This window comes from Chenopodium quinoa, unplaced genomic scaffold (genome assembly GCF_001683475.1).
Source record: "Chenopodium quinoa cultivar QQ74 unplaced genomic scaffold, ASM168347v1, whole genome shotgun sequence".
NCBI lineage: Eukaryota > Viridiplantae > Streptophyta > Magnoliopsida > Caryophyllales > Amaranthaceae > Chenopodium > Chenopodium quinoa.
The window spans coordinates 304314-418192 of NW_018742461.1; the positions used below are offsets into that span (position 1 = coordinate 304314).

The 113879-nt window shown below is 35.2% G+C and overlaps 10 protein-coding genes and 1 pseudogene across 20 annotated transcripts; 9 read left to right on the plus strand and 2 right to left on the minus strand.

Annotated features, from left to right (window-relative positions):
• The first annotated feature begins 2799 nt into the window (after nucleotides 1-2799).
• Nucleotides 2800-6813, plus strand: LOC110718485 (heterodimeric geranylgeranyl pyrophosphate synthase small subunit, chloroplastic-like). Its single transcript, XM_021897311.1, has 2 exons — nucleotides 2800-3377; nucleotides 5794-6813. The coding sequence occupies exons 1-2, from the start codon at nucleotides 3003-3005 to the stop codon at nucleotides 6451-6453; spliced, it is 1035 nt and encodes a 344-aa protein (XP_021753003.1). The 5' UTR covers nucleotides 2800-3002; the 3' UTR covers nucleotides 6454-6813.
• A 1471-nt stretch (nucleotides 6814-8284) lies between these two features.
• Nucleotides 8285-10291, plus strand: LOC110718424 (alpha-amylase-like). The gene is made up of 4 exons (XM_021897256.1): nucleotides 8285-8415; nucleotides 8731-8860; nucleotides 9021-9826; nucleotides 9921-10291. The coding sequence occupies exons 1-4, from the start codon at nucleotides 8326-8328 to the stop codon at nucleotides 10173-10175; spliced, it is 1281 nt and encodes a 426-aa protein (XP_021752948.1). The 5' UTR covers nucleotides 8285-8325; the 3' UTR covers nucleotides 10176-10291.
• Nucleotides 10292-11583: 1292 nt separating this feature from the next.
• On the plus strand, nucleotides 11584-18941 carry LOC110718486 (F-box/LRR-repeat protein 10-like). 3 transcript variants are annotated; one of them, XR_002510922.1, is made up of 6 exons: nucleotides 11584-12433; nucleotides 12950-13155; nucleotides 13420-13513; nucleotides 15088-16547; nucleotides 17244-18123; nucleotides 18350-18941. XR_002510922.1 is itself a non-coding variant. In XM_021897313.1 (4 exons), the coding sequence occupies exons 1-4, from the start codon at nucleotides 12239-12241 to the stop codon at nucleotides 16537-16539; spliced, it is 1947 nt and encodes a 648-aa protein (XP_021753005.1). In that variant the 5' UTR covers nucleotides 11588-12238; the 3' UTR covers nucleotides 16540-17225. The 3 variants fall into 3 exon arrangements, 1 of the variants encoding a protein (XP_021753005.1); XR_002510921.1 differs by having other exon boundaries at nucleotides 11586-12433; nucleotides 17255-18123; XM_021897313.1 differs by lacking the exons at nucleotides 17244-18123; nucleotides 18350-18941 and having other exon boundaries at nucleotides 11588-12433; nucleotides 15088-17225.
• Nucleotides 17841-18423, plus strand: LOC110718930. Its single transcript, XM_021897870.1, has 2 exons — nucleotides 17841-18123; nucleotides 18350-18423. The coding sequence occupies exons 1-2, from the start codon at nucleotides 17841-17843 to the stop codon at nucleotides 18421-18423; spliced, it is 357 nt and encodes a 118-aa protein (XP_021753562.1).
• Nucleotides 18942-33800: 14859 nt separating the features above from the next.
• Nucleotides 33801-43330, plus strand: LOC110718487 (serine/threonine-protein kinase STY46-like). Its single transcript, XM_021897314.1, has 16 exons — nucleotides 33801-34320; nucleotides 34413-34527; nucleotides 35136-35203; nucleotides 35309-35428; nucleotides 36054-36108; nucleotides 36373-36483; nucleotides 37493-37543; nucleotides 37957-38153; nucleotides 38237-38344; nucleotides 38725-38798; nucleotides 39108-39283; nucleotides 41016-41111; nucleotides 41534-41614; nucleotides 41718-41771; nucleotides 41998-42132; nucleotides 42765-43330. The coding sequence occupies exons 1-16, from the start codon at nucleotides 34085-34087 to the stop codon at nucleotides 42840-42842; spliced, it is 1755 nt and encodes a 584-aa protein (XP_021753006.1). The 5' UTR covers nucleotides 33801-34084; the 3' UTR covers nucleotides 42843-43330.
• Nucleotides 43331-44450: 1120 nt separating this feature from the next.
• Nucleotides 44451-49290, plus strand: LOC110718488 (mechanosensitive ion channel protein 6-like). The gene is made up of 5 exons (XM_021897315.1): nucleotides 44451-47541; nucleotides 47777-47900; nucleotides 47996-48289; nucleotides 48422-48624; nucleotides 48729-49290. The coding sequence occupies exons 1-5, from the start codon at nucleotides 45122-45124 to the stop codon at nucleotides 49042-49044; spliced, it is 3357 nt and encodes a 1118-aa protein (XP_021753007.1). The 5' UTR covers nucleotides 44451-45121; the 3' UTR covers nucleotides 49045-49290.
• A 222-nt stretch (nucleotides 49291-49512) lies between these two features.
• On the plus strand, nucleotides 49513-66862 carry LOC110718489 (serine/threonine-protein kinase ATR-like). Of its 5 annotated transcripts, none has more exons than XM_021897317.1 (19): nucleotides 49513-49897; nucleotides 50025-50169; nucleotides 50984-51096; nucleotides 52005-52339; nucleotides 52452-52576; nucleotides 53856-54000; nucleotides 54131-54706; nucleotides 54801-54876; nucleotides 55691-56000; nucleotides 56315-57568; nucleotides 58051-61399; nucleotides 61492-62055; nucleotides 63061-63684; nucleotides 63932-64126; nucleotides 65133-65333; nucleotides 65647-65836; nucleotides 65938-66165; nucleotides 66274-66427; nucleotides 66541-66862. In XM_021897317.1, the coding sequence occupies exons 1-15, from the start codon at nucleotides 49738-49740 to the stop codon at nucleotides 65298-65300; spliced, it is 8139 nt and encodes a 2712-aa protein (XP_021753009.1). In that variant the 5' UTR covers nucleotides 49513-49737; the 3' UTR covers nucleotides 65301-65333; nucleotides 65647-65836; nucleotides 65938-66165; nucleotides 66274-66427; nucleotides 66541-66862. The 5 variants fall into 5 exon arrangements, with proteins under 5 accessions (XP_021753009.1, XP_021753012.1, XP_021753011.1 ...); XM_021897320.1 differs by lacking the exon at nucleotides 65647-65836 and having other exon boundaries at nucleotides 63932-63982; nucleotides 64071-64126; XM_021897319.1 differs by lacking the exon at nucleotides 65647-65836 and having other exon boundaries at nucleotides 65928-66165; nucleotides 66531-66862.
• Nucleotides 66863-68311: 1449 nt separating this feature from the next.
• Nucleotides 68312-73839, plus strand: LOC110718490 (annotated as a pseudogene).
• Nucleotides 73840-74156: 317 nt separating this feature from the next.
• On the minus strand, nucleotides 74157-80889 carry LOC110718491 (protein DJ-1 homolog C-like). Of its 4 annotated transcripts, none has more exons than XM_021897324.1 (9): nucleotides 80100-80889; nucleotides 79800-80000; nucleotides 79436-79585; nucleotides 79140-79319; nucleotides 76730-76798; nucleotides 75725-75925; nucleotides 75037-75174; nucleotides 74571-74879; nucleotides 74157-74468 (listed from the first exon to the last, which is right to left on the minus strand). In XM_021897324.1, the coding sequence occupies exons 1-8, from the start codon at nucleotides 80340-80342 to the stop codon at nucleotides 74667-74669; spliced, it is 1395 nt and encodes a 464-aa protein (XP_021753016.1). In that variant the 5' UTR covers nucleotides 80343-80889; the 3' UTR covers nucleotides 74157-74468; nucleotides 74571-74666. The 4 variants fall into 4 exon arrangements, with proteins under 4 accessions (XP_021753016.1, XP_021753015.1, XP_021753014.1 ...); XM_021897323.1 differs by having other exon boundaries at nucleotides 74551-74879; XM_021897322.1 differs by having other exon boundaries at nucleotides 74544-74879.
• An 81-nt stretch (nucleotides 80890-80970) lies between these two features.
• LOC110718493 lies at nucleotides 80971-83501 on the plus strand. 2 transcript variants are annotated; one of them, XM_021897327.1, is made up of 4 exons: nucleotides 80971-81384; nucleotides 81526-81626; nucleotides 82490-82744; nucleotides 83165-83501. In XM_021897327.1, exons 1-4 carry the CDS (start codon nucleotides 81252-81254, stop codon nucleotides 83327-83329), a joined length of 654 nt encoding a protein of 217 aa, XP_021753019.1. In that variant the 5' UTR covers nucleotides 80971-81251; the 3' UTR covers nucleotides 83330-83501. The 2 variants fall into 2 exon arrangements, with proteins under 2 accessions (XP_021753019.1, XP_021753020.1); XM_021897328.1 differs by having other exon boundaries at nucleotides 80974-81384; nucleotides 81529-81626.
• Nucleotides 83502-84001: 500 nt separating this feature from the next.
• Nucleotides 84002-92788, minus strand: LOC110718492 (hippocampus abundant transcript 1 protein-like). Its single transcript, XM_021897326.1, has 14 exons — nucleotides 92258-92788; nucleotides 89811-89922; nucleotides 88427-88539; nucleotides 86477-86599; nucleotides 86185-86384; nucleotides 86014-86089; nucleotides 85620-85706; nucleotides 85437-85517; nucleotides 85321-85353; nucleotides 85054-85107; nucleotides 84935-84976; nucleotides 84696-84774; nucleotides 84546-84616; nucleotides 84002-84401 (listed from the first exon to the last, which is right to left on the minus strand). Exons 1-14 carry the CDS (start codon nucleotides 92432-92434, stop codon nucleotides 84333-84335), a joined length of 1317 nt encoding a protein of 438 aa, XP_021753018.1. The 5' UTR covers nucleotides 92435-92788; the 3' UTR covers nucleotides 84002-84332.
• Nucleotides 92789-113879: the final 21091 nt, after the last annotated feature.

A 113879-nucleotide genomic window follows, 5' to 3' on the forward strand; every position in this document is an offset into this window, starting at 1 on the left:
TATTCCCTATTGCTGAGGAAAAATCAGTCATACATACTACATCAAAATGAAAATTGTTTTCACCATTCTAACCCTCAATGAGGCAGAGGAAAATTTAGTCAAAAGGCTGCTTCAATGGAGGAAAGAAAGAGAGAGGAGGAATGCAGTGTAAAAGTGAAAAGTATCAAAGGAGCGAAAAAAACATATTATAGGAGGAAGATTAACACTGGAAAAATATCACAATTTCCGGTAGCTTTTTATTACTATCCCAACTTCTGCACAAATACATTGGAGGAACTCACAACAAAGATTCTAAGGCCACTAATCCCATCCTCGCACCGTGATTGCTTTGCCAGAATCTCCCTTATTGGCAACCGAAAACCTTTAAATATAACGCACTCTTTTCATATCCTTCATATATGGTACATTGGTAAAGGTAATTTGATACATCCAATAAGCTGATGGTCGAATCAAACTATCAACTTCATATTTTTAGTTGGGGTTATGACATGAGATGTAACAACGCAGTGAAAAGGAAATCATGTATGTTTGATACGAGTGCCAACACAAGGCTTCTAGTTGCCAGATAAGTTGAAATTACAATTTGCTAAATGCAATAAAACCAACAAGACCCATTTTGGTTCATAAGAATATACAAACAGGACAAATGAGCAAAGATATTATCCGTGGGGTATGCAAGGCCAATGCTTATAAATACAAATTGTTGGGATGTGCCAGGCCAATGCTGTAGTGCAAAGCAATGGCGACACTCAAGGATTCCAATAGCAAGCTATTGTGGTGAACCCTTCCCCTTAAAAAATAAATTTAATATCATTGTGGGCCATTGACCCACATATCAGATGTTAAACTGATAAGAACAGATACTACACTTGATCTTAGCCAAAAGGCCGAGAAAGGTATGAGTCCAACACTCAAGGAAAATAGATTATATATGGTTTCACTGATGACCTCTAACATATTTCTTTCGTGTGGGATACAACTGGACCAACTTAAGGTAAGGAATAAGTTTAAATTATCCCCTTATATCTTTTGCATGAGTTGAAGCTATTCACCTTAAATAGGACTATAGGTAAGTGTAATATTTTGATTCTTCATCTTTTTGCATTAAAATTAAATTATAAAGTACTTCGTATATACTATGTACTTCGTAAATAAAAGTAGTGCTATATATGAAAATAAATAAAATTATGGTAAGCGCTCAACTTAAAAGAAAAAGACTGTATTTCGTATTTTATTAGTACTAAGGACAAATACGTTGATCCTAAATTATTAGGAAGTATTTCACATCTAGAAAAAAAATAAAATAAAAAATTGAGTAAAATTTCACAGATATCTTCTCTTACCTTTGACAGTAGACTTTCTTGAGTTTTGACACTAGTCAAAGACAATTTGGTCACAATACAGCAATACTAAATGAGTACTGTATATATATGACTGAAAGTAGACTTGCATTTGATAAGAATTTTATCATCAGTTCCTGTGTGACATTGTTTTATCTTAAAAATAAAATTTCCTTCTTTTAATAAAAATAACACAATATGTGGTACATGAAATATGCTTTGAAACCAATAACTAAATTTATCTCTCTCCCTAAGTTATGACTTCAATCACTAAGTGCATAGCCTTGGTTGATTTTATAATTACCGGAGTACGGCATACTAGCTAACCACTTTGGGAACCAACCTCTGAACTCTCAACTACTACAGACATTGGCAACACTATACTAAAGATACACTGGGATACCAATGCGACCTTCGGTTCCGCTACTGCCACACCCAATATACTCACCCTGCAAGCAGCCTGCTATGGTCCCATTAAATGCCCAACAAATGTGGATCTACAATTATCTGCTCGTACGATTCTTATGTACTTGCACTTTCAGAAACAAGCTTATGATTAAATTAGACAGGGGCCGCGCGAACGCAGGCCCCCGCTACCACAAATTATGACGTAGACTCTCCCACTTGGGGAGATCTTAGGCTGATGCTCTTCCTAAGTGCAATGGAAGCCATCACCCTAGGCCATGAGCCTTCTTGATCGCCCATTGACCCCGTCCAGGTAAGTATGTAATCCAGTGCCACCCAAACGCTTCTTATACTAGTTTCTCTCTCTTTTGTTCTTTAGTTTTCGATGTGGGATACATTCTGAAATTTTATTGTGTTTTGAGAATTTCTTTTTCTTCAACTTGGAATTTCAGCATTTACGTATAGTACTTTTGATTATGTAAGTAAGTTTTTGTAACAAGTACCTCTATAATTAGTTACTGGCTATTTCAAGAACATTGTAAGTTAATTTGCTAGAAATTACACTATAAATTTGCAACTTAAAACATTTTACATTATAACTTCTAAAAGGTAAATATGACACATGAATAAAATTATGAAAGATGCAAGTGGTTAAATCCATACAATAATTGAAGATAAAAAACACATCCTATATCTTAACATGACCTTGTATTAAAAACAATCATAGGTATTAATGGAAAATTATGTAAAAACAATTATATCGAATACAATTCTATTGATTGCTTTACTTGATTCATTTGGATTCTCGACCAAACTATATTTGACTTGCACGTTATCATATCATATGACACTTAACCATTAAAGTCTTTATACACCCGTTTTACATTTTTGTTTTAATATCAAGCGATCAAGAACCAAATCAAGCACCGATTTCTCACAACTAATCACTACTGTAACATTCATATAATAAAATACTGAATTTTTATAAAAAAACAAAGTTTAAGCCGAGATATTACTCGTAAAAAAATTACATCAATTCCGTCAATATAGCAACACTCTTAAGGTTTGGATTCAGGTTTTAAGTAAGAGAAAGTTTAGGTTGTTTAATTTGGTATTAGGGGACCCTCTTATCACATGAATTCCTCCACTCCTTCCACTTCAAGTTCACTACTTTTTCCTCACCCTTCTCTATCACTTGCAAGCTTGCAACATCACTTCCGGATAAAAAAGTAAATCCCAATTTTATCCTCCCACAAAATGGCTTTATTCTCCCTAACGTCGTCGTTTCACACCCCTCACCTCCCCAAACTCCGCCACTCACCTCCACCTCACCGCCTTCTCAGAGTACAAATCAGGTGTTCCACTCCCACATCGTCCGCCATGCCAACCACCGCATCATCCACCGTTCAATTCGATCTGCGCACATATTGGACGGCTCTGATTGAAGAGATCAATCAGAAGCTTGATGAATCAATCCCAATTTCTTACCCTGAAAGAATATACGAAGCTATGCGATACACAGCCCTCGATAAAGTCGCCAAGAGGGCCCCACCTGTTATGTGCATCACTGCCTGTGAGCTTTTCGGCGGTCACCGCTCTGCTGCCTTTCCAACTGCTTGTGCCCTTGAAATGGTAACCCCTCATTCTCTTTAATTTCGGTTTTTATTTATGTTTTGGGAAATTGTGGATAATGATTGGGATAATCATATACCAAATTGGAAATTTATGGGTGATATAGTTTTAAAATTTTAACTTGCTGGATTGTCTTTAAATTGATGGATTTAATCTCATTTTTACTGTTTGGGGATGAATTATGTCACGTATTACATGTACGAAGTACTAATTTTGGATGTTCGGAAATTTGTCAGTTTTTTTAATATTGCCCTTCTATTTGGAATGTGGTTTTGGACTTTTGGAAGAGTATGAGAATGATCAAATATAGTATAAAGGATTGCTCTTTCTTTTATTTAGCTAAATTTTTGTTGTATCCTAAAACTGTATCTGTGTGATTTTGTGGATGGAGGGAGTAGAATCGGTTCGAGGTTTTGGGTACTACTGCATGACTTTATTAGTTACTAGTTGAAATCCATTTGAATTGAGGGTTTTGTTATAGGTGTGGCTGTGTGGAAGAGGGTTTGGAATGTTGGGTAAGACTGCTCTAACTGTATCCTTTCCAGGGAATTGTTGAGGAGCATAGTTGATTTGTTGCAAGACGTGGTGATATACTTCATATATGATTTACATTGATCCTATCAAACTGTGTGCAAACTAAGACTGTTGATTTGATGGAAAACATTTCTTAGTGGAATACATAGTTATAAATTAATTTTCTTATATTTGCTACAAGAGAATTTATAGAGAATAGGAAAATGAAAGTGGAAAGGAGGAGAGAAATTGGGAGATAGGGAGTATGGAGGAAATTTATCTCCCTGTTTGCGCTAAAAGATAATGTGCCTTCCTTCTCTTACAAAGGATAATGTTTTCCACACTTTGAATTTGGAAAAGTTGTTTTTCTCTTCTTTAGCAACCAACCAAAGGACAAAGAGAATATCACTTTCCTTGAAAACGTTTTCCACCTAATCAAATACTTTCGAGGAGTATAAGAAGATAGGGGCTCATTTTGGTTTGGGCTGAATTGATTGTTCATTTTGTAGGAATTTGCTAGTATGAACAAAGAGGATTTCAGAGCACCAAGTCACTAACAAGTTACAATAACAACTACGAATTGCATTCACTGATTCGTTTATATGAGTATATTTTGTATCAAGTTTACTCATAGAGAGTGTCTAATTTTAATGATCTTTCAAAAATATGATTTCCTATTTTCCTTCATCTGGTTATTAATGGGATGAAAAATAGTTATCCCAAAGGTAGAACTTACCTTTCCCATAATTGGAAACCATTTTTCCTTTTGTAAGGAAGGTTAGCCACGATTTTCTCCCAAACCATGTCCTCCCTTTTTCTCTCCTTACATTTTCCTTTTCTATATAACGTTTCTTGTAATTAACCAGACCATGAAATTCTAATCTGTAGTTGTGTTTTCCCTTGAAATCATTTTACATTGAAAATGTTTTCTGTCAAACCAAATGGATTCTTAATGTCAATTTATCTTGTAACCTTGTTGATAAGATGTATCGTCTACTTCTGTGAAGTAGGAACGTAGGATCAGTAGAAATGGCATAAAACTATGGGCTCAATGTAGTCAGATTTGAGAATATGGCAAGTAGTCAAGAACAGTGACTTAGGGTTTGGACTTCTGAATTGATTTTATTTTTTATTTTATTTTTTTTCTTGTTGATATCTGAGGTTGGTTTGTGAGTGATTAATGAGAAGCAGAAACCATTGGACATTTATGCTCATGGAAGAATGTACATAAGCGGCGAATTGCTATTTCTTTCTTTGTTGTTTTTGTTTATTTCTTGTTCTATTTTGTGGTTGAGTGATTTTGGTACTTAACTTTCATTTTGGTAACCTAGTGTCATAGTGATACCCTGTGAAGATTAGGGGGGAAAATGAAGGAGCCAAGGGGTGCACCCAATCCAAATTACTAGATTAGGCATCAGACAAAGCTAGATAATAACCATCAAGCAAACCCGCCGGGTGGTTGACTTTTGTTTAAATCTCCATTTGAAGGTTGGTGGGAAATTCTATATTGAGTTTTCCCACATGATCTTGATTGACTCTGGCATCTTTATAGTATTCTAAGCGACCAGCTGAATTTTGTGCAATGGAAAACAAAAAAAACCTCTTTAAAGCGAAAGTTAATATGAGGAGGATTAGTGTAGTCTGTCCTCTAAGTGGCTCTATTGATTCCAATTCTCTTTTAGAGATGGATCTTATATATTCATTCTAATTTTGCTTAGTAAAGTTATTATGTAGAATGCTGTTGAGAATAACCAATTACTGCAAGTATACCACCCTCTAGTGTATTTGTATCAAAATTATTAACATTCTACTTGGAATCAGCATTTTCTTAATCTATTTCCTTTAGATTTTGTTAGGTCTATTTTGTACTCAGTTTTGCTAAACAGCATTTATGTGCAAACAGGTTCATGCTGCTTCACTAATCCATGATGACCTACCATGCATGGACAATGACCAAGTAAGACGAGGTCATGCAGCTAACCACGTTGTCTATGGGGAAGACATGGCAATTCTTGCAGGAGATGCACTTTTTCCTCTTGGCTTCAGCCACATTGTCTCACATACCCCGCGTGAACTTGTCCCCGAGACACGAGTTCTACAGGTCATTGCCGAGATAGCCCGAACTGTGGGATCCACAGGTATGGTTGCAGGCCAATTTTTGGATCTTGAAGGTGGGCCAAATGGTGTGGACTTCATCCAAGCAAAAAAGTTTGGGGAGCTTGCTGAGTGTTCAGCTGTGTGTGGAGGCATCTTGGCTGGTGCCAATGATGATGAGATCCAACGGCTCAGAAGATATGGTAAAGCTGTCGGTATTCTGTATCAAGTGGTGGATGATATTTTAAAAGAGAGAGCAAAGACTGAAAAGAGTGAAGGGGGGACGAAACGTAGAGGGAAAAACTATGTGAGTGTTTATGGGTTGGACAAGGCTAAAGAAGTAGCTGAGGATTTGCGTTCTCAAGCAAAGAAAGAGTTGGATGGTTTTGAAAATTATGGAGACAAGGTTATTCCACTTTACAGCTTTGTGGACTATGCTGCAGACAGAGGGTTTAGTGTCGGTGGGTGAGATATACGATTAGGTATGTTTTGCTTCTGCTCAACCTTAAGTAGGCCTATCAATTCCGAAAATGGCTTTACTTTTCCATCTATTTTGTAAATTAGGAGGTATGCAATTGTATAATATGTAAGTAGAGGTTGCAAATGGAAGAAATTTTACTACACGAGTGAATGTTTGTAGTGAAGCTAGATGATACCTCTTGCAAGTAAAGTAAATGGGGATCTGTAATTGGATATGGAGTTTTTATTTAGCCCCTTCTCAAGCTGAGGATTTTGTACTTTTTGCTATGCTAAAGAACTTGATCCCGCAGGAATTGTCTGCGGGTAGCATATTTGGGCTGTTTTGAAGACCTTATTGTTCTTTTGATAAGTTCTGTTTTAATGTTAATTATAAGAGAGGGCGGTTCTGAAATGAAGAATGATGCCCTATCTCACATATGGACAATATGGTCGAATCTGAAGGTTCCCCTCACCCCCTAATAATTTGCACTCATTGAATGAAGAGAACCTCAAAACGCCACTATGTATTTCAAGAATATCACCAAGTAAAATTACAATTTTGCAAGGATTATCGTCTGTTTGATGGTGTTTGTATTACATTTCTTATAGCTATTAAACTATTTTAGATAGGAGTATGAAAGGAGACTGGGGAAGGATGAAGTGAAAGTGATAATAAACGAGTTGAGTTCTCAATAGTTGTTTCCTAGGTTTAACTTTCATCTGAATTTATTTGTTACTTTGTTGTTGTAAGTTATACTATCAATGTGATAATTAATTCCGTACAGATAAACACGTGATTATTGCATCTTCTACAGCTAATTTGGGTGCATAGGAATTTCTGCCTTTGAGGGTGGTGGCCGTGGGTGTGGCCAAATACTAGAGTTTGGGTTGTGCAAAAAATATACAGTATTTAGTTTTAACTCCAACTATGTAAATTCAGCTAGAGGGAGTTACTCACATATGTGATAATACCACGGTGTTAAGCCGAAAGTGTGTGCTATTAGCCGGATCACAACAACGTGTCAATGGTTGACTGGTTGTAGTTGTGTCATAATTCACATTGTTGGAAATAATTTTGTCTTTAATTTAAGGAGCATCAATTTGTTTGATCTAGTTTGTTGTCAAGTACTCCTTCCATTCCAAAAATTTCTCATTTTGACCTTTTATAGTTTTATATGCTATGTTTAAATTGATTAGGTACTTTGAATATAGAAATGACATATATTATTGGACTAGTCTTCATATATATTTTCAAAATACTCCGTATGAACTTTATATGGAGTATATATATTTTGCAAACAAATGCTTAAAGATAATGATCAATACCATATTTCGGCACAAGTGCCCGAAAGAAATGAAGTTTTTTTTTTAATGCGGCGAAAGGAGTACTAGATATGAACATACGTAACCAATTCTCGTTGCCCCCATGCATTCTTATCATTAAACAACAGGGCAATTTTTATGCAGAAAATGGAGTACTAGATATGAATATACGTAACCAATTCTCGTTGCATCCTCTATCACTAGACAACATAGACTTATCGGTTGCATAGTACAGTATATAACTGAAATGTAAAGAGCTTTTTACACAATCTGTACATACATACATAATCTGTTTCAACTAATCAGATATGAAAGGATAGGAGTAGCTACATAACAAACTGACCCATCCAATTATAAATTTTATCTACATAACATCATTCTGCAAGCAAAAACGTCAGGAAATGCGGCTAACATTACATTTTCAACCAATTTTACGTTCACTCGTAAATCTAGCTACTTTGTTTCTCATGCATTTGTTTCTATATATACCTCTTATTGTTGTTCATTATACCATATCTTCTTCCAAATTGGTTGTGAATCTTTCAAAATCGAAGTGAAGATGAAGAGCTTTAATCTTGTCTCTCTTTGCTGCCTTTGTCTTTCACTTTCTCTTATGTTTAATCTTGCAGCTCCTGCCTTGTTGTTTCAGGTACATTCGTCTTGCAATATGTTTTCATTAGCACGATTACTCGATTATCTCTAGTTTTGTGAAAATTTTCAAGCATTTCATCAAAACACACACAAAATGTCACACATTTTTTAAAAAAGGAATGGATTTAGGGGGGTGGCATGTTAACATATTAGTAGAAAAGCATGAAACAAACATTTAGTAGGAATAAATTATAATTTCTTGAGGGTTAACAATGCCATTTTCCCTTATTTGGTTAACATTTCTTGACATGATTTGATCATTTGTTTGTGGTTTCATTGGCTAACTTTTGTTATTATTGATTGATGCGATTAGGGGTTTAATTGGGAATCCAATAAGAAAGGAGGGTTTTATAACTTCCTCCAAAACTCTATTGATGATATAGCCAAAGCAGGGGTTACCCATGTCTGGCTTCCGCCCCCAACTCATTCCGTTTCGCCTCAAGGTATATAATCATTGTTATGTTTATACATAAATTATATGAAACTAACGTACGAAGTACTAAACAAGTTGAACATATTTAGTGTTATCTTCCTACTTAAAATAATTCTTTTAAAGCTGTTGGGTGTTAATGTTTTTAATGTAAATTTCTTGTTGATTTCTAGGATATTTGCCTGGGAGATTATATGATCTTGATGCATCTAAGTACGGAACCAAAGCCGAATTGAAGAACTTGGTCAGTGCCTTCCACCAAAAAGGAATCAAGTGTCTAGCTGATATAGTGATAAATCATAGATGTGCAGATAAGAAAGATGGCAGAGGAATATACTGCATTTTCGAAGGTGGAACGCCTGATGATCGCCTTGATTGGGGCCCTTGGGCTATCTGCAGGGATGACACTAAATATTCCGATGGTAGCGGGAATTTAGACACTGGAGCTGGTTATGATGCTGCGCCTGATATTGACCATCTTAATCCGAGAGTGCAAAAGGAGTTGGTGGATTGGATGAATTGGCTCAAGTCCGAGGTCGGATTTGATGGTTGGAGGTTTGATTTTGTTAAGGGATATGCTCCTAGCATAACCAAAATTTACATGGACAAGACTAAGCCAGATTTTGCTGTAGGAGAACTTTGGGATTCAATCACTTATGATCCAGATGGTAAGCCAGACTTCAACCAAGACGGACCGAGAAATGAACTTGTAGGGTGGGTTAATGCAGGAGGTGGTGTTGTTAATGTGTTTGATTTTACTACCAAAGGTGTTCTTCAAGCTGCTGCTGAAGGAGAATGGTGGAGAATGAAAGACTCTGAGGGTAGGCCTAGTGGAATGATAGGAATTATGCCGAAAAATGCTATTACTTTCATTGATAATCACGACACCGGATCCACGCAGGAGTTATGGCCCTTTCCTTCGGACAAGGTCATGCTAGGATATGCTTACATACTAACTCATCCAGGAACTCCATCCATAGTAAGCACTTGAACTTCAAAATACGCGATATACACTGTTTAATCATCTAATTTATACCTTATCTAATGTGGTTTTCTGACTTTTTGTTTTGCAGTTTTATGATCATTATTTTGAATGGGGACTGAAGGAAGAAATCCTTAAATTGACCTCAATCAGGCAAAGGAACGGTCTAACTGAATCAAGTAGTGTGAATATAATGGACGCGGATGCAGATGCATATGTAGCAATGATCGATGGAAAGGTTATTGTTAAGGTCGGACCAAGGTTTGATGTTGGCAAACTTATTCCCTCGAATTTCAAGGTTGTTGCTATTGGTAAAGACTATTGTGTTTGGGAGAAGCAAGGCTAGCAACAGATGTTCATCAAATTCATGTGCACTATGCATATATACATGCAATGAAGGCTAAATGAATTCAAGATATCTATCTATACATTACCGTTATTTAAGCTTATCGATTATTTTTATACACTAAAACTTCTTCTTTGTCATTGTATGACATACGGAGTATTGCTTTTACAATTTAGAGAGCTCCATCATGCTGTTTTATTTAGCAGTATCATTTTAAGATTAATAATAACAATAGTGTGATGATGTTCACCTATTGAAGCGTTTATGGAAAAAATAAGTTTTAATGATCATACTATCTTTGTTTCTTAAGTTCAACTTACTTATTATTCATGCGATCAAAATAAAATAATTTTGATTGTATATTAAAATTAATACAAAAAATAAATGAGCATTGGGGATCTTGTTAAATTCACCTTAGTATTAAATTTTCAAATATCAATATATTTTTTTTTTAATAATAATTTTCACTTATATATGGGCGAAAATATTAATGGTCAAAGATGCACATTAAAAATTGCGAAAATGCAAAGTGAGTTGAATTTTTGAAACAAACGGAGTATATTGCAAGTTAAATCACGTTTTTATCAATCAATAACTATATACTAAAGGCGAAACTAGAAATGACACATGTCATTTCCCGGTTAAAAATTTTCCCTCCAAAAGGTGGGTTTTTTTTTTTTTTTTTTTCTTTTTTTTTTTGCCAAAGCTTCTTAGAGAAGTATTTAATACTTACTGTACAATATTATTTCTCTTCTTATTTTGTACAAATATTCCATTTATACACATTTATCAAAGATATTATTCTTTTATACAATACTATGCAATAATATTTTCTTATCTATAACTTTGTTATGTAATCCATTGTTATTTTTAATCATGCCGTGCATGTACTTCTTCCTCTGTTTTCTTTAGTGTAATATATATATATATTTTTTTTAAATTTTATAATTACAAAACTTTTATCCAATTTTGCAATTAGATATAATTTTTTTATAATTAAATAATAGTGTTTAATTAATTATAAATATTGACAATTATTGTCATTAACTAATTATTTTGATATCAGTATAGTATAAAATGCAAGTTAATTTTTTTTTAAAAGAAAATCAAGTCTTTGTTTCAATTAAAAATATTGATTTTTTAAGAAAATAATTTTTAAATTAACAGTATAATTAGGTTAAGAAAAAACCGTGCGTTAGGAATTTTTTATGTTCATTTATTTGTTTGTTTTTTCAAGGGATACACACTCATACCATATTACTTAGAAAATAATGGAACCCTAATAAAGTGAGAAGTAGGATTTGCAAGATTAGTTACTAAGATTAGCGTTAATCAAGTAATCAACCGACAAAACAAACTAATGAAGTTAAGGGAAGTTTCTTAAGAAAATGCATGTGGATTGTGGACTGTTTCTTGATCCAATAACTGAATAACACAAATTTTGCTGCAATTACCATCTTCATACATCAGCTTAACTACGGAGGAGTATTTAACCCATGTGAATTACATCAAAATGAAAGTAAACATATTCCCTTACTTCCTTTGTAGTTTGTATTGTCCTTCATTCTAACCAAAAAAAAAATTAAAGCATCACTAAAATTAATAAATTGGATTTGATCTCAAATCTTAAACATCATCTCTCAAGACTTTAACCAATTAAACCACGAAAATTATAACAATTTTATAATCTTTAAGATTGCGTAGACTAGTATGATATTTAGAGAACAACAATGAGCAGGGGTGAGAATCGATCTCATAACTTTTTAAAAATGGGAGGAAAGCTCTAACCACTTGTATTATCTCTCACTCTCACAGTTATACACTTAGATGTAACCTTAATTCGTTAAGGGTGACATACTGACATGTATATCATCATTTTCCTAAAAATAAAAACAAAACCAAAAAATCTTTTTAATTTCTTGTTTCCTCCCCCCTGCAATTTGCAAATTAACAATTCCCCATTAATGAAATGATTCTTGTCTTGAAATTGCAATAAAAATCTTCAATTTCCACCAATTTTAGATCTCCCCCCAAAAAATTAAGAAGCAGAAACAGAGAGAGAAATGGAGAATAGGGAAGAAGGAGAAGGGGAAGAAGGAGGAGAGAGAATGGGGTTGGATCAACTTCCATCAGCTTTGCTTGCTACGATTATTTCAAAGTTAGACATGGCGTCAATCTGTTCCGTCGCTTCTACTTGTCGCACTTTCAATTCCTGCGCTTCTCATATTATGACTTTCCTTCCTACTGTTCACCTCCTTGTAATCTCTCTCTTTCTCTCTCCTTCTTAATGCTTTTGTTTTATTATTTTGATTAATTTCTGTTAATTTATGGGATTTGATTCAATTCTGTGTTAAATATCAGAAAAAGTTTTGTTCTTGGTTAGTTTTGATGAGATTTGCTTTGTTTTAGGGCTAAATGATCTGCATTTTGGCTGTGTTTTTATTGAAAGTTGTCTAATTTGATGTTTCTGATGAACTAAAATTAAGTTTCTTGTGAGAAATTTGTGCCATTAATGTCATTCTTTACGAAGTATATTTTTTTGGTTTATAATGAACTTGATTCGATCCCGGGTTTTGGGTACCAACTGTATGACTTTAACTATGATACTTTTTTTTAAGCATGAAGAGGAGCCTAATTATATGGGATTTGTTGATTCATTTTGTTTAAGAAAGTAAGCAAGATAGTGGAGGAAACTGTTGAATATTTGTTCATAAGGTTATTGTTTATTTGGATGGATTTTGTTTGTTGATTTTAACAGAGCTATTGGGTTTCAGGATGTTGCACCATCAATGGATCTGTTGGCTCCCTTATTGCCCCCAAACCCTTATCTCACAAGCCTGAAAGTTGACTGTTGCCGGCTTGATGACTCTGCGATTACTCAACTCATTCGGCCCTCTTTACATGAGCTTTTTCTTCATAATTGTGGTGATTTTAGTGGTAGATTGCTCTCTGAGATTGGTGCTAAATGTCGTGATATTAGGTACGATCTTTCTTCTTTCGTTCGTTATTTTATAACTGTATCACAAGCAATCAGTGCTCATATAATGCCGATTCAGGTGATATTTTTGTTATTGCCTGACTTACTTCTAGATGTTTTGGGAATTTATGTGTACTTGTATCATTGTGATGTGTTTTTGTTTGTGTTCTGTTATGTTTATGAATGTGGTAGTATACTCTCCATTTGGCTTTGGCTGCTGTATTCGGTGATGTTGTCATCTCTTCTTTCTTGCCTTTTCCCCTTCAGGTCTCTCTACCTAGGGTGTGTGGGCGACAAAAGAGGTCGTGCAATTCATATATCTGATCTGGAGGAATTACTCAGAGGTTGCAATGAACTGGAAGTAAGATCCAACAGCTAAAGTAAATTTCTAATGACCTAATAAGATTGCTTACTGGGAGATCATTAATATTATCACAGGGAATCATAACTTCAATTTTATGATGCTATTCATCATAGAAGTATTTGCTGCTCTTTATTTTTCTAAATGACAAAACAAAATTAGTTTTGGTGAAAACTTAAATGTGCTAAAAGAGTTATGCACAGAACATAGTTTTTCTCTGTTTCACACATTTTGGCTGACTTGTACGAAGAGACACTCCTTTTCTGGCTGTGATAATCTTATTGGTGTAGTTCTATGCAAGTGGCAGAAAATATTGACAGTTCTGCTAATATGGGTTTGTGTCGTATGTATTTACAATCACTAAAGGTCACTCAAAATACATATTGACCATCCTACCCTAGTGTATACTAGACCATGTTAATGGCGGGATACATGCTGGGTGGTTTTGGTTCCTCAAGTATTGTGAGGTTTTTGACCTTAACTTCTTCTTTTGTATTGGTATAAATGATGTCTTCCTCCGTCCTTTCTTCTTTTTATTCCTCAATACTGTGATTCTGTGCCTCCTAGTATTACTAGACTACAAAGGAAGAATATTGTATCTAAGATACATCTTTCCAACCTGTGTTGACTTAATTTGTTGGAGTTCGGTGGTTGAAGCTATACTGTTTTGGTTACTTTCTCATCTATCTTATTCTGTAAAGTTGGACTTCGCACCCACCCGCTTACTTGTTAGGGATGGAGATAATATATTATGGAGCAGTAAGTTTACTTGTGTAGAGATGCATGGGTTTGGATGATTGGGCTTGGGGGTCTATAGTTTGTCAGATTGGATTACCACTATGACTTATGTGTATGATGAAGGTTAGGTAGAATGAGCATAATATGTTTGTATGCTAGTTGGTGACTTGTTAATTGGCTGTGTCATTTTGCCTAGTTGGTGTGTGGGTTTACATCTGGACCTTGATCAACTTACTTTTTGTTTATTGGCTGAGATGGGCAAACTGAGATTGAGTGAAAGCAGGTGCAGTCTGCTTAGTATCAGTTTTGACAGCCAAAATTTTCAAGCTTTATCCTCTTGAATATTGAACTGTTTGTTCCTTTTGGAGGGCAATACGGTTTTTTGTAGGAGCTATTATGTACGCCTTCCACTCTTTTTTGTTCTACTTATGAAAGTGTTCAGGGTCTAGTTTGGTTTGTGTAAGGTAGTGTTCTTGAAGAAAAGGATATTTACTGGTTCCCATTCTAATCTGTCAAATACCACGTATATTTGACCAAACTTTATCCACAGATAACGATCATTGGCTTATGTAGCTATAGAAATAATGAAGGCTCTTATTCTTGTTTTTGGACTATATGAGATGAAATGACTTGGCCCATATTGGGATGAAGTTTCCATTTATTTGTGAGATATAAATATTCTGGAGATCCTTTGTCTGAATATTGGAAGAAGAATAGTAGAATTTGTAATGGACTGGATTATACATGCCAATTGTCTATATTGAGCAGTGCTTAAACTTTCATAATGGACCATCAACTTTGTTATTCCTGTCTGATTTGTGCTCTCTATTTTGCAGACTCTTAATCTGATGTTTGATGTATCAACATTTCTTCGGCATAATTTTGCCCGAGCATGGACTTTGGCTTCTGATAAATTAACTTCTCTAGAAATCGGTTATATCTCGTCAGTCATGGTGACAGAATTGCTCAGCCCAACTCCTGGGCCTAGTCAGTTTCTGCAGCAAGAGCAGCCGCCTGTACTACCGAATCTTCAGAAGTTGTGCCTTTCTGTAGATTATATCACTGATACTATGATCAACACAATATCCCAGAATCTCACTTCATTGACTCATTTGGATCTTCGAGATGCACCTATCATTGAACCAAGGGTGACTTTTGACCTCACCAACAACGGTCTCCAGCAGATAAACCGACATGGAAAGTTGAAACATCTTTCATTGGTACGTAGCCAAGAGTTCCTCGTAACTTATTATCGTCGAGTCAATGATCTGGGTATCCTCTTAATGGCCGACAGTTGTGCAAGTATGGAAAGTATATCTCTTGGTGGCTTTTGCCGTGTTACAGATACAGGTTTCAGAGCTATTTTACATTCATGCACTAACCTTTACAAGATAAAAATATCACACGGGACTCAACTCACCGATCTGGTTTTTCTGGACATCTCAGCTACCCCTCTTTCATTAACACATGTTGGCTTGAGATGGTGTAATCTGCTGACCAATCTTGCAATTACACATGTGGCATCAAATTTGGATCTGACTGTGCTTGACCTGAGGGATTGCAGAAGCCTTGGGGATGATACTCTGATAGCAATCAGCCGTCTTCCTAAATTAAAGTCATTACTTCTTGATGGATCTGATATAAGTGATGTTGGAATTTCACATCTGAAGGAAAAGGCAGCTAGCTCACTAGTCTCTCTATCTGTTAGAGGCTGCAAGAGACTTACAGATAAATGCATCACCGCCTTATTCAGTAGCACTTCAAAGCCCGTGTTGCAAGAACTGGACTTGTCAAATCTGCCTAATCTGAGTGACAATGGAGTTCTACTCTTGGCTAAAAGCCGAGTTTCAATTTGTGAACTCCGTATGAGACAATGTCCTCTCATTGGTGACACTTCTGTCATGGCATTGGCCTCAATGCAGGTTGATGATGAAAGATGGCATGGCAACTGCCTACGTTTGCTGGATCTCTATAACTGTGGGCGTATATCCGCACTCTCATTCCGCTGGCTGAAGAAGCCATACTTTCCGAGGTTAAAATGGTTGGGGGTGACTGGAAGTGTGAACAGGGACATGGTGGATGCATTAGCTAGGAGTAGACCTTACTTGCATGTTGCTGGTCGTGGTGAGGAGCTAGGAACTGGCCAATGGGACCATGCGGATGGATTTTACATCCATGATTATGAGGAAATGGATGAACTCGAAAGATTTATCTTGGAGGGTGATGATGTAGTAAGCGATGAAGAAATGGCAGAGGGTGCTGAACTTCATGAAGAACTAGAGGAATGAAATGGCAGGTAAATTCCTTGTAACTTGAAAGCATGTCTTTGTTCTAAAATTAGCCGATTACGGCTCTAAGTTGATTTGTTGTAATTTTAGTTTTGTTCTTTTTAGAATGGTTTCAGTTTCTTGTATTATTTAAGTTGATTTGTTGTAATTTTATTTATGTTTTTCGAATATTTTTTTAGTATCTTGTACAAGTATTGATTATTGGATTATGTTGAACTGGTTGCAGCAAGTTGTATCTAATTTGTACCATGGTTATTAAATATGGTTTACAAGCAAATGAAACAGGTAATACATGCAATTTCAGCTCTTTTGTCAAAGCCACTGTTGCCCACATTAATATGTCATATACTGAATTTCTGTTTTAGACTTTTTTGAAAGTATGCTTATATGTTTGTTAGGCTTTAGCTCCTGTCTATAGACTAAATATTGGTTAGTATAGTAGTACATTGTTACTAAGCCAAACTTTGCATGTTTTGGTCAAATATCCCAGCCCAGCAGGGGAAAATCCATTGCAGGTCATATGCTGGTTCAAGCCAATTTGTTCTAGACTATGTATCATTTGCTTCGAGTTGGGTCATATTCGAGTCTGTATGTGACGATTAGCTTATGATAACAAAATCAATCAATGTTAGCCATTAATTTTCAAATCAAGTTATGTTGGTTCAATTTTAAGTTTGGGTTAAACTCGGCTCATGTAATATCAGGTGTCTTTCAGGACTACAGGTACACCCGTTAGACTCGGTCCAAAGCATTACAACTTAATTTTCATCAAATTTGGCAAGTGCGCACAAGATGAAGTTATATTCAGTCGTCTTCAACTCGTCTTGGTTTCATATGTAAAACGAAGCTCAAGTTTCCTCCTGAGTGAGTGTAAAATTACTGTTTACTGCTGAGAACTAAGCAGCAAACTTCTCATTAACTTAATTTCCTGTTTTTACCAACCCACTAAACTATATACTGGTAATATATCTCAATTCTGGAAATATGCAACACTTTTCCGTTTGCAAAGTGTGAAGAGTTGCCTTCTGTTGACAAACAAAATTCTGCGTCTCTTTTGACAAACATAACATTCGATCTTTTGCTTCAGTCCGTCACCCTATATAAACCCTCTTGCAGGCAATGGAATGATCATTGCACCATCCATTCATTCAACATCCATCTTAAAATAGTGGTGGTAGTATATGTTACTGGTTTTAACATACAAGTTCAAGAAACATACCAACCACATGGCTACCATCAGGTCATCAGCATGTATCCTAACCTTTACATTACTGCTGGGAGTTTCTTTGTTGGGAACATGCATGGGCAACAAGGAGCCAGAGCCGACAACGACACAACGTCGGGGCAGGGGTTGGGGTTGGGGTTGGAGTCGCGGTGAAGGTGCAGGTTCTCCTCAGGGACAGGGTGGGTGGCCTGCTCCTGCTGGTTACAATTTTAGCCGCAGTGGTTATCCCTTGTCTCGCAGAAATCGCACTAATGGACCTAACAGGATCATTGTAGGAGGCTCCAACAATTGGAGTTTTGGCTTCAATTACTGTGATTGGGCTTTCAAAATTGGGCCGTATTATCTCAATGATGTCCTAGGTACGTATAACATACATTTCCTGCTTTCATACTCTACTGCTCATTTTATAACATACTTCCCCTTCTCTAATTAATACATGTACTTGAATATTCGAGATGAATTAATCAAGCAAAACTTGGCCTAATCGTAAGTGTTTGGCCTCATAATAGTGAGCTATCGTTTTAAGCATGTTTTCTTTTGCTTATACGCTACTAATAATCTACTAGTAAATGTTATTTGCTGCAGTGTTCAAATATAGTGCACCAGTAAATGAGACACCAGGACACAGCATATACTTGCTTCCCGACTTCTGGAGCTAATTAAAGTGCGACTTAAGCCAAGCCAAGCAAGTAGCAACTACCACCCAAGGTGGCGGCAAGGGGTTCGAGTTCAAGCTCACCAAGTGGCAGCCTCATTACTTTGCTTGTGGAGAACACAATGGTGTTCACTCCAACCTTGGCATGATGAAGTTTTTTGTCATGCCTATCTTTCGCTACTCAAATTAATCAATCACTAGTACACCCTAGTTGTACTAAGTACTAACAACACCCGCCGATTGCTTGCTAGGGAAAATTAAAACCCGTTACTATCATACTCAATTACTATTTACATTTTGTTTTGGTTAAGTAAGTATTATTCTAATTTGGAAACAAATTCAACTATATAGTTTAATTTCTCGGTGAAAATGTGGAATTGGTTTCCGAAGGACCACCATTATTTGGTGGCCTTAAAATCACGTGTCTGTTGCTATCATAGCAAGGAGTAAGTATCTCATTAAGCCTTATCTTCGCCCATGTATCCCCTTATATTATACGAAATATATATGTACATGTAAATAAGCAATACTCCCTCTGTATTTTATTACTTGTTTTATTTCTCCATGCACAGAGTTTTAGGAAAAATAGTAGAAAATAATAAAATATAAAGGAAGTGGGGTTGGTGGAAGAATAAAATATGATAATTTGAAGAAGAGAGAATCTAAAAATATTAAAATATGATAGTTGGGAGGTCCATTATGAGAAAAGAAATTAGTAAAATATTATGAAAGGTTTCAAAAAAAGAAAATGGAGCAAGTAATAAAATACGGCTGTAAAACAAAAGTGAAGCAAGTAATAAAATATAGAGAGATTACCATGTTATGGAGTACATATGAAGCTCATCAAGATTTGTCGTTAGATTGAGAAATATTATTATGTTTTGTTACCTAATTATTGCATTAAAAACGTGTATCAATTGCGGTCTCAAGATTAAACACACATGTTAAATTATAAAAGCAGCCAAATATACATGTACCTGATCGACGTGACCGTAGCTAGTAATTGTTAGACTTACACTTAAGTAACATAAAATAAAGAATATATAGTATTATAATCATAACATGTAATGGCTATACATTATATATAAAAAAAAGGGCATATACTCCTACTGCAAAGTAGATCATACACGCTCACTCTCCAACGAATATACATTAAGTTCAAAATAAACTACCCTAAATTCTTCGAGTTGTTCATAAACAATCTTCAATTTAGTTAGTCTTGGTTAGCTATTTAGTTAGGCTGAAGCAAGAGTTTATGTACCATATCTTATAATTCGTACTTTGCTGAAAATGGGATGATAAGAACAAATTATAAGTTACACATTCAACGTTAGCATAGCAAACTGCAAGTTGGAAAACTCAAGACCCAAACAATGAATGAAGTCATTTTCTGAGGATGTAGTCAAGTAAATTTAAGACTTTATTTTTGTAATCAGCAACAAGAATTAAGACTGGTTGCATGATGTTGGAAATATTTTAATTTTCATGTGCTTTCTGCTATTACTGGTGGATATTTCCTGCCAGCTTCGTTTATTGAGATGAAAGCGTTTCTTTAGGATAAATTATAAAGTTCATCGTCTTCAATGATTCAGACTCCTCAAAGGTATATATCACATTATTTAATTAATTATTACTCCATATATTTGTACTTCCTCAATTTTTTAAAGATTGTCCTTGAACACCCAATCTTTAACTAGGGCGGAGAATAGTCACAAAATGTATCGTATATTGATATTTGTTCTCACATACCAATATAAGTTCTCGTGACACATTTAGCCCACTCAACTATACCCAGCCAAACACGCTTGACTATACGTGGAGTATCTTCTTAAAGCAATTATGGGAAATTGGGAAGTATTACAGTCCTACGGAGTACTATTCGAGATAGGTTATTATCTTTCTTATGGAGTATACTTCGTATATAATAATTATTTAGCATAATATAGTTATATTCATAGTTATAAAGATCAGAGTTAGGACTAATAAGTGTATCGGGTGGACAATTTAACCTTTATTTGCGACTAATTGGATTTTGCGGGTGAGATGGCCCAACATATTCTACGCAAAAGTTATATGGTTGATGTAGTGTTACTGATCACTTAGTACATGTAGAAGGACTAATAGTAATTTTTAATAAATACATGTCAAATTATCAACTTTTGCACAAGTACTAAATAGACACTATATATGACATATTTACAAAATGATATTAAATCGGAGCAAATATTGGAGAAGTACAATACTCCACGTATCGATTTCTCAAGAAAACGTCACATTTTTGCATGCAATGTGCTTTACATAGTTGTTTTTTTATATAAAGACTCCAGAGCCTTTTATTACTTCAATTGTGATTTGTTTGGGAAAATATTAATTAACTAATTAATTAATGGGTAATGCTATATATAGCACTTAGGGTTATGAAATGCATAAGCATTTAATTTTTTTTTAATTTGGTATTAATTTAAGAATATATGACAAAATTACGCGTAAATTATTGTAATTAATGTTATAATTATTTCGTCCCTAAATTAGAAACCTATTTCTCTTTATTATGTGAATAATAAATATTAGAAATAGATTTCTAATAAAGGGACGGAGGAAATTTTTTTATTTGTTTTTTCCAATTTTAAGTTCTTATATTTAGGCTATGTATAGCATTTTTCGTAATTAACGTAGGCGATACTAATTCATTGATTGGTTGATTGCATTCAAAGCAAAAAGTTAAAGAATACTCTGTAATAGATAGTGGATTTGTTTCAATTAATAAATTCGAATTATTGTACTCCGTAGGTCATTATGTTTAATTAGTTGGGTCTACCAAAAAGCTTGCAAGTATTCAACGGAATGGTATTGAGTTGGTTTTAGGTTGGACAATGATCGATCTACACAGCTATTGTTTGAAGTTCGCTCCGTAGTCTCTAAATGTTGTTCCAATTAATTTCATTAAAAAGTCAACATAAAAACAATAGTAGAGATAAAATGCTTCGTAGCAAATAATAAGAGATGAGTGAAGGAATCATGTACTGTACTACATTATGGCAGGGAATGTGGGTTTTTTTTTTTATTACATATTACAAAGTACGAAAGTCGCAAATTCATAAAAACTTCATCAAAAAGTGTCATATATACACAATATTTAATTTAATAGTACATACTGGTCAAAAAAAAATAAAAAATAAATAGTACATACTACAAATATACTCTTGAATTATAGAGTTGTAAAACTTTCGTAATATGAGCTGTTTATTTACGAATATATAAATGAGTTCTAATGAGCTACGTAGCTAACTCATTTTATAATATATTGTAGTTTGTGAACAATTTGCTTCTACTACATATTAAACTCAATGCTAGGCTTGCTAGCTAATCAATGAGTTCTAGTGACAGTTTATTCGGTTTTTTATGCGAATAATTAGCTCCTACATATCAGAAGACTCTAATAGAATAATAGAATGAGTCATCTATAAATCTAAAATGTTATACCAATTTAGTAATTGACACTAGAATAATACTTAAATCGAAAGTAAATAATGAATTAACTTATACAAGTATAAAAACAAAAATAATTATGTAAAAATTGAATGGATATCCTATGTTTGTTTAGCTTTTATTTTACAGGTTGCAATTTGCAAAAAAGTTGAAGTATAAAATAATGCAAAAAAACATAAAATAATGCAAAATTGCCGACTGCAAATTAGAAGAAGAAAAGCAGTGGGTGATTACTGACACCTAATTCGTAGGTATCGACCAATGATTCCATTTATGATGCGAATCGTCCAAGTAAAAGCCTTACTTGCCATGTGAGTGTGCAACGATTCGATGCTCAATGCTCAATGCTCATTGCCTATTTTCCGCGTATTTTCGCCCAACAAAATAATGCAACAACAAGATTTTCTATACTATTATTAGAACTTTCAAGATCTATAAATCTCTAAAACCCTTCTAAAAAAAATCCCTTTATATTATTATTATTTGTAATATTGAAAAATAAATAATTTACTCTTATGTTTATCCGCATTTTCACACGGTTTATAATCTTTGTTATTCGTTATTCCTTCATTCTATGATCTTTATTTGTTTTTACTAGTAAAGAGTTCAGTATTTATTTAAATGGTTAGTCAAATAAGATCTTGTTTATGACTTGTCTCAATGTAATTTTATAAGTATTAGGCCCTGTTCACTTCACATTAAAAAAATAATATTAAGTAAAAATAACTTTAGTTCAGTAAAATAAATTCAGTTCAATAAAATTCAGTATCTTTAAAGAAGAAATATAATAGAAAATCAGTATAAAAAAAAAAAAAAATCAGTTCAGTAAAAATAATTTAAGTTCAGCAAAACCATTTCAGTAAAAATAATTTCAATTCAGCAAAAATAAGGTGAAGTAAACAGGGTCTTATTTTAATGTTGTGATAATTTGAATCGTTCTCGCTTTCGTGTCTCACCAGAGTCTCTCTCCAAGAGGTGAAGATAATTTCTTAACGTACAAATTTAATGATATTTATGTTCAGAGCTTATCTTGAAAAATGCGGGGAAAAAAATAGCACTTAATTTACCAAATAATCCTTAGAAAACAAGTCTAATACTACGGAGTACTAGATTTAATTATAAGGCATCGCTATCTCTTTATATGAAAAATGAAAGAGATTCTTTGACTGGATTTCTTCTAATGGAAGATGATTATTCGAGGAAAATGCTTTCAAAAACTTTCATCAAGTTCAATAATTTCTTCGACAATATCTTTGGCATCGCTTTCACACTTAGTTGTTTGTTGAACATAACACCTTCTGGCATCTACTAGACAATTCCCTGATAGTAGCTCATGACAATTGTCAACTTTATAATTACTTCTTGGCAGGACTAACTTCGTCTTATGTTATCCATGAGTAGACCTTGGGCGGGTAAGAGCATATTGATACGGGTTAATAACAATCATAAGTTCAAACAATATTTAAAGCTTATAAGTTATGATATGCAGTACAAGATAAACAAGGGTTGATAAGTTCAAATAATATGAGATATGATGAAGTACTCGGGTATAAAACAAGGGTCAATAAATTCGACTGAGAAATTTAAGGATCAATTTTACAATAAGATAAAGTGAAATTTAAATGAAAAAAAATCTACCAAAAATTATATTAAAAGTTTTATGTGGGCTATATATGCACTCTATATATCCATGATAAAGCAATACGAGTAATAATTATGACATACGAAGTATAATTATTCACATATACTTGTATATCTCATGTACGGACAACGGACCTAATTAATTATTTGGTTATATTTTTGCCAGGTATTAAGCTTCCAACGTCAAATAGTGGATTTAATAAAGGTTACAACTACATATCTTTCAACATGAACAGTATAAGAGCGTTACGTTGTTCTAATTATCATCACCATTATTTGATTTTATTGACATAATAAACACAAGCGGCATGACATGTATTTAGGGTACATTTTATTTACATTGATCAGGACTTAGCCACAACTTTATTGAAATTTTTTATATATACCCAAGTGTATATAATAACAAACAATCTTTGCTATTTTATTGACCTTACTCAAATAGTTGAACCTCCAATTATATTGTATTAAGTATTTACTAATGACTTATCAATTTGGACTTAATTAATTTATTGAAATTACCCGAAGTTGGTTGAATAGTAGCTAATTTAAATTACCAATTGGAAGGAGGTATTTCGTGAGAATGGAAAATATGAAGAAATGTACGTAGAAAAATTGAGGATCATTTAAAGTGAGCATGGGTATAAATGTTGATTTTCTTTACAAATTTACATACAAATTCATTATTATTATCATTGTTTAATGTTTATAAATAATCAAGAGTACCAAATGAGCCATATATTACTAAATTGATAGCTAGGATAGGTATGTAATGGAATTAGATCATAGGAATTACATGATGAATAACGTTGTAAATAGATCGTTTTTTTTTTCTGAATAAGTATACTCCCTCTGCCCCCAAATAATTTTTCCATTCGTGAAAAAACACGGGAATTAAGAAAGGGAAGGAAAAAGTAATACATGGACATAAGAAAGCTAAATTGACACTAAAGTATATAGATAAATACATGGAAAATCTAAATTGGCAATAAAGTAAGAGTTTCTTACTTTTTTCAATGACCAATAATAAGCTAAGATTAAAGTATAAGAGGGAGTAATCCATGTGTTTTATTGACACCAATAGAATTGGAGAATATATGGGAAGATCATTTTGGGGCGCCCAAAATAGAAAATGAAAAACATCATTTGGAAATGGAGGTACTCGTAGTAATTAGCAATATATTACGTAGTGCAATATACTTATTAATTACGAAGTATGATTTTATGACTATTTTTCCACCTAGATTCTAATTAATTATTTAAGTAAAACATTTGTTTTTTAAATTGGTTGAAAACCTATATGTATAAACTTATTAGGTTAGATCATACCGTATCTGCATATTTCGTTCACAAAAAGCCAAAAAAAGTTAAGAGTGAGGAATAACTCAAGTGGTTAGCGCTCCCATCCCGGTTTCAGAAGAACTTGGGATCGATTCTCATTGACCGCCCTTGTGGCTTTCTACAAAAAAAAAAAAAAAAAAAAAAAAAAAAAAAAAAAAAAAAAAAACCGGAAAAGAGTCATTTGTCTAAGACGAAGGGTTCAGTGAATGTGGACATGTGGTGGATCATCAAATGTATATGTCCAGATTCATTGAACCTATTCCATTCGATGATATACGAAGTATTAGTGACAGCAAAGAAAAAACATATACGAAGTATCTATGTTTCATTAAAACTAAAATGTCAACAATTATTTCAATTGATATTAATGACGCAATTTTAAAAACACATGGAACCCAATCTGTTTGTATGGAGTAGTGAAAGGTAAATAATTTTTCAAAATAAATATAATTTATAAATGTAACCCTTAAAACTACAATTTTTTTTTTTAAGCTAACCCTTAAAACTACATATAAGAACTTAAAAGAAGCTACTAAGAATAACTAAGTAGCAAAATAGTGCCTACAGATAGCCAGGGGTAGTGATTTTTCCAATTACTCTTTCCGTTTCGTATTAATCGCAACAATATGATGTTTACAAAGTTTAAGAAAAATTATAAGGTGGGGCTCAAAAGAGGATTTTTTATAATATAAAGTATTGTTAGTAGGAGAGAGAAATAATAATAAAAAATAGTGTAAGTGGGGTTGGTAGGAAAGAGAAATAATAAAACACTTGTGAAAGTGGGGTTAGTGGGAGGGAGAAATTATAAAATAATAGTAGATCCTTTCCAAATATAAAATTGATGCAATTAATGTAAAACGGATGTAAAAGAAAAGTGTTGCGATTAATACAAAACGGAGGGAGTAATATATGGCACATCGATTAAAAGGACCGAAATCAGATCAAATCACGGACAACTTGAAAAATTAGGGTTTGTTTCTATGTTTCTACAGGTATTCTGAAAACAACTGCTTGCCTAATGCCTACAGATATACTCCGTACATTAGGAAGCGTTGTAAGAATAGGCAATATGCGCTTATACTTCCAAAACACAGCTATTTTAATTAAACAAGTAAGCATTTCTGAGTATTACCACCTTCTTCACTCCATGCGCGCTCTGTTACTAACGGGGTAGATCTGGGGCGGGGCGGAGCGAGGCGAAACTGAGGTCAAAGTACATTGCTTATCAAGGAAAAGCTCTGTAGTTATGGAGGTGTAAATTAAAGTATGTATTGGAATGTATTTTAAGGTAGGGCAAAATAGTGTTTACAAACAATATAGTACGGAGGTATTAGTATTTAGTACTGTATTACCATGCCCTACAATTCACAGATAGAGAGATTTCCCTTAATTGACAAGTGCTAAACCTTGCTTGGTTGATCTTCTTCTTCATTATTATATATGCTGTAATTAATAATCTTAGATTTTGTGTTCATAGTTCAATCTCTTATACTGTATGAAAGTATTTTTTTTGTTTTATTTTAAATTGATTATTGTTGTACTTATACTTTTATATGTAAGTATCGAGAACTGCAGCTAGCTACTTGCTTAGATGGTACGGTTTCTTAACTTTGGAGCTATTGAATCTCACAAGCTAGCTCCCAAATTTCCTATTTCCCCAAGCTATATTATGATTGGCATTTGGTAAGCAATATATGTAATTACATTTAAATTTGAAAATCACTCGGTAGATCATTGTTATTGTACGAACATAAATGATTGTTATAAAATAAAGATATAATAATAAATATTAAGGATTACAGAGAAGCAACATTTAAACTACCGGCAATAAATAATTACTTTTAGAAAAAGAAAGATTCTTCAAGTCTCTTTCACCAACCATCCTCCACTCACAAATCATCAATGTTTGAAGAATTTTTTAAAATATTATAGATCAATAGAAATATTATTGTAAGTTACAGATTAGTTTAAATCTAAACTCTTATTAGTCAAACATACGTGTCTACACTCTAAAGGTCCCGTTAATATGTGTACAAGTAGTAAACACCTGTCCATGAATTTTAATGCTCCAAAAGCCGTATTTATCTACCACTTGGAATTTGATATTGTCTACACGACTTTTATTATTATGGTTATGTTTTTAAAAAAGGGTATGAAAGTTTCTTATATGCCTAAGACAATTGCATTGGCCTCCTATTGGATCCAATAAGACCTAATATCGTACATAGATAACATAGAAATCCTTCAATTTAGGTTTTTATTACATTATTATATTTAATTATCCGTTGGAATTTTTTAGAATAATTTTTAGGTCTAAACTCTAACCTATGCTATATTTTCTGAATTTTGGATAATGTTAAAAAATGAATTCCGGTTCTCCATCCAGTAGATTGTGAACTCGATAAATGCGTGGATATACTTGCCAAATGCCTCAACGGCGACCACTCGCCACTTCACATTGTCTGGTCAATGTTTTTGCCTCCTGCATTTCTCCAAAGGTCACTTTGCCACATGGAATACCTCTGTCTTCACGTGATCTCCACGTGCCCTTCTCGTTCCTTCAACTTGCTATGCACACCCTCGTTTGAAGAGAATTTTTTAAATCTGAAGTTAAAATTAATTTTTTGGTTAAATTTGGATTATTAATCTTCTTTCTTTTTGTTTGAGGACAGTAAGGGTAATTATTACCTTAGGTTTAAGTGAGGTAATAAATAAGTGGAGATTATTACCCTTAAAATGGTAATTGTTATCCAGACTTTTTAACCAAACGTTCAATTACAATAATAGTTAAGAAATTCATTTTCATGTTTAAACCAAACAAATTAAAAAGTAAGAATTAAATGATTTATTTGTTTCATATTTATGTACACAACTTCTTATATGTGGGAGTTACTTCGTTAGTGTTGTAGGGGTTACTCGGTCAGTTTTATGGGGTTATTCGTTAGTGTTACAGGGGTTACTCAGATAGTGTTTTAGGAGTTACTCGGTCAGTAATGTAAGGGATACTTTGTTCTCTTACAAGTAGCCACATAGTAATATAATATGATCAGTTGCACACAAAATAGACTGTTTTATATATTTGTTAATTTAAATTTCATTTATAAATGTCGTATGATTTTTTATTATTGAATTGATTTAATTAAAAAATATGATTTATTTTCCCCTTTTATTTATTCGTTTTGCATCATATCCCGTTTTCAATGTCATACCAAACGCCCCTACCACGTGAACAATGTGTAAGATTTCCAACTCATCATGCATGACTTTAGGTTTTACGCTCCAATTCCACGACATACATTTTGTTGTTTAAATTTCCTCACGGAGTCCTTTCGTTCGCCTTCAAGGTGAGATAAATATTCTTACTTGTAATTCTACCTTTTCTGTTTAAAAATTGACCACAATACCACATAAAAAATGTGTAGGATTCAATTTCATAAACAAAAAATAATAAAAAAAAAGTATTTGCCTCCAAATTAATTTTTACTTTGACAAAATTTGACCATTAAATTTCATTTATGTTTGGTCAAACATAATAAAGTACAGAGTATAATGTTATAGCAATTTTATCTTGGAAAAATTAATAACAAAAGTCCTAACTATTACTGATCTTCTTTAAAAGAGCCAGCCTATTAATTAACTTTGAGCAAACCCAACTATACTTATTATGTTTTCTCAAAACAGTCTACTGTAACTTATTACTTGTTGAATCGGTGAACTTTTTAATTAAAAAAATATTTCAATTTTTGCCCTATTACACCATAACCACCACAACTCCGTCCTCCTAGTCTCCACAACATAACCACCAATCAACCACTTGAATTTCCACCATCACCATTTTTCTTCTAACTCCCATTCTTTCTCTCTCTCCACTACTTCCCATCCACAACACTCAAGCCACCTCAAACTGGCAACCAACTTTTTCACTATCCCACAACCATGGCCAATTGATGGCTACTCATCTTCTCTCTCTTTGCTTAACCTCCTTTTCTATATATCATATATGGCCATCGATTTCTCTAGGCGAAGGTTGATAAGGTTATTATGTTGGGGGCTTTATGGTGGCGTCACTAACATGGGCAGGTGGGTTGTTGTAGGGGTGAGTTGGTGCCTTGGTGGCTTCGAAAAGGTTATTGATGGGGGTGTATTATTGCAATAGGTTCTTGGTGACAATTTTGTGGTGGTTGAATGGGTGGGTTTTTTTAAACTTACCATGGAGATGGATGGGTTAATCGATCTGGGTTGGTGGTTTTGTGGGTGGGGTTGCATGCTTTGATGGTGGTGGTTTATTAATTGGTAGGGGACATGGGGTGGTTGTGGCAATATTTAATCAACTATAATGCAGATTTTGCTCATGTATTACATAAATTGGTAGATAATTAATAACCACGTAAATTCCTATTACATAACTTAACTTGTAGTCTAATCCGAACGATTGTTGCTTGTCACTATGCATATTGGATTGATTTATGCAATAATTTTAAGATTTATAAAGTTGCAACAATTTTAAGAGAAGAAGAAAAAATTGCAATATTGAAGGAAGGTTTTATTTTTGTAAATTCAAGGTCACGTGATATACATGTGACATATTTTACCTACAATAGCAAGTCAGATACAAGCTGGGTCCACGCGTGTGAACTACACAAAATAGTTGGGTCCATCCAAAATTAATCAAAAGGTTGACCCTTTTAAAGAAGACTAGTAATAGTCAGGAGGTTTCTTGTTAATTTTTCCTTTTATCTATACTTAAAACACTTTTCTTAAATAGCTAGGACTAAATCATTGATTGAAACTCATGAATTCTATAATTCGGAAATTTCTATCAACACTATTATAGTCGTTGTAGCTTTGTAGAGTTGTAGGTATTTTCTTACCATTCTGCAAAGGGGGCAAGGGGTTAAAAAAGATATGAAAGTGAAATAACAATATAATAAATGGTCTTTTGCATTTTTTTCATAATATGCAAAATGATACGGAGTAGAACTTACTACTCCCTTCGTCCCTAAAAGAATGACCTTTTTGGTCAAATTTTAGTCTCAAAATATTTATCCCATTTATATTAAAATACCCTCCAATTTACAATAATATTTGTGCAAAATTAGCTTTTCAATGTAAATTTTGCTTTTTTCATGTACTTTTATTACTCTCTAATTTTTTGTAAATTCCAAGTAAATTTACCTTTTCAATGTACTTTTATTTGCTTTAATTTCCCATACACTTGTATTTCCCATTTAAGTTTTTAAATACCCGTGAAAACTTCCCAAAAGGATCGTTCTTTTAAGGACGGAGGGAGTATTTACTTGATTAATATAATTATGAATTATAGCTCATGGTCGAAGTGCTCAACCCACAAGTGAATTATTGATTTATATATTCAATAACCAATAAATTAAAGTAAAACTTCTTGTAGTAAACTAATAATGCATAGCAATAATGGAATATCCTATCTTGTATAGCATTTCTATTTTTTTCCAAGTTATTTACAAACGGCTGCTAATCGCCGCTTGCCAAATGGATACTCCAAACTTTATTTGGGCTCTCTAGGTTATTTCCAAAGGTCATTTGCCACGTAGGAGGTAGTTTGGAACCTCACTTTCAACCAATCTATATCCTCCACGTCATTTGGATCATCTCTAAGACTCCTATCTTTTTTTTTTTTGATTTTTTTTGACAAGTCTAAGACTCCTATCTAGGCTATGGTACTATGGAAAAGTTAATTTTAAAAAAAAGAAGAGCAATAGAATATATTCTAATAATCAAATTCAAAAAATAATTTTTCAAAAAATAAGATAAGTATTAAAAAATTCATACAATATAAAATAATTTCATGATAAATAAATTTTGATATGAGTTAATTGGGTCGTTAACCAAAGTTAATTCACAACTAAAATAAGGTTTATTAAATTCATTTACAAGGAGTACGAAATTTTTGTTTAGATAAGTTATGTGTATAAAGTTAGATAAGATAAGATAATATAAATTGATATAACTATAAATTTGGTAAATTATACACATTGTAATATAAGATAATAACTTAATAAGCATTAATAAGTTTAATAACATCTAAAAAAATTATAATAAGATAAATTCATTTATTCATGATCAACAATATAAATATAATAATGATAAGGTCGGATAAGATAATGATCTGATCTATTTGAATGGATTGAAGGATACTATATTATAAATTAAACTAGTTATTGGCTCGGATGATGTATACCCCACATTATCATAAATTTATAAGTTTGATCAAAATTAATTTAGAATGGTTAATGTTGAACAATATTAATAAGAAGTAAATAAATAAGATGTTATACATACAAATAGTTTTTCAAATAAATAAAACAACTATGGAGTACTTATAGAAGGAAGGATGACACATAACGTTAATTAACATATTGTATCTATGAGTTTTAATAATATTATAGATTATGAGAATAGTAATTTATTGGCAATAAGCCATAATACATCACAGGCTAAGAAAAGCTTCATATTTAGTTATTTACCAGCTATCATGAAAAGTATACCCGAATGTATGTATGAGTTTTTATGATAGATGATCGATGCTTGAACAAACAAACAAACCAAACAAGTTTTGTTGTCCTAGCAGTAAGACAGCCCCTGATTGCTCTTGTTCATTATGCAAAGCTTCACTAGAATGTAGTCACGTGTCAGTGTGTCATTTGTATTGCATTGCTTTTGTAGGGAAAAAAATATATTATCCAAAACAAACAAATCAAAATTTATTATATACCTAGTACGCAATATATTTTCCAAGTATTCATGATTAACATACAAGTAAAAAATGTTATGATTTTTTATCAATAATTTTATCTTGATGTTAATTTTCAACTCGACGTATATAATTTTAAATTTTTTTAAGGAAATTTTTACCTTGACGTATATAATTAATACGAAGTAATAGCTTAATAATTGATTTCAATATCATGAAATTAGGGTACAATGACTGATGTCAAATGACTCAAATATGATATGGATGGCATGCATTTATATGTACCCAATTCAATTAGCTTTCATGATCATTCCACTTAGTTCATAACATCCAAATAAGCAACATCCAAGAATATTCATTACTCTCTGTATATGAAGAATATTTAGTAATATATTGATTTAATTGTCACGAGTCCGTCCGTACAACGATCAACATATATAGCATTAATAGGAATAGCACTATTGCTCGATCGAGTACATGGTTCTATGGTCCACAAAATTGAAGTGGTCCAAAAACATCAACTCTAAAGAAGCTTTATTAGTGTAATTGTAAATGTTGTTGGGGGATATGCCGCCCTATACTTTGTGTTGTGGGATCATCCAAAGAAAGTGACCCAAATGACTTAGGACATTTTGTTAACCAACTCATAAAACTCGAGATGTATCTGGCTCCTAAATGCTAGGGTTTTGTCACTACCACACACATAGCTAGCAAAAATAGGATATTGAATTATTGACTTGATATCATTTTTATTTTTTATTTTTTTTTAATAAAGTGACACCTTTTGTGAAAGAGTAATTGCTCTCATCTTATCCACGTTATTGTTTCATTCTCAACCATACATGGAAGCTTTCATCATTCAATTGAATGCACCTCATGAAATGAGCAACTTAAACAATGTGCTTGTGATCTCTTGTGCACTTTATCCAATCCACTTTTTCCTTTACTCCTTTTTTTTCTTAAGGAAGAACATAGTGGTCATAGATTTATTATTGTTTTGTATGATATATGTGAGTGATATTTGATATGTATTGTATGTGGTTTCCATCCATACATATGCTTATTATCATGGAGCAAGATATTACTAAGGCATGAGTTACGTAATAAAAGTCTTTTAATATTTAGCAAGTGAATGAGTAGTAATGACTTAGCTTGCCAAATTAATAGAGAAAGTTTATGTTCATGCACCCTTAGACATAATTTTATGAAGTTTCTTCTCAATAATAAATAAATAAATTTGTGGAGTTATAAGTAAAAAAATTTGTACTTTGTATTTTTTTAAATAGTTTCGAGTGGCTATTTGATGATATTTATATGTCAACTGAGTCACACATGTGTAGACCAATCAATTTTGAAACTTTGTCGAGAAAATTAAATTCACAAAATGCGAGAAAACAAGAAAGGGAGAGATTGTTATATACACCCGGGTGCACGGTGCACCCAAGGGTATTTGTTTGCTCATTTGATAATAAAATGAGCGATAATAATTATTGAAATGAGCAGGCAATACCCTTAGGTGCACCGTATACCCGGGTGTATATAATAATTTCTACAAGAAAAAGATTACTCTCTAAGAGCTGGTAAATTACCCTATTAACCATCCGATACATGTTTTAACAAATCAATTAAATCGAGTAGTTAATCAATTATACGATACTTTTCTTCAAATAAATCAACTATACAATACACTCCGTAATTTGTATACAAGTTTAAATCGTACAATTAATCTAAATTAGTACTCCGTACACAATTACCGCCATACTTTCCTAAACAAGAGATCAAGAAACAACAACCCTAGAAGTTACCATCACCTACCTCGATATTCGTTAAACAATTGTGGTTAAGGAGGTGGATTCACGTGGCTTAATTTAGACTCTACTCCATTAGTCACAAATTACAATATTCTAATCCATAATTCTTGTAGTCAATTAAGTAAAAGAAGAGGGAAACATGCGAAAAACTTTTGTTTAATCATACCTAAATTTGACTATATTATCTTTATTTTTTAAAAAATATTGACCAAAGTAATTCAATAGTAATCAATTACACTAATTAAATTTAGCTAATTTAATGCCTTTTCTAGTGGATCAGTTCTAAAGCATAATCCACGTCAGCTCTTCATCGGATTGGGTCACCACTACGACACCGTTAAAATCCTTTTTTCTTTAGAACAGCATTACCGTTAGAGAAAAATTAAACAAAATCCTAATTATTTTTTCGTTATTATCAAAAATCTTCACAAAAAAGGAAAAAAATAATAATACTTATTTCCTTTGTTTTCTTTATATTATCTCCTAAATCTGAATAATTTCTCAATATAATCACAATTATTAAGAGGAATTAAGATTGATATAAAAGGGAAGAAGAAGAGAGAGAATTTTTGTTTATTTAATTCACTGTTTTTTCCGATTTTCTCTCTCTAACATTTCAGAGCGAAATCGGAGGAGAGAGAAAGAGGAAGAGGGAAATGGTGATGGAAGATAACGAGAGTAGTTGCAATAGTAGCAGGGCGGCAGAAACGGCGGCGGCGGAAACGACGTCGTCGGCGTCTGCGACGGCGGCGCAAAATTCAAGGCAGCAACGCCAGAAACTTGAGGTGTACAATGAGGTTCTTCGAAGGTTGAAGGAATCGAACAATCCAGAATCTTCTCCTCCTTCTTTCGACGACGAACTTTGGGCTCACTTTCATCGTCTTCCTGCTAGGTTTTTGATTATAATTTTAATTATTTTTTGGTTAATTCTGTGTAATTTTGGAGGGATTTTTATTGATTTTGATTTTTGGTGGAAAAATGTAGATATGCGTTGGATGTAAATGTTGAGAGAGCAGAAGATGTTTTACTGCATAAAAAATTATTGCATCTTGCTCATGATCCAGCGAATAGACCTGCATTTGACGTGCGATTAGTTCAGGTTACCAATTTTTTGATTTTAATTATGTTTATTACGGATTTTATTCATGTCTTAATGTTTGCATAATTTCGCATTTTTTGGTTATTTGATAGATTTTAATCGTGCTGTAAAGTACTGTATGTGAATTATGATTAACTTTGAAATTTTAGGTTTACTATTGTGTGAAGATGTTTTTGGAATCCAGATTATTGTAGGTTGATGTTAGGTGTATTCGTTGGTGTTAGAGAAATTTGTTGTTGATTTTAGAGATGATCAGCATTATCGTGTATGTTTTCTTTGACGACTGTTTCAGTGAGTTTATCATTGTGAATTTGAGGATATTTCACGGTTTTTTGTATATTTTATTAACAAGTGGGTGATGTTGGTTTTTAAATAATTAAGATCCGATTTCGTGTGCTTTCTATGCATGAGTGGTTGTTTGTTGTTTTGGAACACGAATGTAAGCATTGATGAATTGCATCATAGGCATTTTAGTTGCCGAGGAACAGTTTGAGAATCTCGAATGAATTTTGTTTACTGATTTGTATGAACCATGGTTATTCAATTTTAAGATTGAGTCTGTTATTCCTTGGAAATTTTCATGCATTAATGAATTCTGCTCTGATTAGGTTGCTACCATTTCTGATGGGAACTCAGAAGATAAGGATCAAGAATCTACTCCTTCAATTCGAAAAAGGTGTGTATTATTATGTTTTTGCTTTAGTAAGGCCTTCCATTATGTCAATCTTGCTCATTGCATTGCTGATGTAACTTCCACTCCTTTTTTAAAATTTGTTTGTAGTCACCCACCACCTGCATTTGGCTCATCACCTAATCTTGAGGCCCTTGCGCTTGAAGGACACAAACCACATGATGACGAGGAAGATGATGATGATGCAAATGCTACTTCAAAGCTGTTTCGGTAAATGCTAGACGTAATTTCACCTCATTGTGTACACTTTTGTGAATATATATTCCATGTCTAGGAAATTATCCTTTGGAGATCCTCTGGGGAGATTTCTTCTCTCAAGTTTCTCTCTCTTTTGTGTAGATACTGCTTGACTTTAAACTATGTTCTCTGGGAGGCACTTCTAGTTATAGAGCAATGTTATCGAACTGAATTTTCAGGCAGAGTATCATTGAAAGGTTGATCTTATCTGCAAAATGGCTCTATCCAGACTACTCTAATATGACACTTGCTCAAAGGAGGAGATGTCAACTGTATATGATCAAGAAAATCTTGATAGACTAAAAGGATTCTGCTATTAAGATGAGTAGACGACTCTTTGTTCTGGCACTCATACCGGGACCCTTCTTTTTTCCTTCAATATGTAGGGCTTGAAACGCTATTGCTGGATGGTATTAATCCAGTTTGTAAGGATGTTATAATGCCATCCTCTTCATCCATTTGATATCTAATTGTGTGTAGTAGAGTTCACGTATTGCATAATTGCTCCTTTAGCACTTATACTTGTGGTTGCTGTTTCTCGTGCATTCCTTTTCATATTGTACATTGATACTTACAAGTCAAGCTGATGACTTTGCAGGCCCATGCACGAGATCACCTTTTCCACAGATGACAAACCAAAACTTCTTAGTCAGGTTGGTATTTAATTTGGCATAAGATTATTGAGTTACACAATGAGACATTGTCATAAAACTCATGTTATATTACATAAAAACATATGGTGGTGTTGATAATTTTTTTTTTGTTTTGTTTTGTGATCTCAGTAACTGTGGCAGGTGTGATTATTTCCTTATAGGCTTATACTATGGAATATGTTTCTCAAAATATATGTTTGTCTGTTATTTGGTGTTCTAATCATACACAATCATTAGGATTTGAATGAGTTTTAATCATTGCAGTTAACATCCCTACTGGCCGACGTTGGGTTGAATATTCAGGAAGCACATGCCTTTTCTACCACAGATGGTTACTCTTTAGATGTTTTTGTTGTTGATGGTTGGCCGTATGAGGTACTTTCATCTATATCTTTATATTCATACAGTTAAGCTGGCCTTGGTTATGGACATTTTAGTCATCTTTGTTTATCACTTTTTGAAGAGGGGATGGGGAGGGAGGTATTGTGCTGTTTTGTATGTGAATCATTGATTGGTGTTCGTGTAAAATTATTATATGGACAATAGTTGTGACTTTATGTGTGAAATTCATGGCAGGATTCTTATTCTATCACTTATCTTTTTCATAGTCATTGTTATATCTTGTTTTAAAAAGATAGCATCTATGTGAAATCTGAATGATATAAAGTGAGATCCTCCACTAACAATGTTTGTATCATTTCAAATGTGTCTATGTGAAATTGCGAATGACATAAAATGAGATTCTTTTGATTGAAGGAGAATGTCATGTGATGGATGCAACATGCAATGTAATAGGAACGTTTTTTGATAGATCAGTATAGATATGTGTAGTTTGCTATCTTAAAGCTTACTGTCAATTCGAAAAATAAAAGCTTGACCTTGCAGCTGGTAGAGGTAATGTTATTTCATTATGGTTCTTCAATAAAAAACAGTCACCGCAGTGCACAATGCTCTTAAGAGTGACTGTGTTTGGAGTGTCAAGGGCAGATTTTTTGAATTTGGAGTGCTTGCTCCATTAATCTTGTGCTAAACATTAATATTCTATCGCTGAATGTTACCATCTTAACAATGTGGCAATGTTGTACTCTAACATTCAGTAATAGCTATAAATTATGCAGTGTTAGGCCTGTTTATTTTACTCCGTAGTATTACAATTTTATCATCATTACGATAAAACCTTTTGATTAATGATACTATAACTCTTAATGAATACCTCATGGTATTCTAGAATACATGGGCTGCCTTCTTCGTCACTCGTTTTTCTTTGTGTCCCTTGACCCAAGCTGAACTGTGTTATCTTTTGGGATGTGTTAATGTGTTATATGAGATGCTCCTCTAATGAGCTCAAAATTTGACCTCAACATCTTCTTATTCGATTTTCTAGGAGACACTGAGGCTCAGGTCTGCTTTGGAAAAAGAACTTAAAAGAATTGAGGTAATTGTATTGCTTTTATATTTCTTCATATCTTGTTTAGTCTAGCTGTTGATAACTTGACAAGGTGACATGCTTCATATCTATACTACTTTTCTTCATGCTGTCGATGACCATTTTGGAACCTTGGAATTCTTGACATTTGTATATGTCAAAATTCTTGACCTTTGTATATGTCAAATTTCTCACCCAATAACCACCACTCCACCAGTCTACCACCCAATCTTGCCTATTTTCTAGTTTCCAAACCAGTTTATCAAATTGTAGTTCTGATTTTCTTCTCAGTTGAAAAGAACATAGCTCTCAGACTTGTATTAATATCTTCTGAAAAATGGGTTGTCTAATGTTTGTGGAACACGACTCTGTTTTGTTTTGTTGTTCTTTGTTTAACAACAGGGTTCTTTCTGGCTTTGCAGAATTCATCTTGGCGCAGTCAACAATCATCATCTCCTATGGATGAGCAAGAGCAATCCCCAAATGAAGCTAGTGAAGATCACGTGGTGATACCAAATGATCACGTGGCTATACCAAATGACGGAACTGATGTTTGGGAAATTGATCCTAGACTTTTGAAATTTGAGAATAAAGTTGCTGCTGGATCATATGGTGATTTGTAAGTTAGAATTTTTGTTTGTTGTAACAATTCATTTTGTGCCTTGTTTATTATAGTTGCTTACTTGTTATTTATTTGTATAGGTATAAAGGTACTTACTGCAGTCAGGATGTTGCAATTAAGGTTTTGAAGCCTGAGCGTCTTAATACAGATTTGCAGAAAGAGTTTGGTCAGGAAGTGTATATCATGAGGTGATTTTTAGCTCTTAAGTTCCTGCGTATTTGGGATTGTGCTTTTGACTTGGTTTTCCCTTTTAATGTACGACATTTTCTAAAGACTTAATATAACCTCATTTTCTGCTTATAATGACCGGGGTTTGTTGAGTTCTTTTAGATGACTTTGCTGATTGTTAGTTCTGATATCTTGTTTGTAATCTGTTAAGAATACTAGTGATCTGAGCCTACTGTGCCTTGGATAGTTGAACTTAGTATCGATTCTTGACTTGGCTCTGGTAATAGATGTTTTCCTTTATCTATGCATGTTCTGTAGATGAAATGAAGTGTTTAATTTTGGCTATCTTCCTAGATTTCCTTTTCACTGTTTTTGAGCAGAATTTTGTGTCATGTTGCAGGAAAGTTCGCCATAAAAATGTTGTTCAGTTTATTGGTGCTTGTACAAAACCTCCAAGTTTGTGCATTGTCACAGGTAACATGTGAACATATCTTGAGCTCTACTCTGTAATCTTAAATCTGGGATTTTGTACTGTAGAAGCTTTTTAGTTCCCATGTAGAAGCTGTACATATTTAGCATTGTAAAAAGAGGGTTAAAAATTATCGGTAGACTTTGTAGCAGATCACTAGGTCTGCCTCATAAACTATCATAATTATATTAAACGTGGCTTATTGGCTGTGTATTGTATCATATGGTGATTTGTATTATAGTTCCACTTTTCTTATGGTTCATTTATTTGTGTCAAAACTTGAATATATTCTTTTTCCTTGGTTTTATGCTCAGAATTTATGTCGGGTGGAAGTGTTTATGACTATTTGCACAAGCATAAGGGAACATTCAAGCTTCCATCTCTGCTGAAAGTAGCAATTGATGTTTCCAAAGGAATGAACTATTTGCATCAGAATCATATCATCCACAGGGATTTGAAGGCTGCCAATCTTTTAATGGATGAAAATGAGGTACTTACTGTTTTTTTTTCTCTCAAATACAAATGTTTACTAATAGTAGTAATGATCCTTTGATGTGTACTTATTATGGCTAGCAAATATTAGTATTGAATTTCTTTGATCCTGTAACTTAGGTTTTAAGTAGTTCCTGCATCTAAATTAATTATTCCAGTTCTATTTTGTACTTGAACACACCCCCAACAGAAATTTTCTTTTGTTGCTTTAATAATAGTTTGAAGTTGATAGTTGCTACCAGCTGACAGTAGTGTATTTAGTGCCAAGACTGCCAACTACACTGGACTTTACTGTTTGTAATAAGCTTAATTTGACTTTTTTTTTTTCCTTTTTTTTATTTGATTAACTTATTTCTGAACTTACTAGTCCTTCCTGGAACTATGAAATTACGAATGCATGTGGTTTATATAATGCACAAGTACCCATTATTTTATTAACTGATTTCCGAGTTAGCATCATTTTTTTGAGTGTTCTACCTAACCAGAAATGCAGTTCCCCATTAAATGTGCATGAAATTTAAGGAGGACTAGCTGTGCTCTTAGTTAAGATTCAAGATCTGAATATTTTCACTTGTAAGAAGCAAGCTTTTTCAAAAAATGGCATAAACTTATAAGAAAAGAATGTAGGTTTGCTCTGAGTTGAGATTTTTAGAGCAGAATGTTATGCTCTGAAATTAAGGTTTTTTGTTTTTTTTTTTGGTTTTTGTTTTTTTTTTTTTAAAAAATATGCTAGATTGAAATTTCTATGGAGTGTTTGTTTTGGCTGTTTGGATCCCTGTGATAGCCGTTGACTGTTTCTGTGTAGCGGTGGTTCTAGCTGTTTTCTTGGTGCGAGTTATGATGTGCATTCAATTCTCATTTTTGCTGCTATGTTTTGAATTGCAAACTCTGCTCTGGAATTATATTGCTTATGAGTTATTTGTTCCTCCACCTTGGAATTGCCACTTTTAAAACTGCATGGCCATGACTCACGCTGCACTTGCTTCGTTGTTCGCCTTAAATAGGAAAATTTAAAGATTAATGGCTTTTCTTACTACTTTTGCTAGGTCTGGCGTCTGGCATACGTTAATCTAGTGAGTGAATGCTAGATTGCCTGACAATTACAAGTGCTGCTTGTGGAGGACACCTTGGATGTGCATAGGGTTAAAGATACTGACTTTGGAGCGCTATGTATACATAGCTTTGGTATATGATAAGGCCTATTAGTGATCGTTCCATGTAGCCAGAAGGTGCTATGCCTTGAAGTATATGCATTTACATTGTAATTACGAGGTTAATGAATCTAAGCAGATAATAATATTGTGGAGTAATATGGACCTGAACCTCAACCCAACCCTAGTTTGGCTTGTGTGAGAGGGTAGAATGAACGATGACATTTTATATTTGTCATGCCAATATTGTGGTAGATTCTTGCATAGAGTATAATTTTTTTATTTTTTTATTTTTCCTTTTTCCCTTTTAATACATGAGACCTATGTGTGAGTTGTGAGGTTGTAACTACTAACTAGACCTGCTTCTAATGTGATACGAAGCATACTTTTTGAGCCCTATAGTTTTATCTTGATAAGTAATACTTGTTCAGTTTATGGTAATTTCACTTGCTATTACTTGCACTGGTTTGCGGCTTTTGTTCAGAGTCTACTTCTATGCATTTATTGGCGTTTTTCCTTTTTATTGGCATGTGAGCATTATTTAGGCTGTAATTTATAACTAAAATATTTGTGCTGCAGGTAGTAAAGGTTGCAGATTTTGGTGTGGCAAGAGTAAAGGCTCAAACTGGTGTTATGACAGCTGAAACTGGAACATACCGGTGGATGGCTCCAGAGGTTTGTCTCTGTCTTGGACAGTATGGACACTGAAAGTTGTTTATATTACATTTATACCTTGTTTTTTTTGGTGGTGGTGGTGGGGGGGGGGGGGGTGGAAGTCAAATATAATATCAATGATAATGATTAAAGAGGTCAACTGCGCCGTTTTGGATAGAGATCAAATTTTAAGTTTTGCTTGCAGCCTAGCCTATGTTAACCTTGTGATATACTTCTCCCTTTCTATTTAAGTTGCACCATTTCTTTTTGGTACACCTCGTATAATTTACGAGAAAAAGTAGGGGCATGTGAAGGGTACTGTAAAAAAAGAAAATTACATGAATTAAGGCAATGGGAATCGGTCATTTTATTGATAAAACTGTGTTTCTTATGATCAGATTTTTGTTATTTTTGCATTTTTCTAACTTCTAATTTTATTGAAGGTTATTGAACACAAGCCTTATGATCACAAAGCTGATGTCTTCAGTTTTGCTATTGTACTGTGGGAGTTACTGACAGGGAAGGTGTGCATTCTGCATTTCTGCATCTTGTTTTTGTTGAATTATAAAACACTACAGCTTGTTCATTTTCCTGCTTGAGTGTAATTTAACAATGTTTTTTGCGCAGCTTCCATATGAATACTTAACCCCATTACAAGCAGCTGTTGGAGTAGTGCAGAAGGTAAATATAACTTTTACCATCATTTTAAGCATACAATAAGGGACATTGTGCGATTACTGGGTTTAGGAAGTGGGTAGATTGTTGAAGTAATAGGAGTAAAAAGTTTTCTGATATGCCACACCATTTTTTTTTTCTTGTACAATCCTCTGCTTTTCTAAGTTTTCAGTTTCTTACAACTTTTAGAAGTGCGAATACCTGGTTAAGATTGTCTGGTAATTGTGATCAGGGCTTAAGACCTACTATGCCAAAGAACTGTCATCCCAAACTTGTCGAGCTGCTTGAAAGATGCTGGCAGCAAGATCCTCGGACGAGACCTGACTTTTCTGAGATCATACCAATTCTGCAGCAAATAGCCAAAGAGGTAGAATTTCTTTCTTGTAGCAATTGATAAAGTATAGCTGCACACTTGCACTTGAAATTTCTGCAATGATTTCACTTGAAAGCCCACTCATAGAGTCATATGCTATATCTATTAATCCTTTCAATTGATTTGATTGGACTGATCTGGATCATAATTTTTTAATTACCACTTGTCTTTTAAGGAAGTTTCACAAATATTGCACCATATCCATTTTAGGAAAAGAAATATTTGTGTTCACACAACAAATACCTAATATACCCTTACTTTTCAACCCTTACTTTTTATTTCGTGTATACAATCACATGGACAACTTTGTATTTCTAACTTTCTTTCTCATCCTTTTTTCCACTTCCAAAAAATTTGTGCCAAACCCTTATGGTGCAATAATAAAAGAACGGAGGAAGTATAAAAAAATATTTTCCTTACATATGGCAAAAAGTTAGTTAAGAGGCTGTGTTTAGAAAAGGAAAGGAGAGGAGGGAAAAGAAGAGAGGAAAATGCAAAAGAGTTGTGATGCCAGTAATGTTGAATAAGGGAAAGCTCACTACAAGTGAATTGATGCTGTTAGTGGTTGCTAGTGTACCTTTTACTTTTTTTGGACTCTCCTGTCTAAATTGGCTGTATTGGAACAGGTTGCAAGTGCCGAAGGTCAGAAAGACAAACATGGTGGCGGCGGATTCTTCTCAGCTCTCAGAAGAGGTCATCACTAAATCACAGCAAGGTTTTCTGCTGCATTGAGTGTTAACTCCTCTGTACTAATTTCTAATTGCCTAGGTCATTCTACATATGCTTTTTGCCCATCTTATAGTGTACAGTGATTTGTCAATACGGCATATACAACTACTCTAGGGTTGCTTTTATGTCACCTAAGAAGTAAACCATATTCTTTATACTATCGCCCACACTCCTGCGTTTGTGCCCTGTCTACAATCTGCATCCACTGAGAAGGGGCATAATGAGTTAGTTTTTTGTAACTTTGTTAAACCTTCTACGGCCAGATGAAGAAATGACAAATTACTGAAATTTTCTATTAAAGACGGTCATCCAGTTTTCTGTTTTTAGTTTTCAACATTTAGTTACTCTGTATATGATACTTGGTATATGTTGTACATACATAGAATCTGAACCCCTAATGTGTGACTCATAGATTATGAAGCAGACTAATACTTTGAGGTGGAATGACCCGAATGAAAAATAATTGGCATGGTTGTACGGAGTAGTTTATTGTAGCCCAACGATATCCTAATTTATTTATGTTATACTTCGAATCATCTTAATATAATTCTTTTAAGATTAGCGTAGTTTAGAGGTAAGCTGAGCTTGACAAATTCAAATTCTTGAAAGCTCGAGACTCTGTATAGAAGCTTGATCCAAGTAATACTAGCTAAGCTTTGCAACCCAAATTTGATCTCGGCTTAGCTCAAACCACTAATATCCATACACCTAAGTACATACTCCGTAATAATGTACTTCCTCTGCAACAATTATTACTTTAGGAAGTTTTATAAATATTGCAACATTTTCTTATTTGCACATATTTTCATTTTATCTCTCTTCTTGTCACATGAGTCATTATTTTTGTTCACCTCTATCTCTCCTCTTATCAAAATCTGTATTTCATTGTCATATTGCAATATTTAGGAAACAGAAGAAATATAACATTGATTTCATACTCTCACATGAGCCGTGCCTGTTTTTTCTAAGATGAAAAATAATTAAGAAGAAAACGACGGGCAAAATCTAGGTAGTCACTGTCTTTCTTGCCGCTCTTTGTCAAAGTCAACTACAGATTCACGTGATATGTCATGTTCTGTTCAACACCCCCTGCTTTTTCCCGCCAAATAAATGAAAAACAATGATTCACCAAAAAACCGTTAGTATCATACTCAGCCCGCCAACTATTTCCTCTCTCCTTCACATGCACACTGTGCTTTTAGCCCTACATCCTTCTTCTCACGTTAAGTTATACTAGTAATTCAAATACAAAACCTTAAAATTACTGTTTTTGCGTCTAGTAATTCAAATACAATACCTAGTTATATTCAATTCATTCAACATATGGAGCTCTGCTTTTGCGTCTAGTATCGTTGGTCAAGCTGTAAAGTGTCTACCTATAATCATATGTCAATGTAACACGGAAAAACAAAGAACTTGATTTGGTCATTAAAAGGATTAATATAGAAATTGCTCATTTCAATTACTTCACGTGTAGATTTTGATTTACTTTCTTTTTCAAGGTATAGACATTTAGACTCATGATTTTTTTAATGAATGATTAAAGACGAGATTATAATAACCTCTATGTAGTAAGTCTGGTAAGTACATTTAACACAAAAAAACACGGTAGTTTTAATTTTCATTACTGTTTTAGTTTTAGAGGGTATTAAGAAATAAGAAGTGTGAAATAGCAATAATGTTCTAAAAAAAAAAAAAAAAAAAGGTGTGAAATAACAATGGGACAAGCGTTAATTTTGGAATCAGTTTCAAATTACCAATGCCAGCTATCTAGCTGGTTGACTTGGTTCTTCAGTTTTTTTTTTTTTTTTTTTTTTTTTGGAAAACTCAGTAATTTATTCATTTACTGTTAATCTCTTCTTTTTTTGGTGCAAATTATACAGCTAATTCTTATTATGTTAAAATTCAAAATAAGTATTGGTACAACAAAGTAATTAAACTATTAATATATATACACATCTCTTAGATTACCTCTTAATTCCCTTTCTTATTACCCAGAAAACTTAAGAATCTCATGCATTTCTATACATAAACATAAAATCAGCCTACAACCACATTTCCCCAACCACAAATTATATTACATACATCCCAAATACAAAAATAAAAACTCCTAAATTCCTAAAGTCTTGATTTTTTTTAATTTCAACTATATTTTCCCCATATTTAGCAAACACAATCTATCTTACCTGTCCTTTGAAATTTTAACCCACTTGTATTTTGTTGTAATTATAGGTATAGAATTTGTTTTCTAAAAATGGAGTTTTCCTTAAGAAAATCAATATCCTTTCCTTTCAAACGCCATAGCTGTCAAAACATCTTCTCTTCTTCTTCTTCACCCTCCATTGGTGAACATCACCCCATCCTCCCTCATCACCGCCACGACGAATACGATGATGCTTCAGGCCATCATCCTATGACCTCTACCCCTCCAGGTGACCACCAAGTCATCGTAAAAGTCGAGTCCTCAGACGACATAATACAAAGCAATACTACTTTTAATAATGGTAATATTACCTCGTTGTATCATAAGAAAGGTGAAGAGAATAAAATTGGACGTCCTCCCTTTTCCAACATGGCAGAATTTTCCTTCAGACAAGCAGCGGAGGACCCCACGTTGTCGCCGTCGGATTCATTGATAGGCAAGTTCTTGGAGCAAGAACAAGAGCTACAAGGCCTACAACGACGACATAACATGTCCGGAGAATTGTCGGTAGATATCGACATAGACGAGGTAGACATGGAAGATGATCATCTAAGACGCCAACAACAACAACAACAGCAACAACAACTGCAACAACAACAGCAACAACAATATATGAATTCACATCATGATAATCATAGTATTCGACGACAAGTATTACAAGGTTTGCCACCTTTGCCTCCTGATTGTTTATCGAGGCAGAGTTTGAGTTATCGAAGCGATATTCAAAGTCCGGAAATTGCTAATGGTAATGGAAATAAGTTAACCCAAATGTTGAACACCCGTAGCAATAGTATTAGTAGCAATAATAACATGGATGCTGCGTCGAGGGAGACACGTGTTTCGTTTCAAGAGTCGTTTAATCCGTACAACCACCCGAATATGATTAGGCAATCTTCATCTGAGGTTGATGATGATGACGATGACAATGATGATGATGCCTCCTCCTCGAAGGCGGGTGATCATGGGAATAATCATCATCATGATGTATATGATGAAGAATTTGGGTCAACAACAAGAGTTGTGGGGGGTGGTGGGGTGAGTGTTCATAGGAGGAGATCTAAAAATTCGAATAATAATTCTAACAACGCTAACTTAAAGGAGAGGGAGATGATGAACAATGCTAATAGTAGTAGTAATCATGATAGAGGGGATGATTTGAATGAGGTTATACGGTGTACATCTAATTCTTCGTCGAGGAAGATGAGTAGTACGGTTTCCATAGCTAAGACCAGGTCTAGGCTTATGGATCCTCCTCCTACTCCATTTGATCAAAGGTCCACGTCAGGGGTTATACCAAAGTCGGGCCAAATCTTGAACAACAACAGCAACAGCAACAACCACAACAATAACAATAATAATAAGTCGGGCTTGCTTGGGAAATCGTCGATGGGTGATGAGGAGGAGGAGGATCCTTTCTTGGAGGATGACCTGCCTGAGGAGTACAAAAGAGGACAAATTAGTACCTTACTTATTCTTGAATGGGTAAGTCTTGTTATTTTGATAGGTTCTTTAGTTTGTAGCCTTGTTATTCCTGTTTTAAGGCATAAATCTATATGGAAGCTAAAGTTGTGGAAATGGGAAGTTTTTGGGCTTTCGCTCATTTCCGGGAGGTTGGTTTCGGGTTGGGTGATTAAAGTTCTTGTGTTCTTTATTGAGAGGAATTTCTTGCTTAGAAAGCGGGTTTTGTACTTTGTATATGGTTTGAAGAAGGCGGTCCAAAATGTTATCTGGTTAGGACTTCTTATCTTAACTTGGCATTGCATTTTCGACAATAAAGTTGCGACTCAGGCTACGAGTGAGCCTCTGAAGATTGTCACAAAACTCTTGGTCATAGGTGAAGGGGGTGCTGTTCTATGGCTGTTAAAGACCTTAATGGTTAAGGTTTGTGCATCGACGTTCCATGTGAACGCGTTCTTTGATAGGATTCAAGAGTCATTGTTCAATCAATTTGTGATCGAGACACTTTCAGCCCCTCCTTTGTTCGACTTAAGAAGTGCTCGAGAAGAAGAGGAGAGGGCAATGGCCGAGGTACAGATGCTACAAAATGCAGGGATCAATATTCCCCTTGATCTTAAAACCTCTGTTCTCGAAAGAAGTAAGAGTGCAACCGTGGGTTTGCAGCATCTATATAGCCAGAACAGTAAGACTCTCGGGACAGGGACCGTGTCACAACCCATCAAGAGTCCCGTGAGACAAAGTGTAGGCCTTTCAGGGCCAATTGGTAAGAAGTATCATGACGAAGGAATACCAATTGATCGGTTGCATAGGCTAAACCAAAAAAATGTCTCTGCTTGGAATATGAAACGATTGATAAGAATTGTAAGACATGGATTTTTGACTACATTAGATGAACGTATAGAGAATACTAATACGACTCATGAAGACGAGTCCACGACACAAATTAGGAGCGAGGTTGAGGCTAAAGCCGCAGCAAAGAAAATATTCCGCAATGTTGCTAGACCAAGGTCTAGGTAAGTACCATATATAAGAAGTTGCTAAAAATTTCTTGTGTTCTTTACATTTTCTCTACATTAATTGGTTCCTCATTACTTGTTTCTTTTATTAATTAGTTCCCACTTTAACAAAATCACGAACTAAATAGTACCTTGATGTAGATCACATCAATGTACAGTAGCTTAGTTTAGTTAGTTAAATCTACCTTGTATTGAACCGACCTGAAGTTTTTGAGGTATATGTTAATGTCAGGTACATTTATTTGAGCGACCTTATGCGATTTATGCAAGAAGATGAGGCATATAAAACAATGAGTCTTTTTGAAGGAGCTTCTGAAGCTGGAAGAATAAGCAAGTCGGCATTGAAGAATTGGGTGGTATGAACACTCACTAATAAAACCCCTTCTTATTAATTGCTTAAGGTTATGTGACAGTAAAATTTCATCATATCTCCTTACAATCTTCTTCACAGGTTAATGCATTTCGTGAACGAAGAGCACTGGCTTTAACTCTTAGTGACACGAAAACAGCTGTTAACAAGCTACACAAGATGGTGGATGTTTTAGTCAGCATAATCATAATTCTGATTGCTGTAATCGCGCTTAACATCATACCATCAAAGTCCATCTTATTCCTAAGCTCTCAGCTTGTTGTTGTGGCTTTTGTTTTTGGTAACACTTGTAAGAATGTCTTCGAGTCCATCATCTTCTTGTTTGTTATACACCCCTTCGATGTTGGTGATCGTTGTGAGATCGATGGAGTTCAGGTATAAAGACTATAACTATATAAATTTGCTTAATTTTCATGTCTAGTTGTTTACCATATATTCCACTTTTTTTTTTTTTTTTTTTTTTTTTTTTTTTTTTTTTTTGTTATTAACTTCGATTTCCTCTTGTAGATGGTTGTGGAAGAGATGAACATTTTAACTACAGTTTTCTTAAGGTACGACAACCAGAAGATCATATATCCGAACTACATTCTTATATCGAAGCCCATTCATAACTATTATCGTAGCCCTGATATGGGAGATGCTGTTGAATTTTGCCTTCATGTTGCTACTCCTCCAGAGAAAGTTGCACTTATTAGGCAAAGAATAACTAGGTAAATAAAATCTGTTATTGAAGTTAAACTAAATTTGTTTTTGTAGTTTATATAATCTACCTTATAACATACAAGTAAGCTAATTCTTGTAATTTTTTGTGCAGTTATATCGTGAACAAGAAGGAACATTGGTATCCAGACCCAATGATAGTTGTGAAAGACGCCGAAAATCTATACATGTTGAGGATAGCAATATGGGTGACACATAGAATGAACCATCAAGACATGGGAGAAAGATGGGTAAGACGCGCACAATTGATAGAAGAATGTGTAAAGATCTTCAGAGAATTGGATATTGAGTACCGTGTTTATCCGATGAATGTTAATGTTAATTCCATGCCGCCTGTGTTCTTCCCTCCCTCTAACATGGGTGCCGATCCTTTTATTGCTGAAGGAGCTAAGGAGGTTGCTCATCATTGAAGATCATCATAATATTAATGGGGCATAATTTTGTGCTATCTTCTTAGGAAACGATTGATGATTAAATGCGAAATCTCTTGTTGTAATCTCTTTAATCCTTTGTCTTCTTGTATAACTTGTAACAATTTTTATTTAATTTTGCCTTTCCTTTCTTGTATACTTCTTTTCATGGTTTATACTAGATTATTAGTGCATATACTCTTGGTTTTCATTTTATTTATAGTCTTATACAATATGGAACCATTTATTTAGGGTGGATTCAATATCAGATCTTGGATACCACCTTTAAAATTTTAACCAATTAATCTACTTGACATCCACATCCACATTCTTACATTACGCATTTTTTTTTTTTAAGTGCATCACTTTGACTTTCTACAATGCATATTTTAATAATTTTGACTTTCATCACTTTGACTTTCTACTCTGTATTAATTTTTATTTTAATTATTTAATCAATACAAGTTAGAGTATCTAGTTTGACATATATGCCGTGCACCCCATTACAAAACAAAGTGAGTAGTACTTTTTATTCTTTAATTCTTTATTGAATTAAGAAGAGGGAAAAACACAGAGCGCGACACACATTCGAATCAAAGAGGGAAAAAAATGATTAAAAAGAAAATTGTTCTTCTTCGTCTTCACCAGTGTCTCTGACACTAGAGCTACAGAAGAGAGAGAAAAAGCGACGCCATGGCAAGCATCTCAAGCTTGGTACACGAACTCCGAGAAAGATTCGCAGCTTCATCTTCAACACCTACCAACAGCAAACGAGACGACGTCGCTTTGGAAACCAGATTTCGCTCCGTTCTCCCTAATCTCCTCAACGCCTACGTCATCGCTTCTCCTTCAGGTTCACTTTCTCTCTCCTGTAAAATCGAATTTTACCAGAAATTAAGCATCAATTTGACCTAGATTTTTGAATATTACCAGAAATAAAGCATCAATTTGATGAATTTTTTTTTGATTTTTTGGTGCAGCAAATGAGAGAGAAGTAATTGCAGTATTAAAGTTGTTAAATCATACCGCCAAGAATTTTCCTGGCGTTTTCTACCACGGAAAATCGAATGCAATTTTGCCGGTTATTGGCCGCCTCTTGCCGTTCTTTGCTGAGCCGACTTTCCGGTACCGAAAATTTCAGTTTCTTTTATTTTATAAGTTGCTTGAATTCAATATTTTGAATGCTATTTTTGGATATTTTGACTTATATGAAGTACTAAAAGCTTGTACGTTGGACGTTGTGTATTGTAAGCTTCTAAATTAGGTCTCTAAATATTTCTGACATTTTTTTCAATGTGTTGATGAATTTGATTGATTTGTGAGCTGTAAGTCAAGGAATTCGTTGCGAATGCTGAAAAAATAGGGTTATGTATTGTTTAATTGAGGCTTGGTGTTTAACTTTTTATCATTTGATGAGTTATAACTGTATAAATTATGAATTTTATGAGGGATGATACTTTTATAATACTGACTAAAAAAATATTTTAATGCGAGTGGAGATGCCTTCAATTTTTGTGGTAATTCCCCAGTAATGCATCTATGTGTATGGTGTCCAATGGACCTCAGGTCTCAGGCGTGCCTTGTTATTTATACTTACATAACCAATGTGGGACAATTTTGGAATGTTAGTTGCTGTTTGGATGATATTGGTAAATATGAGCATAATGTCAAAAAGGATGCTGGTTTTTTTTTTGTCTTTGAGTAAATGGACATGTCAATCTCTAGTATTACGAAGCAAAAGTTTTCTTGTTCATTTCCATACTGTTTTGCTGTGGTGTAGATCCATATTTCTCCATGAAGGAAACTAGATAAGGAGCTATTTTGAATTTTTTTTTTAAAAAAAATCCCTTTACCCTAGGCTAGTGCCTAGTGCCTTTGGGGTGTCATACTGTCATTTGTTCATTGCTCTCTTGTTGGAGAATTAATAAGAACTACACAGGGACCGACATGGAGTGATTCTTGAAACCATTGGCTCTCTTCTAGCATTGCTTCGAAGTGGGGATCAAGATTCTTATCGTCAGTTTTTCCTGGATGCCATGTTATTAATAGAAGGTATATAGATAGTGCGATTCTTTTTTTTTGTTTGATGATTATTTTACTCTTTCTTTAGTTTAGCATGGATTATTGCATGCCAAAAAGGAAATCAGTGGTTACTGATTTGCAGAATTTGAAAGTTGGACATCTGTACCATGGGCCTCAATTTGATCGTTGGGTTTCAAAGATTTTATTTTATCCTGTGTTGGAATGCAATGTGTCCTAGTATTAAGAATGAGTATGGGAGCGTAAGTCTTTACTCTTTACTTTAACTTGTCTAACATTGATTATAGAGAACAGAAGCATGCAAATCATTTCATTAATGACATATCTGGAATGTGGTTTGCCAAGGTTAAACTAATTGTAAACTGTTAATTGTGCCTTTATTCCAAGACCCTAGGTTTCCTCTTTTGATTCTTCCTCACTAGTCATATTGGATACACGTCCAAGTCAAACCAGGCTGGCATCTGTCTATCTCCAACTCTAAGCAAGTTAAGAAGTTGTTGGGGTTAGTAGGTTTAAGTGGGTTTTATATTGTGGGGTTTTGGGAAAGAGGGGAGATATTGTAACCTAAGCAGAATAGTAGGAACACAGAAAGATAAAAAAAATAAAAAAAAATAAAGGAGTGGTCGAAAAGGAAGAACAAAAAATGGATAGAGGGAGCACTTTATGGGTATATGCTGCTTTTCTGTTGCTTCTTTCTGAATATGTTTAGGAACTTTTCTTCTGCTTAAATTACCCTTCCCATCCAATACATATAGGCTTATATTGTGAATTAGTACAAGTTTATTGAAGTTGTGGGTACTAGTTATGTTCCCCAAATGCTAACATATTCAAGGCATCGGAAGAAAACTATATTGTAGATGCTATTCATGCCAATTTTACAAGTCTCTTTCATTTTCTAAATTAGGTTTCTTATGGTACAGATCTTGGGTATGTAGGATCACTACACTACCGCAACTCAAGCATTACAGAATCTGCTCAAGTGTCTCTTAAATGCTTTTCAAAGTCATTTACCGAAATTTATAATGGTGGAGCATTACTCGGTGATCTCCCAGAATGTAACAAGCCTGGCGATGGGTATGGTATTTTAGTTGATCTCACGTTAAAGGAGAGGTGGACATTATTTTCTACTTGGATCATTTGGCTCCTAAGTAAATGCTTGACTGAGGGAACTCTTTATGTGGAAGGACTTGTGACCTCTTCTTTTATTTTGGCTGTGTGCTCCATGTTAAGCTATGAAGATGCTGATTTGCATATGGTTGGTGGCACCTTCTTCTATTTGACATTTGTTCACTTTTCCCTTTCTTGAAATTGGTTTCTTCTATTCATGGTCTCATTCTAGTATGGCTATTTATCATGTTTTATGGTAGGCATGTTTTGATTTCGCTCGGATTGCTGGAATGGCGATGAACTATGAGATTGTTCCATATGAGAAACTAATTTTTTCCATAATAATCATATTAAGCGAAGCTGATGGAAACCTTCCTGTGTTCAGGTATGATTTTTAGCATGAAGTTGGAAAATTAAGTTTCTAGCTTCCTTAAGATTGATGTGTCAAAATATTTGTAGAAGTGGGCATCAGTTTTGAAGTTTTGTCTTATTTTAATTGTTTCCTTGTGGAATCCTGTAAAGTTTTTGCTCTTTGTTAATTTAGGTGTTGCTCCTTTGAATTCCTTTACTTATGAAAAAAAGAGCCTTCCGGACCTGTTTTCATATAGGAAGTTCTTTCATGATTGATTAGGATGTGTAAAGGTAATACCATAATAGACACAGTCAGTATGATTGAATCTTATGCCAATATATTAATTATCTGAAATTTCTGTTCTTCTTTGATGTTTCGTTACTAATGAAACAAACCTAGCAGCCACTGACCGACCAGTCCAGGCCAGGATGTCAGTGGATTTCTCGCAACATACGGCTAAATCTCAGAATATGATATAGTTTCTTTATTGTTCAAATACTAAAAATATCTACACTACTTGCCTTGACCTATTTTCCCTTGAATACACCTGTTCCTATGACTTTTTTCATATTATAGATGGTTGACTACTCTCCTAGTCTCCCAGAAAATTCCAGAGTTCCTTTCCGTCAAAGTACTTTTTGTAAGTATCAGTATCAAAGGAGTCAGGTGTAAAGTCAGGATTTATGGTAGAAGATAAATTTAAAATATTTTATTTCTTGTTCATGTAAAGCACAGATAGAAAATGCACCATTCTACTTGGAATATTTGATGGTTTGTGGATACAAAATATTTATTCTGCTTGTATTTATGACAGTTCGGTTGATGTGAAGGATCAAATGCCTCAGTACTTGAGATTTGCTGTTGAGGATAAAAGAATACTTGAGAAACAAGGGGACATATATTTGTGCAAATGTCACCTTCACCCTATGTTACTTTAACACCTTGATTTACCTCAAAAATCGCGGGTCGTGTACACGACACTTGGATACTTCATTTTTAACTAAAAATTTGACTTTTAATACAAAATGGCAGAGTCCAACACTTGGACACCCATATCCGAGTTGACACTTAATCCTTGTCTGAGTAACATAGGTGCCATCACCTATTACCCACTTAAGTCTCATTTGTGTATGTGCCTCTTTCCTGGTAATGGTCGTTCTTTATATACCTGATGCAAAAATGCAATATCCTAGAGCCCAAAATTACCTTTAACAAATAACATATCATTCTTAAATGGACTTCTATTCTGATATAAGCATATCAAATGTTTCTTTTTCTTTTGCCTTAGAAAATATGTTGTTTTTCCTTGCAGAAACATGGCTTTTGACTCCACTATAGGTAGCTGTCTTGATGTTCTGCATTCCAGATGTCCTGCTGACATTGTTAGATCAACAGCTGCTGAATTAGTTATTGTGTTCTTTAACTCTCTTCCAAAAACAAAAAGTTCCGAGTTACAGGTCAAGATTAACCATCTTTTCTCCTAATTTATCGCCTTTTTCCTTTTTCCTTACAAGACAAATTGGAAGATATTTTGACTCGTACACGGCCTCTTGGTTTGAAAAATATTGTTTGTATGTTGCTTGACAGGCTGCCCTGTGTAGTGCGTATATCCGAGTCTGTAGAATTTGTCATCCTCGTGTCTGGAAGCCAAAATCTCTACTAAATATGATCTGTTCCTCAACTATTTGCTTAATGCTTCAAGATTGCTTTGAGGTGGCTATTTCTATTCTTGGTCCTGATAGGGTTGGGGGAGGCACCATTAGTGATACTACGAGTCGTCATTTAGCAGCATGTGACAATAGATCAGATAGGTTCAGAGTAGATTGTAAAAGACCAGCAGAGGATTTAGGAACTTCAAAGTTAAAGCGCCAGAAGACAAATGGAGAAGAGGTCACATCTGATTTTGTTGGGAAGAGAGAGGATGGGTGTTTTCAGCTTAATTTGGAGACAAACAGAGAATACGCTTCTGATATGTGTACATCACTTCTTTCAGCTGTTGAATCTCTGAAACCTTTAGGTCTTCTTACAAAGTCTACCAGAGATGAACTTGCTCTAGCAACTCTTAGCATGTTTTGTATGGTCTTCTGCAAATACCCAAACACCAATACATCAGCAAGAATTTTTGAGCTGATATATTTGTGGATCCCATGGATTTTCCAGCAGGTATGAAGTAGGATGAAGTTAGGTCTTGTCTCACCATTGGTTGCTACCTCTTGGTATCATTATTCCCGAGTCTGATACAATGTCTCTCATGCAGGCAAATCAAGAGAACTCTATCCGATTTGACTTGTCAAGCTATTTTGAAGCATTACACAAAACATTGTTATTGCCAAGTAAGAAAAAAATGTACTTCTTTCGTTCTTTTTTTTACTTTACCTGTTTCATTTATCATGCTCGCCAACGCATAACTTTAACCATCAATAGCTTTAATTCTCAATGAGTACAAATTAGATATTATGATAGTATTAATAGAGACGGGATTCTAAAAAGATCCCGCATAAATATGTTTTTCCTTACATATAACTCACAAAAGACAGTCAATGGAGGGGATTTGAATAGTGTAAAAGTCAAAGTAGGTCAAGTAAAAAAAGAACCGAGGAAGTATTATCTTTGTGGAGGAAATTCAAGAGTATGCTCTTCCTGTTAGAATATTAAGTAATAAATGATGATAATAATTAAAGCTGTTTGCTTTTGTTAAATAAGATTTCAACCTGCACTTGGACATTTAATCTCGTGTCAATCTCATGCATGTTCTGTATGCATTGCTAGGCTGAATCTTTTATTTATTTATTTATAATAATTTGGGTTTTGCTATACATACATACTTTCTGATCTATCTATGATTCTATGATATATAACACTTACCTCTTCAGCCCATGGTTAGGTAATGTAGATACATCAATTGTTTACTCAATATTCTCGTAAGAACTGATAATCATTGCTCTTTTTGGATCCTTGTTTGTGAAGTTGGCCGTAGGTTTGCTGTAATGTTAGTCATTTATTGTCCCGTGACATCTAAATGAAACATACAGGTGCTTTTTCCAAGTAGTCTTTTGCATTATGTTTCCTCGAATTTGTCACTCTAAATTCAGTTTGCTATTAACAATATTTTCTTGACTTGTGATGTTTTGGTAACTTTATATTTAGGTCCCTTTCCTGGAAATGTGAAACACTTTTGCAGTGACAGTGGTAACATGGATCTTATATTTTCTGTGCTCAAGCTTCCATGGACTCATTATCTCGAGGTCGTCAAAACCCATCAGCCATGGAGAACTAAATGCCTTTCCATTCAAATCTTGTCTCTGATTGGTCCCAAGTTAGAACTTCAACTTGATGTTTTGAATTTGGGACTTCATGATGCAGTGGAAGAAGTCAGGATGGAAGCTGTCATGGCTATGCCAATTATTGTCATGTCATCTGATTTTTGTGCACTCTCGTCTATTTTAACATGGCTCAAGTAAGTGAAGAATGTTTTGTCCTTGCATATGATCTGAAACTGGATGTTGTCTCTTACAGGCACAGATGATTGCCTTTTATCTTCTTTTTTTTTTTTTTTTTAAATTTATTATTATTATTATTATTATTATTTTTTAAATTCACTCTTCATATAACATATGCTACCTATACTCGAACAAAGCATACTGATGTCACTAATAAAAAGTGTCCTACTGTCCACTGTGGATTGTAGCAACAATTGAGTCAGCTTGTAGACCTTATATTTAAGGAAATGCTAATATTGCTACTGTTTGCTATTTGATTCTCAATTTGTAGGTATCTTGGGAAAGAGGTGCATGAGAATGTCAGAAAAGTAATTCCTTTTTCTTTAGGCTATTTGTCATGCCTGACAGAATTTTGTCACAATTCTGATGGTAGAAGCGCACATGGTTGCAAAATTTCCTTTCATAGCGATGAAAAGCACAATCTGATGCTGGATTCTTTATTTCAAGGATTTTGGTGTGCAAAGTGTGATAAAAAGGTTGTTCATGCTGATGCTCGGAATTCATTTGTCATGCATGTCCCAGATAATATATGCATAAAGGACACTGCTTTGTGTGACTTTAGCTACATACATTCATTGTTCTTCAACTTTCTTTTTGATGAGTCTTCAGAAGAGGTCCAAGTTTCCTGTGTAGCAATATTTCACCGAATCATCATGCATGCAGAGAGAAAAGTTCTTCTAGAAACAAGAGCCCAATGGATTAAATGTATTGAATTCCTGCTCCTCCATAAAAAGAGGTCTTTGAGGGAAGCATTCTGCTCTCAGCTCAGGTTCTTTCTGGATAATAATATTTTAATTTGTCTGTTTCCAGAGATGGAGATGCCAAACGCAAGTAAAAGACAGATGTTTTTTGATAAAATAGTAAAAGCACTTGCAACAACTGAAGACCCCCAAATTGTTGAAACTTTATTGGAGTCAGCTGCTGAGATTATGATGGCAGTGGATATAAACTGTCAGCTTTTCTTAGCTTCGCTTATTTTGCTGGTTGACAAACTTGACAATCCCCATCTGACTGTTAGAGTGACTGCTGCAAGGTTAATTGATCGGTCTTGCTACTTTCATCTTCAAGGAGGAGTTGAACTAGTCCTTTCAAAGTTCACTTATATTCGAAATGTGTTATTTGAGTATCTTTGCCTAAGGCTTGTAAACCGGTCAGAAATGGTGAGGGAATTTGCTGAGGCTGTTCATGGTATTGAAACCAAGAAGCTGGTCCTCAAAATGATTCCGGTTGTTCTCCCAAAGCTTGTTGTCGCCCAAAAGAATGACGAACAATCAGTTGCCATTTTGCATGAGCTTGCCAACTACTTGGACACAAATATGGTTAATATGATTGTTCGCTGGCTACCGAAAGTACTTGCTTATGCTCTTCAGCAATCTGATGGCAAAGAGTTGCTCTCTGTTTTGCAATTTTACCACGAGCAAATAGAATCAGACAAGCAACAATTATTTGCTGCTTCATTACCTGATTTATTGGAGGAATTAGTGTGCTTTGTGGATGGAAATGACCCAGAAGAGATTAGCCAAAAGTATGTAGTTTGGCTTGTAAATCTTGGTGGATGCCTCCTTGATATGATTCCAATCTATGGCTATTGAGATCTGTGCTACTTGGAGCCAGGTACTTGTATCGGTCTCCGGTGCTTGTTCAGTCAGACCCCACAATTTTGTGAAATCTGCACTTGTTTTCAGCCTAAAATGAATGTTCATAGCGTCTATACCCATGTAAGAGTGTTGTGGATCTGATACAAGTACTTGAGGTGAAATGTAGAGTCCGAGTAACACAGGTTTCTTTTATTTTTATTTTACTTTGCTTTATGTGAGGTTTCACATGCAATTCTAGTGTAGTACAAGATATTGTGCATATATGCCAATTATCCTTACCTTTTTTCTTCTCATTCTAGAAGCAGTTCTTCTCATGATTTAGTATATCACAGAAATATGATATAAACTATCCTGTATTATTCATGTTCATCTTTATTTCATTGTGTAACTTTCTTATATTCGTTGACAGGTTGGGAAGAGTACCACAAATGATAGAAGAAGTTGCAAAAACTTTGACGGGAAGTGAAGATCTACCTAGCTTCTTGAAGAATTATTTTGTTGTCATTCTCAAAAGAATTGATACGAAAATGCTCCAGGCAAAGGACATCTCTTGGCAGAAGCAAGCTATTAAAAGAATAGAATTGTTGATTAAATTGATGGGTCCTCACCTTAGTACCTATGTACCAAAACTTATGGTGCTTCTCATGCATGCGATTGAGAAGGAATCCCTGCGTGGTGAAGGTCTCGCTGTGTTACATTTCTTCATCAAGCAGCTGGCGATGCTGTCACCATCTAGTGCCAAGCATGTCATATTTCAAGTTTTTTCTGCTCTAATTCCCTTTTTGGAGAAAGAAAAAGATAAGCCTTCTATGCATTTGGATAAAATTGTTGATGTTATAGAAGAGCTTGTGTGTGAAAATAAGGATATATTAAAGCAGCACATTCGTGAATTTCCTCTGTTGCCCAGCATTCCTGCATTAATAAAGGTAAATCAAGTGATACAAGAAGCACGAGGGTCAATGACTTTGAAGGATCAATTGCGAGATGCCGCTGATGGCCTGAATCATGAAAACTTAAATGTAAGGTATATGGTTGCTTGTGAACTAAGCAAACTACTGAACCTTAGGAATGAGGATGTCGCAGCAACAATTGGCACAGAAATGGGTTTAGATATTACTGTTTTAAGCTCTCTGATTACATCTTTATTGAGAGGATGTTCTGAAGAATCACGGACTTCAGTTGGGCAGAGGTTAAAAATGGTGTGTGCGGACTGTCTTGGCGCTCTAGGTGCTGTTGATCCTGCCAAGGTAAAGGCAGCACCATGTCAAAGATTCAAAATTCAGTGCTCTGATGATGATTTGATCTTTGAACTGATCCATAAGCACCTCGCCAGGGCATTCAGAGCTGCCCCTGATGCTAACATCCAAGATGCTGCTGCATTTGCTATTCAGGAGCTGCTAAAAATTGCTGGATGCAATGCTGTGGCCTCTTTGTCGCAGATGCTGAAGGTTGGCGTACTGGGGTCTAAGGGCTCTAATGATTGTCAAGTGATGAGTGAAAGGGGTCAACGGTTGTGGGACCGATTTTCTGACTATGTTAAGGAGATCATTGCACCATGCTTAATTTCTCGGTTTCAACTTTCCGATGCATCAGAATCTTCCTCTTCTGGTGCTATATATCAACCTTCTTTGTCATTTAGGAATTGGATCTTTCGTTGGATTAAAAAACTGATTGTGGACGCTACTGGATCTCGTGCAAGCATTTTCAAGGCTTGTCGTGAAATAATGCGCCATGATATGCAAACAGCAACATATTTGCTACCTTATTTAGTTCTTGATGTTGTTTGCCATGGTTCAGAGGCAGCCCGCTCCGGTATTACAGGAGAGATATTGTCTGTCCTTGATGCAGCTGCCTCGGAGAATAGTGGTGCTGCAGTTCTTGTAATTGGAGGTGGGCAAGGTGAGATTTGTATCCAAGCTGTGTTTACTCTGCTTGATAATATGGGACAATGGGTTGATGATGTGGGTCAAGAAATAGCACTTTCCCACTCTCCATTTGTTTCCTCTAAAGAAGCTTCCAAGTTAAGCAACACAACTAGCAACTCTGCAGCTGATAGGGACAAACTTCGTGCACAATGCAAATATGTTTCTGAGCTTTTGGATGCAATTCCAAAGGTGACCCTAGCAAGGGCATCCTTCAGGTGCCAGGCTTATGCTAGATCATTGATGTACTTTGAATCGCATGTTCGGGTAAAATCAGGCTCGTTTAACCCAGCAGCTGAGAGGAGTGGCATCTTTGAGGATGAAGACATTTCATTCCTGATGGAAATCTATAGTGGTATGGATGAACCTGATGGTTTATCAGGGTTGGCTAGCTTAAGAAAGTCAGTAAGTTTACAAGATCAGCTGCTAATAAACAAAAAGGCTGGAAACTGGGCAGAGGTCCTGACTTCTTGTGAACAAGCGTTGCAGATGGAATCTACCTCAGTTCAAAGGCATTCAGATGTTCTCAATTGCTTACTTAATATGTGCCATCTTCAGACAATGGTTACCCATGTGGATGGCCTAATATCTAGAATTCCTCAATATAAGAAAACATGGTGCATGCAAGGGGTGCAGGCTGCGTGGAGACTTGGAAAATGGGACCTAATGGATGAGTATCTAGATGGAGCTAATAAAGAAGGCCTACTTTGTAGCATTTCTGACAGCAATGCTTCGTTTGACATGGATGTTGCTAAAATCCTTCAGGCAATTATGCAAAAAGATCGATTTGTGGTTGATGAGAAAATTGCTTTATCAAAGCAAGCTCTTATTGCTCCATTAGCTGCTGCTGGCATGGACTCATATGCACGGGCTTATCCGTTTATTGTAAAACTTCATCTTTTGAGAGAGCTAGAAAACTTTCGTGATCTACTCGGTTGCCATTCTTTCTTGGAAAAACCTTTTCATCTTGGACACCCAGAGTTTTTGAAAGTTATAGAGAACTGGGAGAATAGGCTAAAATTCACACAACCATCTCTCTGGGCAAGGGAACCACTTTTAGCTTTCAGGAGACTTGTTTTTGGTTCCAGTAAAATGGGAGCTCAAGTTGGAGACTGCTGGCTTCAATATGCTAAGCTCTGTCGCTCTGCTGGTCATTATGAGACAGCTAATCGAGCTATTCTTGAGGCGAATTCTTCTGGTGCACCTAATGTCCACATTGAAAAAGCCAAGCTTCTATGGAGCATGAAGCGGTCTGAGGGTGCAATTGCTGAATTGCAGCAGTCTCTCTTAAACATGCCTATAGAAGTTGTTGGGTCTGCTGCAATTTCATCTATTACTAGCCTTGCCTTGATTCCACCAAATCCACAACCCTTGCATGGTGATACTCAAGCTCAAAATGAGAATCGTAATATAGGAAAGACCCTTCTCTTATACTCAAGATGGATCCATTATACTGGACAAAAGCAGAAAGAAGACGTAATGAGTCTGTATTCTAGGGTGAGGGAATTGCAACCTAAGTGGGAGAAAGGTTACTTCTATGTTGCTAAGTATTGTGATGAAGTTCTTGTTGATGCTAGAAAACGTCAGGTGGAAAATGTTGATACTAATCCAAGGATACCACCTGCTTCTGGTATCATCTCTAATAATTCGAATGCTGAGAAGCCTTGGTGGGTTAATCTTCCTGAAGCACTTTTATTTTACGCTAAAGGCCTTCACAGAGGTCATAAGAATCTTTTCCAAGCCCTCCCAAGATTGTTGACCCTTTGGTTTGACTTTGGAAGTGTATATCATCAGAGTGGGTCATCAAATAAAGATCTAAAGAATGTTCAGGGGAAGGTTGTATTTTGGTTGTGAGTTCTCAAATTTCATTTAACATTGTTTAATGCTTGATAATCTTCTTTTGACATCACTATTACTGTATTACACAGGTAATGAGTATTATGCGAGGCTGTCTGAAAGATTTGCCAACTTATCAGTGGCTGGCTGTTCTGCCACAGTTAGTTTCTAGAATCTGCCACCAAAATGAAGAGATTGTTCGATTGGTCAAACACATCATTACTTCTGTTCTCCGGCAGTATCCTCAGCAAGCTATATGGCTCATGGCGGCTGTTTCTAAATCTGCTGTTCCTTCAAGGAGACAAGCAGCTGCAGAGATCTTGCAAGCTGCGCGCAAGGGGCCCAGTCCAGACAGCCGTCGCAATGAATTTTTTTCTCAGTTTACCAGTTTGATTGATCATCTGATTAGGTTGTGCTTTCATGCCAGCCAATCAAAAGTGAGAACAATTAATATCTTAACTGAATTTAGTTCCCTGAAGAGAATGATGCCTCTAGGAATTATAATGCCTATTCAGCAGTCTCTCACAGTTAACTTGCCTACTTGTGAGTCAACCTTGACAGACTCATCTAATATCTTTTCAGCTACTGATCTTCCAACAATAGCTGGAATAGCAGATGAAGTTGAAATACTTTCATCTCTTCAACGTCCCAAAAAAGTAAGTACTTGCACATTCCACTTTCATTCCAGACAGTGCTTGCTTTAGTTAATAAATATGATGGTATATATTGTTTCCATTAAGTGAGGCTGCATCAATCTCTCCGCCATCATTTTAACATGACCCGAGTGTGATCAAATACTTGAAAATTGGATATTTCAAACTCTGCAAACTATTTGCTGTCTCTCGATGTGCCTTTGTGTGGCTTGAGTGTGTTGTGAAATTAGGGCCGTAGAAAAAAAAAAATTAATGGCTGTGGTAATGTGGTCATGGCTGCAGTAACAGTAGCATTCGTGGCATATCCTAGGTTTTATGTGTCCATATTAGTGTCAATTTTAAAATTGAGATTATTTTGTTTAAATATAGTTTAGATTAATGTTTTCTCTTATTTTGTTTTAAATTTTTATAATATTAGGAAATGCTTTTGATTTTTTTTTTTTTTTTTTTTTTGGAGAAATAATAGATTCTTATTTGTAATAATTATAAGGATTTTAAATGAAAAACTATCTATAAATGCCCCGTATATTCCCAAAACAACCTTAAGTTAAAAGTTTAAATTAAATGATTAAAATCACCCATTAAGGCCCCGTTCACTTCACCATATTTTTGCTGAACTGAAATTATTTTTGCTTAACTGAAATTATTTTTACTGATTTTCTGTTATATTTCTTCTTTAAAGTTACTAATTTTTCACTGAACTAAAATTATTTTTACCAAACTGAACTTATTTTTACTGAAGTGAACTTATTTTGCTGAACTAAAATTATTTTTATTGAACTGAAATTATTTTTACTTTTTTAAGGTGAAGTGAACAGGGCCTAAATACTATTCTATCTACTCTGAAATCTGACCACTTATTTAAGAGTTCATTACGTGAATAGATTACTTTGGGCTTAGCCTTTTGGTAATCACTTGGCATAAGATTTCAACCTTTGAGCCTTATTAATGAAATGCTCTTAAAGATTTGATCAGATACAAGATTTTTTAATAAGTTTGCTTGTGCAGGTTGTTCTAGTTGGAAGTGATGGCATTGAGCGTGCGTTTCTCTGTAAACCCAAAGATGATCTACGAAAGGATGCTCGTATGATGGAATTTAATGCTATGATTAATCGTTTACTGTCAAAATGTGCTGAAAGCCGTCGAAGAAAGCTATATATTCGCACTTTTGCCGTAATTCCTTTAACTGAGGATTGTGGAATGGTGGAGTGGGTGCCTCACACTCGTGGTCTACGGCACATTCTTCAGGATATCTATATAACGTGTGGCAAATTTGACAGACAGAAGACAAATCCTCAGATTAAGCGATTGTATGATCAATCCCAAGGGAGAATGCCAGAAGATGAGATGTTGAAGACCAAAATACTTCCAATGTTTCCCCCTGTTTTCCACAAATGGTTTTTAACTACATTTGCTGAGCCAGCTGCCTGGTTCAGAGCCAGAGTTGCTTATGCACATACTACTGCAGTGTGGTCCATGGTTGGTCACATTGTAGGCCTTGGGGATCGACATGGAGAAAACATCCTTTTTGATTCTACTACAGGGGATTGTGTGCATGTTGACTTTAGTTGCTTATTTGACAAAGGTCTGCTGTTGGAGAAACCAGAGCTTGTGCCTTTCAGATTGACCCAGGTGAGTGGAGTGCATGGTATTTGCATGTTTGTAAAAAAGTGATGTCCCGTAGTCTTTTGTGCCTTTACTGCTTTTGTTGCTACCTTATTTTATTTTACTCTACTCTCATCATCTATTGGTAAATTGGTATCAAAAATAGGATCTCCCTTGTTAAGCCTTTTGATTTCTTGATCTGAAATTTCATGGATGATTTATGACCGATGACAAGTTGATGCTCTAATTTAAGCTACTTTGCGGTGAATGCCAGAATATGATTGATGGATTGGGAATCACTGGATATGAGGGCGTCTTTCTCAAGGTGTGTGAAATTACGCTTTCGGTTCTCAGAACTCACAGGGAGACCCTAATGAGTGTTCTTGAAACATTTATCCATGATCCCCTTGTAGAGTGGACTAAATCTCATAAATCAAGCGGAGTGGAAGTTCAAAATCCCCATGCCCAGGTTTGATAGTTTCTTCTGCACACTCAATCTTACCTCTGTTTCAGGTACTATGTTATTGTGTTAAAGCTGGCTCAGCTGTTGTGTAGAATAAATTGGTATTGAAAAATCTAATCTCCTGTGGCAATAAAATACTCACCCCACAAGCCCACACTAGAAAGGGAGAGAAATTGCCCAGGGCCACCTTATGCATCAAAATAGCTACCTCAATATACAAAGCATCATTCTCCATTAATCCGTGATACCCCTTTTACTCTGGCCATCCTTGGGAGTTGGGACAAATCACTAATCCCAAGGATGATGAAGTTTGCTAATAACCCATCGTGTCTTCCTTCCTTGGCCTTTTCTTTGATAGCACAGTATGCAAAATTGAAGTTAGGTTTGGCTTGAACATCTATATGTGGTTTGTTGGTCTTGAAGGAAAATGATTGTCTTTTACATGAAGAAATTGGTGGTTTGTCTCAGGAAGGTCACTTCTCCTTGATATTGCTGACAGACATTTGCTTTTCATTTTCCCTTCCCATCATTCTCTTAAAGTTAATTTTACCAAAACAAATTTTTAAAAAAGGCTTAGTTTTGGAAGTATGAGTTTGCCGCTTAGTATGTAAAAGAAAGAAGGGGTCTCGTAAAGGATGAATTCTTTTAGTTCAAATCAATAAATCAACCTGTTTTTCACGTAATACTATAACTGTATCAATGGGTGGGATAAACTCAAGTCGATATCAAAGGTGCAAATATTACTGAGAATCTGATAGAAAAATCTTCTGCAATTCATGCTGTTTCTAGAAGTTAGCATCTTAATTATGCAAGAGCTAAGAAAGGTAAGTTGGATTGAGACTAAGGAGGAATTTGTTCCTTAATGATTGTTTATTGTGAGAAAGGAGGGAAGAACTAACAGCTGTTGACAAATGTACACTTATGTAATCTCATACAGAGATAGTGCAATTTGACAACTCAGACACTTATGTAATCTAATACCCTTACTGAATTGCATGTTTGTTAATTGCAGCGTGCTATTAGTAACATTGAAGCAAGATTGCAAGGAATTGTTGTTGGGGTTGCAGCAGCACCATCTTTGCCTTTAGCTGTGGAGGGGCAAGCTCGTCGGTTGACTGCTGAGGCAGTTTCTCACAAAAACCTTGGGAGAATGTACATATGGTGGATGCCTTGGTTTTGATTTCAGTTTCTCTTTAGTCTACTGCTCCTTGAGGTATTTTAGCTCAATTTTTTTCCTCCTAATTATGATACTGCCACTGAACATAATTATTGCTCATGCTTTCTATTTAGAATGCCCAGACAAATATATGCCTGCTGTTATGCAACATTAACATTAACATATGACCTGTTGCTATGCAACATTAACATTTGATCACTACCCCCGGGCCGGCTTTTCTCGAGTTGTGGGGTGCCAAATATCCAACCTCATTCTTCTGCTTGTATGCTATTAACAACTATGTGTGCCTGCCTGTATCCTTAGAAAATACTGTGTATGGTTCATGTTTGAGATTGGTGTATTTTTACAGGAAAATTACCAACTTGCTTGGATAATTCCTGTGACTCATTTTGCTGTGGGTAATAGTGACAAAAATTTGTGCCTGCTGGAATTCTATGAATTGGTGGTTAGTGTTACGGTGAAGTACAAATAATGGGTTTTGTGCAAGACTCATTATTGCGAAAGAATGCACTATTTTTAAAGCTGTACAGTTATGCCTAGTTAAGTGTCTTTGATTAAGCATATTAGCTGTCTTCTCTTCATCATATACTGTTTAAGTAGATTATCTGACACAAAGTAATGTATCTTTAGTGATTTTCAGGTTTATACAAGTATGGAGCTTGATATTGGTTTGAGTGACCACATGCTGAGAGATGATGCAATCTTTCTAATCATTAGTTACAACAAAGTATATGACGTGTTTTGGTGTGCCTCCAAAGTCGTCCTGGATACTTAAATCTGAAATCACAAAAGTTTAGGTTTCCATGTTTCATTTATCACTGCTGCTGGCCCAGAGCAACATTGCGTTTCATGTTTACTTAAAATCAAGGTAAAACCTACTAAAATCCTTCACTAACGAGGACTGTGCTCAGGGCATATTATCAAAATTGGTCTTCTCATGAAATTACATTTGACCTTTAATTTACCACTAATGCAGGTGTAACCCTAGTTGGGACAGGATAGTTTCGACATTTATCCCTTAATCTGGGCAGATACTCCAATGAGCTCCTCATGATTTGTACATATCTTATTGCAAGCAATTATCACATGCTATACCTGAAGACTGTTGTATTGTAGGGACAAAAACTAAGGTAAGTTTATGCTAATTCTGACAATTTTTGGCTTGAAAGCAGCCAAGAAATTAGCATTCCATATTGATCTTTTTTGAACCCTGCTTACTGTGTTTATACGAAGTATATGACAGGACTATGCTACTGCGCTACAGACTACAGAAGTTGCAGTCATTTGGAAAAAAAAAATGTACCCTGAGACTCCCATAAGAATAGGATTAGAATTAGGATAGTAAAATCACAGCACCCAAGTAAATCTGGGTGCCACATTCAGTTGCTCTAGAAGCTACAGTGGAGGCGGAAGGAGTTGAGGGTCACTTTGCACATTGATGATGTAGATATAAACAAAAGACAAAGTAATTAGCTGGAGTTTAAACTCTAAATTTTATAAATGATGATGATGTAAATTTTGGATATTATATGGCTCAAATAACTCAAATTTTATCCTCATTGCACAAGAATACACTTCACCTTGATTGTTGCTCATTTTGTCCATTTACAGAATTGGCAAATATACATTCTTCAAGATTAACATTTGTTTGCCTCTGCTCATTTTTCTTTCTTGTGCTGTGCATACTGTTTTGAGTGTTCTCTTATACTACTTCCGTTTTTTATTAGTCGACACGTTTTGATTTTAGCACTATTCATACACCTCCTTTTGACCATATTTTGTGATTTATATGTGAAGAGAAATATAGTTAAGTGGAATCTTGTTAGATTCGTATATTTCAAAATATCAACTTTTTATAATTTTTGCTTATCGGTAATTAAAGATATTAATAATTGAATTTGTGTATTGGCAAACGTGACTAAAGAAATGTGTCAACTAAAAAGAAACCGAGGAAGTATTTGTTATATATGGTTTTTTTTTATTTTTGTTTTATACTTGTTCATAAATTGTGGACATATTTGTCCAAATTTAATTGACAGCTCAAGTATTGCACTTTGCACATAGTTTTATGCGATTAATTGTCTCAATATGCCTCATTTCATTCTAAAGCTAAACTATGTGTGCACGCAATGCGTGTGATAATTTTTTTTAACTATCAAAGAACAAAGAAACTCCTGTAATATTGATTGACTAACCCTATATCACTGTTCGAATAACCCTAACACTGATGTAGTAACCTTGTAACACTGATCAAGAAACCCCTATAACACTAGTAACTCCCATGATTGTTAGCCACACGGTGTGACCTGTCACAAATTAAAATTTGTGATTTAATTAGTATCGTGATTCAAGTAATTGATTTTTTTTAATATACAAAGTAAGTTTTTGTTGATTGATTAATTTTTTTTTTTTTTTCGATTTATTGCCTTTTTTTTTTTTTTTTTTTTTTATATTGTCTTTATTCAATATTTAAGGGAATAGGGTGCTGTGGTCTTTTTAAGAGAACCATAATAAAGATGGGAGAATCAGTTTGGTCCAAACAGGGGCCATGAACATTAAAAATTAAAAAAATAAAAACTTATGGGATCAATTTTGTTAGTGGTTATTCGATTAACAAATTGAATCAAATCCTTCTTCTATTACGATTAAAAATCTATATTAAAATCAAAGCTTTTGAGAAATGAAAAGCTATGTAGAATGTAGTCCCGACTTCTACCATTGATGTTCAATTAAGTTAACAAAAACTCGTAGTAAAGTAATACGAAGTAGATAACTAGATATCAGCTGAAATACTCCATAATTAATGGATAATATATTAAAAAGTGCAATAAAATCCTATATCTACTATGGAGTAGTATATCATAGCCATATAAAATGCTAAATCAAACAATCTATTAACCCTTATCGGTAAATATAAAACTATCTTAATATTATTGGTAAATATCTTATTATTGACTTATAAGAGGTTTTGTGTAGGTCGGTTAATTCAAGTTACCTACCAAAATAAATAAATAAATAAATAAAATCATATAGGAATTGCAAACTTTGTAGCTCTACTTTAAACTAAAGCAGCGCCTAGGCTGATGACATAAGAAATGTACTGCCAACCTCTAGAAACCCCTTTTTTCAGTTTAAACTCTCAACAAGATCCTCCTTGATCATCTTCTTCTTCATATAATTGCAGGAATTTTTATCCCTAATTTTTATGAGCTTCCTCTATATAATCAATTAAATTTTTCTAATTCTTTTTTCAATAAAGGGAAGAACAATTGGAATTGGAATTGGAATCGGAATTGGATTAATTAATCAAATTAAAGATGGGTGTGAAAAGGCCGAGAAGTGTGCATGACAAAGCAATTTTGGATGTTTGGCAAAGAGAGCTCGGACAACTCTCTTCTAGAAACTTCGCTCATCGTCTTACCGCTTCAGAGGTTACTTCCCAAAACCCTAATTCTTCTGCTGTTTATTATGTATTTTTAATCTTTTTTGAGCATTGATTTTTTTTTTTTTTTTTTTTTTTTTGTGTGTGGTTAGTTTGGCTTTAATTTTCAGTGATGTTTAGTAGTGTGTCTCAATCAAATTAAAGTAGAGTAGTGATTATGTTAGCTTGATCACTGGTTGATGCATTTACATTGTTAAAGTTACAAATTTGGTTAATTGGAACAAAATTATTGAAGAATTTGATGTATTAAGTATTCAGATTGCAAATGTTGCTATACTAAGGTAAGATCATGAGAATCGGTGTGTGTTCGAGTTTGTTCATCTGCGTTTGTAAAAGAATTGATGCATTGTACAATGTGATTTTGTAACCAATGTAGGATATTGCTTAAACTTATTTAGTAAAATGAAAATTTCCTAATTTTTGCTTAGATGTTTGATAAAGTTTCTTTGTTGCATTTTTCAGTATATATGTACCTCGTATATATTTTTTTGACTTTGTAGTTATGTTACAACTAGATTAGCTGCATTAAAACTGTGCTTCTGGTCCAGGATTTTGTCCTCAGACTTGATATTTTGAGGAAGTTGGAGAAGCATAGAGGCTGTGTAAATACAGTGAGCTTCAATGCGTCTGGTGAAATTCTTGTGTCTGGTTCTGATGACAGGAGAGCTATATTATGGGATTGGGAAGTTGGCAATGCCAAACTCTCATTTCATTCTGGTCATAGTAATAATGTGTTTCAAGCGAAATTCATGCCTTTCAGTGAGGATGGCAGCATTGTTACTTGCGCAGCAGATGGACAGGTATTTTTCTCCCCAAACTCTTAAAGAAGGTGAGTGTACATTAAATTTTTTAAAAGCGGGAGTAAAGGTACCCTAAAAATGATTTTCTATATTATGCTTGCCATGCTAAGTCACTCTGAAAAAATATAAATGTCACCTATATTTTACTGACAAAGTTGCTCTTTTTACAAAAAACTACCCCTTTAAAATCTCTCCTGAATGAATATAAATAGTCATATTACCCTTTAAAATCACTTCTAATGTACAAAGATTATCAAAGCAAGCTAAAGTCACCCCAAATATGGTTAAAAGTTACCTTAATATAGAGCATTGAGCGGTAATATTATTGTTCACACCTGAGGCACACAAATGGTTATGATTTCCCTTGGGGTTGTTTTTGGGGGTGCTTTATTCTCTTTAAATGTTGTTTGTGAAACTAATAAGGTTATTTGTTGGTTTTTTCTTTCTTTCTTTCTGTTTTTTTTTTTTTTTTTTTTTTTTTTTTTTTTTTTTTTAAAGAATTTGGTTTGCAATGAGCCGAATGAAGCTGATCTTTGTAGTTCACTGATTTAATCTGGGGAATTTGGCTTTGCTTTCCTGCTTATACCTTGTGCTTTAGACATTTGACATTAGTGATTTTTGTTTGCTTATTTGCAATGAACTTATGCTTTTAGGTTAGACATGCACAAATTCTTGAAGGTGGGCGTGTAGAGACCTCTTTGCTTGGTAGGCATCAAGGCCGAGCTCATAAGTTGGCTATTGAACCTGGGAGCCCTCACATTTTTTATACTTGCGGTGAAGATGGAATGGTTCAGCATGTACTTTACTCCATCTCTTCCTTTGACTTTTGTCTTTCTCCCCAGCCCCACCCCCACCCTTGCCTTGCAAAAGAAAGTTTTAAAATTTAATACACTTGTTACTGCACAGGCACTAAGCAATTGCTTTTAGTTTAGTCTTATATGTCAAACCTTCGATGTCTGAAGTGCACATTTAAAAACAATGCATAGACTATCAGAGGTGCAGCATAGAATGTAAAGTTAGTTTCCTGGCAATGCTTATATATTTGGAAGTTACAAAATTCTCACTTACTTTTTTTGGCTGTACGGATATTTTATCACCTTTTTTTCCTTTTTTTTTTTAATTTTTTTTTACTGCTGCCCTCAGTAGAATCTCACTAGAATTCTGTCCCTTTCTATCGAATCTTTCTTTTTTTTTTTTTTTTTTTTTGGGGGGGGGGGGTGGGTGGGGTGGGGGGGAGGGGGGGGGGTAAGTTAAGTGTTTGTAGTGTAAGTGCAGTTAAAGCATCAAGGATTTAATGTTGTGGTCAACTTCCCTGTACAGTGTACAGCTTGTATAATCTTTACATTTTTCATTTAGCCCATTGTCACCTTTCATATAGGGCTTTTAGGAATCGTAACTAACCATGCTGCTCTAATGACTGCCTTCACCAACACTGAATCTTTTATTTCTATGTTGATGCAGTTTGATCTGAGAACTAAAGCTTCTACAGAACTTTTTAACTGCCATTCAAATACTAAGTGGGGGCGTGACTTTACAATTGTGCAACTAAACACTATTGCAATTGATCCCAGAAGTCCTAATCTGTTTGCAGTTGGAGGGTCTGATGAGTATACTCGGATTTATGATATTTGAAGATATAAGTGGGATGGCTCAACTGATTTTGACCAACCTGTAAACTTCTATTGTCCTGAGCATCTGGTTGGTAATGCACAAGTAGGGATTACAGGTCTGGCGTATTCTGACCAAAGTGAGCTTCTTGTGTCCTATAATCACGAGCATATATATCTCTTCGCTAAAGATATGGGATGGGGACCAAATCCTCCTCCTACTCCATCATCTCCTGAGTCAACATGCAGTGATACTGATGAACCTGGCCATAATGACTCTTCAGAGGCGGCTACATCTGTCATGGATACAGAAAAAAGGCCTGTTCCCCTAGTGTTCAAGGGCCATCATAATCGTGATACAGTCAAGGGTGTGAGTTTCTTTGGGCCGAAAAGCGAGTATGTGGTAAGTGGATCTGATTGTGGCCGGATATTTATCTGGAGAAAGAAAGATGGAGAGCTCATTCGTGTCATGGAAGCTGATAAGCACGTGGTTAACTGCATTGAGGCTCATCCGCATACTGCAGTTCTTGCCAGTGGTGGAATTGAGAGTGACATCAAAATATGGACTCCAAAGGCAGAGGAGAGGGCTACTTTGCCTGCCAACATAGACGAGGTATTTCTTCTCTTAGATTCTTTGAATGTTAATATCCTTGTGGTCTTGTGGAGTAAATTCATTTTTGTACATTAGTTCTCAATTTAATAAGCTTCTGAAAGCGACGAGCTACTCTAATGCTCAACACCAAATAACTTAGTGCTGCTCCAGAGTTTTACATAAAAAAATCTAACCAAAGAAAGGAATCATGTGCTTGTATATGTTGTTTTTATTACATAAAGTCTTACTCCCTCTATTACTTTTCTAAGGTTAAGACGGATATTAGAAAAACGCTTTGGGAGTAGGTAAAATGGAAATGTTTTGGTAAATGACGGTGCCTGCTTTGGGAGTAATATTTTGGTAAATAAGAATAGTTGCTTTGGGATTATGTAAATATTATGGTAAATTAGAATAATTACATTGAAAGTAGGTAAATTTGAGGGTAAATGTGTTAAATTTTTATTTAAAACAGATCGTAACCAAAGAAAGGGAGCACTCTAACTTGAAAAGTAACTATAGAACAGGAACCGAGAGAGTAGTTGCTACAGTCTATTTGAAAACGTTGGAATTACAATTTTTTTTTCAAAATTATTCTAATTGGTTTCCTTTTTGGTATTTTTCGAGATGATGTAGATGTTTCCGCCACGTTTGACGCACTGCTCCTTTAAAAACTCTTCCCATTAGGTCTTTTCTACTTTACCTAGTATTACCATGGCCATGGTGTTTTGTTTTGCTTGGAATTTCAACAGCTCACCACCTAAATGCCTCCCACCTCAATCAGAAAAACAACGCTGACATACTTCCTGTAATGCTGAGAAAAAATTCCAAATAAGATTTCCTACTCTCTTTGTTCCCAAAAATAGTGTCATATGCTTTTTGCACTTGTTTTTAGGAATGTGAATATATACTACGTATAAAACAAGAGGTGGGACTTGGTTGATTAAAAGTGAATAAAGTAGAAGATAGTGGGTTTGGTAAATTAAAGGTGAATTAAAAAATAAAATATATATGGGGGGAGAAATGATACTTCTATTGGGGACAAGATTTTTGATTTTTGAATGTAATGAGAATTTTATTTTGGGATGGAGGGGGTTTTAAACATTGAACTCTTTTACTTTTGAGTAACTTATAGTTATTACATTTTTTTTTATGAAAAACGTTAATGGAAATAGCCTTTGTTGGTTACAAGGTATAGTTGCGTACAAAATGACCCTAATTACTCTGCTAGTGACTCAGTGAGAATCTCGTTAACGACATTGTGGTAATGTCAGATAAGTGGCGGAGGTAGTCTAATTTATCTCTGCATTGCTTTTCTGAAAAGGTTTTGATGAGTGATCGGTCTTATATCTTTGAGTTTGGTGATTCATCTGATGATGATGACGATGATTCATCTGATGATGATGATGACGACGATGACGATGGCGAATCTGAGGATGATGACGAAATCTATGATGAGGTTAATTATTGTTATTATGATGATGATGAGGATGATATTGACGATGACGATGAGGATGATGATGATGAAGATGAGGATGGCGTTGATGCAATTAATATGGATGATGATAAAAATATTGACAATGATGATAGTTTAAATGATGGTGATAATGATACTAATGACAATAATTTTTAATCCATTTCCAGTTGAGGCCAAGGCAAAGGGACTGGATGTATCATGTGACTTCGCCTCAGGAGCTGCTTTTGCAATTAGTTTCATTGGAAAATCGCCTATCAAGACCAGAGCAAAGCAGTAATTCTGGTTCAGGACAGGATTTCATGGAACTTATACTGTCACTGAGCAGGCGCAATGGTGATTCATCTGATGATGGAGGAGATAACGACAGTGGCCCTGAAGATTTCTTCAGCTGATTCTACTTAATATTGCAGGGTCATCTTCCCTTTCATGGAAAAGGATTTTGAACTTAAGTTGTAAATATTGACATAGCGAATTATTGTCAATTACTTCTTTTAATTGTTTAAAAGATTTATCAACAATCACCTTTTTTATTAAAAAAAACTGTATCTTCAGCTTTTGCTCTTCCTCTGATGTGTATATATATAATTCCTGAATTTTTGTCTGCATTCTGACAAGGGTTTCTGGTCACTTGCATTGTTGATTTCATGGGTTTATTAAATGGGAACAACCCTTATAACCAAGAGTTATGATAAATTGTACGGAGTAATTTTCAACCACATTCATCTGACGAAATGCTCAGTTGGCATTTTTTAATATTGCAATCAGGTTATTAACAATCTTTATTTCAGTCTTTAGCTATTTTGTACAGAAACGGTGAAACATTGGTGATTATGGAGAAGAATGTTTTTCTGGCGTTTCACTAGTTAAACAACACATTGGTGGTTTTGGAGAAAATGTTTTCTTGGCGCTTCGCAAGTTAAAGACCTGATGATTCGAAGCAGTGATAATCGAAGCGGCTTACTAGAGCAGAAAATTCAATTGCTTTACATTCTATTCCAAGATAATTTTGCCAAAATTACATGTGCGAGTTTAAGTCTAATTATTGTAGTGACTATCATAACTATAAGCAGCACTCAATTAACTAAAGCTTAACCAATGCAACCTCTTGCTTGCCAATGATTCCTATCAACACCTGAACTATAGCACTCTGACATCATGTAAAAAATCGATCAGGAGATAGTACACTGAGTGCCGGTCTACCATCTAAAATCGGCAAACATCAGTTGAGGTCTTCAAAATTTTATGCAGCCAAAGATCTGCATATATTACAAAGCAATTAGTCATTTTACGACCAACATCTTTTTCAATCAGTTGGTATCATGAAGAGTTACCTCAAACCTTTAAAGGGTAGGTATGACCTTTACTGCTTTTCCAATGATTAGCACATGATCTATCGAGCACTAAGCTCTGCCATGCCTATAGGACAAGACTCCATTCTTGTCATCAGTTACTGGTTAGCTCCTTGGGTATTCAAAAACAAGACCTTCTGCCACACATCTTGCCCTGGCATGTCCGAAAAGCTTGCTCACAATAGCAAGGGAAAAGTCAGTTGCAGTAATTAGTCCCTTGGACGTAATAAGCTTCCCATCAATCACTACCTTGGCACCATCAACCATCTCGATTTTTAGCTCGTCTGATAAGGAGGGATGAACAACTATTTTCTTATCCTATATTCACCCACATAAAATTGAGTCAAGTAAGTACCATCTCTTAGAATAATACGAAGTAATAAATAAAAAAACACTACTCCCTCTTTTCTCTTTTTCACCAATGCAGCAGACAGATGTAAAAGCACATACCAGATCAGAAAGAACTAGCACTTACCTTGAGCAGCCCTTGTTTATGCAGGAGTGTCAGAGAGGAGCATATTGCTCCATACATTCTGCCGGCAGATTTCTGTTCTTTAAGTAGCTTCTTAAGAACCTTTGACTTACTTAGCCTCTTAACCCCATTGAGGCCACCCTGTAAATTACGAAAACCATTGTAAGAAGTATTAGGCAGGTCAGAAACAAGTTAATTTCTTCCTGTAAAAAGATAAGACACTTGCAACCACCCTCCCACCCCCCCCCCCCCTTAAAAAAAAAAAAAAAAAAAATCTCTCCAAAGAAAAGGTAAAAAAAGTAGTATGAAGTATAATGTGGGGCCTTTCTTCCCTCAAATGGGCCAGTCAACTAAAAGAGAGGAAATTATGCATTATCCACCCTAATACTTTTTTCATTCAGTTTTCTTTTGCCGACTAATAATTTAGCAATTATGAGCACAATATATTAAAACACCTGCATGCACTTGCCAATTGCCATATCCAATCGTGCAACTTATGTCCCTGATATCGTATAGCTCTTCTATATTTTTGTCCACTGTTCAGTCACACACTCCTGCTATTGATATCAAACTCATTTTCTAACCACAAAACAAGCGTCTTAACAGAAATGAGCCATTACTTTGGTAAGGCTGAGAAATCCAAAACATGTAGTATTCTATTAGAGTTGAGAATAGAGGAAACAGTTCTCACCGGAAGAACAATCAAGTCATAAATGAACTCAGAAGCTACATCAATTAGCTTGTCAGCAATAATATTGGTTCCATGAGATGCCAGAATTTGCAGGGACTTTTCAACTGAAGCAACCACAACATTAACTTTTGCTCTTCTAAGAATGTCAACTATGGTCACAACCTCTGTTTCATCAGATCCATTCGCCACTGGAATGAGTACCTTTGTGGCATACGACAAATTAATCAGTGAAGGCATCTCCAGAAAAAAAAACAAAGATCAAATACAAGTGAATTCTGCTATGTAAAGGTTAAGACTACCAAAGGTGAAAGGCCATCAACAATTATAGAATATGAGCACTTTGTGTTATCAAGGACACCCGGTTTCTGCTTGATTATCAGGGTAATTATAGGTGAAGCACTTACAACCAAACTAAGGAAATGATGAGAAAGAGTAAACTTCCCGTTTTTCAGTCCCTTAAAACAGTGCTGTGCCATTAGAAGATATGCAATGCAACAGAAGCATTGAGCTTAATAATAATATTCATAATTGGCATTCAAAACAAACCTCATGTAATTGGTATAGAATGGCAGAAATAACTGGACCAAGTACAACAAAGCTAGCATTTGACAAGAATAAAATGAATTACAAAAAATAATTGAATCAGCACATGGGTCATCAATTAACTATGGATTTCCCAAGACTCCCAACACCTATAGCAATTACCACTCCATCTTTTTTGACGTGTTGGTCTTGGGAGATGGGAGTTGAGGACAGGGATCACCAAGTTCTGCACAATGTAACAGTGTGACACAACATTTTCAAAATTCCTAAACGTAGCACATATTCAGTTCTGAGATCAGAAAATAACACATATAAGTCACTCTACAATCCTACAGAGGAATTCAAACAGCACTAACAATGGCGGATAGACAGTGTATGCTACTGGAAATGAGAATGCAGATGGATATCAACAGTGTAAATTAGGGCCAAATCTAAACCATCACTAAAGATAAATCTGCTTACATGAGGAGGGTGATCAAGCAACCATTCCACTTCATTGAACTCTTTTCTAGGCTGATCTTCACTAGGTAGCTGAATAATGAGTCCAAAAATACAAGGATTAGTAACTAGAACATTAATTTATGCAAGTAAGAATGTGGTTAGAGAATGCAAACTGATTAAGAAGATCTATTCTGGGCAAATAGATTAAAAAAATGTAGTCTTAACCTCTAAAAGAAATTAAGGGTGTCATTTCTAGAAGTATAGACCACTTGAAAACACAATAAATCACATGGACCAGTATGGTCAACACCGTGTTTGATTGGTTTATCTACTCCATATGACAGACTAAACAATTTACAAGACAACCATAATGAACGGAAATTTAACATATAGCATGCAGGAGTACCATCTTCGTCAATTCACTGCTGGATGATATACGATTTAGGATTTCCTTTTTTGTCCATTAGTTGGTCGCATAAAGACCCTATGGTGAAATAAAGCCAATGAAAGGAGTTGCACACATAAACAACCTTATTGACTATTTAAAGGGAAATTGAATAGTTCCAACCACTCAAATAGCCTCATGGGTTGTTGTGGGATCCATAGGAAAAACCTCGACATCTTTCCTTTACGGGTCCAAAAAAATTCAAAATTGTCAAGAATTGAAGGCTATAATCTACACTTTTGGACCAATTTCGGAGGTTTCGGGACTCAATGCCGAAAATCTCAAGATTGTTGGGGACGCACCTTGGGGTCATATAATGTTGTTAAGAACCATATATGTCGATCACATAAAGGTCCATGGTGGCTTTGAGTTAATTAAGAGAGGTGTAATATATGGCTTAATTGATGGTTTAAGGCAAAGTGGATGGTTTCAACCACCCAAACGACCTCTCGGGGTGTCGTGGGGTCCATGAGAAGAACCCCGACCAATTTTCATTTTGAGTTTGAAAAGGTCCAAAATTGCAAGTATATAATCCATGTTCTTGGACCAACATTACAGGTTTAAGGACCCACGAATATATCCGGATTGTAAGATGTATATCGGGGTCATATAATATTAGTTGGAACCATGTATGACCGCTGGTCGGTCATATAAAGTCCTTTGGTGGCTTGAGTTAATGAAAGGGGCATAAGTTGTAAATGGGTAACTGGCATTTTAAAGGCAAAGTGGACATTTCCGGCCACCTAAATGAACTCCCAGAATGTCTTGGGGTCTATGGGAAGCACCCCGGCTTGTTTCCTTTCCGGGTCCAAAAAATTGAAAATTGTCCAAATTTGAAAGTCATAATCCACGCTTTCGAGCTAATTTTGAAAAAAAAATTCAAAAATAAAGTGAATGAGTGAGGTGCCCCCCCGGAATCATATAAGTTGGTTTGAAACCATAAGAAGCTTATCAATCAGTTTATAGTTTCAAGAATGAGTTTGGTTCACTGTGGCTATTTTGGAAATATGTTGCATTATTGGTAGTGAAAAGCTACAAGAGATGGTTCTAATAATAACCAACTTGGCATCCCAAGGTCCTATTAAGATCTATGAAGTCCATCTTCATTGGTGTTGTTGATTATTCCCAAATTCGTTACTTTAATATTCCATTATAATGTTGAAATATTATAACATTATACTATTACACTATATTTTTGGGTGTTTGTTACTCACCCTCATCACATTAATCAATCAATCATTCAATATGTGTATATAGATAGTAATAACATTCAAACAGTTAATACCTTATTCCCTCATCACTAATAATACAAACAACCCCAACCACCCTATTCCCAATCCCAAATAACCCCCAAACCTTAAAAAAAATGCGCTAAACAGGCCGTTTGAGATCTACTAAAGTGTCAAACACCCATCCCCCTAACTATTCCTAACCTTTTCCCATCTACTGTGATTGTTTCCCTCAACTTACCCTGTTTTTCCTATTATCGCCTTTTTTCCCCATATTTTCCCTTTTGGGGCCCATAATAATTATTTTTTGGAGAACATAAAGTGTCAAAAATCAAGATTAGTACCCATTCTTTTGATTCCACCAAAAAAAAGGGTATTATTATCACAAGTTCTAACCCATTATTGTGTTAGTGCTAGATCATTTATAATATAGGATTTTCTTCTTTGCATAGTTTACATATTTTGGTCTTGGAATTTTATGAGAAATGAATTGATAATACATCATCATTTATACTTCGTAATTGGTTTTCATGCATCATCTTGCATAATTGCAAATATCAAATTCCCTCTTCATATGCTTACTGTCTCCTACTCCTTATTAACTCTGCATTCCTTATATACCTCATCATATGCATGGATAAAATCAATAGACAGGTTCCATCATAAACCCCCAAGAAAAGTAAAAAGAAAAAAGAAAATGAGAACATCAAAGATGATACAGAATTTCCTTAAATCAAACAAATGCCAGCAAGCTTACCAGCAAACCTTTGACTTCCTGAGTTGCAGACTCGCCAAACAATTGTTCTACCAATGACAGGGCAAATTCAAAAGTAGTTCCTGGGCCACGACTAGTTGTAAGCTCTCCGGATACTTGGATATTGGATTTGACAGCCCAAAAGGAAGAAAGCTTGCCCATGAAAGCAGGGTGACAAGTGATCTTGTAGTGAAAGGTAATGAAAAATTAATCAGCTTCATTAATTTAATATGAGACACTAGGTGTGCTTCAAAGAAAATCAGAAAGACCTACAAGAAATACCAGTATGCAAAATATACCCGCTTTCTTCTTAGTAGTCCCCATGGTTGGAGGGTAACAGCTGGAGCAGCACATATAGCACCATATAACCTTTTCGCCTCAGCATGTTTGCTAGTAATATTACGCAGAACTTCACAATCTCTCAGCCGAGCAGAACCAGGCATACCTCCCTGCATATATGTCAGTAAACTCTATAAGACACAGATGTTGTAGAACCAAAAGGAGGTAAATGTGAAACTCAGCTAAAATAAGGACATCCAAACACTTGAAAATTTCTAATTTACACACACATTCCAAGTATTGCAACTCTATTGAAGATAAATTTAAGATACATTCAACTCACAGCCACACAAAATGAAACAAACAAAGAGCAAAGGAACTAACCGGTAAGGCAATAAGGTCGAATATCTCATTAGTGCAAGAATTGATAGAGGTATCAGCAACAAGCTTCACACCACCAGACGCCTCGACCTCGAGCTGTGGTTCAACAGAGGCCACCGTCACACAAGCACCAGCTTGGCGCAAAACTTGCACCAATATCACAGCTTCCATTTCTTCTGTTCCATACCCAATTGGGATCAAAACCTGTCAACACAATTACATTAAGCTCTTAAAAGGACACAAGAAACAACCCATTTATCCTTGTTCCAAATAACATCAGAATTTCATAATACAAAGCAAGACCTTTTTAGGAGAGACAGTATCATGTATAGTTGGTTTGTCTGTTTCTACTGCTTCAGTTGCAGCAGCTGCAGCTGTTGGACTTTTTTTCAAAGTGGGTACGCCACCGCGAAACGGCACAGAAAAGGAGGATGAGAGTGAAGGTAGGAAACTAACTGAACAACCCATGGAAATGGGGTGAAAGTTGAGGTATGGCCTATGAAAGCAACATGTTTTTGGAGCCAATACCGATGATAAACACTCCATTAGTATTCTACTTCCACTCAACCCCACCTATCTTCTTGCTTTTTTCACCCCAAAAAGAGTAAACTTGCAAGAAACAGCAGAATTAAAACTCAGCTGTGAGATGATGGTTACAGAGCATACTTAGCTAGAAATGTCAGTCAAGCATTTTATCGAACACATGGTGGGCACTTTTCGAAAACTTACTATACACTCAATTTGGTTAAAGTAAATCTGAAAATTATAGATGGGTGTTTACCTTCATCATCTCATGTACATGAAGGGAGAATTCGAGCTCGATTAGCACTCTAAAGAGTGAAGGGGTTGGCGTTCCACGGAGTTGTTCAAGAGATTGTGAAGTGAAGTGTTGGGTATTCCATTATCCATAGTTGTGTTGATATTTCTAAGCAATTGCTCACTACGGAGTAATTAGCATGTGCCCGTCCGGGTTATGAGATATCGAGGATGTTTATCCAATACACTCGGGTGTAAAATTGTACACTCTCTGAATTCACCTGCTTGGTTACATTTGAGCGTGCTCATGTATTTAGTAGAGGTTAAAGTAAGTCTGTTTTAATTACTAAGGTTATGTTCGGTTCAACTTATTTAAGTTGAATTAATATTCCAAAAATGATCATAAATTAATTCATTACTCTTGCTTTTCTATCTCTAAAAGTTCTTTCTAGACTGTATCTTTGTTAAACCGACCTTAATCCAAAAATGTAGTCCGTATGCAACTTATCACGATTCCATGTCAACCATAACAACCGGATATTTATATGTTAGAAAGCTGACAGTTTAGTCCTTATTATTTATGCATGCTATATTCTCTCTCTTCTCTTCCTCAAATTTCTTGCCATTTTTTTTCTGTGATCATCACTTTCCTTTCCTCCGTTTACCTTTCTACGTTTCTTCTCTGAGCTATTCAAAATCATGGAAACCCTAACTATGTCTTCTGCAACTGCAATTCTCAATTCATCATCTTCTCCTTCTTCTCCTCTATCCATCTTCTCTCCTAAACAACCTTCTAGGCCTAATCTACTTCGTCTTCCTCTCGCTTCCAAAGGTGATCGAATTTTTTTCAATTTCTGAGCTTTAATTTATTCTGTTTTAGTTTAATTTTGATTTTTAGCCCAAAATTTGTTATAATTGTTGATTAATTACGAATTTTGAGGATTTTGATTTTGATTTTTGATATTTTTTTTAGCAGGCAGAGATGATGAATCTGATCTTCAATCAGAGTCCAGTGAGCTGAGGATTGTTCCCGTCGTTGATAATCGCAGCCTTTCTCTCTCTCCTCTTTCCAAGGTAATTGAGTATTTTGCTTGATTTTTATACTATTTTTGTTTTATATATGCTGATTGAGTTGCTGCTGTATTGAATTGAGGACTGCTGTAGTAACAAGGAAAATTATGCTTGTATTAGTTGTATATATGTGCATTGGAGTATCAATTTGATATTTTCTAATGCATTTTGCAGAGAAATTAGGTTTAGTAATAGAAATATTGATTAGTTTTAATTTTATGCTTGACTAAGACTTTGTTTGGGGTAAGGAGAAGTAAAAAAGCCAAGGCGAATGGCGAAGGAGGAGGAGAAAGGGAGAATTTTGAAGTGTACTTTGTATAATAAAGAGAAGAAAGTTAACAAGAAAGATTTTTTGAGATAAAGAGGGAGATACGTCTATTAAATTTGAGCTACTCCGTATATGTTTTGAGGTGGCAGTCATTTTGATGAGATAAAATGCTCGCATTTTTAGTGTAGATTTTCTGGTCTGGCCAAATAAGTCATGAGCTTTCCTGTATCAGATTTGAATGTTCACTTTTTGTTATTTCAATACTTGTGGTTGTTTGGTTGATCATATACTGAGTAATACATTTCCTAGGAAGTGCTATTTCCTCCGTTTTGTGGGAAATAGAAGTTCCTTTGTTTTTTCCAGCCAAACAACTTCACATTCTATGACTTCCTAGGCTTTCCTACATTAGATTTGAATGTTTACTTATTGTTACATCAATGACTTATTAACAGTTCTTATGATTGTTTGGTGTTGTTACTATTTTGTGTATGGGTTTTACTGGTTACAGGAATGGTTGTATGTTTATCTTGATTATTCTAAAGTGTGTTCAAGAGCTAATATAACCCCAACGTTCTCATTCTTATTAATCTCTACTCAGGATACTGCAATGGGATTGGTATTAAGTGCTGCCACTGGCAAAGGGTGGACAACGGGATCTGGGATGGAAGGCCCCCCTGAGTCTGCTGGTGATGCTGAATCAAGTGCAGCAAAGATCTCCACTTTCCCCTGGTCGCTCTTTACAAAATCACCTAGGCGAAGAATGCTTATTGCCTTCACCTGTAACATTTGTAGCCAGCGAACAACTCGTGCCATCAATCCTCATGCATATACTGATGGTACTGTCTTTGTTCAGGTAATGTTGTATGGACCAGCTATGTCTTTTGGTCACAGTTCTCTGCTTTTGTTAATCCTTGTTAGTTGGTGCTTAAGAAATGATTAATTCACCATTTTATTTATTTTTGGAATGTCTTCGAAACCGGTCATGTTTGGGATGAATTGTGAAATATGATATTGATCATCTCTTTTCTACTTCCCTCTCTGCTCCTCTCATGCTATCTTTGTATGTGCGTTGTTGAAATTCTATTTTTTAACTACTATTTCTACCAACTTGCTTACTTATCTTATAGAATTTATAAATTTTAACTGGAAGCCTGATCATCGTTTCATGCTGAAATTTATATGTTGAAACACTTTATACAATGGATTGTCTTTCTCTGTGCATTCATCATTGTCCTAATCCATATCATTCTGTGTTTTTTTCCTTTTTTGGCAGTGTTGTGGCTGCAATGCATATCACAAACTTGTTGATAATCTGAATTTATTTGATGGTATGAAATGCTATATAAATTCAAGCTTCAAATATGGAGGCAATGAAGCCAATGTTAAATTTGACTATCAGGATATTGATGATGGCGGTGATGGATTTTATGGAATATAAAACAATGGGACATATGCTACTATAGAATATGTACATTCTGCATCTATGTATCTGAATCTCAATAGTTGTGACATAGGTTTATTGTACTTGTAAACATTTTCTGTTAAATTATCTACTGTGTTCATATAGCTCAATAAAGTCTTTAAGTTTAATTGAGGTTGAGAATGAGTCACTCGTACAGTCGTACTAAATTGGATTAGTTTTAGTTGCCTTTTAAAGTTATACTGCAGCTCGGTTATTTCCATGTTCTAGAGATCTTGAGCATGCATTCAGTTTGGGCTTCATTTTTCACTCTGCTTCAATTTAATGCTTGAAGCCTTGCCTTGTATAGGAGGATACTTTGAATTATTATAGTGTTGCATGTATTTTAAATAAAATGATAGGGTATTAGGAATTAAGTGTTATCATATTAAGTTCATTACTGAAAAACGAGTAAGAATTCTTATCATCAAGGATTCTGTAAATGCAAAGTACACTTTCATCAGAAATTGATGTCCTTGCGAAGAGTGTAATATACCTTTGCGGGAATAGCCTTCTGTTGGATATTATAAAAGTTAAGAATATAATAATTCTGTTCATTTGTGTGGAAGTGATTTGTCCAATTGTGAATTTATATGTATGGTAGGCCAGATGGAAATCAGCCCTAAAAGATTGTTGAGTGCGTAAGGGTGCTTTTGGTTTATGAAATTCTGTGGTCTAACTGCACTTACTTAGGGATTGTAATCATCAAAAAGCCCTTTGAATTAAGAAATTGTCTGGCTATCCTATTTAGAAAAACATAAACTAGCTAAATTGGGGTCTTTTATAAACTTGCCCTCTGTATATACAAGGTAATCATGGGAAATCTGATGTACAGGCCTTGGCAGCTGCCTTCTGACTTGGTCTCCTTCTGTCTTGGCAGCATACCTCAGCATGTATATGTCACTATTCATTCTGCGAGATGCCCACCTTACATTCTGAAAGAGTAGATGTTATTCTTACTAGAACTCTTCATATCTGTGGCCTAGGCTACCATGTTGCTTGAGATCTTTGGAGTTGCCCTTATCATTAGACTTTGAAGGAAAGCCATTGCCTGCACCAAAGTTAGCATTTTCTTCAAATTCCTTGGTAAAATAATGAATTTCATCACCCATGAGATAAAATCATATCTAGTCTTTTAATTAACCCTTGGTCATTTACTCATGTTCATGTCAGTCAAGGAGGTAGGAGGCCTTACCGTGCATAACGCAATACACAACAGGCTGAAACCAGGGAAATGGAATGGTGCTTTGTCTGAGAGGAAAGTAGCTGACGATACAGGAAAGAAACAATTAAGGTTATTTGCTCCTCTTTTGGGGAAAAGAAAAGAAATTTGAATTTGACCTACCTGTTAGAGGGCTAAAAACCAATGGTGAAATGATATTGGCCAAAGAACCTATCCCTGAGATGCATCCTTGAGCCTTACCCTGAGAACAGCAAACACGAGTAGAAAAATGTTACAAGAGAACAATTAGAAGAGAGTTTCTGCAAGGAAAACAGTATGTAGGAGCTTAGAGCATTTGTCCTTGCTGAATAAGAAAATTAGAGAAATGATACATGAATCTTTATATGTGTCAGACACTTTACCTGTTCACTTTCTCCTACTTGTTTGGAGGCAATGCTACGCATCTGCACACGTTTAGCAGTCTTTGTCATGCGCTAGTAGACATTAGAGACAACAGTGAAGCTAATTATGAGAGACTTACACAAGGGTTTGTGAAAACAACGAACACTGAAAGCCCGGCTACTGCATAAATGACCTGTGCAAATAGTATTGATGATCTAATAGTCAGCAAAATTTCAAAATCTCCAGTTCTAAGCAAAGAAATGTCATCAATCATGTAAAGGATGAAAAGTTGGATGTAGCTTAAGTAAATCTTGTTGCATATAAGTGAGAGTTGTATCTGTAAGTGAATACTATTGCACAAAAGCATAAGTTGTTTGTGAGATTGGGTATGGTCTAGAGATATTACCCAAACATCCCAAGCAACGCTGTTAAGAATCATCTGCAAAATTCAGAAGCTCATTTAGCAGTATGATCTAATGTGATCTGTTATACAAATAGTGGAAGGTGAGAGAGAGAAACTACGTTTGTGCTCGCCACTAAGAGACCAAGTCTAAGCAACCATTCCTCTCCTGTTACTGATAGTAGCATGGGCATCAAAACTAGCTGCAGAATTTGATATGTTCTGATTTGAGAGGTGTGAGAATACAAACTTTTGAAGCTATGAGAAACATTAAGGGGTGAGAAACATTAAGTTGATTTCAATACCTGTGAGACCATTCCTGCAATACCAACTATCAGCATCAGGTCTGCGAACTGGTTTTTGCTAAAATGAAACTCTGCTTTCAGGAAGTACTGCATCAGATGAAACATGTTTCTGGTTACATATTACAATCTCATCTAATCTTACTGCTAGTTTAAGATCATGCTATATACAAAAGGTTCTTAATATTCGATGTTTCCTGTGTATAAAGGCCAGGCACTTTTATGCCCTGTCACATTGTTTCTTTTGCTGTTTCTGATATTCATGCTACTGTTCGATGTACGTTATTGTTAAACTATACAAACCCCGGTCTTCAATTGTTTTAGATTTTTAGAGATCTTATGTGGGATTAGTTCTGTGTTAGAGGTTGCTTGTAATTTGGTAGGTTTGAGTCATTACCATCAATGAAGCGTGTAGGCCACCCTCTGCTAGGCTATTGAATAACACCATAACTGCGACCTGTGAAAATGTTTTGCTGCGTAAGAGAAAAATGTTTTAGATGGGTTAGACAGTTGATATTGAGAAGGGAAACAAAATCTAGACGATCAAGTTTCGAGGCTAATGAAACACCTGCTTCCTAGTAAGCTCTTTATATCATGGATGGTAGGGATCTTCTTGAAAATCTGAACCTTCTTTGTCAAATCATCATCTGAGGAACTGCTTGGCTCAGATTTCAGGAGTGGCTGAATTGAAGCATCAGTTTTACGTGTTGTTTCTTGAAGGAAAATCCTCATGTAAGCTGCGGCAGCCATGGCTGAAAATGCTGCAGCCTGTCAAGTTTATGTTCATTAGTCAGAGACTGTTTGATGAATAACGATAGCAGGTGCCAACGAGCGAGTAAGAGAGAGTGAATGAGAAAGACCTGAAATGTTTGTGCTGTGGAAAGAAACCTAGCTGATAATGTACCACATACAAATGCAGCAGAACTAACCCCTGCAAGAATACCAAATGCTGATGCTCGTTTTCCCTCTGAAATTTTGTCTGCCTGGGGAGAAAAAATTAAAAAACTATTAAGTTCTAAATTAATTGCTACATTTATATTGCTTTTACATTTCTCCATTGATCTTAAAATTAATTTGCGAAAATTTAAAACATATAACATGTTCTAATGACTTTGAAATCCCGTGTTTTATCTTTCATGAATTTTTTTGTTCATCTAACTTAACTAGTTTCAATAATAAAAATGAGTAGGTTATATTCTTTAGTGTAGTAATGTACTTCGTACTAGTTACAGCTTGATTGGTAGAGCGGTAATAATGTGCAGTGACAGTAAATTATATACAGAACAATGACGAGTTTCTCTAGGTGTGCTAAGAATTTTTTTTTTATTTTTTTTATTCCCATATATCAAATTAAAGTTCTTAATTTCATTAAGCTCTACATCAAAATAAAACAAAATTTAAAATAGAATAAAGTAAATTTCAAATATAGAAGAAAGAAAAGTAAAAGGGAGGGTTTGGTTAAGATAGGATTTGGAAATTAGTAAGTGTCTATCCAACAATTTGATATAATTAAACTACTTAATTGGAAAATAAACTTAGGAAGGTGCTTATATCATGCCACTTTAGGAAAAACAGATATCCCAATTACTAAACGGAGTGTCGACGATCACTTCGAGATGTGTCCAAAATAGGAAGCTGCTGGAAGGTCAAATTAGTAATTAGATCAAACATCATTTGAAAAACCCCAAAAAATACTTGTATATGCCACTTTGTATGATTGTATGAAGCTAAGCCGTATTATGTTCATACTAAAGAAAGCGACAATTATCCCAATATCCCATACTTCAAATCACCCAAAAAAGAAATCAAAGTTGAGAAACTTCTAAATTTGTTTGGTTTATACTTGATTTTTCTATTCAATATTCCTCTAGTTACATAGAATTTTGAAAATGATATGAGAACAAAATAACTACTTCGCAATTTGCATTATATATTAAAAAAATAATAATAAATAAATAAATAATTGTCATGTTGGTAAGACCATTGTTATTGAGGCATAGGGAAAATATATATACATATTTTCTTAATAATATTAGTGGATTATTTCTTATAATTAGGTTTATCTATTAGCAAGTATTCTCTATGTAATACTTTTAGGGCTTGTTCTCTTCACCTTATAAATATAAGTTTTAGGTCTAATAAGGTTCAGAAAAGTTACAATAAGGTCCAATAAGTTTAATATAGCTTATTAAGTTCAATAAGGTCTAATAAGTTTAATAAGATAATAAATTCTAATAAGTTAAATAAGGTCTAATAAGTTCCAATAAGTTATATAAGTTCTAATCAAGTCTAATAATAAGGTCTAATAAGGTCCAATAAGTTCAATCAGTTTAATAAGTTCCAATAACATTTAATAAGTTTAATAAGGTCTAATAAGTTTAGTAAGGTCTAATGAGTTCAAATAAGTTCAGTTAAGTTCAAATAAGTTCAGATAAAATAAGTTCAAATCCAATAAGGTGAAGAGAACACACTTCTTATTACCTCTTTTATCATGGTGGGCTTATGGGTTAGTATGATAATTAAGGTTATAGATACTAGTTATTTAGCTAGTATACATTTGAGTGTACCTAAATATACTCGTAAATTGTGGGATTAATTAAGTGGTATTGTGTTGTGCACACATCAATATCGCGTAGTCATATAAAATGCTTGTACACATGAACATGTGTATGTTCGAACACTTGGACATACAAATCTATGCATAACAATCAATAGATGATGTGTTATAGATAATTCGAAATGGAGAAATCAAAGACATCAGAGAGAAGTAATATAAAGGCATATATAGAGAGTTAGAGAACAATACGTACAACGTAAGCAAGAGAGAGACAATGAATAGCCCCTTCGGATATCATGGATGCCAATGTTCTTAGCACGTAATAGGCGTAGAAAAAGCTCGTTTCCCTACTATATGCCAATACCACTGCATTCAATTAAGAGCAACAAAAATAATTTGTCATAGTGAATTTTTTTTTTTTTCTTGAATCATCAATATTGGCAAATCAATAGAAAGTTATAGATAACACTTCACACTTTTTACATAGTAGTAGATATGAGTGCAAACAACACGCATGCTACTAGAATTTTCTCATTTCACCTCCAAATTTGGAAAAGATTAAAATGAAAGAGACAAGGAAGACAATTGCATTCCACTTTGCATGCCACTTGATGGGATTTCTCTATCTACCAGAAAGATAAAAAAAAAAAAAAAAGGATATTTCATGGGTAAGGTAGCTAATTAAATACTCCGTATTAATTTTACAAAGTTAAAGAGATTCTTCATCACTTAATATTTATTACTCCCCCTCCGTCCCTAAAAGAATGACCTTTTGGCCAAATTTTAATCCCAAAATGTTCATCCCATTTACATTTAATTACCCTCCAATTTGCAATAATATTTGTGCAAAATTAGCTTTCCCATGTAAAGTTTGTATTTTTTTATTTACTTTTATTACTTTTTCTTTCTACTTTGCAAATCCCATATAAATGTCCTTTTTCAATGTACTTTTATTAAATTTCCCATACACTTGTACTTTCAACTTAAATTTCTTAATACCCATGAAAACTCCCCAAAAGGGAAGTTCTTTTAGGGACGGAGGGAGTAAAAAAAAATAAAGTCAGCAAAATTAATTTAATTTCAACAAAATAGTTACTTTACTAAGATAAAGTAAAAAGTGAATCATTAATACGGAGTAATAAGTTTTAAGCACTAAAAATTTATTAAATTCAATACAAATAATTTAAATTCAAGCTAAGATATATAATACAAGTGAAGTAATCCCTTTAACATGTATGGTGGTTTTTTTTTTTTTTTTTTTTAAACCAAGAGATCCCATGTCATAGCCACAAGACATATAATATACGCGTATTCATATTGAGTTCAAAAATAGCCAACTATTACAAAACAAAATTATTTTTCAAAATTATTTGCCACCTCTTATGAGAGAAAATGATACTATTTATATGTGTCACTCTCCTATGATTGAAACGTTCATAAAGATAATAAAACTCTTTCTATTTATATGTAATCACCCACACAATTGTAACATCTAAATTTATTGTAAGATTTTTTTAAAATAATATCATAAAGTTAAATGTGAGTAAGAATGCAAATAACAAAAGAATTTGATAACCAATAAGTCAAATTGTTTAAGCAAAGCATTAGAATTTAGAAAGTAAAAAGTAACAAATTACCTAGGGGGAGAATATTGAGCGTCAAAGGAAGTGTCAAGAGTGATTTCCTGCCGTAAATGTCCGATAAACTACCTATTAACGGAGTCATTAACACTGACCCTATCCCTGAAATCTGCACCATAATATTCATATTATACCACAATTAAACAAAGCCAATAAAATTTAGTGTCTTAAGTTTTTTTTAAAAGAAAACCTATTTTTGTGTCTTCCCTTCAATTTCTAGCAAGTGTATGATCCATGTGTAACATACTTACATACTTAATCTCAAAACTTACGTCGTATTTTTGGAATTTTTAAGTCATTAGTATGTCTAACATTATAACTCAATCTATCTTATTAGCTAATTCAATAGTCAAAAACATTAAGTGGCGAAAATAATTATGTGTCCAATTTAAAACGTATTATATTACATATGTTAGAATTTATACTCTCTCTATTTTTATTTTATATATCCTATTTTTTTTTTTTTAATATATACATTTTTCGATGTAATATTGTAATTATATTTCAACTACATACTATGATATGTCCGTTTCGAACATTAATTTATCATTTCACCTAGATCATCGTAAGAATCATAACACATATTCAATTCAAACTCTCTCTTTTTATCACTTTTTTGTTTATTTTATAGTTTTCCAAGTATTGATTCACATGTTCAATTCAAACTCTCTCTTTGCCTTTTCACAGAAGATCAAATTTTGTGTGATATGATTCTCTTACCGGACCATTAATAAGAAAGAAACCATTAAATAATACGGAGTGCAAGTAAATAAAGCTAAGGTAAAAACACATGCAAAAATCTCATCTATTTCTTGAAAATAAAAAAAGGAAAAAAGGCCAACTTTAATCTATAACTGATCAAACGAATGATATATTTGTACATGCTACCAGCCTACCAGTAGTTTTAAAAAATGTTTATGCTTACATTGAATGAAAAGACTCAAGCAATATGAGTATAAAAGTGATTTTTTTTTTTTCTTTGCGATTGAAAAGTAAAATTTTTTTTGGTCCATGAAAGAGATGTACAATTAATCAATTATTAATTTTGTTGCCGACATATACTAGACAAAAAAAAAAAAAATACTCGTATAGTATTGCCAAGGGAAACAAACGAAAGAAAAATAACTTTAAAAAAAAATTAAATAATGGACGAAGACATCTAGACGAGTAGAACTTTCGTTTTTTAACGTTTTTTGTGAAGATATACAATAAAAAGTTAAAAACTAAAATAATTTCGGCAAGTAAAAAAAACAAGAGAAGGAAACTTCGTTCTTACATTCACATAATCACATGTCAATATGTCATGTTTTATTATTTAGGCAGGGAAAAAAAAAATAAACAGACAAAATTTTACAAGTTAAATTAATTATACTTCAAAATACGTGTAAAATAACGTTCATTTTGTACACTGCTGAGGATGAAAAAGAAGAATAAAGAGTGGTACGATGAAAAAGAAGAATAAGAGTAGTACGTTACTCATTAGGGGTTAAAACATACGGACTACTCTAAAAAAGACATCATTTTATAGATGATTATTGATGAATCTTTAATATTGTACTACATATACGCTATGTCACTTATGTGTCATTTTCATGTAATGTTGTGGGAGGAAAGTGTAGTGCAAGTGACGGAAATTTCTAATTCCTGTGCTCTTAGCTAGAGGACATGTGATATCATATCATGTTGCAAGTCATATTATTAGAGGATCAACTGATTAAGTAAACTAAAAATTTAAACTGATAGTTGAAACCTTTATACTACGATAATATATCACGTTACTCATTAAGCTTAAAATATGAATGTAATATGGGTTTTCTCATACTTATTGCTAAAAATTCCACTTAAAAGAGTCTTTTGTGTTGATCACTACTTGATCCTACAAAACAACTTAATTTGGAGGGTGGTCAATGTAATTTATTGAGTACACTTGGATACACCTAAACTTAAACATACAAAGTCCGTACTTAAATAGTATTTTTTTTTTTTTTAATTTGATCATTATTTGAATATATCTAAATGGACAAAATTATCATTTGAATAATGGAGCCAATATATATTGTATACTCCATAATCTATAATCAAAGAAAACGTGAACTTTTCCAACATTGATATACACAACTATCAATAATAAACAGCCAAACAGGAGAGGTGTTAAATTAGATTATTTAACTAACTTTTAATGCTACAATATTAACTATCATGGTTAATTGGGATCAAATGAAGTACGTACGTTATACTCGTAATATTAACTTCAGTAGTTCAGTCCCTCCTATAATAAATTGAATATTTGTATTTTGTTGCGTTACTTAACATGTACTCCATAACCAATTTAAATGAATAAAAAACAAATATACAAAATTAAATACCACTCTTTACGAAAATTAAGGAGAAACATGAAAAAATAAAAAGAAGTTAGAGAAAAAACAGGAAATGAAACGACGTACCGCCTGCTGGAAACCAGAGAGATAAATGGCAAGAGAACATTCATCTTTGCCAGGACAAAGTGCTTCCATTGTGACATCTGTTAAGGCCGGCATCGACACAACACCGGCGAACGAGGCCAAAAAAAGCGTGACAAAGAGGTGTGTTAAGCATCCAAGCTTCTCCATCTCCATTTCCATCTCCCTCTCTTACTCTTTACGTTATTTGTAAGATTTTAAGGAAAAGGCACGCAATGAGTAATATTAAAAGAAAGGGAGATGGTAACTAAAACGAATATTAACCTTTGCTTTATATAGTGCATTTTTTTTAAAAAAAAAAAATACAAACAAACCAACAAAAAAGCATTTGTACTATTTTTATGTATGTATATATGTATGAATGTCTATAATATTGTAGAATTATGACATCATATAAAATTTTGGAAATTTGAGAAATATGATTGAGGGAGTTAATAAGATGTGTCGTTTAGTTTTGGGGTTTTTTTTATTATATTTTATGCTTTTGCTTTTAGTACACTTATAGTGGGAAGGACGAAGCAATGAGATATTCAATAATTCCACATATATATAACTCCATCTATAAGTCTTTTCATTCTCCATTTCTCCATGACATGAAAGGGATATTGAGATAAAGACGGAGGCCGGTGGTAAATAAAATAAACTTTTTGACTATTGTGGCTTATTAATTAGCCTAGAAATAATTGTTACATATATTACGAGAATGTCAAGGAAAAAGTGCCATTTTTTATTTCTATATAAGAGTAATTTATTGTTAATGTATACTACTTGTAACAGTTGTAAGATTTAGCAACAAAGAGTATGAGAACAGTCTAATCATTGTTTGAATGAAATTGTGATATACTATAACGTGGGTCGAGTATTTAAACCATTATCATTATTGAATTGGGTATCTAATGATAACCAATGGAACTAAAAAAATGATATTCATGAAGCAGACAATAAGTTTGAGTATCCGGATTTTTAGATCGGAATTTAGATACCCTATTTTAGGAAGAACAAGGTTATCCAGTGGCGTAATTAAAATAGAAAGAGATAAGCAGTCACTAGTCTTGATACTATACATGGATATGGTCATATGGATGGAGTGTTAAAGATCTACTTGCTGGGAGGAATGCGTAGCGTCAAAGTTATGTAGTTGAAAAAGAATGGCTATTTAGTATTTACTGCTAAGTTTTAATTTTTCTGCCTTTTTTTGGACCTACCATGTTACCTACATAAAGAGAAATATTAGTAGAAACTCTTTGAAAAATCTTTTGAAATTATTCAACAAATTCTATACGGAGTATTATTGTTGTTCAAGATATCTACTTTATCTAGCAATCTATGGATGTAAGTCATGTAACCGAGGTTACCAACTCTTTGCATTTATGGTCAGCAAGTCATTAAGAAAATTGGATGTTGGAGGTGTTATTATGGACATTAAATTGTGTTAGGGAGTACATAGTAGATTAGGGAGTGAAGGGCATTTTTTTGATGATAAGGACGTCTCATTATTATCGTTCATTTCTTAATTACTCATTACTCGTATATATATTATGGAGGACATTAATACCTATTATATATGTTCGGAAAAGTGATAAAACACAATATGACCCTGTTCTTTAGAGCTGCTCTGCTCTGCTCTGAATTAAAAAAAATAATTAATAATATCTTTAAAATAACTAATTAATAATAACAATAATAATAATTTATAATTAATAGTTAATAATAATAATAATAATTTATAATTAATAGTTAATAATAATAATAATAATTAATATTTAATAATAATAATAATAATAATTAATAATTCACAATAAAAATTATTAAAATTTATAATAATATTAATTAATAATAATTTATAACAATTTCTAAATATATATTGATCATAATAATAACACATAATTATTTTTTCTGAGGGAATAATAATACTTCATATTTAATAATAATACTAAAATATTATTTTATTCGGATGCATACGCTTGGCATACCAATCATTCAACATGATACGAATATAGGAGTAGCAGATTCAACTATATTTGCACAATGGCGCAAAGATAGTATTGACAAAGTGCGACATCATTTAGCACGCCGAATTTGGAGGGCAAATCGATCGGAAAGCGACAATGAAGGTGATGACAATGAAGATCAAAGCGACAATGAAGATGATGAAAATGAAGATCATATGGAAGTAGATGGTTAATTCACCACGATGTTAAACTCTTATCTAATTATGTTCCTATTTTGATATGTGGTTGTAATAATTTGAAAATGTTACACTATTGTCTTTTATCTTTCTACTATTAACATATGTTAAAGATGGTACACATCTATTATGGTATGCACTTGTTAATAATAATAATAATAATAATAATAATGATAATAATAATAATAATAATTTTTCTCAAAAAAAAAATAATAATAATAAAATGCGATAATAATAGTAATAATACTTCAAATAAAATAATATTAATATTAATAATAATAATAATAGTTATAATAATAGTAACGACAATAATAATAATAATAATAATAATAATAATAATGCTGAAATTTGCTCTGCTGAAATCTGTTCTGCTCTGTTAAAATCTGCTCTGCTCAGAAACTCAAAAGAACAGGGCCTATATCACTTAAAATGTGTATAATAACTCGAAAATGGAGTAGCTAAGTTTACTAATGTACTCTGTATAATTGAAAGCAACTAAAAGTGAATCCTAAAATCCACACTTAAAATCTTTAATATTTGTCAACTTAAACTTGACTTAATTAGAACGGGTGAACGGCCTATTTACCGACCTTTTATAGACTCTAACTTTATTAACACAAATTATTCTAGTAGAGCCAGTATGGATAGAAACAATAGAAACAATATACTTTTCTTTAATTCTTACAAAAGAAAAAAAAAAAAAAAAATAGGTGTGGCACAAATTAAAGTTAATACCAGGTTTACTGATTTAGTAATTAGTACTTACTAGTATATTAATTATAATTATGATGTTGGCCTAACTTTTGAGATCAAATTTGAAATATCTTCTTTTTCCAACATAATTGGGGAAAAGTCGGAAAACACTTTGTCATATCTCAGAACGAATTCTTCTAAGAGGAGATCGAGTAGGCAATCTAGGCATTAGGCATTACGCACGTATCACTCTATCACATGATAGATGGATTTTTTCAAATATTATTAGATGAATAATAATGAGATACCAAGATTATAGTGCAACATTAGGTCCGATAAGTGCATGCTTAAACTTTATACCAATAAAAAAAAATAAAAAATCGATCGTTTAATTATGTTAAAACAAATGGTAGGAGAAGCACATTCGTAGAAAGTTATTTGCTTTATATTTCAACGCGGGATACAAAATTAAATATACACAATTATGTTTAAGAAAAATGTTAAGTGTATCATGTTTAGACAGAATGTTTGCACCAAAATAAATAAAAAAAAAAAAAAAGTTTAGATAAAATGTAAATGAAACTAAAATTCAGGTAGCATCTCGTATTTGAAGTTTTTTTAATTAGCTACGGAATATATAAGACGACTATTTCGGTCTTTAGTAGATATTTATGTCCTTAATGCTGATTTTAATATTGCATGTGTATGTTCTTCTATTGACAATCACAATCGCTTTAACTTTAAGCAAAGTGTAACCCAATATCCTACATAACAGATTACATAGTAGAACTAGTTACATCTTAGATGAAGTTATCTTATGTACAGGCCCGCCAAATTAAAGTAACTGAAGATCTAGTAGAAAGGTATCTAATTAGAAGTTATCTTGCTCGAAATCATTCCTTCTAAGAGAAGCCAACTTTATTACGTTACTCTTTACTACTCATAGAAGATCATACTATACCATGCAAATAATTTTTTCATTTCTCTTTGAATTCTAGTTATAGATATAATAAGTCCCTTTTCACATTGTCCCTAAAGCATACAAAGTAAATTGAGTACACTACATATTCTTGTTGTTTCAATTTGTAAAACATTGTTTTTTCTTTAAATGTCTTTTTTAAAGTGCGTGATGATTCACGTACTTGTACATAAAAAGATCCGATAAAATTAATGTTCCGTAGAGCACATTTATACTTCTTCTGTTTCTTTTTAGATGCATCACTTTTTAAATACGAAAGTTTCAAATTGGATGCATCACTTTCTTTTTTAATTACAACCTCCGTTTCATAGTTTTTGTAACTTTGGGGTATTAGAAGTTGCTAAAAATATGAAACGGATGTAGTAATAAATTCTTTCGATCTCTCTTATATCCTATCATACGATTCCTCTTTTTTCTCTCTCTATCTCTCTCATCTCCAAAAATTCTCTATAAGTTCGTGTTTTTGCAAATAATACATGTAAAAAAACAAAGAAATTATTAATATTGAGGTCATGCATACTGCCACATAAGATCTTATTTCGAGTTTTTAAGGACATGAATACTCGTGCATGCACTAGTACATAACTAACTTTAAGTAACACCCCAAAAGTGTTACATAAAATGGTAAAAGTGTTATTATAGACAATAGGTAACACTTTAGTGGGTGATACATCCGCCCATGTTCCCTAAGGTCTTATGTAACACTTTAGGTAATGTATGGTAACACTTTTAAAAGTGATACTATAAGCCCTATTTAACACTTTTTTTTTATATTATTTGTATCATTTTTAAGGTGTTACTTTTTTTTCTCTAGTAACACTTACTTAAATTTAGTAACACTTTATTTGACATTATGTATCACTTTTTCAAACAAAAGTAACACCTTATTGATTATTAAGTAAGATTTTTCAATTATTTTTTGACATATAGTAACACGTTGACATTATTATGTATCACTTTATTCAAGCTGATGTATCACTTTATACCATAATAATAATAATAGCCTGTTTCGGGTTGTTTTCAGCGCAAGGTTCAAGCGGTTTTCTCTTTGTTTTTCAGGCTATTTCCTGCTCGGCTTTGGGTGCAGTTTGGTGGTGGTTTGGGTGTGATTTTCGTGCAGTTCGTGGTGCAGTTTTGGTGTGGTTTCGTGAGCAGTTTCTGGTGCAATTTTGGTGTATATAAGGTGCAGTTCATGGTGCTTTTTGGTGGTGGTTGTGGTGCAGTTCGTGGTGCAGTTTTGGTGTGGTTTCGTGAGCAATTTCTGGTGCAATTTTGGTGTATATAAGGTGCAGTTTTGGGTGCTTTTTGGGTGCAGTTTTAGTGTGTAGTTGATGTGCTATTTTGGTGTGTCGTTTTGTGTTCTTTTCGTGGCAAGTTGTGGTGGGTGTTATGCCTCCTATTGTTCGTTTTCATTGTCCATTTGCGGGTCTAAATGGGTGTCAGGATGGTGGGGGTAATGGGCTCACTAAAGCTTATTTACTCACTCATCTCCGTGATCGTCATTGTTGTGGGGATGCACGAGATTTGACTCGACACTCTCTTTCTTCTGATTTGGCCATTTTCTTAAAGGTGGAGTCAACATTTCATCGTATGGGCATTTGGTTTTGTGGGGAGTGTTTCAAGACGCATACTTTTCGTACGAAGTGTCGACATGGTCCTGGTTCTGATGATATTGTGGCCCCACTTGATTCTGGGGATGGTATTGTTCGGTTCATCCTTTATGGTTTTTCTAAACCGCAGGGTCCATCTTCGGGAGTATCTGATCTTGTTCCTAGTGTGCCTTGTGAGCCTCTTTTTGCATTCGATGTTGCTCTCTTGGATAGTTTTCTATCTAAGCGGTTTCGTTCGGTGAAATCTATTCCTCCTAAGTGTCGCTTGGGTTTTTCTCGGGTTCTAAAAGGTGCGCTTGATAAGGTGATATGCAAGCCTGATGACGTCTCTTGTTGGGTTCAACTGCTTGTGTTGCCTCTCTGTGTTCTAAAAACCTTTTCTCCAAGGAGTAGTCGTGAGTGTTCTTCGGGTGTCAGGCGGCAGCGGCAGGAAGAGAGTATCTCCGCTGCTATTCGATCTTGGTGTGAGCCTGGTGGTCCTGTGCATCTTGTGCGGGATACGTTGGCTGATGTGTCTCCACCTCTGTTGGATGCTGATGATGTGCATGATTTGTCTGAGCGTAATATTACGCAATGTAAGAGAAAGATTAGTGACGGACATTACACTGCTGCGGTTCAGGTGCTTTCGTCTTCTGGTCTTGCCCCTTACAATGATGCTACTCTTGCTGATTTGCAAGCTAAGCACCCTTCCTTTCCGGCTCCTATCTTACCGGATATCCCCGTTGATCAGCCCCTTATTGCTAATCCTGCTGTTGTTTTAGATCAGATTAGGGGTTTTTCGCGTGGTACGTCATGCGGTAGAGACGGCTTGCGTGCTCAACACCTTATGGATTGCTTGGGTGGTGCTGCAGTTGCTATTTCGGATGAGTTGGTAGACTCTATTACGCAAGTGGTTAATCTCTTTCTCGCTGGGAAATGTCCTGCTGTGTTGGGAGAATACATCGCCAATGCTCCTATCACGCCACTTGTTAAGCCTGGTGGTGGTATTCGACCTATTGCTGTGGGTACTGTTTGGAGGCGTCTGGTTTCAAAGGTTGGGGCTGCTTTAATTGGTCCGCGTCTGGGAAACTATTTAGGAGGTCTTCAGTTTGGTGTTGGTGTGCCGGCGGGTGGTGAGGCTATTCTTCATGCTGTTAATCGTTTGGTTGAGGCTCGTGGTGGTGATGTTCGCCTCTCTATGTTGCTAGTGGATTTCCGGAATGCCTTTAATTTGGTTGATCGTACGGCTTTACTGCGTGAGGTCCGTCTCCGTTGTCCAGCTCTCTCACGTTGGGTTGAATTCTGTTACTCTACTCCAACCAGGCTGTTTTATGGGGAGCATACCTTAAGGTTATGTCAAGGTGTGCAGCAGGGTGATCCTCTTGGCCTTTTGCTTTTTGCTTTGGTGCTCCATCCGTTGGTTTGTCGAATCAGGGATTCTTTCGACTTATGTTTGCAGGCTTGGTATTTGGATGATGGCACTATTATTGGTGACACCTTGGTGGTAGGGAAGGTCATGAAGTTCATTTTGGTGGAGGGACCTAGTCTCGGCCTCCATGTTAACGTTGAGAAAATGGAAGTTTTCTGGCCCACGGAGGACCCACGTAGCCGTTTGGCCGGTGTCTTTCCTCCTGACATTGCTCGTCCTGTTCATGGTGTTAAGTTGCTTGGTGGTCCTGTCAGTGCGGATGCCTCTTTCTGTGGTAAGCTTGTTTCGCAGAGAGTTTCGAAGACCATTGAGCTCATGGATGCTGTTGCTAAGCTTGAGGATCCCCAATGTGAGCTGTTACTACTTCGTGCGTGTACTGGGGTTTCAAAACTCTACTTTTCGATGCGCACTTGTCCTCCTCGTCTTTTTGAAGCGGCCCAGATTTCTTTTGATGTGGCCCTTCGAGCTTCTTTGGAGCGCATTGTTACTGCTTCGGGGCCAGGTTTCGGTGATTGGCAATGGCGCCTTGCCACCTTACCTTTTTCTTATGGTGGATTGGGTGTCTATTCAGCGGGTGACGTTCGGCACTATGCTTTCCTTGCGTCGCATTTGCAGTCTTCGGGTCTTCAGGCTACGCTTCTGCGCAATTCTGGTATTGTTGGTCCAGGACCGGCCTTCGATGGTGCTCTTAGTCTTTTTAATAGGACTGTGGAAATTGACCTTATACGTAACCCTAGTGAGATCGCTGCCCCCAAACTCATGAATGGTAAGACTTACCGTTGTGTTCTTTGCTACCGGTTGGGTGTTCCCTTGTTCTCCGTTTCGACTCCGTGTTCTGCTTGCTCTATGGTTTTTGATGGGGATATTTATGGGGATCATGCGGTGTCTTGTGCTGGGATGGTAGGTATTAAACATCGGCACAACGTTGTTCGTGATACCCTTGTTGATATTTGTTTCCGCTCTGGGATTTCTACAAGGAAGGAGGTTAACGTTGGGTTGACTGGAGGGAATGACGGGGCCCTTCGACCGGCAGATGTGTTGCTTTATTCCTGGGAAAGAGGTCTTGATGTATGTGTTGACTTGACGGGGTCTTCTCCTTTGACTCAATCTGGGTTGTCTGACTTTGTTTCTGGTCGTGTTGTGTCGGTTGCGGCTCAGCGGAAGTGGGACAAGTATGGGGCGTGTTGCAGGGCAATTGGCTATGGTTTTCTTCCTTTCTCCTTTTCTTCATTGGGGGAATTAGAGAAGGATGCTGTTGCGTTGCTGAAGCGGATTCAGGCGTTTGCTAGGACTCAGGATATTGGTGCTCGTGCAGCTGCTCATATCTTCAACAGGATCGGGTTCGCTATAGCTAGAGGGGTGGGGGCCCAGATTGTATCTCGGCTCCCCACTAATTTCTTGTAAATCAATTGACTTTGTAGGTTTTTGTTATAATAATAATAATAATAATAATAATAATAATAATAATAATAATAATAATAATAATAATAATAATAATAATAATAATAATAAAAAATTGATTTGACATTGAAAAAAATTTTATTTAAATGTATACATTTACATCCGTGCAAATACAAATACACAAGTGTACTCTTTCTTCACAGTAATAGAACTAGGAATCCTAAAGACAAGGGGCTACTATTCCTCACCTAGTCGTAACTACTAGGGTCATGTGCTATTTGCACCCTTGCTCTATCTACTTTAATACATAAAGCAAAAGTCTAATTTATGGGCTTCATTTTTTTTATATCCTTGGCATCATCTTGGATGTCCTTCAAAAACAGCTGCACATGAAAGTGGCTCCAAAACGATTAGACTATACACTTGCATGTTTATAGGCACTATATTGGAAATAACAAGGTCAAAAAGAGCACTTTGTTTTTTAAAAGTTGTATCGTCCTAGACATGATGTCAAATAGAAGATTTCATCTGTTTGTTTGTTTCATTTACACACTACTTAACCCAAAATGATAGTAGTACATTGTTAACATTGACCTTAGTACTTTCTCACACTTAACACTGTAGATTAATTAAATCAAAGAGTGAAACTCTATAACAAATTTTACCACATTTTAACTTCAGAGTTGATTATAAACATGATTAGACTAAGATTATTTCTTGTTTTTGTTTATTCCTATACACATATAAACAATATTATATCATAACTTTAATCTAAATCAAAACCTCAAAAACAAGAACTAGTATACATAATACACATGCATAATCATACCATCAGTGCCACGCAAACAAGATCTTAGTAGAAGCAACCATGTGGCAACCGGCAGCAACAGTATATTGAGCAAGGCAAGGGCGAAGCAACTCAGAATAATAGGGCATCATAATTAGAGTTTAAGTAGCAACAAAGAAATAGACAACAACAACATTATAAAGAGGTCGGGGCAACAAGGGTATAGCGACAACCATCACCAAGTCAAAGAAATTAAATTCGAACCCTAAAATCAACAAATTTAAATCTTCAACAACAAAAACCTCAAATCAACAACAATTATATTTAGATTATTAAACCAATAAATCAAGAATTTCATGAAAAAAACAAATAGGGTAAAGAGAGTACAGAACACTTTATCACCTTGAAGATGGTGGTCAACGACTATCGTGGACAGTGGGTACACTGTGGTCGACGGCTAGCCTAGACAGCAAGTGCGCAGTGGTCGACATCTAAAACGAGAAGGTCACCATTGAAATTCCTCTTGGTCATCGAGGAAGCGGTGAAATTGTTTATTACTAACCCAAATAATCATGTATTAATGAAAATTTACAATTAGATCAAGTGAAAATATGTAAAGTACAATAAAAAAAAATATTGAGAGAAATTAATAATGTAACCAAAACCCTAGAATTTGGGGAAGAAAAAAAATTTATTCTACTAAACTGATGTCGAACAAAATATATCCAAATTATAACTTAATTATACCTCACTAAACTTAATAGTGTAGTGATTTGCTCAAATTTGAACTATAACTTACAAAAATTCATGAGGATGAGCCTATGAGAGAGTGCGAGTTCTTCAGTTTTGATTGAAATGATGAGAGCATCTTTTATTTCATTATTAATATCTAAGTGCTATAAAAGTTTAACTTAAATATCTATGAAATTTTTATCAAATATCCTCTCAATTGTTTCTAGCTTTTTCCATTTAGTTATTGGATATTCAATGAGGACACTTTTTGCAGGTTCAAACTCAACAAACACTTGGATGCAAGATTTCTCCCCCATAATCCTTGGCAATAGTGACGAACAAAACCAAATGTACAAGAATCCTTGTGAATTTGTTCAGATAATAATGGAATACACTGAATATCTACATCTTCTCCCCCATAATCCTTGACAATAGTGACGAGCAAAACCAAATGTACAAAAATCCTTGTGAATTTGTTCAGATAATGGAATGCTCTGAATATCTACATCTAATGATATTCAAAAAACAATCAATCTCACAAAATGCTAATTACGTAAAATATATGTACATTCACAAATTATGTAAAATATTATGAGAATTAACAAATTATATTAAATTAATCGTATTAATTTTCATTTCACTCCATTTTAGCTAATATAACTTGCACAATCGTTAAATGGTTAAACCTAATACTTTGTATATAGTAGACAATTGACAAGTTATCACTTTGTATAAAAATATTGACATGTTCCATTGTACAATAACATATGCTTAATAGCTAGGAACGGCAAAGCTCGACAATATTTATAATGCACCACAGGTCAACTCCTCTGACTTATAAAAAAGAATATGATCTATATATGACATATCCCTCATTTCATTGCTAGCAGTAATAATACCGCTAACTTGTGCATATATAGCATCGCTTTCTTCACCATTGTTTTCAACTACAACAACATAAACACAAGATACAAGCGCACAATGGAATATAGCATAGTTCACATGAATTTCGTTGTGAAAGTCAAATTGTTGCACTTTGTCGTAAGCAACCACATTAGTACAATAAAAAAACTTGCAATCATCTACGATTACAATACTACGATGCTTGTCTCTAAGATAGAAATCAACATAGAATTTACTAGGCAGGCAACGAGAGCTTTTTAAGATCGGAATTTCGGAGAATTATCATCATCACTTGTGTCATGCATAAAGACAGTCTTAGCCTCAATGCACTTCCTATTGAAGAGAGTGAATTCATTACCATGTTCATCAATGACAAGAATATGACCAAATGTTTCAATATAGAGAGTCTTTGACTTATCGCCAACTTCCATCAATGCGCGTTTACTACTTACGCTCAGTGCTCACAGATAGTAATTCAAACAAGGGTGATCCTTCAACAGCAAAGTAACTAGACTGCCGAGTTGGTGATGTTCGTCTCTTGATACAACTAAGCTACCATTTTGAAGAGGATATCGGTCTTTTTCCATTGTGCCCGCCATATATATATTTCACACAACTATTACAATTTCGCACTATATACAAGGAGAAGAGGTCTAATTTCATAGTTCAATCCTAAAATTGAAGGGTTTTGCAATACATTAAAAACCAAATTTGATTCAATAATAAAAAAAAGGCTCGTAATTTTAGAGATATTCGATTCAATTATCAAATTAGGCTCATAATTTTCGATATTTCGTAATAATAGTAATTGGAACCCATAGTTTGGATTTTCAAACCCTAACTAATCTTACAGCACTGACAATTAAATTAAATTAGATAAAATATAAACCCTAAAATTGTGAAATGGATATGATGAACACAAAAGGAAACAACAACTTACCTCAGAATCTGCTTCAATGAGGGTCTTAGGGGATACAAGTATGGAGAACGTGAAGTACGCTTCAGTGGAGAGGCTACGAGCCTACGTTAATCCCTTTTTTTTTTCCCTTTAACATAGACAATCAGAGCAATCCAATGGGTTGGAGGCTTGGAGCCCATTCCCAATCATAAATGAGTCATGCCTGTCCAATAAATAAATCGGGTGGCCGGGTGGGTCTTTCTACAGTTGCCAATTATGGGTCCTTAACGAGTTGGGCCATATAAGGGTTTAAAATTAGAAATAAATCTATTTTACAAAGTGTTAATTTCCTTTCAACCCTTCTATTATCTTAGATAAGAAGTACAGAGTACTAAAGTTTGAATCAATTATTCTAAAACAAAGGAAATATTACATTATTAGTTTGCGCATTTTGTTTACGTTGGTGACAAAAGCACCAAAGTTTACATGAAAGGGCATCACTTCCATGATGTAAATAGTAAAATACCATATATCACACATTGAAAATTCATAATTGACAAGTGTGAAAATAAAAATACAAAAATTGACCACTTATTTTAATTTAAAATATTTATTATAGTTCTCATTTGCTTAAGCAAACAAGTGAAGGAGAATCTTTAATTTAGCGAATCATCTAATGATCAAAGGGCCTACTCAAGATTTAGACTAAGTTGCTTCTTTTAATTTTATTTGAACTATACTTAGTAATTTGTTCTTTAGGCATAGCCAATTTCTTTGTGTTTTCACTCCGAATCAAAATTTAATTTAATTCAAAAAAAACAATGTTGTATTTTATTGTAATGACTTAGGAGATAGAATAGTTACAATAAATATTGTACGAGTAACATTCTACAACAAATCCAGCTTAAAAGAACCCCACTTGGCTATCCCAAAATAGGGGAGGGGCAAAAAAAGAAGGCTTAAGAGAATGTTTACAAAAATTTAGGTGCATAAATATGCACAATAGAATGAAGTTCAACATGATGCACAAAGAAAAAAAGGTGGTTAAATTTTAAACTTCGGGAATGCAATTGAGAGAAGGGCTCCAAGGATGATTACACTTTACTTTTATACCCGTTGATCCTTTTACTCTTTTTTGCTTGATAATAACAAGATCATGTAATCGCTTTTCCAAAATTGAGGATGATCCGGCAGCTGAAAATGCCTTTGTTATTTCAAAATTAGTGCTCTTACCATCTTTTATGCCTTCTAGGATTTGATTTAAATCCTGCCTTTTCACCACAAATTTCACTCTTAATGATCTTCTTTCTTCAATAAGTTTAGCAAGTTCGGCATTTAATCGTGCCATTTACTTTATATGTTGGGTTTTGGTTGGGTTAAGGTGGCTAAATTTTGGAGTATTTGTTTGTAATCTCTGTATTTGCTTTTGCTAGCTAGTCTTTCTCAAGTAAATAATAATGATCTAACGATTATGAAGGCTTAATTATATAGTAGTAGACTAGTACACATACATGATATAAATAATAGTTATAAGCGATAATGAGCCTATTATTTTATATAATGACGGTAGCCTAGCAATGCCAATTTGTCTTTAACTACCATGTTTAAATTCCCAGAATACCCTTTCTTTCTAATAACGGTGGTCAAGTATAAGAAAGTCAATAGGGTCCTAATTGTCCAATTAGGGGAATCTTTGCAACTTGTAATTTTCTTTTCTATTTATTGATTGTATGATAATTGATTAGTGTAAATTAAACGTGTAGTTCACATTGGATTTATATTGGTATATGTCATATATTTGATGAATAGTCATTCAGTCTAGTCTCAAGTCTGGTTAGTTATAGTGAAAAAATAAATTAATATTCATCATACTTTAAGGCTATTCATCTACGTCAAGTCAATATAAATCTAAGTTAGTTAATCGGGCTCAATACATCTAGGTTACAACATGAATTTGATATGATAATTCGAAGATATAGAATAAAAAAACCAATTTTGCTAAATCATGTAAGATTAAGGGTAAACCGAGTAAACCTAACCCACATGGAAGCCACCTTAGCTAACCCATATCCTCTACCCAACTCACCAAGCATAACACCACAAATAATCCATCCACTTTATCAACTATAATCAATCATATGCCCACATTATATTTTATCTCCAATACCTTTTTTTTTTAATTTTTTTTATCCTATGCTATATGATTAGAAGTGATCGATGCACAAACATTGTTTAAATAAATGTTGCAATATTAATTAGTGTATTACATGTATAATCATCTCTCCTTGATTAAGCATGATGGACTGATGGTTAAAAAGTTAAAACAAAAATTGATGTAGTGTTACAATTAAAATTAACTATCCACATGATTAAACCTTAGTTATTGGCATCAACATAGCTGGAACACGACGAAATAATTACCAAACTTATCACATGCAAAGGGCGGTTCATTCCGCAAGAAATTATACTATAACAATTAGAAATTTGGAAGTAAGCATAAAGACCATATATGTGACGTCGTTTTAGAATATTCGACATATATAATTATCATAATGATTGGATAACTGAGTCAAGTAATTTCATGCAACTCGTATTAGAAATGATTAATGAACTTTCCTAAAGACAAAATAAAAGAATAATTGAAGATTGATGAAGAATTAAAGAGGATACTATTCTGTTAATTATTCTGTTCTCACATGAAGAGGATACAATATTAGTAGCTTCACAGAGTCCAGTGTAACATTTTGTCATCACGGTATTAAAAAGATTATTATGGGTACGGTACATTGAGTCGCAACAATCTTCATCACAATTCATAAACTTAATGAAGAAGAAGAGAGCTAGTCAAGCTAAGGAGCGTCATCCAAGCTACTGGAAGCCAGCTCTTCAGAGCATTCCTGAAGAGCATTGAAGATGTATTAATGTTGATTATTAACATTATTATACGTAGTATAATTTTTTTAAAATATACAATTATTTTTTTATTAGGTTAGGTGATGAAAATAAATTTGACTAGCCTAGATTATATACTACAATACAAGTATATACTACGTACGTATATGATTCTTTATATATAATAATGTTACACGAAAGATTGTATTTATAATGTATGTTCTTAGTGGTACAACCATACTATACAAAATTTGATTAATTCAATTGATTCAATTCAAGTGATTTCGTACTATTTTGTTAGTTCATGCATGGTATTGTTACTACAACTATTAATCTATGATACACACCTTATCTATATGTTTTAATTTCTAGTGTATGAAGGTGATTGTTGTAGATCGAGTTCATTGGCTATTTGGATGATCATGGCAACTCGATTGAGTCTCTGGATGTTCTAGGAAGTCGCGCTCTAGTTAGCTAACTTATCAAGGTAAGTATTACTCCATCCATGGCGAGGAGAAAGATAAGGAATTCCTACATATTCATGAGTATGTATCCTCCAAATGAGTCTCGTTAAGTATATGTTGGCAACAAATTAAATTAATTAAACAAAGAAATTTAATTGTTCTTCTAGGCTTAGACTTGTTGATTATGATTTCTTGATCGATCGATCACACTCTTTGAGTGACGGCTCAACCTAATCGAGAGTGTTGGCATTTTTAATTGCATGCATTCTAATTATTTTATTATGTCCCAACATAATACTTGTACTACATACATATATTTTTCGTGCCATAAATTAGTGCTATATGCACTTATAAGAAAATTGAAGTCGTTATTAGTTTTCATACACATACATTTTCCCTTTCTTCTTTAGAATTGTACTGTCGAACTAGCTACAATGAGAATTGAGCAACAATACAAATTATGATCAAAATTGAGGTCCTAAAATATCTTCTCGTATTTGTTTTTCATTACGGTAAGGAAAAGAATCCAACTAAACTAAAACCTTTTATAGGTCAATTCAGTCCAACTGTATAATTCAGACTCATTAGAAAGTGAGGGAGATTATAAGAGAATTCTCACTCTTAAAGAGCCCCTAGTTAGCTTGATTGAAGTGCCAAAATATCTAGTTTAATTTGTTCAATTCTATCTTGAGGCACTATTGTGTGGCTTGTAAATAATGTTGACGATAATGACTAATTAATCATAATATGCAAACAGATAATCATAATTAAGGGGTCGATAACGATAATTATAATATTTTATGAAGTTGCTAGTATTCATTTTCTAAATTAATTGAGCTTTAGTCGTCTAATTGCACGTCATGTGAGATTATGATGAGATAGAGCCTTGCTGTCTTGCATTGTGACAATTGACTAATTGAGTAACTTTGTTATAGAGTTCTACACTTCTACGTACTATATTATCATCAAATTTAATTAATAATTTCATTTTTTTTTCTAGATAAGGTCTCATGACACGATTCGTATTTGAAGGGATGTAGCATGTGCTTTCCTATTGTGAATCCATCATGCTACCTTAGATATAATTAAGCAGAAATGCAGAATTCCATGTGAAAATTACTCCGTACGTACTTGGTACCATTGAGCTTTGTGATCATCAATATTTACGTACTTAGACAATTAATTATGTAAACTTTGTATTGAATAATAATAATAATAATAATAATAATAATAATAATAATAATAATAATTTTGGTGGAGGGACCTCGTCTCGGCCTGCATGTGAACGTTGAGAAAACCGAAGTTTTTTGGCCCACGGAGGATCCACGTAGCCGTCTGACCGGTGTCTTTCCTCCGGATATCGCTCGTCCTATACATGGTGTTAAGTTGCTTGGGGGTCCTGTCAGTGCGGATTCCTCTTTCTGTGGTGACCTTGTTTCGCAGAGAGTATCGAAGACCATTGTTCTAATGGATGCTGTTGCTAAGCTTGAGGATCCCCAATGTGAGTTGTTACTACTTCGTGCGTGTACTGGGGTTTCAAAACTCTACTTTTCGATGCGCACTTGTCCTCCTCGTCTTTTTGAAGCGGCCCAGATTTCTTTTGATGTGGCCCTTCGAGCTTCTTTGGAGCGCATTGTTACTGCTTCGGGGCCAGGTTTCGGTGATTGGCAATGGCGCCTTGCCACCTTACCTTTTTCTTATGGTGGATTGGGTGTCTATTCAGCGGGTGACGTTCGGCACTATGCTTTCCTTGCGTCGCATTTGCAGTCTTCGGGTCTTCAGGCTACGCTTCTGCGCAATTCTGGTATTGTTGGTCCAGGACCGGCCTTCGATGGTGCTCTTAGTCTTTTTAATAGGACTGTGGAAATTGACCTTATACGTAACCCTAGTGAGATCGCTGCCCCCAAACTCATGAAGAAATTGGCAGATATATATTTCACGAAGGTCACCGCATATGTGGTATCCTCTTTTTCCTTATCTCCGCGTCAAATGGCCTTATGGAAGTCCCAGCAGGGGGATCACTCTTCTGCCTGGTTGCGAGCGGTCCCAATATCAGGTTTGGGTCAGACTATGAATGGTAAAACTTACCGTTGTATTCTTTGCTATTGGTTGGGTGTTCCCTTGTTCTCCGTTTCGACACCATGTTCTGCTTGCTCAAGGGTTTTTGATGGGGATATATATGGGGATCATGCAGTGTCTTGTGCTGGGATGGTTGGTATTAAACATCGGCACAACGTTGTTCGTGATACCCTTGTTGATATTTGTTTTCGCTTTGGTATTTCTACAAGAAAGGAGGTTAACGTTGGGTTGACTGGAGGGAACGATGGGGCTCTTCGACCAGCAGATGTGTTGCTTTATTCTTGGGATAGAGGCCTTGATGTATGCGTTGACTTGACGGGGTCTTCTCCTTTGACACAATCTGGGTTATCTGACTTCGTTCCTGGTCGTGTTGTGTCGGTCGCGGCTCAGCGGAAGCGAGACAAGTATGGGGCGCGTTGCAAGGATATTGGCTATGGTTTTCTTCCTTTCTCCTTTTCTTCATTGGGGGAATTAGAGAAGGATGCTGTTACGTTGTTGAAGCGGGTTCAGGCTTTCGCTAGGACTCAGGATATTGGTGCTCGTGCCACTGCTCACATCTTCAGCAGGATCGGATTCGCTATAGCTAGAGGAGTGGGGGCCCAGATTGTGTCTCGGCTCCCCACTAATTTCTTGTAATATGTTTGACTTCATAATAATAATTGTTTCGGGGTTTTCTGATGTCCTGCGGGAGAGTTACAATTCCGAGACTGGAACCGGACGCCTGTACCTGCAAAACAAACGGATGCTCCGGATGATTGGAGATCCGCCTCCGACGGTCAAGTTAGTACTTGATTAAGGAGTAATTAATGCGGAAATTAAAGTGATTGGGTCTCTCTAGGTGAGAGTGTTTAATGTGTGTAATCTGCGTTTTTTGCGTAATCTCTCTTAATGAGGATTAAGGGAGGTATTTATAACCTCGGGAAACGTGCCAATCTAGGTTTAGGTTAACCTTGGGCTGATTGGGCTTCCCTCGGAAGTTGGGCCTAGGTGACCGGTTATCCCAGGTGTCATGGGATGGACACGTGTCGTGTCGTAATTGGTCCATAGTGGACGGATCATTGCTTGACACGTGGCAGGCTCCTATTGGCCCATGTGACGGACACATGGCGGAACCTGATTGGTCCACTTGTCAGATGGTGATTGGTGGGGAAAAATCCCCTAATCATTTGCCCCTCACAGGTGGCACGTGACTGGTCACGTGTTACCTGTGACAGGTATCGCCCTGTAACAGGCGACGGCCTGCTACAGGTGTCACTCGGCGAGAGGCCGAGAGATTCTCCCGCCAAAATTTTGAATTCTGGAAGTGACCCTTCGCCTTCTCACTTCGCCTATATAAAGGAGTGTTGACTTCGGTCATTTTCACACTTGAAAACTTTGTGAGAGAACATTCGGACCCCTGAACTTGCTCTGACATTTTGGACCCTTTCTGCCTACCGCCTGCTCTGACAAGCCGACTGCAAAGGATTTTCAGAACTTCATCAATCGTCACTCGTTCAGGTAACCGTCGGTTCTCTTACTCTTAATTTTCTCTTTACTTTATTCTTTTTTGAAATGGCACCACGGAAGCACACGACACGACCTAGGTTAGTGATCAGCCGGTCACCGGGGACGGCTGAATCTAGGACTAGGAGTGCCGCCTGCCCTTTTCTGGACCCATCTTTGCCCTTTATACAAAGTCCGACTGTATCTGTGTCTATGCAGAGCATGATGGCCAGAACAAAAAAGACTGCCAGGATCTCAAACTCAGACGGCTCCTCCCACAGGGTGCCGATTAGTGAAACATCTGACCAGGCGCCAGATGTGGAAGTGAAACAAAGCGGCTTGAAAGCCGGCAGTTCTGAGGGAGGAGTCAAAGTGACCCCTTCCCATTTTACAGTTGACAATTCTACATTCTCTCCTGCTCCTTTTAAAGGAGAGGAGGCGGGCCCCTCCAGGAGAGGGGAGGAGTCGTCCTCTTTGGACTCGTCAGAGGACGATTCCGAGTCTAGCTCTTCTGGCCATGCTTCCCTGGACACAGAAGAGAAAAACAGTCGCCTACAAGAGGCGAGGCTTTCTCACGCAGTTGAGAAGGGGGACGATTGGGCGGAGCCATCCGCCTCTCACCGAGAGCAAAATACCCCCTACTACTGCACGGTACCTCGGGGCCGGATCACGGCCATGCAAGAGAAAGTGGAGAGCTTTATCGCAAACCACACAATGGGCCCCGGCTTTTTAGTGTTCGTGTCGGATCCAGAAGACACAGTCGTCTGGCCGGCTGGTACCAGTTATGATGGCGCCGGCTTTGGCTGCTACGAGGCGGCCATCAAGGCTGGGCTACGCTTCCCACTACATCCGGCTGTTCAGCGAATCTTGGATGGGTATGCGTTGGGGTTATGGCAGTTAGCCCCGAACTCCTGGGTCAACGTACTCGGCTATGTGGCCGGGTGCGAACTGCACGGGGTGGAGCCGAGCTTCGAGGCTTTCGCCCACATGAACTACCTCAGCCGGACCCCTAAGGCAGGCGGTACCGGCTGGTATCAATTGACGAGCCACAGGGGCTACCTCATGACGAGAGGTAAAGCAAACAAATGGAAGGACTAGCGGAGCACCTTCCTCATCATTGAGAGTTCAGACACAGAGCTGAACAAGCGCTTCAACAGGTGGAACAGGAATCCGCCCCTTCTTGCAGGCGGCCGCAGCATGCCGCCTGTTCCCCCCAAGGCTAAGAAAGAGATCCTAGATAAAGGACTCTTCAAAGTAGAGTCGAAGGTGAACTCTACTTCAGGGGTACGAGAGCAAGTACCCCTGCACTGCGTCCCGAGCTTCAAATGGCTCTACGACGAGTACTTTTTGGCCGTCTGTGGCCTCAGCAGTCGGTGCTCAAGAGGTAGCCGGCCTGTCGAATACTCTACTGTTCCGTGCATTTCTTGTTATGACTTTTATTAACTTTGCTATTTGTTTTTGCAGCGGACGCCATGAGCAAAATTACCGCCTCCAAGACTGCGGCGGCCATGTTGCGGGCCTCCATCATGCAACAGTCTTCAACCGACTCCCCCAACAAGGGGGCACCCTTGGTGGGCTTCGAACCTTTCACCCTCTTTTTGGAGTTGTGTTTATGCATATACTGACTCTTTTCTTCTTTTTTAGACGGGCGCTCCAAGAGCTTCTTCTTCCCAACAGCCGGACCCCAAGGCCCGGAGGACGACTGTTGCGAGCTCTCCTGGTTCTGCCAGGAAACATGCGGCGGCTGAGAAACAGCCGGCCACTTCTTCTAAAACTCTAGTTGGGCCACCTAGAAGTATGAAATTGTCCTTGTAAATTTTAGACTTGCTCCCTTCTTTACTAGGTCTAATCCGTTTGTTTATGCTTGATGCAGCCGGCCCTCAGGAGCCTGACTTGGTCGAGGTGGCCAAGTCTATGATCAAAGCCGTTCCTCCAGCTGAAAGGGAGGCGGTCAGGGGTGTCGGCACCCTTGACCTAGACGGGATTGCAGGGGTCCTTGCTGAGGTATACTTAGCATATTTTTGAGTATTTTAATTCCAGGACGCCTGTTTTCTTTTTTGTTTGGAAACTGACGCCTGTTCCCCTTTTTACTTAGGCCCTGCTCCGAGTGAACGGCCTTCGCAAGCCGCTTGACTGGAAGAACAAAGAGGTAAAGGCTGCAAAAGCTATGGCCGCCTCTGACTGTGATAAGGCAATGTTTCAAATTGCCCAAAATGAAGTTCTGACCATTGATATTCTTTATTATTAGGCGCAGGCTACCGCCGCTATCCGGGCTCAGTTAGAGGCGGCCCAGAAGAGGAATAGCGAGCTGGAGGCGACCATCAACAACCTCAAGGCCGAGCTGAGACCTCTTCGCCAAAAGATGTCCTCATACGAAACCTTGGAGAAATCCTTGGCGAGCGTAAAGGTACGCCTGGTGACCCAGGAGAAGAGTCTTACTCAGGAGCTCTCGGAAAAGGCCGAGCAAGAAAAGAAATAGCTGGTCCGGGAGATGATGGAAGACTCTGCTCAAATCCAGCGCATGACTTGGGGCCGCCTCTTCCCCAATGCCGACTTTGCCTCATGGGAAAAAACGTACCGCCAGTGTTCTGATAGATATAATCAAGAGATCCTGGCGGCTGCTGAGGAAGAGGCACTGGAGGAGGAGGAGCAGCCGGTGGTGGCGCTTGTGCCGCTTGGGGGTAATACATCAAAGAAGGATGCAGCTGAAGCCGAGTCCAGTAAAAAGAGTGCTGACCAGGCGGCAGCTGCTAATATTGAAGATCTGCCCCCTTCATAAGCTTTATGTCTTCTTTCCCCGGCCTGCGTGCCGTTTGTTTGTATTTACCCGGACAGGGGGCCGGGGCTCTGAATATTTTGCCGGTCTTTAATGACCGGCTTCCTTTTAATGGATATTTTTGTTTTGCTTCAAACTTGTTCAAGTATTGAATATTCTGATATCCAATTGTACACTATACCGACTGTTTTACATGGCCGATAGTTGCAGACAGGTACAGATAGTTAGTCACGCCGCCTATGCCCCTGGACGACTGGTCGTCTGTTTCCAGGCTAGACGATCAGTCGGCCATTTATCCAATCGGTATTCGAACCA

Bases quoted from the DNA above. Each gene is read 5' to 3' on its own strand.
- LOC110718485 (XM_021897311.1), top strand. From the start codon at position 3,003: ATGGCTTTATTCTCCCTAACGTCGTCGTTTCACACCCCTCACCTCCCC. The intron at 3,378-5,793 runs GTAACCCCTCAT...ATGTGCAAACAG, and splicing joins CTGCTTGTGCCCTTGAAATG to GTTCATGCTGCTTCACTAAT.
- LOC110718424 (XM_021897256.1), top strand. From the start codon at position 8,326: ATGAAGAGCTTTAATCTTGTCTCTCTTTGCTGCCTTTGTCTTTCACTT. The intron at 8,861-9,020 runs GTATATAATCAT...GTTGATTTCTAG, and splicing joins TCATTCCGTTTCGCCTCAAG to GATATTTGCCTGGGAGATTA. The intron at 9,827-9,920 runs GTAAGCACTTGA...TTTGTTTTGCAG, and splicing joins ATCCAGGAACTCCATCCATA to TTTTATGATCATTATTTTGA.
- LOC110718486 (XM_021897313.1), top strand. From the start codon at position 12,239: ATGGAGAATAGGGAAGAAGGAGAAGGGGAAGAAGGAGGAGAGAGAATG. The intron at 13,156-13,419 runs GTACGATCTTTC...TTTCCCCTTCAG, and splicing joins GCTAAATGTCGTGATATTAG to GTCTCTCTACCTAGGGTGTG. The intron at 13,514-15,087 runs GTAAGATCCAAC...TCTATTTTGCAG, and splicing joins GAGGTTGCAATGAACTGGAA to ACTCTTAATCTGATGTTTGA.
- LOC110718930 (XM_021897870.1), top strand. From the start codon at position 17,841: ATGGGCAACAAGGAGCCAGAGCCGACAACGACACAACGTCGGGGCAGG. The intron at 18,124-18,349 runs GTACGTATAACA...TATTTGCTGCAG, and splicing joins TTATCTCAATGATGTCCTAG to TGTTCAAATATAGTGCACCA.
- LOC110718487 (XM_021897314.1), top strand. From the start codon at position 34,085: ATGGTGATGGAAGATAACGAGAGTAGTTGCAATAGTAGCAGGGCGGCA. The intron at 38,799-39,107 runs GTAACATGTGAA...TTTTATGCTCAG, and splicing joins AAGTTTGTGCATTGTCACAG to AATTTATGTCGGGTGGAAGT. The intron at 41,112-41,533 runs GTTTGTCTCTGT...ATTTTATTGAAG, and splicing joins ACCGGTGGATGGCTCCAGAG to GTTATTGAACACAAGCCTTA.
- LOC110718488 (XM_021897315.1), top strand. From the start codon at position 45,122: ATGGAGTTTTCCTTAAGAAAATCAATATCCTTTCCTTTCAAACGCCAT. The intron at 48,290-48,421 runs GTATAAAGACTA...TTCCTCTTGTAG, and splicing joins GTGAGATCGATGGAGTTCAG to ATGGTTGTGGAAGAGATGAA. The intron at 48,625-48,728 runs GTAAATAAAATC...TTTTTTGTGCAG, and splicing joins ATTAGGCAAAGAATAACTAG to TTATATCGTGAACAAGAAGG.
- LOC110718489 (XM_021897317.1), top strand. From the start codon at position 49,738: ATGGCAAGCATCTCAAGCTTGGTACACGAACTCCGAGAAAGATTCGCA. The intron at 52,577-53,855 runs GTATGATTTTTA...TTTTCCTTGCAG, and splicing joins GGAAACCTTCCTGTGTTCAG to AAACATGGCTTTTGACTCCA. The intron at 54,001-54,130 runs GTCAAGATTAAC...GTTGCTTGACAG, and splicing joins CAAAAAGTTCCGAGTTACAG to GCTGCCCTGTGTAGTGCGTA.
- LOC110718491 (XM_021897324.1), bottom strand. From the start codon at position 80,342: ATGGAGTGTTTATCATCGGTATTGGCTCCAAAAACATGTTGCTTTCAT. The intron at 75,926-76,729 runs GTAAGCAGATTT...TATGCCACAAAG, and splicing joins TGCTTGATCACCCTCCTCAT to GTACTCATTCCAGTGGCGAA. The intron at 74,880-75,036 runs GTAAGTGCTAGT...GGGTGAATATAG, and splicing joins ATAAACAAGGGCTGCTCAAG to GATAAGAAAATAGTTGTTCA.
- LOC110718493 (XM_021897327.1), top strand. From the start codon at position 81,252: ATGGAAACCCTAACTATGTCTTCTGCAACTGCAATTCTCAATTCATCA. The intron at 81,385-81,525 runs GTGATCGAATTT...TATTTTTTTTAG, and splicing joins TCTTCCTCTCGCTTCCAAAG to CAGGCAGAGATGATGAATCT. The intron at 82,745-83,164 runs GTAATGTTGTAT...CTTTTTTGGCAG, and splicing joins ATGGTACTGTCTTTGTTCAG to TGTTGTGGCTGCAATGCATA.
- LOC110718492 (XM_021897326.1), bottom strand. From the start codon at position 92,434: ATGGAAATGGAGATGGAGAAGCTTGGATGCTTAACACACCTCTTTGTC. The intron at 89,923-92,257 runs GTACGTCGTTTC...ATTATGGTGCAG, and splicing joins TCTCTGGTTTCCAGCAGGCG to ATTTCAGGGATAGGGTCAGT. The intron at 86,090-86,184 runs GTGTTTCATTAG...TCTCTTACGCAG, and splicing joins AAGAGCTTACTAGGAAGCAG to CAAAACATTTTCACAGGTCG.